The sequence below is a fragment of the Antechinus flavipes genome, chromosome 1, assembly GCF_016432865.1.
Source record: "Antechinus flavipes isolate AdamAnt ecotype Samford, QLD, Australia chromosome 1, AdamAnt_v2, whole genome shotgun sequence".
In the NCBI taxonomy this organism is placed as follows: domain Eukaryota; kingdom Metazoa; phylum Chordata; class Mammalia; order Dasyuromorphia; family Dasyuridae; genus Antechinus; species Antechinus flavipes.
Genome location: NC_067398.1, coordinates 334,495,028 through 334,618,629, shown reverse-complemented (window position 1 = coordinate 334,618,629; position 123,602 = coordinate 334,495,028). Strand labels below are relative to the sequence as shown.

Here is a 123,602-nt window from a genome sequence, read left to right as displayed (position 1 = left end):
ACCACATTAACTTGGTCTAGGAGCAAACAGATGGAAGCTGCCAGGAGGAAAAACAACAACAATAATAAATATTAATCTAATATTTTAAGTTTGCAAAGTACTTTATATATATTGTCTTATTTGATCCTGTAAAATAGGGACTATTATTGTTACTCCTATTATAAGGGATGAAAAGGGACAGATAGAGGGGCATAATGGATAGAACGCCTACCCTGGAATCAGGTAGTCCTGAATTCAAGTCTGACCTCAGACATTTCCTAGCTATGTGACCCCAGGCAAGTCACTTAAAGCTGATTGCCTCCCAAAAATAAAAATAAAAATAGATAAATGAATGAATGTATGCATGTCTGCATGAATGAATAAATAATACATACATTACATAAATAAGAAAAAGGAAACAGATTGAGGGAGGTTAAGCAAGCCCTCCAGGCTCACAGAGTTAGTATATGATATTGTGAATACAGGTCTTTTTGACTCCAGATCCAGTACTCTATTTGCTGGGCCACCAAAATTCCCCAAACAATTAGAGTTATCTAGAAGATAAATTGATTGTCTTGGAAAACTGTACCTTTCCTGTCTCTGGAGGTTCATGTTGAAGCTCAGTTACCACTATCTGGGGAGAAGGGAGAATCATTCAATGAAACACCAAGTATTTTTGAAGCCTCTACTACTACAAAATAGACAGACTCAAAAGTGAGACAAATCCTGCTCTGACATCAATAAGTTTTCATTCTACTAAACGAATATAACATGTCCATTGATAGCATAGAGAAGAAAGAGAAAATGAAATAGACAGAAACAGTAAGACAGACAGAGAGGGATGAAATTACACAATGATGAGAATAGGATATGAAAACTGGAGGAATCAGAAAAGGACTCACTCAAGTCTAGTATTTATAATAATAGCTAGTATTTATATATTATTATAAAGCTCTGTATATGTATTAAGTTATTAGACCTTCCTAACAACCTTTAAGGTAAATTCTATTATTATTCATATTTTATTCTCATTTAATATATTTATTATCTTCATTTAGATAAGGAAACTGAGTCATAGAGCAGTTAATGACTTCTCCAGCAGCACATAGCGATAGTGATAAGGCAGATATGAATTTAGGTCTCCTAATTCCAAATAGGGATTGGCCTAAATGTCCTTTGAGATCCCTTCCAATTCTAAGCTGTAATCTGTCTGCCTCTCTTCCTCTCTTTACCTCTCTCTCTGTACATTTCTTTGTGTGTGTCTCTCTCTGTTCTCTCTCTCTCTCTCTGTATATCTATCTGCTTCTCTCCCTCTCTTTATCTCTATATCTCTCTGTTTCTGTCTCTGTCTTTGTGTCTCTCAGTCTGTTTGTCTGTCTCTCTCTTCCTCCCTCTCTCCCCTTCTTTCCCAGAACACTAGGAGGAAGGACTCTTAGTCACCACCGGGAGTTATCCTTAATAAAAATTTCTCCTTGGAATAAAAAATTCTTTTGGTAGTTTATTCCTTAGGATAGAGATCATGAAGATGTTTTCTCTTCCTTCCTCATGTACCTAACATGAGATGAAAAAAGAGCTTGAAAATATCCCATAGAATAGAGTTAAAAATCACATCTGAGAAGTTAGGCCCTGATATCTCTGGTCCCTGGAGTTTTTGCCCCTTATAATGGGTGGGTCTGACTCAGGCACTCATTAAGACTACCTAAGTGAGAGACTTACAGGTCATTCTCCAGTTAACCAAAAGGTTTACTTAGCCCTTGCATAAAAAGGCTATTTGATAAGAATATAGCAGCATTTACCATGAATAAACACATAATCCCCCTCAGTTCCACAGAAACAAGTCTAGGGGAAGAAAGGGGTGACCCATCAGCTTTGGAATATCCACCAAGTTGAAAGGAAACTACATTAGTAGGGCAAAAGACCTGTGAAAAGCTATCATTAAGGGAGACACAGCTTTTGCCTCAGTTCTCTGGATCAAACACACCCCAAGGACAGTTTTGTCATCTTTCAGGAAAAAAACTAGCTTAACCTATATGGGAAATCTGATCCAAGAGACTCATAGGTAATTTGAATAAACAGTCATTTCACATTGTGTTTTAGGAAATTAGATCTATTAAAACCACAAATTTATTAATTTATACCATAATTACATAGTAAATGATTGACCAGAAGGGATTCTTCTTTATCAAGGCAAGAATCTCAACTCAGAATGGAAATCTAATTGTTCACATGCCTTTCCAACGGTCTTTTAGGGAATTCCAAGCAGTTATCTATAACTACTTACAATCTTACATTATAGTTGTAACTCATGAACAGACTGTTCATTTGACAGTAAGGGAAGAACAAATCAGGATACATTAGTCATTTGAAACAATATCAGCCTCAAGGACTCCAGGATGAGATCAGGGTGTTGTAGCTTATAAAGATCCAAATAATTGCAAAATTATTAGAACAGGAGGACTTTGTATCTTTAATATTATAAACCATGGCATGGGGTTGGCTGCAGAAGAGAAAGGCAGGATTAGTATCAAGAGACCTTTCATCATTTGAATCTCCTTTCACCCCCAATTTAATTGATGAGATTCCAAAACTAAAGTGACAGGTAACAGACACAACAAAGCTTTAAATTGTCATTCTAAGGCTTGGAGTTATAGCATTTGCACCTCCTAAAGGATGTGAGACCTTGAAAGGTCCATTTTCTGAGTACTCTTGCTGAATATTATAAAAAATACAAAACTGGAAGTGACCACAAGGAAAATATAAAGAATTATTTATATCTATTGTTTTTCCTTTAAGAGAAAGATATGAAGTTCAGAACTCTCCTCATCTAGGCAAAAGTTCCTCTCATTGTAGCAGGAAGGGAAGAGTCTGGGAAAGTGGGAAATATTGGCATATTGGCAACCATGATGGCCATGTAGCAATAATAACTAACTTCTATTTTATGCTGTGACTTTATCCCACTCCTGTTACTCTATATACCCCTCTGAATCTTATCTTATCCTGTGCTACCCTTGCCCATTCATCTATATACTATTGAGACAGAGTTAAGATCACACTTAATTCTGCCCCAATTTTTCTTTTGAGCTACCTAATTATTGAGCTACCTCTGTCAATCTTAAACATATGGCACACGTTTCCATTGGGGGGAAAAAACATAAATGATGACAAAGTTCTGAAAATCTGCAAATTTACTGAATGTCCATTTTTTTTCATTCAATATTATAGATAATTTTGCTGGATATAATATTATTGACCATAGCCTAGGTCTTTTTTTTTCTTTTTTTTTCTTTTGAAAACAATTTCTTTACAACATTATTCTTTGCACTCACTTCTGTTCCGACTTTTTTCCTCCCTCCCTCCACCCCCTCCCCCAGATGGCAAGCAGTCCTTTACATGTTAAATATGTCACAGGATATCCTAGATACAATATATGTTTGCAGAACCAAACAGTTCTCTTGTCGCACAGGGAGAATTGGATTCAGAAGGTAAAAATAACCCGGGAAGAAAAACAAAAATGCAAATAGTTTACATTCATTTCCCAGTGTTCTTTCTTTGGGTGTAGCTGCATAGCCTAGGTCTTTTGATTGCTAGTATAAATTATTGCAGGAGCCGCAGTCTTTTATTGTGGCTGCTGATAAGTTCTATATAATTCTAATTGTAGTCCCAGAAAATTTCAATTGGTTTTGTTATTGTTGTTTTTGTTTCTTGGAAATTTTTCTTTTTGATCTGGGGTTTTGAAATTTGGCTATAATATTTCTATGTGTTTTCTTCAAAAGATTTCTTTGAGGTAGTGATTGGTAAATTTTTTTTCTATTTCTATTTTCCTCTCTTGTCCTATCATTCCAAGACAATTTTCTTCAATTATTTCTTGCATTATTGTGTCAAGGGTTTTTCTTTTTGGTCATATCTTTCAAGTAGGCTAGTTATTCTTTTATATATTCTCTTGATATTTTCCAGACCTATTATTTTTCTTATAAGATGTTTCATAGTCAGGGGGCAGTTAGGTGGCGCAGTGGATAGAGCATCAGCCCTGAAGTCAGGAGGAGCTGAGTTCAAATGTGACCTGAGACACTTAACACTTACTAGCTGGGCAAGTCACTTAATTGCCTCAGGAGGAAAAAAAAAAAAAAGATGCTCCACAGTCTAGTCTATTTTTTCATTCTTTATGTTTTGTTTTGTTATTTCTTGGTCTCTTATAGTTTCATTGACTTTCTTTTGCCCAATTCTAATTTTCAAAGTCTTCTTTAAGACTATTATCTCCCACTACACACCCATCAGATTGGCTAGAATGACAGGGAAAGATAATGCGGAATGTTGGAGGGGATGTGGAAAAACAGGGACACTGATACATTGTTGGTGGAATTGTGAACACATCCAGCCATTCTGGAGAGCAATTTGGAACTATGCTCAAAAAATTATCAAACTGTGCATACCCTTTGATCCAGCAGTGTTTCTACTGGGCTCATACCCCAAAGAGATACTAAAGAAGGGGAAAGGATCTGTATGTGCCAAAATGTTTGTGGCAGCCCTGTTTGTAGTGGCTAGAAGCTGGAAAATGAATGGATGCCCATCAATTGGAGAATGGTTGAGTAAATTGTAGTATATGAACGTTATGGAATAATATTGTTCTGTAAGAAATGACCAGCAGGATGAATACAGAGAGGCTTGGAGAGACTTACACGAACTGATGCTAAGTGAAATGAGCAGAACCAGGAGATCATTATATACCTCAACTGTATGAGGATGTATTCTGATGGAAATGGATCTCTTCGATAAAGAGAGCTAATTCAGTTTCGGTTGATCAAGGATGGATAGAAGCAGCTACATCCAAAGAAAGAACACTGGGAAATGAATATAAACTACTTGCATTTTTGTTTTTCTTCCCAGGTTATTTATACCTTCTGAATCCAATTCTCCCTGTGCAACAAGAACTGTTCGGTTCTGCACATATATATTGTATCTAGGATATACTTAACCTATTTAACATGTAAAGTACTGCTTGCCATCTGGGGGAGGGGGTGGAGGGAGGGAGGGGAAAAATTGGAACAGAAGTGAGTGCAAGGGATAATGTTGTAAAAAATTACCCTGGCATGGGTTCTGTCAATAAAAAGTTATTAAAAAAAAAAAGACTATTATCTCCTTTTCCAGTTTAATTTTTTTCACAATCTTCTTGTTTTTCTTAGATGATTTTTGTTTGTTTTTACTTTTTCCTCAATCTCTCTCACTTGATTTTTAAAAATTTTTTTTTGAATTCTTCTATAAATTCTTCTGGGACAAGTAGCCATTTAAATGTTACTCTTTGGAGTAGAAAAGGCTTTTTAAAAAATTCACTTTCTCCCTCTGAACAGGAACCCTGGTCTTTCCTATTCCAATAGTAAGTTGTTATGATTGAGTTGTTCTTTGCCAGTTCATTTTTTTAAAATAAGAATTTTATTATAGACACCTCTAATCCTGAAAAGAAGAGGGAAAGGAAGGACATATAGTGCCTGTAGCTTCACGTCTGTTCTCCCCATTGATCTGGAACCCCAAACCAAAAGCTCCACAAGTACTGGCAACCAGTAGTGTCCCTGCCTCATTGCTTCTGCACTCACTGAATGTGCTGACTTCTCTGTCACCTCTCTATCTCTATATCTCTCTCTGTGTGTATGTGTGTCTGTCTGTCTGTCTCTGTCTATTTAGATACATACACACACACACACACACACACACACCACTTTTACAAAGGAATATTTTCTATCAAGACATATCAAGAACAAAAGTTGAAATCATTTCTTCCCCCAATTCCTCAAGGCATCTTTTCCCCTATAACTTCTCTCTCTCTTTGTTCCCATTGTCTGTTTCTTTATTTGTCTCTGTCACTATCTCACTTTCCCAGGTATGTTTGCTGCCAAACAATAACAAAAATAAAAGTTACTGTCATTTACATTTACAATTGCCCTCAAAACTCGAACACACATTCTCTTCCCTATCACTTCAGTTCTGGGGAAAGTGGTCTCAAAATTAATATATTGTTTGCATAGAATTCATCCCACCAAGTTCACTCCCAAATAAGGGATAGCTGATAGATTAATGGATGGATGGATGGATGCATAGAAGAGTCTACATCTCTTCTACTGATCTCGCTCAGCACAGTTACTGATGACTTTATTTTTCATCATCTGACTTCAAGAAATTCCCAGAATAGACTTTAAGTTCCCAGAGCTCTAGTGGCTCAATATTATGACTTTTTGATTCTTATGGAGTCATAGTCTCCTTTACTTAAAAGCAGGAAAAAAGAAACTCAAGACAACAGAATGAACAAAAGCAGGGTCATACTATCTTGGCTACATTCTGGCTCTGATTAAGTCCCAAGGCCCTTCTCCAGTCTGAGACCCAAAGCTGATTGTCTTCCTTCTATAACACAAGCCAAGCTGAGAAAAGTCAAAACCAAGGGCGATCACTTCCCAAAGACCTTCATCCTGCAAGTTTTCTTGCTACTAATTATCAAAGGACAAGGGGAACAGAAAAGATTGGTCTAATATAGCAATGTTTATAACCTTTGATGATTTCATGATCTGGTTACCTAACAGAAATAGATTACCTTTATGCCTTTCATAAGGGACACCTTTGACTAATAGCACAGGTCATCTGCACCCACATTGGTTTTACATTTGATCAGTGCCCCACCCATCACAGACTGGCAGCATCTAACAGTGCTAATGAAATATTCAGTGGGCCTAAATAAGAGATTCATAAATCATTCTGCCTACATTTGAAGTCCATATATTGTTGTTCAGTCCCTTCAGTCATATCCTGCCCTTTGTGGCAAGTAGGTTACCATTTCCCTCTCCAGTAAATTCATTTTGTTAGACAATCAAAAGTTAAGAGACAATGCCCAAAGTCATATAGCTAGGAAGAATCTAAGGCTGTATTTGAACACAATACTTCAACATGAACCATCAACTGCTGCTATACTCTATATACAGTTCCAATTTGTGGATGGGATACTTTTTTTAATAATAGCTTTTTATTTTCAAAATACATGAAAAGAGTTTTCAACATTCATCCTTGCAAAACCTTGTGTTTCAAATTTTTCTCTCTCCCTTCCCTCCACCCCTTCTCTGGATAGCAAGTAATCCAATATGTGTTAAACATGTGCAATTCTTCTATACCTATTTCCACATTAATCTTTCTGCACAAAAAAAAATCAGATCAAAAAAGGAAAAAAAAATAAGAATGAAAACAAAAAGCAAGCAAACAACAACAAAAAAGGTGAAAATTCTATGTTGTGATCCACATTCAATCACCACAATCCTTTCTCTGGGTGCAAATGGCGCTCTCCATCACAAGACCATTGAAACTGGCCTGAATTACCTCATTGTTGAAAAGAGCCACATCCATCACAGTTGATCATTATATAATCTTGAAGTTATTGTGTACAACATTCTCTTAGTTCTACTCACTTCATTTAGCATCAGTTCATGTAAGTCTCTCCAGGCCTTTTTGAAATCATCCTGCTGATCATTCCTTATAATAATATTCCATTATATTCATATACCATAACTTATTCAGCGATTCCCCAACTGATGGGCATCCACTCAGTTTCCAGTTTCTTTATACCACAAAAAGGACTGCTACAAACATTTTTGCACATGTGGATCCTTTTCCCTTTTTTTTTTCTCTTCTTTTTTCTTTTCCCTTTTTTATGATCTCTTTCGGAAACAGACTTAAATAGAGATATTGATGAATCAAAGGGTATGCATAATTTAATAGTCCTTTGGGCATAGTTCCAAATTGCTCTCCAGAATGATTAGATCAGTTCACAACTCCACCAATAATGTATTAGTGTCCCGATTTTCCCACATGGGATACTCTTATGATCAATGATTCCTTTATCATCAAATACTTCTGTAGCCATCACTTTCTAAAAATTGTTACTAATCATTCCAGGCAGGCATCAATGTAGTAGGAAGGGCTTGCTTAGATCTGCAAACACTAGAACATTTATAAAGAATGAGACAAAGTCCTATTTTCATTTCTTAATCCAACAATCTACAAATGGCATTAGAAAGGTTTAGAGAAAATTGTTTATTTTTGCCTTTGTGCTTTTAGTGCTTCTCAGTCCTATGCCCACGAAGCTTTAAAAGTCTTTGTAGTAAAGGCTTGCCTCTCTACCAATCTTCAGTAGGAGTCATCAAGTCTTACAAAAGTCTTTAATTTTTGAAAATTCTTTAGATGTGGCCAGGTAATAAGGCCTACTATTTTCTTTCAAATCCACTATAAGTATTGGCCTACTGCTTGGCCTTAACTGACAGAAGTGATTCCATGTTTGACCACTGATTGAACCACCTATACAGTCAAAATCCTACATACCCTGTAACAGGCTTAGTTAGCTTCATTTAAGCAACAAATGCATTGCTACCCTGATTATAAGATGTTGGAATCCTAATGAAACAAGGTGATAACTCAAGGGAGATGTTAGAATCCTAGTGTTAACTCAATGGAATTGATACAACGCTTGTGTTCACACCTTTACTCATTGGAATTCACAAGTATGGGAGATTCACAAAGTTAACTGTGTAATTTTGGGTATTCACACCTCCCTGAAGCTCTTAGGGCCAGAGAGCACTCTGGGAGAAAACCCATAATCCCTCTCTCTCTTATCCCACAATTCCTCTCTCTCATATATAAGAAACAGACAGAGGCTCTCAGACAGAATTCAGCTGAATTTAGATTGGAGAGGAGCATGCTGGGTCAGACACAGAGCACTCTGGGAAATTGAGAGCCAGAAGCCCTCTCTTGGAGGCAAGAAAGATTCATTACAACTTTTACCTTGGTGCTGGCTGGCGGCAGAGGCAAAAGCAAAGGACAAAGCTGCACGAGCTCTTGGAACCAAGCAGAGAGATAGGCCTCTAAGCTGACCGGGCTATATCAGAAACAATAAAAGATCTGAACTTTTATCACCTGGCTGCATTTTGGGTGATTATTACTTTCAACTGAAACTAAGGCTGCCTCCAGAAAACCATCATATTATATATTTTAAAGAAGAAAAGAACACGAACAATAATCAGTTGATCAGACTTCACCCAATTTTTAAGTATGTCATGTTAACAAACTTTCCTAATTGCAATGCCTGACATCAATGAAAAGGCAGCTAGATGGCACAATGAATAAAATAGAGAGCTTAGAGTAAGGAAGACTTATCTTTCTGAATTTAAATCTGGCCTCACTTACTATAAACATATGTATACATTGTGTTCCCCATTAAATATGTAAGCTTCTTAAGGGGAGACTCTGTTAAACCTTTTTTCTTTTCTAGGATTTAATATAGGTTCTGACACTTAGTAAACCTTTAATAAATGCATGTTGATTAAAAGAAATACAAGGTAGTAAGAGATGATAGAATTTCCATGCTGCAAATATTATAAATGATAATCATCAAAGCTGTTCAGTAATTGGTTAAAAAAAGTTTTAATACACTATTGGAACAAAAGTGGATACCTTTCACAACTAGATCTAGAGAGAGAATTACTGACTAAACAAGGGATAGTAGAGAGTTATAAAATACAGAATGGACAATTTAAGGTATGTAAAATTTTTAATGTTTTTGTACAAAGAAAATCAATGCAGAGAGAATAAGAGAAACTATGGAGTGAAAAAAAATCTGCATCAAACAACTCTGATAAGTCAGGTATTGAAAATATTTCAGTAATTAACACAAATACATAAGCCCACAATACAACCCTCAGTTGATATGTGATCAAAAGAAATGAATAATTTTTGAAATAAGAATTGTAAATTGTCAGTAACTATATGAAATATGCTCCAAAACATCAATAAGATAAATGCAAATTAAAATTACTCAGGTTTCATCTGATAACTCAAAAAATTGACAAAGATGACAAAAATTAAAAACAGGAAGCACTGGGGAAGGTATGATACAATAGGCATATTAATACATCATTGTCAGAGCTTTGAATTGATTGAACCATTCTGAAAAACAATTTGGAATCATCTGAGAAAAGTATCTCCCCTGTTCTTACCCTTTAATCCAGCAATCCCACTACAGAGTATGTATCTCAAAAAAGTCAAAGACAGAGCAAAAAGACCCATTCATAGCAAAATATTCATAGCAACACTTGGTTGAAGCAGACTACTGGAAACAAATTGGAGACCCATCAGATGAGAAATAACCAAATATGTAGCTTATGCATATAACAGAATATTATTATGCACTAAAATTATTTATGTGAAAAATCCAGAGAAATATGGGAAGAGTGATATAAACTAATGCAGAGTAAAAATAAGCAGAATCAGTCAATAAATGCTGGGGACATGAATAAGAAAAAAATAAAATAAAAACAGCCCCTGACCTTAAGGAGCTTGCAATCTAATGAGGGAAGATAATACAGCAAAAAAAGACTGAGAAGGAGCAGATTGGACAGAGAAGTCCCAAAGTAGTGAAGTCAGGTGAAAATAAAGAGACAATCAGAAAGAAACCAGAAAAACATATATAGTGACTACAATAATAGAAACAAAAAGGCACACTTAAGGAAACCTGAGTTCTAAGCAATTGTCACTAGATCAGTTATTGCTACTAGGTTTGTGGAAAGATGGGGCTAGGGAGGACAAGTACAAAAGAGACATCAACAAAACTTTTTGAAAAATAAAATCACCAGTACACACTTGTAATCCCAGCTACTAAGAGAACCTTAGAATGGTGGATCTCTAGAGGTTGGGACTTCTGCATTAAGTCTGTGGTCAGTATGGTGGGCCCTTGGGGACAAAGGCAACTAGGTGACCAAAGGAGGGACAAATCTGCCCAGGTCAGAAGTAGAACAGAAAAGGAAAAAAAAAAAAAAAAAAAAAGTAGAACAGGTCAAAGGTCCCATGCTGATCAGTGTGGGAGGCCTATTTGTAAAACTGGGGAGACTAAGTTAATATGTAATATAATGCAAAGTAATACAATATAATATGCTGTTTTATAATATAACATATGATAAACTAGGGTAGAATATACAAAATATAAAATAACATTTTAAAAAATAAAATAATTTATCCTAGCAATCAAGAATTCTCCCTTCTGGCTCCGGTCTATCTTCCAGTTCTGCTTGATATTATGCCTCTTAATGGATACCGTGGTCCAGCCATTTTGGACTCCTTGCCCTTGCCAGCCTTACGCCCCTCCTACTGCCATGGATGTGCATAAGCTTACCCAGGAGCCCCTAAAGCCTCTGCAGAATTCCCTCCGGTCTCAGCAAGCTGAAAGGCCCAGCCGGAGCAGCAAAGACCCAGGAGCACGCTGGAAACGGCTCAGATCCTGGGCGAGCTGACGGTCGTAGCCTAGAAATCAGGGCTGAATTGTTTGGTTGTCTCCACTTGAGAAAACACTGGAAAGTAAAGCATGCCATTGTGCCATTTACCAGCACACCGGGGCAAAAAGGAAGCATTGCCAAGGGCCCAAGCCGCCCCTCAGGAGTCAGGGATGCAGCAAAAGGCCGAGCCCACCACCTGGTGGGGCAGGGAGTTCGGGAGCCTTTGCTGAAGAGCTTTGGGGGCTTTGAGTGGCCCAGTGACGGGGCCAGCAAGACAGGGAGGCTGGGACAGCCCTGAGCCCTGAGCCTGGGGGGGGGGGGGGGGGCGTACAATTACTGCCGAGCAGGCCCAGAGTCAGGAGGGATTCCTGACTGGCACTCCTGGGCTCCCCACCCCCACGGTCCAGGCTTCAGCAGCCTCCAAGCCTGCAGGAGGCGCTAGAGGAACGCCCAGAGCTGAGGGAAGGAGAGGGGAGCAGAGGCCTCAGGGCCAGGCCGACGACCATGGGCTGGGCCCGCCTGGCCTTCCTGCTGTCCCTGCTGTCCCTGCTGCTGCAGACTGACTACACCTGTGAGCTGGGACGCCCCCCCCAGGCCCCAAGGCCCCCAGAGCTAAGGGCAGCAGTGACCACCCCAAGTGGAGGGGGGCAGCACGACCACCCTCGAGTGTGGGGGCAGCAGGAACCCCCCACGTATAGGGGGGCAGAGCCGAGGGCAGCAGGACCCCCCAAGTGGAGGGGGCAGAGCTAAGCCTAGCAGTGACCACCCCCCCAAAGTCTGAGGAGGGAAGAACCCAATTCCCAGTGTAAATCTCACACACACACACACACACTTTGCAGCCCATAACGCCTTTCTCTTCTCTCCCTTGCCCCCTTCTGCCAGTTGATCGAGATAGAGATTTATATGAAGGTAAGACCTGGGCCCCAGAAGTCCAAGATTTGGGGAAATAGAGAAAGTGGACGGAGGGAGGAGAGCAGGAAGTGGAAATCAAGAGGAGGCTGGGGCCTCAGAAGAGGCCTAATCCTGGGACTGGCCGGGGCAGGCCCCGAGGCCTGTTCTCAGGAGGCCTTTCCTTGCCCCACAGAATGCGGCCGCTCCAAGCTGAGGCCCCGGGATTTTGGCATGGAACCCAGGCGTGGGCGCTGGCCGTGGCAAGCTAGCCTGCGCTATAAGGGCAAGCATCGGTGCGGTGCCACGCTCATCCACTCGGAATGGATAATAACAGCTGCCAGCTGCTTCCAGTTGTGAGTGCTTCCTTAGGGGTAGGGCCCGGGGCGGCAACGTAGACCCTCCGCTAACTTGAAGGCTGTCCGATATCTGCTCTCTCTCCTCCAGGTCCAATAACACTTGGGATTACAGCGTGATGATTGGCTCCATCTATGCCTACCCAACCACTCGGTTCCTGGCCACGTTTCTACAGCACCAAGAATATTTCCCCAGGGTGACTAAAATCGTTATTAGGTCTGAGTACATTCCTTACCAGTTTGGGGACATTGCCTTAGTAAAGCTGAGCCAAAAAATCCCATACCGGAGAAATATTTCGCCCATCTGCATCCCACTAGGACCCTGGGAATTGAAAATAATCAGACAGTGCTGGATAACAGGATGGGGAAAATTTGGAGGATCCCAAGGTAAGTCTTATCTAAAGGTGGGACTACTTTACTGAGAAAGTCAGCCAAATTTCCCTCACTAGCAGGCCAATCAACCTCGGCCATCCATCTGGGAAGGCCTTGGATTTCTGCTCGGGCATCCCCTTCTTTAGATGCTCCCAACGTTGCATGGGTGAGAGATCCCACTTATTTATTACTCTTTAGTTTAATTCCCTATGATGCGTTAGTGGCCGTGCAGAGAGATGATGTGAGAATCGACGTAAGAATCCCCTCTTTGGTTGGAGGCTCAGGTCCCGTGTGAAAAGAATTCATGAACCCGAAAAGTTTGATGGAAAAAGGGAAGTTTATTGGCACTGAGAAGTCAGCTTTGCTAAGAAGACAGACTTCTGAGCGACAAGGTCCCATTAGGGAAACAGAGGTTAGCACTGAGAAGAGAATGTCTTCACAGCGGGCAAGAGTCCTGGGAGGCAGCTGTGCCAAGAGGAGAGAGAGATCCCTTGGCAGAAGCAGAATTCCTACCTCTGACTTCTGCAAAGATTTGGAGTTTAGAATTATCTTTTATAGAAGGCCAAGGCTTCCAGTTGAAAAGAGAGCCAGTGCTCCCAGGCCTAGATATTTATCTTGGAGTTGCAAGCCACCAATATCAGGCCCAGATCTCTAATTGAATGAAATTCCTGAATATCTGTCCACCCCAAAGATCAATGGGGGGGGGGGTGATTTGGTGAGATCTCGGATTGAATGAAACTGCTTATCTTAGAACAAGTCTGTCTGGAAAGTATGCTTCTTTCCAGACTTTTTAGAGTCAGAGATCCCGAATCTCCCTTCTTTTACAGATCAAAAGTAACACAGTTTCAGAGTGATTATTTTACAGATTAAAGGGAACACAGTTTCATCCCCATCAACTAGACCATCACAGAAGTTGCAAGAACAGAGTTTTTTGGTTTTTTATTGAGGCAATTGTAGTTAAGTGACTTGCCCAGGGTCACACAGCTAGAAAGTGTTAAGTGTCTGAGGCCAGATTTGAACTCAGGTCCTCCTGACTTCAGGACTGGTGGTCTATCTACTGTGCCACCTAACTGCCCCAAGAACAAGAGTTTTTAAGTATAATTTCAAAGCATCATTACCATCCCAGAAAACCTATCAGGGATTCCTGAAAGGAAATCAGTTCAGTTCAAACTGGTGTTTTGCAAGGCTGGTGGGAAGAGAGGAAGTACATCAAAAAGAGTGTTATAGTGCCTCATGGAAGGAAAACTTGAGTTTGATTGCCAGCTCTAGTACTTAAGTCACCATGAACAAGTCATAACCTCTCTAAGGCTCTGTCTACTCTTCTGTAAAATGGGGATAATTATTCCTGGAGTACCTATTTCATAGGGATATAATATTACTAATAGTAACTGTATGATGTTCTGATGTTCACATGAGATAATAAGAGTTTATGTTCATATAGTGTTTTAAGGTCTATAAAGAATGCAATATAAATTATTTCATTTGATCTCACAACAATTCTGTGAGATAGGTACTATTAGAATCCCCATTTTTCAAATGAGGTAACTGAGGCTCAGAGTTTAAGTGGCTTGCCAGAATCACATAGCAATAAATGGCAACATGATATAGTGGGTAAAGTACTAAACTTGAAGTCAGGAAGACTGGATTTGAATCCTTTCTCAACCACTTACTAGCCATGTATTCCTAAGCAAATCACTTAAATTCTCAGGGCCTCAGTTTCCTCAATTTTGAAATATGATGGTTTTTACTCAGTTACCTCTAAGTTCCCTCTCAGCTCTAAATCTAGAATCAGAAATGTCAAAGGCAGGTTCTGAAATCTTTTCTTCTGGATTCAGTCAAGTTCTGAGTCATTACACCATTACACCATTTCTCTATAATGTATAGAAAGTCCTCTGCAAATTTGAAAACGATATCCATAATTCTTACCCAGAAGGGATGCTACCTTCCCAGCACTGTGCAGGGTACTTAGTACACAGAGACATAGGAAACAAGCCTTGCCACCATTAAGTTTACATTTTACTGGGAGCTAGATATGAAATATTCAGCAGCAATATTAGGTAGAATTCCTATACAAAAAGTGGCTTAGAATGTAAGTGATATCAGAAGTAAATTCCAATGAGAGGGGTCACTCTATGCAGAGTTATGGAAGGAGTTGGACTGAAGCTGTAATTCCCAAAACAGAGAGATGAGAGATGGAGAGGTGGCAAAGTGGGAGCAGCACGAGCAAAGATGAGCCAAGAAGCTAGGAGCAGTGAGCAGATGGATGGGGAAAGGAAATGTCCATATTGGAACACAAGAATGGAAGTGGGAGCTGATCAAGAAGGGCCTTGAATGCCAGGTTGTGGTATTTAGACTTTTATTCTGTGATTTCACTGTTTCATTTGTGGTATTCTGATCCCCAGAACCTCAGATAAGCTCACACAAATGATAGAAGCACTGCAGAGCTACAAAGGAACACATCTGTGTTTTGTTTTGTTTTCCTGGATTTGGGGAAATTTGAGAAAGACAACATGGGAAGAAAATGAGAATTCCAAGCATTAAAAGATGGCAAGGTCGAGTGCCACAGAAACAGATGTAGGGAGGTCAGAAGACAAGGCAATCTCAACTACTCTTTACTCCTTAATTATGAGTATCAATCAAGATGGAACCATTAAGCTACACAAAAATTAACAATATCCTGTTTTTTACTTCTCAGTGTCCTTCATTTTAATGCTGATGTCTTTTTGTCATGCTTCTTTAGCCCTAGAAGGTTCCCTGGAACTTCGGGAGGGAAGAGCAAAAATCACTGACTTAGACAAATGTGAAAACATCTATGGAGACATGGATCACTCTACTGACTCTGAAAGCTACCGGAATGATGTACTTTGTATACTTATGCCTTTGTATCCAGCTGAAAGATGCGTGGTAAGATTTAGCTTGATAAAACGTAGCCATCCCTATTTGCCTAAGGACCCCAAAGAAGTCCAGACATCTTCAGTATCCTATGCTGGACCCCGGTCTTTTCATCCCTAAGAATTCACATCAGTCCTAAGCTTCCCTGTTTCACAGATCTAGGCTCAACCTAGAAGTCTCACCACAACTAATTTCTTCCTTACTGGCCTTTCTTCTTTTCCCCAGGGTGATCAAGGTGGCCCCCTAATATGTCGGATTCAGGATATCTATTACCAGTTTGGGATCATGAACTGGGACTATGACTGTAAGCCAGGAATCAAGGCCAAGACTTTCACCAGTGTTGCCCTCTACAGTGCCTGGATTGAGAAAACAATCAACAGCCCCACCACCACCTTGAGTCCATTCAGATTCCTTCTCCTTGCCTTGCTTCTACTCCAGGCTCTTCTAGGACCCTTCTGAACAGGGTTTTGTTTTTTTTTCCTCCTTAAAGCTTGGCTAAATATGGTCATATTCAGGGCTCTTACCTCCTTTACTCATCTGAAAAGATATATGAGTCTCTAGTTCCTGGGATAGGGACACACATACCAGGTTCAGAGAAATAAGTGGTGAAAGTGGGAGTGGGGATGGGGAGATTCTCAGGACCATTTGTCTATTTGCCAGGAGGTCCTTTTGGAGAACTTACAATGGCAATAAAATGTTATTGATTTCAGCATTGATTATACTGTTGATAATTTCCTAAGAGGGGCAGAAGTTAGCAGAATTCCCAAATCTGAGGAGAAAGCAAGGTGTCAGTGCTGAGAGTTTTGGGAGGGGAGTCTAAGACAAAGCTGTATGATGGCCAAGCAAGAGTATTGAAATTGGGGCTTTTACAAGATGACCCAGGATTCATTTAGGAAAAGAGTTTCATTCCAAAATACTTTCAAATAGACCTTGTGTTAGAAGTTAGAAAAATTACCTGACTGCAAAGCTAGAACCCCATCTGAGCTTTTGGCACTGGATTTTGAAGATACACATGGGCAAAAATATCACCATTGTAGCTAGAGGGTGGGAAGCAAACAGGGAGAAAGTGAGAGAGTAGAAGAGAGAATAGAGAGAGTAAAGGAAATTTGGTCCCACTTCTTCTCTTTCCACTATGACAAGACCAAACAAAGTAACGATGAAGCTTCTTTTTCCTCCTCTACCTACTTCATTCTCACACTGTTCCATAGCATGCCAGCCATGATCTGATTCTCCGTTTTGAAAGAAAAGGTGGGGAGCTGCAAGTAGCAAGGAAGATGACTATGGACAGGACTATAGGCACATGGAAGAAACTGGACATAAGCAGGGACTCCCAGGAAAAAAGAGCTGAAAAGGGGACAAAGTTGGCAGAAATGAAAAGTTGGGGAGGCCAGGATGCATGGCAGGTGTTAAAGATAGTGAGAAGATAGACTTCTAAGGGGGAAAGTATGGGGAGTACTGGAAAGAATTCTCCTGGGCCAATCCTACGAATAATCTCAGCAGATCAATGGAAAATCAACTTCAAAGCAGATCAACTACAGGAAAGCCCTGCCTGTTGAACAGGAGCCAAGAGCCTCCAGAGAACTGGTTCAGTTCAGTCTGCGCCAACCTAAACAAATGTTCTTTCCAGGATGGCTTCCTACTTTACTATAATCTGATCATGAGATTTCTAGCCAGCTAGGTGTCTTGGATTCAGAGATCTGCTGTACTCCAGTCCCTAATTACTTGCTGTACCACTCTTGTCTGTGGGGACCCTGGTTCCAAATAAATTTCATTCCCCAATAAATTATGCATCTATTATGTACAAAACTCCTAGATTTTAATCAGGTCCTTTGATTTCAAAGTCAGAGAGAGCTCTGTCCACTGTGCCTTGCAGAATGGGAATGTGAGAAGAAAATTTGAGCCTAAAGGCTTCTCTTACTCCCCTCAAAATGGTTCTCTGGTAAAAGATATTCTATATTGTTGGTGACAATTCTATCTCCCTCTCCCAAAGGCTGAGCAACAGTAGCAGCAAGGACTACTATAGAATGAATGGAAGCAGTTGGGGACATTTGAAGTAGCAGTTGCCATCCAGGTCTAGGATTAACTGGACTGAGTTTAGCAAAATAAAGAAATTAAGATTTACTGACATTTAATATATGGACTGACATTAATTCCTTCACTAGTTCTGTATGTCAGATGCTTGATCACATGTGACTCATGGTTTGCAAAATAAGTATCCTAAAGAAGTGCTGGAATTCCACCACTCAGATGCATTTACAGAAGTGTTCTCATTCATTCCTTCACTTTAAGCATTGTAAGATTAGACAAGGATTTTCAATTGTAATGAAGCAATCACATTGCTCTTGCTAAAAATAGGATCAAGTAGGGACAGCTAGATGGCACAGTGGATGGAGCATCACCCCTGAAGACAGGAGGACCTGAGTTCAAATCTGGTCTCAGACACTTCCTAGCTGTGTGACCTGAGCAAGTCACTTAATCCCAATTGCTTCAGCAAAATAAAAAATAATTAAAATAGGCTCAGGTAGCTGAAGAGGAAGGGCATCCTCATTTGCCCAGATATTACACTGACCTTAGATGCTCCTTAATAAATTTGCCTCATATCTAAGAATCAACTCAGGAATCCTTGCTGTGAGCTCTGACCCCTTAGATCTTCCATCCTCCTTTGGTCAACTTGACCAACTTAGTCAAGTTGACCTTCTTTTCCTTCCGAGAAGGGAGAGATCTCAGTGTATAACAAATATAACTGGCTCCATGATAAGATTATGAGTTTGAATTATGAAATGATTCCCAGTTATTGGATTAATTGATCTGTTAGAAGTGTATAAAAATACATTAAAGACAATATTCAAGCTCCCTGCCATGGGCTCCTTTGGGATCTTCTTCCCCTCTTTCCTGCTATCCCATTCTCTCCTTGAGAGTGATCTCAATGGGTATGTGATAAGTATAGCCACAGTCTGGCTAAAGGGCCAAGGCTTCCTCTATAGCTGTCAGCTTTAACAAAGTTAATATAATCTACCTTTGAAAGAGACCTGTATGTGTCAAAATGTTTGTGGCAGCCCTGTTTGTAGCAGCTAGAAATTGGAAAATGAATGGATGCCCATCAATTGGAGAATCGTTGGGTAAATTGTGGTATATGAATGTTATGGAATATTATTGTTCTGTAAGAAATGGCCAGCAGGATGAATACAGAGAGGCTTGGAGAGACTTACATGAACTGATGCTGAGGGAAATGAACAGAACCAGGAGATCATTATATACCTCAACAATGATACTGTATGAGAATGTATTCTGATGGAAGTGGATTTCTTTGACAAAGAGAAGATCTAACTCAGTTTCAATTGATCAATGATGGACAGAAGCAGCCAAACCCAAAGAAAGAACACTGGGAAATGAATGTAAACTATTTGCATTTTTGTTTTTCTTCCCGGGTTATTTTTACCTTCTGAATCCAATTCTTCCTTTGCAACAAGAAAACTGTTCAGTTCTGCACACATATATCTAAGATATACTATAACATATTTAACATGTATAAGACTGCTTGCCATCTGGGGGAGGGGGTGAAGGAAGGGAGGGGAAAAGTCAGAACAGAAGTGAATGCAAGGGATAATGTTGTAAAAAATTACCCTGGCATGGATTCTGTCAATAAAAAGTTACAATTATTAATATATATATATATATATATATATATATATATATATATATATATATATATATATATATATATATACATACATATATATATATACATACATATATATATATAATCTACCTTCATGGGCTAGTACTGAAAAGTCAAATGTTCCTCTGCTTAGATCTCTCAGTGACTTCTTGGCTTAAACCCAGGAAGACTGGAAGCCATAAAGTTTTGCCTCTGCCCTCCTTAAAGGACCCCAAATCACTAACTATCATCAGGGGCCCATCTCCCTTTACCATAAACTTGATGCTAGGGCCACGATCCAGAACTTCTGGATCTTCTTGGGCTCCTAAAGATTCAGCAATCCAAATGGGAATAAGCACCTGCTACTGAGTGAATGGTGCACTGCTACATTAAGTACAACATTTATTAGGTAATCCATTAAAATTCTTATTGGATTGCTTTGTTAAACTTTATATGAGAACAGATTGGATGAGACTGGGGATGGGGCAAAGAACTAGGAGACTGGATACTGTCAAGGGAGGGTAGTTGAAAGATAAAAGTCAAAAATATTCTGGAGAGCAATATGGAACTCTGCCCAAAGGGCTGCTTGATCTAGCAGTGGCTCTAATGGGCCTGTATCCCAAAGAGATCATAAAAAAGGGGGAAAGTCCCACATATGCAAAAATGTTTGTGGCAGCCCTTATTGTGGTGGCAAGAAACTGGAAACGGAATGGATGCCCACTCAGTTGGGGAATGGCTGAATAAGTTATGGTATATGAATGTTATGGAATATTATTGTTCTGTAAGAAATGACCAACAGGATGAATACAGAGAGGCCTGGAGAGACTTACATGAACTAATGCTAAAAGAGGTGAGTAGAACCTGTGCAACAAGAGAACTGTTCGGTTCTGCACACATATATTGTATCTAGGATATACTGTAACCTATTTAACATGTAAAGGACTGCTTGCCATCTGGGGGAGGCGGTGGAGGGAGGGAGGGGAAAAATCGGAACAGAAGTGGGTGCAAGGGATAATGCTGTAAAAAATTACCCTGGCATGGGTTTTGTCAATAAAAAGTTATTTTAAAAATAAATAAATAAAATCACCAGTCTAGTCCCCCACAAAAAACAAAAAATAAAAAATAAAAATAAATAAAATAAATAAAAGAGGTGAGTAGAACCAAACACAATCACAGCAAGATTATGTAATAATTCCGATGGACATGGCTCTTTTCAACAGAGAGGTGATTCAAGTCAGTTCCAATGATCTTGTGATAGAGAAAGCCATAGCATCCACAGAGAGAACTATAGGAGCTGAGGGTGGATCACAACATATTATTTTTACGTTTTTATTGTGGTTTTCTTGCTTTTTGTTTTCTCATTTTTTTCCTTGTCTGTTTTTCTTGTATAGCATGATAATTGTAGAAATATGTACAGAAGAATTATCACATATGTTTAACATATATTGAATTACTTGCTGTCTAGAGGGAAAAGGGAGAGAAGAGAGGGAAAAAATTTTGGAACACAAGGTTTTGCAAAGGTGAATGTTGAAAATTATATATGCATATGTTTTGAAAATAAAAAGTTTTGATAAAAAAATTTTAAATGAGATTTTCATCAGGGAATATAATCATTGAAAGTTTTTAAAAAGCCAAGTTAGGAGACTTGAGTATCTTCACAGAGAAGCGATAGGGGGCCAGGAGGAACAGAAACATAGAAAGTATTGTTTGTAATAGAGTCTAACTAGAAGACTTTCTAATAAAGTCATAGGGTGAAGCAAGGATACCCTTATCACAAATACAGTTTGGGATGCTGCTAAAAATGTTAACATGAATAATCATGTAACATTAACATGGAAAAGAAATCAAGGAAAGAATAGACAAAAAAAGGAACAAAATTATCACCTTTTCTTTCAGATGTGTGAAACATTGCATATATTGTCTAATTTTATGATTTATTGCTCTATTTTAATGATTTTTATCCTTTTTCTTTATTCTTTTTTTTTAAAAATATATTATTTGTCATAAGGGTTGACTATCTGTGAATGAGAAAGAGATAAATGGGGAAAAGATATGGACAAATTGTTTAAAGAAACTTTAGCCAGGAAAAACCATTATTCTTGTTATGAAAGATTATATTCTCTGGGAGAAGAAGAATGAAAAAAACAAAAGTCACCAAAAAGAATTTAAATTAAAAAAAATAATTTATCTTGAGAGTTCGTCACTCTGATTCAATCCCTCAATTCTTTCCTTTCTCCTAAACCCAGAATCATGTAGTCAATTAATTACCTCTTCCACCGCGTTTGAATCTTCACTTTGCTACTTACTCTCAGTGTGACATTAGGCAAATCATTTAAATTCTTTGGGTCTCAGTTTCCTTATCTACAAAATGAAAGGATTGCATTAATGACCTCTGAAGTCTCTTCCAGTTCTGTGCCTACTGCCCATTTTATAGGGAGTTAGATTCAGGTTGACTCCGGGGGGCGTGCCTAGCGGTAGGAGGCACCTTTTGGGGACACCTGTGGCTCAGCACAGAAGGGATTGGCAGCTCAGAACGAGGTTCCAAACCCGGAGTGGTCCCTTGTTCCTTTCTCCTAGCCTGATGTCCTTGCCCCATCAGAGCCGTGATGGGGTGGGATTCGGTTCTTTAATATAAAGGGGAGGTAGCTTCAAACCTCCTGCTCCTTCTTCTCTTTTGATTCTTCTGGACCACACCAGTAGTTGGGAATGGACACATAGCAGCTGAAGTTGTGGTTGTTTGTGTGGTTTCCCTGGGATACTTCCCTGTCCCCTTATTATTTTTTAATTAATTTTTTTAAAATACACACAGCTTTATGTTGTGAGAGAAAAATAAAAGCAAAAGAAAAAACCATAGGAGAGACAAGAAAATTTAAAAAACAAACAGAAAAAAAGAAGTGACCATCACATGGGTTGATTTACATTCAGTCTCCTGAAAGGCCCTGCTTTCCCACAATCTCCCTCCCCAGCACCAGAGGGGCGCCAGTTCACTCTGCCCCCTGGCCCCACCCTAAGGAAAAGAAAAGAGCAGGTGGGGAAAAGAAGCCCAGGCCCAGCCATCCCACCAACAGCTTCTCAGCTGGGGCAGAGAGCCCCAAAGCTACAGGAGCATGGGCGGGGTCAGCCTCCTCCTGCTGCTGCTCTTCCTTCTGAGGACCCAGACCCATCGTGAGGCACAGCCAGGGTTCTGGAGCCCGGGTGCGGGTGGGGAGTTAGAGCATGGAGGAAGACAGGGGTCTGTATGTCACATAGGTGGGGGAGGGGTGGGAAGGGACGGGGCCCAGGCCATGGGGGCTGCATGTCACAAAGGTGGGGGAGGGGTGGGAAGGGACAAGGCCCAGGCCATGGGGGCTGCATGTCACATAGGTGGGGGAGGGGTGGGAAGGGACGGGGCCCAGGCCATGGGGGCTGCATGTCACATAGGTGGGGGAGGGGTGGGAAGGGACGGGGCCCAGGCCATGGGGGCTGCATGTCACATAGGTGGGGGAGGGGTGGGAAGGGACAAGGCCCAGGCCATGGGGGCTGCATGTCACATAGGTGGGGGAGGGGTGGGAAGGGACAAGGCCCAGGCCATGGGGGCTGCATGTCACATAGGTGGGGGAGGGGTGGGAAGGGACAGGGCCCAGACCATGGGGGCTGCATGTCACATAGGTGGGGGAGGGGTGGGGAAGGGCAGAGACAGACGGGGAAGGGGAGAAGCAATCCATAGAAGTGCTAAAATGCAGAGTCTTCCTACCCAAGAGCTCGATCCTCCCTATACTCTCCTTGCAGGTACTAAAGAGTCTGAACTGAATAAAGGTAAGAAATCCAGACTAGGAACCAGAAGTCCAAGTTCCCAAGGGCAAAAGAAAAGGTGATCCTAAGGGAGGAATGGAAGCATAAAAGACTAGGGCAGCTTGGTACTCAAAATGGAGGGGGAGGGGGAGTCAGGAACCTGAAAAAATTAAGAGATGGGGTTCCTCTGCACAATCTCTTTTCCCTTTTATCCAAGTCTGTGGACAAACTGTGAAAGGAATCTTTGCTGGCCAGGAGACCAACCTCAAACAGTGGCCGTGGCAGGCGAGCCTGCAGTATAAGTCTTATCACTGGTGCGGGGCCACCCTCATCCATTCCAGCTGGGTGATGACAGCTGCTCATTGCTTCCAGAAGTGAGTGCCTATTCTAAGCAAGGTCTAGAGAGTGTGAAAGCACCCAAAGTGGGGGTGCCAGGGAATCCTGGACCCCTGTTTCTTAAGGGTACGGTTGAATGAGGAGGCAGGGTCAGCATAAGGGCCGTTTACCTCCCCCTCTCTGGACTTAACTTCTACCCCTGGCCTAGCCCACCCCTGTTCCCCAGTTTTTTTCTCAGTCCTTAGAAAGAATCTAAAGGATTTTTTAGACATCTGCAAACACTTTCCAACCTAGTAATAAAAGACTCTGTCACAGAAACAAGACTGTCTTCACAAATGGGGAAGGAGCTACCCCAGGAATCTGAGCCCCTCTAATTTCCTTTCTGTACCCCTCTCACTTTCATGGACCCAGTCCATTACAGGACTAAGTCAAATTTCTGAAGAAGCTTACTCTCAGAGGCTGTTTCCAACCTCTAGGAAAATTGTCATTCGCCTAAGACACACACGGTTGCATTACCACTTAGAACTACTGAATTGTAAAAAAAAAAGAAAAGAAAAGAAAAGAAAAAACCTTTTAGATACAAGGGAATGAACCCTTAATGGTGGAATTTTTAGGCATCTTGGCATACAAATAAGGGAACATTTTGATATAAGAGCCTTCTAAGTACCTCAAATGACAGTGGGTCATTTCCTAAATATAAGATCCCACATTCTCACCCACATTAAGAAAATCCCCAGGAGGTATAGGATGATACTGTCTCTGGTTGTCCACAACCCTGCTGACGAGAAGTAACTCTAAGACAGCAGAAATATTCATCCCCACTACCCCAAAACTCAGCTGCCTCTGAGACAATTACAATATCTGTTCCTCTTCTTCTCTCCAGCCAGGCACACGATCCCAGTGTTTGGAGGATTCAACTGGGCTCACACATAATTAGGCCACCCAAATTAAGTGTTGGCCAGCTATATTTCCGACGGGTGTCAAAAATCATTGTGCACCCCTTGTACTTTGGGTGGCCCCCCAAGGACATTGCCCTGGCCAAGCTGGAGATACCAATCCGCTTCCAGAGGAACATCCTTCCTATCTGTCTCCCAACTTCCATGAAAAATTTTGAAAATGTGTCCATGTGCTGGGTGACAGGTTGGGGAAGAATAAAAGAATATGAATGTAAGGATGGGTAAGGGGACAATGGACATTTGATAAAACAACTCACCAGCCCCAGCCATGGGGGGAAGGGAGAGGGAAGGGTTAGGGGAGACCTGCATCTGTGTCCCCAAGCAGATCAACCACTCTGAACCAAAACTGGAAATCTCAATTGTATTTGCTTATTTGTTACCTTCTACCCTTTGCTCATGTGCTCAATTTATCCTTTCTTTTTGTCCCTAATAATGATGTCGCCTTATGTTTCTACAGCATTTTTACAAAGTTTACAAAATGCCCACATAGCCTTCAACTCATTTGAGCCTGCAATAAGAGAAACAGGGATAACCATTCCTAATTTACAGATAAGCAAACTAAGGCTCGAGTCCCAAAGCTTATAAACACAAGAATCATGAGACTTCTGATTCCTTGCTTAGTCCAGTGCTCTTATTACTACTACAAAATGTGCCCTACCTATCATTACAGTGCAGCAGGAACTGGAGAGAGATTGCAATAATCAAAACACATAACTATCAGAGTCAGCATAAGGAAGGTTATGAGACAGTGGAAAAAGGAAGACAAAGAAGTTCTGCCCTACTGCTGTTATCAGTTTTGAGAGAAGATACCATACCTCCCCAGCATTCAGGATGAAGTCTGAGTAAACAGGACTATATAAGTCTAGAAGGGGAACAGGGACCTTGAATCACAAATAATCTACATTCTTTTGTTATTCAATTAATATTTGCTAAAGTGTCCAACAGTTTGTAAGTAATTGTAAAGTTACTTGTTTGTAAAACAAACTTTTCCTCAAGAATCCCACAATCTCTTTAGGGAAACAAGATATAATTATGTGAAAATTTAAATACCAATGCCAGAAAGTATATGGTAAGTATCAAAGGAAGGGATTTAGTCAGGAATGGCTATGGGAAGAAATTACTGTAGATTGGAGAAGTCAAGAAAATCTCTTGGAAGAAATGAGATCTGAGCTAGCCCCTGAGGAGAGGTAGAATTTCAGGCAGAGATTGAGGTAAGGGAATGTGCTTAGCGTGGAAGAAATAAAGAAACAAGTTTGCCTGAAATACTGACTTTCTATGATGAATAGGAGTAGGCTGAGATAAGGGATGGAAAAGTGATATGAAACCACGCTGGGAAGAGCCTTAAATGGTACACTAAAAGTTTGGCCTTTATTCTATAACCTCAATGAGTAGCTTCACTTTTTAGTTCAAAATGTCATGAATTCTCAGATTTTCTGAAAACCCACGTTGTAATGGGAAGATTGGGACACATTCTAGATCGACTTCTAAAGGAAGGTTGTGTTTTGGGTCATTTGGTCCTCTAAAATGTTTGTTATTCCCAATCAAGGTTTTATTATCCAGATGCTGGGTACCCCACCGGAGAGTCTGCTGCCTCGATATTGCCTAACTATGACCTCTCTTTTCCCACATCTCCAGACCTAAGGAAACCCTGGCACCTCCAAGAGGCAGAACTGCCTCTCATCGATCAGAAGACCTGTGACCGGTACTATCACATAGGAACAAATCTTCCCCTTTTTATAACCAGGATATATGATGATATGCTGTGTGCTGGCTTTGTCCAGGGACAGAAGGACGGCTGCCAGGTGAGATCGGACACTGGTTTCCTATCACTTTGCACTTCTTCTGGGGTCCCTCAATTGATCCAGGAATCCCCAACTCCCAACCCTTCTGTTCTGCCTTCCCTGACCTCTCGGCTCCACTCTCAGAAATCTCTTTTAGTGACTCACGTTCTCTTCCCCAGGGAGACTCCGGAGGTCCCTTGGCATGTATGGTCAATGGTATTTGGCATCAAGCAGGTATTGTGAGCTGGGGAGACGGCTGCGGACAACCCTACCGGCCTAGTGTCTTCACCAATGTCAGTGTGCACACTGGCTGGATCTTAGAAATAATTAACTCGAGCACCGTTAGCATAATACCCTCTAAGTTTTTCCTCCTCATCTCTCTACAACTGTCCCAGGCCTCCCTGAGCCCATTTCCCTTGTGACCTGCTTAAGACGGGGAGTATGGGTTCTCCCAGGACCAGGCACTTTGGTAATGACTAATTCAGATTTCTCGTTTATTCTGTTGAAAGGACATTTGAAGCCCTCTTCAGATTGGGGTTGAGAGTGATTTCATGCAAGCGACAAAGTACTGACTAGCAAGAAGTGGGGTTGCAGCTAGGTGACTCATATGCTTGCCTTTCTATCTATCTGATGTTGATCGACTATTTTAATAAAAAAAATTCATGATAATACCAATTCTTACTGTGGTGTCCTTTTTGTTCTATCCCTGGGTCTATCCTCTCTGGTCATGACCAAGATGTCATCCTTGGCAGAAGAGAAGGAAATTAAATGTGGAATGTAAAGGTTAAAATTGGATTATCTTGTAGCTTAAGCTGCCACATAACTTCTGTTCTCTCCTGCCGGGGAACTTCTGACTCACTGTGTGTCTCCATTCCCTAGTCTTTCCTGGCATTCACTTTTAGCTTCCACTTGCCTTCTGGAGCTAGGAACCAGCTCAAGCACAGCAAGATCATGTAGAGCTCTGAATCTAAACTCCCTGTGGCATGAAGTTTGAAGCCCCTCAAGAGCCTTGTGTTGTAACCTGACTAGAGAAGGGAATGTGGAGTCCACAAATAAGGAAAAATGTCAATCACTACATTAAAAAAAAAAAAAAAAGATTCAATTGCATGATAAATGGAGGCTGCATGATTGTACTGAAAAGATCACTAACTCTGAAACCATCTATCATAGCTCCAAGGGACTTGGGTTCAAATCTTGCCTTTGATATTACCTATATTAATAGGCAACTCATTTAACTTTCTGGGCCTCAATTTTCTTACATGTAAAATGAGGAAATTGAACTAAAAGGTCTGTGGGATTCCTTCCAGCTTTATTTCTATGATTCACAAATGCTAAAGAATACAAACAGATCATTTTCAAAAAAAGCAACACATACTGCTAATAATCACTTAGAAAAAATTACTACTGTCACTAATAAATAAAAATTAAAATAATTTTGAGGGACCACTTCAATTAAATTGCCAAGAAATTATTTAAAACAATGGAATTCAATGATGGTAGTGTTGTGAAGAAATAAGTACACTTATTCATTATTCATGTATTTGCTATTTTTTGTCTTTTTTTTTTTTTTTCCTGAGGCAATTGGGATTAAGCGACTTGCCCAGGGTCACACAAGTAGGAAGTGTTAAGCATCTGAAGTCACATTTGAACTCAGGTCCTCCCGACTTCAGGGCTGGTGATCTATCTACTGCGCCACCTAGCTGCCCCTATTTGCTATTTTTTGGAAAGAAAACATTTTACAGTAAAAGTAACACAGATAATCATAACCTTCAACCTAATTCCATTTTGGAGATGAAACCCTGGAAGTGTTACCAAAAACAAACAACAACAAAAATTAACTGTTTAAAGATTAGCCAAATAATTTTTAGCTAATTAGGTATGGATTCTAAGATCTGGAAGTAATTTTAATGTCCGAAAATAGATTGCAGCATATCAATGAAATGGAATATTTTAATTCACATAATTTGATCAAGAGGATAATAGGATTATAGATTTAAAGGGAAGAGACCTTAGATGCTATCTAATTTAATATCACTTTATAAATAAGGAAACTGAGTCCCAAAGATATTAAATAGTTGACTTGATATCACACAGATAACAATCCGAGGCAGTTTGCCATTTCCCAACAAGTATGTGGCAAAGGGTAAAAGCTGAAGAGAGGTAAATTTTGATATGAGGGAAGGGAAGAGGAAAAGAAATTTCTTACATCAGAGATATTCAAACTTGAAGTGGGCTCTTGCCCAGGTAGGTGAAGGGTGGTGATTTCCCCTTATTGTTGATTTGTAAGAAAGAATGAGGCAGCTGGTACAAAACACAGAGCATTGGTTCTGGAGTCAAGTACAGCTGGATTCCAATCTTCCCTCAGGCACTAACCAGGGTGTAATCCTGGGCAAACTTACCTACTTCCTTATTTTGGTGACAATAATAGTATCTATGTCAAAGGGTTATTATGATGCTAACAGGAGATAATACATATAAAGAGCTTCACACATATTAACAGGCTCTATACCTGCTTACTAGCCATATTTACAATACATTTAGAGTATATGAATGATCATCTAATGTTGGAATCCTAACAAATGTTGTCATTAAAATTGATAAAGACAATAATTATCTAATTTAGCATGGTTCAGTATGATTGATCTGTTCCTACGAGGAGATGTTATGGGCCAGAACTTGAAACAAAGTACTAAGTGGAATCGAGGAGACAATGTTTAAATCTAGTTTAGAATTGATTTAATCCTACAACAAATAATGGTTTCCCAGTAATATAATGATTGGTGTGTACTTGGTGTACAGCATATAAGCAAGAAGCTCTCAGGGCCAGAGAGCACTCTGGGAGATTGAGAGCCAGGAGTGAGTGGAGGCATCAGTTGAGAAGATTCAGAGAGAGCTGGAGGCAGAAGCTGGCAGACAAGCTGCAAGAGCTCTTGGGTCCAAAGAAAGAGATAAGACTTGGAAGGAGAAAATAAAACGTTTGGATTTTATTAGCTGGCTGCATTAAAAGGGAGTATTACTCTGAACTGAAACTAAGGCTGCCTCCAGAGAACCTCCCCTGAGAAACCTGCTCCCAGAGAGGACTATCATATATTATAAAAAAGAAGAACACCACAATCTAAGAAGGGAAGCCCCTAGCAACTGGGGAGACTGAGAAAGGCCTTCTGCAAGAGACTTAAGCTTAGTTGTAAAGGAAGCCAGAAAACTGAGATGGAGGAGAAAAAGCAGACCATCACAGGCACTGGGAATATCCAGAATGAAGGCAAGGAGATAGAATGTCATATTCAAGAAACAAGAGTAGGCCAGTATGACCAAATCATAGTGTTCACAGGTCGTCAATATAATGAAGATTGGAAATGTGGGAAGAGGCCAGGTAGAGTTTTAAAGGCCAAGCAGATACTTTATTAAAAGTTATTAAAGTTATTAAAAACTGTATCTCCTTTGACCCACTACTACCTACTACCTCCCTCCCTAGTGACTACCATTATCTACACCTCTAAAGAGACCAAAGGAAAAGGATTCATGTACAAAAATATTCATAACAGTTCTTTTTGTGGTGGCAAAAAATTGGAAACTGAGAAGATGCACATCAATTGGAGAATAATGAAACAAGTTGGTATGTGAGGGAATATTATGCTGAGAAATAAAGAGGACAGTTTTAGAGAAAACTTATATGAACTGACACAATGAAGTGAGCAGAACAAAAGAAAAATTACCCTAACAACAGCAATATTGTAAAGATAATCAATTATGAAAATACTTAATAATTGATTGATACAATGATACACCACAATTCCAAAGGACTCGTGATGAAAAATGCTCTCTATCTGAAGATAAATAACTAATGCATCATCTGGAAGAACAAAAGGGTCAAGAATTTCAAGAGAATTAATGAAAAAATGCAAAAGAAGGTGGCATAGCTGTACCAGACCTAAAACTATATTACAAAATAGCAGCCATCAAAACTATTTGGTACTGGCTAAGAAATAGAATAGTGTATCAATGGAATAGGATAGGATCACAAAATATAATAGTGACTATAGTAATCTAGTATTTGATAAACCTAAAAGCTCCAGCTTCCGAGATAAGAACTATTTGACAAAAATTGCTGGTAATACTGGAAAATAGTATGGCAGAAACTAGACACCTACCACAACACTTTATACTAAAATCAGGTCAAAATGGTTCAAGATTTAGACATAAGGAGTGATACTATAAGCAAATTAAGGACCAAGGAATAATCTACTTCTCAGATTTGTGGTGAAAGAAGAAATTGATATCCAAAGAAGAACTAGGGAACATTATGAAATGCAAAGTGGATTATTTTGATTATATTAAATTAAAAAGATTTTGTACAAACAAAATCAATGCAGCCAAGATTAGAAGGGAAGCAGATAAGATGACAGGAAAAAATAATGATGAATGTTGGAGGGGATGCGGGAAAACTGGGACACTGATGCATTGTTGGTGGAATTGTGAACGAATCCAACCATTCTGGAGAGCAATCTGGAATTATGCCCAAAAAGTTATCAAAATGTGCATACCCTTTGATCTAGCAGTGCTACTACTGGGCTTATACCCCAAAGAGATACTAAAGAAGGGAAAGGGACAGGTATGTGCCAAAATGTTTGTGGCAGCCCTGTTTGTAGTGGCTAGAAACTGGGAAATGAATGGATGCCCATCAATTGGAGAATGGCTGGGTAAATTGTGGTATATGAATATTGTGGAATATTATTGTTCTGTAAGGGATGACCAGCAGGATGAATACAGAGAGGCTTGGAGAGACCCACATGAACTGATGCTAAGTGAAATGAGCAGAACCAGGAGATCATTATATACCTCAATAACGATACTGTTTGAGGATGTATTCTGATGGAAATGGATCTCTTCGATAAAGAGAGCTAATTCAGTTTCAGTTGATCAAAGATGGACAGAAGCAGCTACACCCAAAGAAAGAACACTAGGAAATGAATATGAACTATTTGCATTTTTGATTTTCTTCCCGAGTTATTTTTACCTTCTGAATCCAATTCTCCCTGTGCAACAAGAGAACTGTTCGGTTCTGCAAACATATATTGTATCTAGGATATACTGCAACATATCTAACATATATAGGACTGCTTGCCATCTAGGGGAGGGGGTGAAGGGAGGGAGGGGAAAAATCAAAACAGAAGCGAGTGCAAGGGATAATGTTGTAAAAAATTACCCTGGCATGGATTTTGTCAATATAAAGTTATTATTAAATAAAATAAAATTTAAAAAAAAAAGGGAAGCAGAAAACTGGGGAAATTTTTACATTCAATATTTCTGATAAAAGCCTCATTTCTAAAATATATTGAGAATTGATTCAAATTGGCAAGACTATAAACCATTCTCCAATTGATAAATGATTAATTTTTTGAACAGTTTTCAAATAAATAAAAGTCATTTCTAGTCATATGAAAAAATACTCTAAATCTCTGATTACAGAATGCAAATTAAGACAGCTGTGAGGTATCACTGCACACTTCTCAGATTGGTTAAGATGATAGGAGATAATGATGAATGTTGGAGGGGATGTGAAAAAACTAGGACACTAATGCATGGTTGGTGGAATTATGAACTGATCCAACCATTCTGGAGAGCAATTTGAAATTTGCTATCAAACTGTGCATACCCTTTGATCCAGCAGTCTCTGCTAGGACTGTATTCCAAAGAGATCATAAAAAGGGAAAAGAACCTCCATGTGCAAAAATGTCTGTAGCAGTCCATTTTGTTGTGGCAAAGAAATGGAAACTAAGTGGACGCCCATCAGTCGGAGAATGGCTGAATAAGCTATAATATATCAATGTAATGGAATATTATTGTTCTATAAGAAATGATGAGCAGGCTGATTTCAGAAAAACCTGGAAACACTTACATGAATTGATGCTAAGTGAAGTGAGTAGAACCAAGAGAATATTGTACACAGTTTCAGCAAGATTATATAATAATCAATTGTGATTATCTTTTCAACAATGAGGTGATATAGTCCAATTCCAACAGACTTGTGATAAAAAGAGTCATCCGCATCCAGAGAGAAGACTATGGAGACGAAATGTGGATCATAGCATAGTACTTTTATCGTTGTTGTTGTTGTTGTTTGCTTGGTTTTTTTTTTTTTTTCTTTCTCATTTTTCCCCTTTTGATGATTTTTTTGGGGCACAACATGATAAACATGGAAATATATTTAGAAGAATTACACATGTTTAACCTATAATGGATTACTTGCTCCCTAGGGAAGGCAGGGAGAAAAATTTGGAACACAAGGTTTTGCAAGGGTAAATGTTGAACACTATGTTTATATGTATTTTGAAAAATAAAAAACTATTATTATGAAAAAACAAAAAAATAAAGTAAAAAGATATGCTTTTAAAAAAAAGAACTAATGGATTCAAAATACAGATTGAAACTTTTTCTCTCTTTTTCTTTTTTTTTCTGGGAACATGATTAAAGAAGAAATGTTTTATACAACTTCATATGTATAATGGGTATTTTATTTCTTGCCTTCTCAATGAGTAAGAAAGGGATGAAGGGAGGGAGATAATCTGGTACTGAGAATAAAATAAAATTGAATTTTTAAAAAATTTCAAATACAAATATTTATCCTACAGATATAGGAAATCAATGGAGCTCATTGAACAAGGAAATAATATTGTCAGAACTATGCTTTAAAAAGACCATGTTAGCTTCGTAGTAAAGATTGGATTAGAGTGGGGGGTAGACTTTAAAGTAGGAAAATAGTTAAAAAGCTTTTGAAAAAGTGCAGGTACATGGCTCTTTTCAACAACGAGGTGATTCAGGCCAATTCTAATGGTCTTCTGAGGAAGAGAGGACTGTGGGGACTGAGTGTGGATCATAATATATTATTTTCATTTTTGTTGTTGTTTTTTACTTTTTTTTTCTTTTCTTTGTTTTCTTTCTCATTTTTTTCCTTTTTGATCTGATTTCTCTTTGTGCAGCATGATAATTATGGAAATATGTATAGAAGAATTTCATATGTTTAACATATATTGGATAACTTGTCATCTAGGAGAAGGGATAGGGAAAAGGGAGGGAAAAAAATTTGGAACACAAGGTTTGGCAGGGTGAATGTTGAAAATTATCTATGTACATGTTTTGGGGAAAAAAAAAAAAGCTTTAATTTAAAAAAAGAAAAAGTCCAGATAAAATGCAACTAAGTCTTGAACAAGGGTGGCAGTTATGTGAATAGAGAGAAGGGACATCAACAAAAGATTGGGGAAGTAGAAGCAACAAGAATTGGCAATAGACTAGATATGCAGAATTACTCATGATGAGGCAAAGATGAATAGAAATTTCAATCTGAAAAACATCCAGCAGGACAATGGGAATTCTACCAATGGGAGATACCAAACTTCCCAGTTCCTCACAGGTTGATGCTCCAGGACTAGAAGACTAAGTCATTGATTCAGGTCCTAGTCTTCCAGACCAAAAAAATTCTGAGGAAAACATCTCAATTTTAAGGAAAAGCATTCTAATTTAGGAAAAATTCACCTGTAATGTGATTTGGTCATGAACTCAAATCATTATCTTTGGGCTTCCAACATTCAGGATTTGAAGTCTGAGGATCTGGGTTCAGATTTTAACTCTGATATTGGCTACCTGTATAAATACAAGTATATTAAATATTAAATGATTTGGGCAAATCACTTAACCAATCCGAGTCTCTGTTCCTCATCATTGAAATAAAGGTGTTGAACTCATGACCTCTGAGTTCCTTTCGAGTGCTAAATCTATGATCCTTTGATTACTGATTCTTTCTTTTCTATTCACTTTTCTATTTAAAATGCTCAGTTTATGATTTTTTCCCCTCATACAACTACCTAACTCTTTACTATATAATTTATGTCCCTTTTGACCTTTTTGATCATAAAAAACAGGATAGCTCAAAAAAAAAAAAAAAAAAAAAAACCAGAATGGCCATCACTTCCAGAACAGATGACTCTCAGAAGTACAAAAAGACTAATTTGCTTGGTCCTGTCTTATAAAAAGCTAAGAGTTTGGAGCAAGAATTCGCCTCTTGTTTTAATACATTATCTGATTGATTATTTTGTTGACTGCTAATAAGTTTATAGTTTTTTTAAATTAAAACCAGCCTTTTTCTATACCCTATTCCAGACCTTCCAGGATGATATGCCCTTCTCTACCAGTATCAAGTTTTATCATTCCCAGTTCCAGAGCTCTCCCAGGCTTCCTAGGACAGAGCTGAACAACTGACTTTGCCCAGAATCTGAAAGACCCGATTCAAATTCAGCCTCAGACTTTATTAGCTGTATGTACTAGACCCTGTTTACTTCCGTTTTCTCAATTGTAAAACTATTAAATACACACACACCCCAGAACCAAGCTCCCAGCATTGCTGTGAAGACCAAACAAGATGCTGTTTGTAAAAGTCCTTCCTCCAGTAGCTGGCACTGTGTAATGTCCCTTTCTTTCCCCGTCCCCCTCCTCTTGTTCTTAGGTTCCCGCTTCAGGATAAGGTCCCTTATACGGGCCCATTTTCCGGGCGGGAAGCCTTGCTGACAGCCCTGGGACTGAGAAAAGGGTCAGGACGCCTCCATTTTACAATGTCCTACAACAGCAAAGATCTCAGAAACAGACATCAGGTCCGCTTTTCACTGTGACCTCCGGGGGGGCTGGCGTCTCCCACTGGGCGCTACGTACAGGGACGGAGAGAAGCCGAGAGCCCCGGGGTGTGGGGGAGGGGCAGCCGTCGGCTTCCTCTCCCGAGTTTTCCTCGCCCACTAGGGTCCATCCGGGGCCCGGGGCCCGGGAGCCCGAAGGCCTGTTTGGGGCTGTCGAAGCTCTCTCTGGGTGTTGGAGAACCTTCTAGGTCCCCTCTCCGAGAGGGAATCCAAAGGCTGCTTGTAGGGGCGCCACCCGCAGGAAGGAGGGAGAGGCCGCAGCCGCCCTCGGCTGGAGACTTGGAGCCCTCCGCGTGGAGCGCCACACGGGCTCAGCCTCAGGCGAGGAGGCCATGGGCTGGGTCAGCCCCACGCTCCTGCTGCCCCTGCTGCTGGGGGCGCAGGAGTACCCAGGTGAGGAAGGGGCCCAGGCCGGGAGAGCGGGGCACTAGGAAGAGGGACGCTCCTCCCCCGCCCCTGTGCCTACCGCCTTCCCCCAGGGCTCCCGGAATTGAAATTAAAGAAGGATAAGATGGAAGTCCCGGACCTAAACCCTCAAATGAGATGGCGGAGGCGGGGGGAGTGCGGTGTACCTCTAGGGTGACAGAGGGTCAAGGGCAAAAGTGGGGGGAGGAGGGCACACGGGTACGAGAACGGGCGGGGGGGGGCCGGTTGGGGTGTCTGAATCCCCCCAATCTCCCTTACCACTCTTCCAAGCCTTGCAAGCCTGTGGGCAGCCCAGGGAGTCAGCACGAATCACCGGAGGCCTGGCAAGCAGGATAACCCGATGGCCGTGGCAGGTCAGCCTACAGTATAAATACTTCCACCTGTGTGGGGGCAGCCTCATCCATTCAAAATGGGTGATAACAGCTGCTCATTGCTTCGAAAAGTGAGTCTCCCTTCCCAAGTGGATGGGCAGGGCTGAGCAGGTTACAGGGAGGGCCAGGACCCCCGTTCCCTGGGATGCGGGGTGGGGTCCCCATAGACCATTCGCTCTGATGCCTTTCCCTGTCCCCTGATCCCTCATGCCCCCAGTCTGCACTTCATATTTAACAGGGATTTGAAGATTTGAAAACATAGTCAACAGGAATAAGGAATACTTTTAAAAATGTTAAATGCTGTGGTACCATAAAAATTGCCCTAAAAAAGAGAAAAAGAAGAGTCTTTGGAGTCCTCAGTTTCTGCACCTTCCCACAAATATCCCATTCCAAATTCCTATAATCCCCTGCTCTCAGTTAGCTGTCAGCTAATCCCTACAAAATGGATAGCCCAGAAAGTTATGGTCCTTGAACCTCCCTCCGTTTTTCCATACTCCCCCTAAACTTCATAAAGGAAACAGTGCTTTGCATCTAGTAAGCATTTAATTAAGACTTCTTGAATGGATCCAAATGGATGACAAATTCTTTCAGGCACCCACAAAAAATGGATCATAAGATCACAAATCACAGATGTTGAGCTGAAAGGGACCTTACAGATTACCTTAATCCAAGCGCTTCGTTTCACTAATGAGGAAACTGAGGGCCTGAAAAATAAAATAACTTGCCCAAGTTACACAGCTAGTAAATGTCAGAGCTGGATCTGTATTCAACATCTAACCCCATATTCAGCATGTATTCCAGTGTACTGGGTACAGTTTTAGGCACTATGACAGGTATGTGGATAAGAAATGTGGACTGAGGACCTACTCAAATAATTCCAGCTCTCCCAAAGCATGAGAGCAGCCCATCTTACATTAACAAAGTCTCTGAACCCAGAATTTACCATAACTCATAGCTATGGCAATCCCTATTGCCTCAGTAATTACAGGTATCTCCAAGACCCCATGATCCTTATGATACCTCAAAGAAATTTCTCTGATCTTCACTTCCCTCCTTTGTAAAATCAGAGACAGACTAAATTATCTCTAAATTCCTTTCTAGTTGCTAATTCTAGGAGTTTATCTACCCAGGATCCAGTGGCCCTGGGGCCATCATGATATCTATTCTCCCTCCTTTTCCCCTTTAGGAAAAGAAAAATTAGACATTGGACGGTTTTTGCAGGCTCAACTACTCTCCTACCACCACTATTTCCCTTAAATCGTCCCAGACGTTATTCTGTGGAAAAAGTAATCCTTCACCCCAAATTCTCTGGTAGGCCACCCAAGGACATCGCCTTGGCAAAGCTGAATTCGCCAGTTCGTTTCAAGGAAACCATCCAGCCCATCTGCATCCCACCTTCCATGATGTTCTTTGAGAATGTGACCATGTGCTGGGCAACAGGCTGGGGAGAAATAAGCGAAGATATACGTGAGGATGGTTGCAAAGATGATTTTACTGGGTGACAATTGCATCTAGCCCCCATCTACAATAGAGGCAACATCTCTTTCCCAAGGCAGACCATCCACTTTGTACCCTCTATGAAGGAAATCCTGATTTTAATTTCTTATTCACCCAACTTTTTGATTTGCTTTCTTTGACCCTTTGGTGATATGCTTGATTTATTCCATTTCCTCTCATTCCTGATAGTAATAATGCCTCATACTTGTACAGCATGTTACAGTTTTTGCAACCTCATCTCTTTAGAAGCTGCAGTAAGTAGGTGAGACAGGTAAGATCATCCTAATTTTACAGATGAGCAAACTGAGTTAAGAAGACCTAAATTGAAAACCAATCTCAAATATTTATTAGCTGTGTGACTGTGGTCAAGTCACTTAACCCTGTTTGCCTTGGTTTTCTCAGCTGTAGAATGAGCTGGAGAAGGAAATAGTAAATCACTGCAGTGTCTCTGCCAAGAAAATCCCCAAAAGGGATCATGAACAAGCAGATATGACTGAAAACAACTAAATAACATCCAGGCTTCCAAAGCTAGCAAATGTCAATACTGAAGTTAGAATCGAGGACTTCTTAACCCTGATCCCAGTTTTCTTCCCAGTGTCCCACACTCCATCAGTAAATGGAAGAACAGATTTTCATAGTCATACTACTTCATTAATTAACCTAGTCCAGAGAATTTTTGAGTTACCAGCAAACTCTAGAGAAAGCTCAGTTCTTTCTCTTTAGGTTGTTGTTTGTTCTTCTTTCTCAGAGAGGACCATGACGTCAGGGAGGTGACATGTAAGTAATGATTTCAGAGAGAGAGGCGGTGTAAAGTCACCTGCCTCAGTTTCTCCTTCAGAGCCACCTGGGTCCAGTGGCCAGGACGACTGGACATGGCCCTGGATGCAGTGGGAGACCTTGGCCTTTTTAAGGTTTTCAACAAGTCTCAGTTTGACTGAAGCAACACCCCTTTAGTGATTAAAGCTAGGTAGCAGTTAAAGCTAAGCTTACACACAAATAAAGAATCTGCAAGGTAATGCCTTCCTTTCCTAGAACCCAAGAGAATTTGGGGACTTTTGATGAATGGATAAAAAGGGGAATGGGATACATTTCCAGTGCCCTTTAAGTACAAATGGAACATATTATTTTGTTATTCCACTAATTGTATTACATCTCCAATTGTTTGCAAGGTTCTAGGGTGAGACGGCAGGGGTTTAAAGGGGAACCCTAAAAATATGGAAGAGATAGTTTCTGACCTCAGGAAGCTCACAGTCTGACTGGGGGAGCCAGGACTCAAGCAAGTGAAAATTTAAAATAGCAATAGCAAGCAATATTTGGTAATTGCCCAGGGTGTTGTCCTGAGGGAGGACTATAAGAAGAGATCTTGTGAGCAAAGGCAGCCAGGACAGACTCCTGGGGAGGAGTGGGTGGATGGATCTGGCCGAAGGATAGACAGAATTTCAGTGGGTGGGGAAGAAGGAGAAGGATATTTCTCCTTGGGGAAAAAAAACTGCATTGAACAGCATTTCAGAAGAGAACTTGAATGGGAATGTAAGAAAATGGATTTTGTTGGAAGAATGATTTCATGCCTCAGAAGTAGCCTAAAAGGCCAAGTGAAAGGCCTAAGAGTTTTAACCTCTATCTTCACTCTTTGATTGAAAGTGCTGTGAATTCCCAGCAGTTCTGATGAAGCAACAGTTCAAAAGAGGGACAAATATATATATATATATATATATATTTTTTTTTTTTTTCCTAGCCCTACATCTAAATGAAGGTTAGTTTGTTTAGTGTTTTGAATTAGATAGTCACAATTGCCTCCAGTGAACATCCAAATCTAAGGTTTTTCCTTAGTTTTTCCCAGTTTATAGCTTTACCAATCCAGAACAGGCCATCTTTACACTTACTATATTCAGCTATTGTTCTTTTTTGTTGACTCCAGATATAACCTTTTTTCTTTCCTAAATCCCCAGCATTGCAGAAACCATGGATCTTACAGGAGATACAAATACCCCTCATTGATCAAAAGACCTGTGACAAATACTACCACATGGGAATGCCTTTTTTGGAAGCACCTTTGATATATGATGACATGCTATGTGCTGGATCTTTATTCGGAACGAAGGATTCTTGTCGGGTAAAGTAGCCAGCTGGGACCCATAATGGAGATTGATATTCTTTGCTTCCTCTTCAAGTCTCTCATTTGGATTCAAGAGTCCCCTATCACCCTTTACCTCTGAGCCCTAACCCATAAGGTTCTAGCTACCTTCTTCCCAAACTGACTCCATGTGTATTTTTCCAGGGTGACTCCGGGGGACCTTTGGTATGTAAAGTCAATGAGATCTGGTACCAAGCAGGAATTGTGAGCTGGGGGGTAGGTTGTGGTGATCCCAGATTTCCTGGTATCTATACCAATGTCAGTTTCCACACTGACTGGATCAAAAGTATAATTATGTCCAAAAGCTCCACTCAGTTTCCAACTGATGTCCTCCCTCTCCTCCTCCTTCTCCTCCATCTTCTGCTGCACTAATCCGACCTTCCTGAGACCACTCCTCATGAATACTGTTTAAGAATACTCCATGATTCAATTTAAGAGCTGGAATGGGCATGTTCCCCAAAGCTGGGCACTTGAGCAAAGACCTTGCTTGCTCCTCTGAAAAGATCTTTAAAAGGTATTTGAAGATTTTCAGTCCTGTGCCCAAGGAGAAAGAATTCTAAATATTGGAAGGGAGTCGAGATGTTATCAGGAAGATTGTCCGTTTTTCTGTAGTTCATTTGCTTGCCAATCTGTTTAATGAGGATTGACTGTTTCAATAAAGGTTGTTGGATTTTTTCATGCTAATAATAATGTTTCCAATAATTTATCTTTGGATTAAGCCTCGGAAATCATAAAGAGTTCATCCTTTAAAGAGTACAGTTGACAAATGAAAACTTCATTTCCAGAAACCAAACTAGTTTGCTGGGCCTTGCCCCAATTTAAGAACTGAGTGCCGCATCCTATCCCTCACTCTACCCTCTGGAATAAGAAACCCATTCACGTCTGAAGCAGGAAGGAATGGTCCAGATAGGCCACTTCATCCATCCCCAGCTAATCCAAGACTTGCACTCCTGCACTTGTGATCTTATTTCTCATCCCTCTCCTCTCATTTCCAAATAGTTGTCCCCAGGGTTGTTCCCTCTCCCCACCCTCTTCTAAGAACAACTGGTTTCCCAACCGTGCTTAGGTAAGGAAAAGATCCCACAAGACAGATCAAAAAGAGGGCCTTTTGAGTGAAAATGCTGAAAAGCTCCTGGAAGATGAAGGCAGGGTTATGTATAAAAGGCAAGCACAAGGAGATGATGGAAGTTGAAGAATATATGGGTATTTGTAGGTAAAGGAAATACCTGGTTTGTGAGAAGGAAAGTGTATGGGGGAAAGAAAATAGATGGGGTAGATAAAGCAGAAAAAAAAAAAAACCTATGAAATTTGAGCATCATTATGTGGTTATCTGGAGTCAGGATTAGGAATTAATCTGTAGCTCATTCAGGTGTCAGCCTGTTTCAGGGATGAATAGTGAGTGTATAAATAAGGTTGGATGTTGAGTCTATAATAAAAAGTAGATATTGCTCTCTATTTAGAATTAAGAGTCAATTTGAAAGAGGTCAAACTAGGTTTAGGACCAGTTAGTCACTGTGGGGTTGTAGTCAAAGCTCAATATGTGGTCACCTCATTTTAACTCTGTAGCGTAATGGATTAATATGGGTCTATAGTGGGGATTAAGGATTCAATCCAGGAACCAGGTGAGGTAGACCTAACTTGGACCTAAGAAGATTCATCTGTGGCCAAGACAAATGGGTCAGTGTTGACCTGGGGTTAGGAGATTCATCTGTGGCCAATTTAGGGAGTCAATTGAAGGCCAGGAGTAGAGTTTAGAAAAAGATTATTAGTTTAATATATTAGGATTAAATATGCTTGTGATCAAAACTAAGTAATTATTTTGAGTTAAAGATCACACTTTGGCCAAAATTAAGAATCAGTCTGGGGTTAAGATTTGTCCTTATTCTTAGGGGGAAGAAATTCAAGATGCTCAAAATTCAAAATTAAATCTTCCCTCAGAATTAGGTATTATACCAAGGATGGGGGTTTAGTCTGAAATTAAGTTTTGGAATCAGTCTGAAATTGAAATTAAGACTCATTTTAGAGGACAAGCCTTAGGAGTTCTGCAAGAAGAGTCAGTCTGTGGTTAGAGTAAGGACAGTAGTCCAATATGAGAGGCCTTAAGAAATTCAAAACATGACATGAAACTCTGACATGAAAGAGAAACCCTGAAATTTTCTCAGATAGCAATCAAATTTGGCAGCATGTTGATTCAGTAAAAAGCTATAAAATCTGGGTCTGATTCACAAGGAGACATTCTCCCAACCAAAGAAAAGATAGATATATTCCCCCTGCTCTCCCTTTTTTCTGCTTTATTCATACCTAATTTAACTCTCAAGTCTCAGATCTCAATAATTCCATCTCACTACATCATCCCATGTGGAAAAAATTTCAAAATATTATTTAATAGGAAATGCTTAGTAGAGCCATTAATGCACAATTACCCTAAAGCATGAGCTAGCAAATATTTTCTCTCAAGTCATTTGCCTAGATTCTTCATGAAATCCCTGACACCCCAGCAGGGAATCTGTCTCCTGAAAGATGTAGAACCCTTCATAAGGTTATCACATATCTCTGATTCATACTTCTCTCATACCTAGGCAAAACTTGGTCACCCAAGAGACTTTTCTGAATGCCCACTCTCTCCGAGTTTTCATGACGTTTCTTTCTTCTTAGATTACTCCTCATCATTTATGTCCTGTCCCTTAAGCTATACTTTGGACAGACTGTCTCTGTCTCTCTGTCTTTCTCTCTCTCTTTCTCTTTCCTTTCTCCTTCTCCCTCCCTCTCTTTCTCCTTCCCTCCTCTTCCTCCCCCCTACTCCCCCCCATCCCCTTCCCTCTCTCTCCTTCCCTTTCTCTCTTCCTGTCCCCCTTCTCTCTCCCTTTTTTCCTTCCCTCTCTCTTTCCTTCCCTCCCTTCCTCCCTTCCCTTTCTCCTTTCCCTCTCTCTCTCTCCCCTATTCCCTCTTTCTCTCCCTTTTTATCTCTCTCCCTCTTTCTCTTATTCACCCTTTCCCTCTCTCCCTCCCTCCTTCCCCTTCTCTTTCTTTCTGTCTCTCCCTTTTTTAAATTCTCCCTCTTTTTTCCTGTCTCTTCCTCCCTCTTTCTCCATGTTTCTCTTCCTCTCTATTTTTATCTATGTGTTTCTCTTTCGGCTCTCTCTTCCTCTTCCTCTCCCCATCTCTCCCTTTTCCTCCCCCACCTTCTGACTTTTTTCTTTTTCCCCTTTTCCTCCTCTTTGAAAGGGAATGTCCAAGCAACTAAGAGATCCATCAAAATTTTCACTGACTATTGCAATCAGTCACAGATTCCCCTGTAATACCTAACAAGAGAGTAAGTCCTTGCAGCAGTTTCAAAGATTGTGACATGGCACAAAAAGAAAATCAAAAATGTTTGTCTAAAAAGGCACTGATCCTGAGAGCCTCCCAAATAAGTACAGCTAAAGACAATCTTAGCTGAGAATTTCATCAAGGAAGTAAAGCAATTCTGGGGTCAGAAAATGGGAGTGTATATTTTACACATTGGTGCCCTTTCAATTCTTTACGGTGTTTGGGTACCCTTTGGATTATTTACCAAGGCAGCAGGTTGAACTAGGTAATAAAAAACCAACAATTGAATTGTAACCGGAATTTTTTAAGTAGATACAATCTAAAATGACCTATTCCACATATCCAAGTAAGACTTATTTTCTTTGTGGAAAGTAGGATGATGATAGCTAAACAATACCTCTTTCACTCTCCTCTCTTCAAGAGGGGCATTGGGCTAAAATTATATCTTTCTTTTACACATCAGTTATCAGCATTCAGGGTTATCAGGTTTTTAGAAGCTTCAGAACAAAAGCCTCTTCTCCCAGTTGCTCCAGATTGGAACTAGTAACAACTTAATCTTAGCCAGTTTAGTTCTACTCCCACCAAATGTTTGGTACATAAAGATAATCACAGATTACAAGCAAACATATATAAAACAAGAAGTAAAAAAAAAAAAAAAAAAGTGTAACCTGGGTTTCCCTGGGCATCCAATTTCAACATCCCCAGTTTGCCTAAGGTGAAGCTCTTTTTGTCCCCTACCACATGGGTAGGGGTAACCCCCTTCAATTAGTTGTCTGCATCTTTATTTTGGTGAATGAGCCTTTCATCCTCTTTCCCCCCATTTTTTAGGTAGTATTCTTTTATCTGCTATATTCAGTGTAGATGCAATGAACCAAAATAGGGAAAGAACAAAAGTATCCTTTCCTTGTTCCTCCTCTTTTGCCTAAGTCAAGGTAAGATATCTGGTGATGTTTATTTCTGTCCTAAGTAATTTGTCCTTAGTTTTAGGTGTTGAAGATGATCCCCAAAGGCCCAATCGTCTGAGCCTTGGTGATCTTGGAACCAAGATTTGCAGGTGAGGTGGTGCAGCCAGCTGTCTGATATGTTAACCCTGAGAAATCAGGGTACCTGAGACTCAAGTCTGAAGGGGAATTGGGGATGAATCCACTGGACTTGGATCTGGGATTGTGCTCCAAAGGAACTAAACTATGAACCTAATTCTCTTCCCCTCCTCAGAGACTTGAGGTGATGAAAGAGAGGAGGAGAATTACACCTCCCCAAAATTGGGGGAATTTGTATATTTATGACTATATATGTATTTTTTTTTATTTTAATAGCTTTTTATTTACAGGTTATATATATGGGTAACTTTACAGCATTGACAATTGCCAAACCTCTCGTTCCAATTTTTCCCCTCCTTCCCCCCACACCCTCCCCCAGATGGCAAGATGACCAGTAGATGTTAAATATATTAAAGTATAAATTAGATACACAATAAGTATTCATGACCAAACTGTTATTTTGCTGTACAAAAAGAATCAGACTCTGAAATACTGTACAATTAACTTGTGAAGGAAATCCAAAATGTGGGCAAGCAAAAATTTAGGGATTGGGAATTCTATGTAATAGTTCTTAGTCATCTCTCAGAGTTCTTTTGCTGGGTGTAGCTGGTTCAGTTCATTACTGCTCCATTAGAACTGATTTGGTTCATCGCATTGCTGAGGATGGCCAGGTCCAGTTGTTGAAGTATATAATGATCTCCTGGCCCTGCTCGTTTCACTCAGCATCAGTTCATGTAGGTCTCTCCAGGCCTTTCTGAAATCATCCTATTGGTCATTTCTTACCGAACAATAATATTCCATAACATTCATACACCACAAATTATTCAGCCATTTTCCAATTGATGGGCATCCACTCAGTTTCCAGTTTCTGGCCACTACAAACAAGGCTGCCACAAACATTTTGGCACATACAGGTCCCTTTCCCTTCTTTAGTATCTCTTTGGGATATAAGCCCAGTAGAAACACTGCTGGATCAAAGGGTATGCACAGTTTGATAGCTTTTTGAGTATAGCTCCAAATTGCTCTCCAGAATGGCTGGATATGTTCACAATTCCACCAACAATGTATCAGCGTCCCTGTTTTCCCACATCCCCTCCAACATTTCACATTATCTTTCCCTGTCATTCTAGCCAGTCTGACAGGTGTATAGTGGTATCTCAGAGTTGTCTTAATTTGCATTTCTCTGATTAATAATGACTTGGAGCATATTTTCATATAGCTAGAAATAGTTTCAATTTCTTTGAGAATTGTCTGTTCATATCCTTTGATCATTTATCAATTGGAGAATGGTTTGATTTCTTATAAATTACAGTCAATTCTCTATATATTTTGGAAATGAGGCCTTTATTAGAACCTTTGACTGTAAAAATGTTTTCCCAGTTTATTGCTTCCCTTCTAATCTTGTCTGCATTAGTTTTGTTTGTACAAAAACTTTTCAGTTTGGTATAATCAAAATTTTCTATTTTGTGATCAGTAATGATTTCTAGTTCTTCTTTGGTCATAAATTCTTTCCACTTCCACAGGTCTGAGAAGTAAACTATCCTATGTTCCTCTAATTTATTTATAATCTCATTCTTTATGCCTAGGCATGAACCCATTTTGACCTTATCTTGGTGTACGGTGTTAAGTGTGGGTTGATGCCTAGTTTCTGCCATACCAATTTCCAGTTTTCCCAGTAATTTTTGTCAAACAGTAAGTTCTTATCCCAAAAGCTGGGGTCTTTGGGTTTGTCAAACACTAGGTTGCTATAGTTATTGACTGTTTTGTGTGACTATATATTTTGAAAGTAAATATTCCTCTGTTAAAAAAAAAAAAAAAAAAAGTTAGGGGCAGCTAGGTGGAGCAGTGGATAGAGCACTACCCCTGAAGTCAGAAGTACCTGAGTTCAAGTCTGGCCTCAGACACTTAACATTTCCCAGCTGTGTGACCCTGGGCAAGTCACTTAACCCCAATTGCCTCAGCAAAAAAAAAAAAAAAAAAAAAAGTTCCTGTTACACAGTAATTGGAGAAGTCACACTGATGAGTTTAAATCATAAAATAACATACATAAGTAAAGGGTCTCTACAAGTATGCAGTTAAAATAAGGAGAAAATAATCCCAGCCTGAGAAGTCCTATCTTAGCAGGTCCTTGAAATGAAGGGACATTTTGGGGTACCAGCTTTGTCCCCATGCCTCTGGCTCTGGGAAGAGCTTCTGCTCATGCTTTTCTCCCTCTACATTTTTCTCTTTTTCTCAATCTTAAATACATATCACAGCATTATCTTTCAAGGAACTTCCCCAATTTCACCTAGAGAGCCCAGCTGCCACTGACCCTAGCAGGCCCTGCCAGAAAAGGGAATAGAGAAGGCAGTGAGGGTTAGATTTAGAGATTGCCAGGGGAACCACCCATGCATGCACTTAGGGCCAGTCTTGTCAGGTAGGTGATCCATTTCACAGATAAGAAAACTGAGCCTCAGCCTTGATTAACCCAGATAACAGATTTTTAGAGCTAGAGTTCAAACTGACTTCTGTGTCTTTTTCCTTTAATCCGAGCTGTTAGATCACAAAACTGTAACTTGTCAAAGATATTTCTCGTCTACTCCAGTTCACATCCTTTCCAAGTATAGCCCTGAAAGCCTAAGTCCTTCAGGACATAGTACCCGGCCTCCTGGGGTGTGAGAGTATCAGGAAGGACTGGCCCTTCTGCTGTGAAGGCTTGCTGAGCCCTTTTCAGGGCTGCTCATCCACCTTTGGTGTTTACCTGGCACTCCACGCTTACCTGTGACTCCAAGTGGTGTAGCATGAGCAGCGGCCACACCCCATAAACAGTCTAAGCAGGTTGGCGAAAATCTATAGGCCTCAAACTTAAATTTAAGATGCAAAGTTATTCCCCAGCAGAATGGGCAAATAGGAGCACTTGTTTTAATAACCATTCATGTGATCTACAGTGTGGGGTTTGTGGCCAAATGATGGCAGGCCCCAAAGCTGGGGTTCAGTCATGGGAAAAGTTCACATTCTCCTTGACAAAAGGCAGGTTTATTTGGGAAACAGGTTACAGACAAAATGCAGGGATATGACAGACATCAAGGAGGGTAAATATGAAACAGAATGGGAGAGCACAGGAAAGGCCAGTTGGAAAGGGACCACCCCCTTGGGACTGAAGCAGGCCCTCAGCTGGCAGGCTAACTCCTGAAAGGGATTAACACCCCAAAAGAGTAAGGAGGAGAAGAGGAGTTGGGGAGCTTGTGGGCTCCTTCCCCTAATCATGTTCTTAAATCCATAGAGTAAGATGCGAAGGACTACAAAGGAGAAGGAAGAGGAACAAGTCTTCCCAGAACAATGTTATAATAGTGTAACTATAACAAAGAAGGAGTTATTATTTATTAAGTGCCTACTATATGCCTGGCGTGGTGCTAAGCATTTTACAAATATTGTCTCATCTGATTCTCGCAGCAACCCTGGGAAATAGGTGCTATTATTATTCTCATTTTGCAGATGAGGAAACTGAGGCAAGCAGAAGTGAAATGACAAGTCTAGCATCCCACAGCTAGTAAATGATCTCAGTCTTCCTGATTTGGGGCTGTCACTCTCTCCATGTCAACACCTAAAAACTCCTGATCTAATCCAATTGTTGTTGTTCAGTTGTTTCTTTCACACCCAACTTTCCTGACCTCATTGGGGGTTTTCTTGGCAAAGATCCTGGAATGGTTTGCCATTTCCTTCTCCAGATCATTTTGCAGATAAGGAAACTAACAGCAATAATAAAAACAACATTTATATAGCATTCATGTTCAAGCTTTGTCCTAAGCATTAGTATCTCACAACCCAGGAGGGTAGGAGCTATTATTATCCCTATCCTACAGGTAAAGAAACTTGAGGCAAGCAGAGAAGGGACTTGCTCCAAAAAGAAGGGACATCAGTTCTCTGAGCAGAAGCCCAAATCATGGTCCCTCTCAGAGGTTTTCCTTCCTCTCTAATAGGCCCACATGCAAAAGTGTTTCCCCACACATAGATTAGATAAGGACAGCCTTTGCTTATCCCTTCTCCATCAGCGATTACAATATTCTTATATAGAACGGCCCAGACTAAAGCCTTCCCCTTTCCCCTGGGGACAGTCCCAAAGTCCAGGTACATTTTTCATCCCTCCCACTCCAGTTAGCCAGCTCCACTCACTTTCCCCAGGTTCAAGATCATCTTGTTTTATTGTACCCTGGGAAAGGGATCCCTTTTCCTATGCATGTGACCTCATGAGGATTTTACACTTATAGTTAATGTAACACATCAGTTCCATAAAATGTATAAGTAGGTGGAAGAGGAAGAAAAGGAGACCAATCAAACATTTTTTTTTAAAACAAGCACTTTTTTTTATTTTTTTGTATTGTTTTGCTGAAGCAAAGGGTCACCCAGCTTAGAAGTATTAAAGTGTTCAAGGTCAGATTTGAACTCAGGTCCCATGCTCTATCCACTGTGCCATGTAACTGCCCCCAATCAAACATTTTTAAAAACATACAGAAGAAAATAAAAAGATGTCCAAAAGAGGAAACAGAAAGGACATTTTTTAACAACCATGTTAAATTTGTATATAACTGTTTATAATGACATGCTATAATAGATATGTTTATAATTATAGGTATAATAATTATATCTAATTATATTGTTTTCCAATACATAGATAATATTTTATCATGTATATATGAAATACTGGATATATTGTATTAATAAGACATATGTTTATTTTTAAATATATATTTTATATAGGCATACTGGCTAAAACATAAGTTTTTTAGTTCACATGCAGTTTTCCCTTTTGTTCATTCTTGAACATTGAAATGTTTGTGCTTGTTGATAATTAAGTTCCCAATAAAACTAAAATCTGGAGGGACGGGTTGGTTCGCCACATCCAACAGCAGCTGAAGTTTAGACACAGGGAAAGAAGGGAGGGAAGCCAGACAGGCGCCCACCGCCTCCTCCTTGGCACGGGAGGGCGGGGGCACTGGCCCCCTGGGAGTCTATCGGTAGCAGGAAACAGTTGTGGAGCTCCCAGGAAGCTGCCCCCAGCAGGTTGAGCAGGGACTGTGGCTACAGGAGCAGGAGTCCTGATCGCCACCCTCACCTCCCCCCCAGCTGGAAGACCATGTGCTGGGCCAGCCTAGGCCTCCTGCTCCCCCTGCTAATGGGGGCCCAGGGCTACAGTGAGGCGGGGTGGGGAGGTCCGCAGGGGGAGGGGAAGTTTGGGGGGAGGGCAGGAAAGGGAGGAAGTATGTTGGATACCGGTCTGTAGAAAGGCTCTGTGTGTGGGTGTGGGTGTGTGAGATTCCCAGGTCAGTCTCCCCAGAGATCCATTCTCTTCCGTTTTCTCCCTCAGATATTAAAGGGTTAGATATGAAGAAAGGTAAGTCACTCTTTTATTTGGGGGAGGTACAAGGGCTGGTGGTATACAGCCTAAAGAGAGAGATGGGCCTATAGGAAGAAACAATACAGAAACCGAATTCTGTAGACATGAAACTTGGAGTGGAGATTAAACAATACGGACAAAAAGCCTAAACCCCACCAATCGCCTTTGCCTCCCCTCAAAGTCTGCGGACGACCCCAGACCCCGGAGTACACCATTAAGGGCCCGGACACATCCCTCATCAGGTGGCCGTGGCAAGCCAAGCTGGTCTATAGGGCCAAGTACTGGTGTGGGGCCACCCTCATCTCACCAAGCTGGGTGCTAACAGCTGCCCACTGCTTCCACAAGTGAGTGCTCCCGGTGGGCAAGGGGGGGGGCGGGGAACAAGAGCCCTTGGGGGAGAAGGAGAGTCCCCATCAACTTCCCGGGCTCCGGATCTGATGGTTCCAAGCATCCCCTATTCCCCAGACCCTGTCTCCAGTACTTAGGAATTCTGCACGTCTCAAATGAACAAATTGTCACCCACTCAGCATAACCCTGGAGATCCCTGAGCATAAAAACAAAACCTCACATGGTCTAAAAAGTCAAGCAGGCCCCAAGGAGCCACTTCTTTGGACTTTGTTACCCTAAGAATATTTTCTAACCTCATGGATGCCTCCCCGCTCTGACCACAAAGCCCCCCAGACTCAGCAGCATCTGAGGCTTTCTTGCCATTCTTCTCTACAGTCAAACAAAAAAGCCCCAGCTCTGGAAGGTTCATCTGGGATCCAAGAAAATCAGGCCCCGTGGGCTGGATGCTAACCAGTTTTATGAGCGACCGATTTCAAAAATCATCCTATACCCTTACTACAGAAGAAACCCATCCAAGGATATTGCTCTGGCAAAGATGAGCTCCCCAATATCCTTCAAGAAGACTGTGCAGCCCATTTGCCTACCAACCTCCTTGAAAGATTTTCAGAATGTGACCTCATGTTGGCTGGTCGGCTGGGGAAAAACTCTGGACAAACAATGTGAGAATGAGTAAGAGAAACTGTTATTATTAAGAATAAAACCTTGCATTTCTACTTAGTTCATTTGAACGTGCAGTAAATAAGCTAAGAAAGTGAAACCGAGAGGGGTTCTACAGCTTTTATGCAGAATCCTAAAGCTAATAAGGGAGAGAACAGGGAGGATCAGAGGTAACAAAAGTTGTCATGAGAACATTCTTACTTTAAGAGGAAGAACAGGCGGGATAAAATAGAAAGTTAGGAGATTGTGATTAGAGAGAAATGTGAGAATTCAAAATCATGAAGGTGATATATGGATGATGGATGGATGATGTGTATGGATGTAAGGATATGGATGATGATAAAGTCTAAGATGTGGACATATTAGAAGATGAAATATATAAATATATTGGGAGGGGGTGATAGTGATGAGAGGAACCTTAGTTTGCTGGATTGGGGCATCTCCCATAGAACTGAACATAATACCCCCAAATATGAGGATGTTAGAGCTGACTTGTATGACTCTGATGGAAGTTTGCTTCTTATGTATTAATAATGCTGTGAAAGAATGTTGGTATTTTCTTTTATGCATTTAAAAATCTTATTTTAGGCGTTACCAGATTGTGCTTTTGACACACTCAAAAAAACTTGGACTTTTTTACTCTAAGAATATTTTCCTAACTTCAGGGATAGTCACTGCTCCCCAGCTCCTCCCTGGAGGAGCCTTCTCCTCCAACCACAAAGCCCCCCAGATTCAGCCCCTTCTGAGGCTACTATAAGCTCTCTTGCCATTCTTCTCTACAATCAAACAAAAAAGCCCAGCTCTGGAAGGTTCATCTGGGATCCAGGAAAATTAGGGTTCTGAAAAGGAAAGATTCTGAAAGATTTCAGAATCTGAAAAAGAAAAGGGCTTCTTCTCCAGACAAACTATAAAACTTGATTTGTACAATGTTTTATGTTTAGACGACTCTTATTTAGAGCTAGAGATTGTCATTTAATTTTTTGATTACTCTCCATAGAGTCAGGGACATCTGCCTCTTATTCTCTGAATTTGTTCCTCTCTGCCTCTTAATTCTAACAATGACTTTCCCTTCTTTTCCCACATCATTAGGGTGGAACAGACAAAGAGGCCTGAAAGAAACAAAAGTGTCCCTCATTGATCAAAAGACTTGTGACATCTATCACAAGAAATTAAGCACTCCTAGTTGGGTGGGCTTGGTGTTTGATGATATCTTCTGTGCTAACTTTTCAAATGGCAAGAAACATAGCTTCCAGGTGAGGTGTCTGCTTATTTTGTTAAAATAGAAACTTTTCAGTTTTATGTAACCAAAATCACTCATTTTGTCTTCCATAGTCCTTTCTAGTTTGGTCAAGAGTTCTTTCCTTATCCATAGTTGTTAAAGTTTTTTTTTTTTTTTCCCTTCCTTGTTTCTCATATTTGCTTATGGTATTTTATATATTTTTGTATGTGTGTGTGTGTGTGTGTGTGTGTGTGTGTATATGTATATATATATATATATATACATATATATATACATACATATATATATAAAATACCTAGATCTTATATCCATTTGGAGCTTATTGTGGTATATGATGTGCAATGAGGTCTAAACCTAATTTCTACCAGACTATATACTAATTTTCCCAGATTTTTTTTTAGTCAAACAATAAGTCCTTAGCCCAATTTTTAGAGTTCTTGAATTTATCAAAACTTATATTTCAATATTTGTTTTCTTCTTGTTCTTATAAACTTAGTCTATTCTATTTTTTTAAATTAAAGCTCTGGGTAAGGTGTCACAATTAAATTTAACAACTTGATTCTGCTTAACTTTTCCAAATTCCCACTGGGATTCCTAAAGTGAACCCAGAGGGCTCCTCTGTGGCCTTCCCTACCACCACCAGATATTCTGGGTCTCTTTCCCTTTCAGTGCACCCTACGAATGCTTTAAAAAAAAAATACTATACCCATATCCCTTATGTCTCACTTCCTCTTTCTTCTTCCAGGGTGACTCTGGAGGGCCCTTGTCCTGTCAGGTTAATGGTACCTGGCATCTAGCTGGGATTGTGATCTGGGAACTGGGAACTGATTACACTAACCTGCCTGTTGTCTACATCAATGTCAGCATATACACTCCTTGGATCCTAAAAACCATCAATTCAAGCACCCCTGACTGCGGATACTCAGGGATCTTTTGCACCTTCTCAGTACTGCTAACTTGGATTTTCTTAGGTCCCTTTACTTCATCTCTCATGAATCTTAGTCAAGGCTTGGCAAATATGGCGAAGCAAAGAAAGACTGAACATTGTGGCAAAGATTAAGTCCTTACTTTTCCAATTAAAATGATATTTGAAGATACTTCCTAACTCCATAATACCACCTTCCCCATCCCATATCTGAGGAGGTTAGTACCTTAGAAACAAGCAATTAAATTGTAGGAAAAGTTGGGCATAAGAGTCAGAAAAACTTTTGAGTTTTTGATGTACTCAACAAGCTTCTTTCTTTGTCTATTTATGATAGATTGACTGTTACAATAAAGATTTCTTTTTCAAGGCAATATGGATTCTTTTAAAATGGCTTCTCTATTGGACTATCCCTAATTATGACTTGTCAAAGAAGAGTGGTAAAAATAAAAGTTTTACTTTTCCTGGGAACTCTGGCCCCCAGTCACCCCACAGCTTCCCTCTTTTGTTCTCACTATTGGGACAGCTAGAGGGGCTCATTCTCCCCATGTCCTCTGTGTTCCTCATATACATTGCAGTCCTTCTCACTTTGGAACCAGAATCTAAATACAGTCTCAAGCATAGAAAAATATAGAAGATCAGAAGACTCCAATTCATGGAATCCATATTGGATTTCCATATTAGAAAGACATTCTCCATTCCACGTTATGGCTCTGTTAACTTGCCCATGTAATTTCTTTTATTTCATTATCCCTTTCCTGTCCTCATTCTGAATCACTATCAAAAAGGTCATTTTTAAATAATGCTCTTCCCCACTCTTTCCAAAGTGCATTTGGCTACTAGTTTATGTCTAGGAGTAGGTTGGGACAGGCTAAAAAATGGGCTTGTTGGCTAGAAAAAAGCCCAAAAGCATAAAAGAGAAGTAAGATTTAAGGTGGGATGCCTGGAATTCAAAGGGTATGGGGCTAGAGGGATTTAAGTAAGTACTTAGCTAGAAGTTCCAGTTGAGTTAGTCAAAGTCCTCATCCCTGGGACTTTGATCATTACAATGTAGCATAGAATATATACAGTCATATGGTAGAGCTGTTGGTAATATGGAACTGGATTAGCCTGGGTCAAGGTCCCAGAGATGGTAATAAAAGCAAAGATTTAGTTAAAGTATGAGTAAATGTGAAAGACAGAAAACTAGATTTTTTTCAGAGGATGGAATTTCAGTTTCATATCTTACAATTCAACCTCCTTAGAGGATTTCAAAGACAGTTGAGATACCAGACATCATCTAGTTCAATCCCCTTATTTTTCAGATAAGGAAACTAAATCCCAGGATGATAATTAGGTGGGGGCTTGAATCTGATTCTGGTTGGATAAATCCACAGTAACCATATCTTCCCAACCTCACCACCCTGGCCATGCAAGGGATTCTTTTATTTAACAGTGCAATAAGCCTTTATTGCCTTTATGTAAAACAGGTTATGGTACCAAAAACATAGAAAATGTGAAGATTAATAACAAAAAGATAGCTATTTCCTTTCAGAAGCTTACAGTTTAGTTATTTTAAAAAAAAAAAAAAAACTTTTTTATAAAAAACCTGACTTTGTAACTACGTTACAAAGTTTGGAAAACTCCCTCTACTGATGAAGGTCAGCAACTGCACTGTAACAGTCTTTTTTTGTTGTTGTTAAATTAACAGTTTTATTTAAAGTTTTGAGTTCCAAATTCTATTCCTCCTTTCCTTCCTTCCCTTCATTCTCCTGAGATGGTAAGAAATCAGATCTGGTTAAACATGTGCAGTTATGTAAAACATTCCATATTAGTCATTTTGTGCAAGAAGGCTCAAATAAAAGAAAAAAAAATAAAAGTGAAAAATGGCAAACTTAAGTCTGTATTCAAACAATTTCGGTTCTATAGAGGCAGATGATGTGCTTTACCATTAGTACTTTGGGATGTTTTGGATCATTGTATTATTGCCAGTAGCTAAGTCATTCAGAGTTCTTCATGGAATATTGCCATTACTGTGTACAACATTCTTCTGGTTCTGTTCACTTTACCTAGCATTAGTTTATGTATTCTTTCTCGATTTTTCTGAAATCATCCTGCTTGTCATTTCTTATAGCACAATAATATTTCATTACAATCCTATACCACAGCTTGTTTAGCCAATCCCCACATGAGGAGCTGCTATAAATATATTTATACAGCTAGATACTTTTCCTTTTATTTTTTTGGGATATAGACCTAGCAGTGGTATTGCTGTTGTTTTTACTATTTTGATAGCTATATTTTGATATAATTGGTTTCCCTTGTAATAGTATGTGTTTTATGCATTTAAATGTGTTATTTTTTTCTCAACAGTATTTTATTTTTCCAAATAGATATAAACATGGTTTTCAATATTCATTTCTGTAAGATTTTGTGCTCCAAATTTTTTCTCCCTCCCCAAGACAGCAACCAATCCAATATAGCTTACACATATGTAATTCTTCTGAAGATATTTCCATATTTGTCAGACCAAAAGGGAAAAAAATGTGAAAGATAAAGCAAACAAAAAAAAGATGAAAATACCATGCTTCGATTCATTTTCAGTCTCCATAATTCTCTCTCTAGATAAAAATGGCATCCCAAGCCTATTAGAATTGTCCTGGATCATGGCTTTACTATGAAGAGTTGAGTCTATCATAGTCGGTCATCACATAATCTTGCTGTTACTGTATAAAAAAAAAAAAAAGTTATTGTGAGAAGAGATCTGTTCATTTCATTGGACTGACAAAGATGTCCATGAGAACAAAAGTTAAGAATTTAAGATCTAGTTTAAATCAACAAAGTTACCCAGAGAGATGCAGAGCTAGGGAATGTGTTACAGAAGTTTATAAATCACGGAGAACATGGCACTTACCTAGCATGCCCCTCAGAAGGGTAAGGCACCATAGCAAACACAATGAACATGAGAGTGTCCTTTCTATTAAAAGAGTTCTAGGTGAAAAGCCAGCCATGCTACCTGTGGTTAAAGTGGTACAAAGTAAAAAGTTGTTTAGATTTTTTAAATAGTCAGAAAATTTAAAATGAAAATAACTTTTAGATAACAATTCATAAACCTGTCAAATGGATGAAAATAGCTCAAAGTGGTCAAATTCAATGATGGTTGAATTATGGGGAATTGGGTACTCATGTATTGTTGGCATAGAATCTAAGAATCATAAAGTGTACCTTTTGGCCTTCTGTTTCTACTTCTGGGATTATATCCTAAATTAATTCAAAGGAGAAAAAAGACTTTTCTATGCAAAATCATTCATAGCTACATCATTCATTTTGCAGAAAAAAATTGAAACAATGTATATGTTCAACTTTTAAAAATTGATCAAAAAATGATAATATAATGAAGGGGAAGGGGAAAGACATTTAAATAATGCCTATTACATGCTAGGTATCATATTAAATGCTTTACAAATATTATCTCAAAAAATGAACATGCCAGGAAACTTCCAGTGGTATACCTTAGGGCTCTATGCTTAGCCCGTTTAACATTTTTATCAGTAAGTTGGATACACATAGAAATGGTATACCCATCAAATTTCCAGATGATACAAGGCTGGGAGGGAGATAGAATGCTGGATGATGAGTCATGATCCAAAAAGACCTGGGTGGGCTTTCAGAATACTGAAAAAAAAAAAAAAAAATATATATATATATATATATAGATACATACACACAAGGGAAACCAATTACATTGAAATATAGCTATCAAAATAGTAAAAAACAACAATACCACTGCTAGATCTATACCCCAAAAACATCAAAAAAAAAAAAGGGAAAGTATCTAACTGTATAGATATATTTATCTATATATAATATATATATTTACCTATATATAAATATATCTATATCCAAAATATAATTGGATAATGTAGTTTTAAACTTGAGTATAAAAAACACCCAGCTTTTCAAGTATAAATTAGGGAAAGGGATGGCATCTTTCTTACCAGATGCCAGTTATTCTGGTCTTTATTACCAGAGTGATTTAGTGGCCTACAAGTTAAAAATGAATTCAATTTTAGGCTGCATTAAAAGAGGCTAAGCTTTAAGGAATAGGGAAATGAGAATCATACTGTACTCTACCTTCACCAGATTTCATTTGGATTATGGTGTTCAAGCTTCTAAGCACCACAGTTTAAGAAAGATATTGAAAAGTACAAAGAAAAGAACAAACAGTGTGGTGAAAGATCTTGTGTCCGTGACATATAAAGGACAGATTATAAGAACTGGGCAGGTTTATCCTGGAGAAGTAAGACTCAATGGAGATGTGAACTGCCTTCAAACATCCGAAGGAATGTAGGAATTGGATTAGATTTGTTCTATTTGTCCCCAGAGGAAGAGCCAGAACAAAAAATAGAAGGTGTAAAGAAGCCACTTTAGGCTTGCTGTAACAGTTCAGAAGTGAATTGACTAGTTTATTCAAGCAATGGACCCCACCTCTGAGGTCTTCAAGCAGAGTATGGTCAACCACTTGTTAAATATGGTAAAGATTGCTTTCAAGGATTTGCTGGACTTGTAAATCACTTCCAACTCTCATATTATGAATGTTATAATACTATAAAAATTGGGAAATTTGACGAATACCAAGAACTATGGAAAGACAAAGTGATACAATGCAAAATCAATTGGTTAAGAAGACAATTCACACACATTGATTACAACTCTGTGTGTGTGTGTGTGTGTGTGTGTGTGTGTGTGTGTGTGTGAAAAGGCAGCATACTTCAATTTTAAGTACCTACACTTATTTTGAGGGGGTAAATGTATTGTTACTGTTCTTGTTCTGTATTCTATTTTTTGTCATCAAAATGTGAATAGTTTGAATTAATTGAAGACTGGCTCCAGATTGACTGTATTTATTTATTTGTACTTGCTTAGTTCTTAAGAATATATAATAATGAAATCTGAGGAAGGAGAACTATTTTCATCTCTTAGTGTTTCAGATTCTCCCACAACTCTGATTCTTCAGAGATTGTGCCATTCCATGACTTAAAGACATACAGCATAACTGAAAAAAAAATGCACTTTTCTTTTAGAGAGATGCTGCCAGTCAATAAAAGCTCTACATATGTGTCTCCCAAGAGAAAGGCCCCATTCATACCAATATATTATAATACCATTTTCATTGCAGCAAAGAACTGGGAACAAAGTTGATGCCCATTGACTAGGAAATGACTATACAAATTCTGGTGCTTAAATGTCAATGGTACAGGATACAAAATAAACCCACAGAAGTCATCAGCATTCTTATATATCACTAACAAAACCCAACAGTTAGAGTTACAAAGAGAAATTCCATTTAAAGTAACTTCTGATTGTATAAAATATTTAGGAATCTATCTGCCAAGGGAAAATCAGAAACTTTATGAGCAAAACTACAAAACACTTTCCACACAAATTAAGTCTGATCTAACCAACTGGAAAAATATTAAATGCTCTTGGACTGGGCGAGCAAATATAATAAAGATGACCATACTACCTAAACTAATCTATTTATTTAGCGCTATACCAATCAGACTCCCAAAAAACTACTTTGATGAACTAGAAAAAATAACAACAAAGTTCATATGGAAAAACAAAAGGTCAAGAATTTCAAGGGAATTAATGAAAAAAAAAATCAAATGAAGGTGGCCTAGCTGTACCAGATCTAAAATTATATTATAAAGCAGCAGTTACTAAAACCATCTGGTATTGGCTAAGAAATAGACTAGTTGATCAATGGAATAGGTTAGGTTCAAAGGACAAAACAACCAATAACTTTAATAATATAGTGTTTGACAAACCCAAAGACCCCAGTTTCTGGGATAAGAATCCACTATTTGACAAAAATTGCTGGGAAAATTGGAAATTAGTCTGGCAGAAACTAGGCATTGACCCACACTTAACAATGTACACCAAGATAAGGTCAAAATGGGTTCATGACGTAGGCATAAAGAATGAGATTATAAATAAATTGGAAGAGCGTAGGATAGTTTACCTCTCAGACCTGTGGAAGAGGGAGGAATTTATGAACAAAGAAGAACTAGAGATCACTATTGACCACAAAATAGAAAATTTTGATTATATCAAATTGAAAAGTTTTTGTACAAACAAAACAAATGCAGACAAAATTAGAAGGGAAACAATAAACTGGGAAAACATTTTTACAATCAAAGGTTCTGATAAAGGCCTCCTTTCCAAAATATATAGAGAATTGACTCTAATTTATAAGAAATCAAGCCATTCTCCAATTGATAAATGGTCAAAGGATATGAACAGACAATTCTCAGATGAAGAAATTGAAACTATTTATAGACATATGAAAATATGCTCCAAATCATTATTAATCAGAGACATGCAAATTAAGGCAACTCTGAGATACCACTACACACTTGTCAGATTGGCTAGAGTGACAGGGAAAGAGAACGTGGAATGTTGGAGGGGATATGGGAAAACAGGGACACTGATACATTGTTAATGGAATTGTGAACACATCCAGCCATTCTGGAGAGCAATTTGGAACTGTGCTCAAAAAGCTATCAAACTGTGCATACCCTTTGATCCATCAGTATTACTACTGGGCTTATACCCCAAAGACATACTAAAGAAGGGAAAGGGACCTGTATGTGCCAAAATGTTTGTGGCAGCCCTGTTTGTAGTGGCTAGAAGCTGGAAAATGAATGGATGCCCATCAATTGGAGAATGGTTGAGTAAATTGTGGTATATGAATGTTATGGAATATTATTGTTCTGTAAGGAATGACAGCAGGATGAATACAGAGAGGCTTGGAGAGACTTACATGAACTGATGCTAAGTGAAATGAGCAGAACCAGGAGATCATTATATACCTCAACAATGATACTGTTTGGGGATGTATTCTGATGGAAGTGGATCTCTTCGATAAAGAGAGCTAATTCAGTTTCAATTGATCAAAGATGGACAGAAGCAGCTACACCCAAAGAAAGAACACTGGGAAATGAATATAAACTGCTTGCATTTTTGTTTTTCTTCCCGGGTTATTTATACCTTCTGAATTCAATTCTCCCTGCGCAACAAGAAAACTGTTCGGTTCTACACACATATATTGTATCTAGGATATACTGTAACCTATTCAGCATGTAAAGGACTGCTTGCCATCTGGGGGAGGGGGTGGAGGGAGGAAGGGGAAAAATCAGAACAGAAGTGAATGCAAGGGATAATGCTGTAAAAAATTACCCCGGCATGCATTCTATCAATAAAAAGTTATTAAAATAAAAATTAAAAAATAATGTCAATGGTATATTACTATGCTATAAGAAACAACAAATGTAATGAGTACAAAAAAAAAAAAAATGGAAAGACTTAAATGAAGTGATACAGAGTGAAGTTACCAAAGCCAAGAAAACACTATGCACAACAACAACATAATTAGAAAGAATAACCACAAAAATAATAAGAAAATGCACTCTTCAAAATTACAAAGACCAAGCATGACCCCAAAGAAGAGATTTGAGAAAATTACCTTCTCCTCAATTCCTTTGCAGAAATGAGAAATGCATAGATATGTGGTGAATTTCTCCAAGCAGACACTTTTCAAAGTCTTTACCAAGTGATAAATATCACAATATTTACAAAATATTATAAAATATCATAAATGTTGACAGTAGCAATATCCTAACTGTTCTCATACAAATTAGGCTAGTTTTTCCTTTAAAATTACTGGCAAACTAATGAGTCTATATCCTTAAGAGATCATAAAAGAGGGGGAAATGTAGCAGCTCTTTTTTGTGGCAGCAAGGAATTGGAAATTTGAACATCAGCTCTTCATGGGCTACAACATCTTTTTCAACTTTTTGGGGGGGGTGGGAAGGTTGTATTATTTTTTATTTTTGATTATAGTTTTTATTTTTAAAATACATGCGAAGATTATTTTCAACATTCACCTTTACAAAAACTTGTGTTCCAAATTTTTCTCCCTTCCCTCTCTTCAACCCCTTCCCTTAGACAGCAAGTAGTCCGATATAGGTTAAACATATGTAATTCTTCTAAACATATTTCCACATTTATCATGCTGCACAAGAAAAATCAGATCAAAAGGGGAAAAAATGAGAAAAAAAAACAAGCAAACAACAAGAAAGATGAAAATACTATGTTTAGTATCCACAGTCCTCTTTCTGGATACAGATGGCACTTTCCATCCCAAGTCTATTGGAATTGACTTGAATCATCTCATTGCTGAAAAGAGCCATGTCAGTCACAGTTGATCATCACATAATCTTGTTGCTGTGCACAATGTTCTCTTCATTCTACTCACTTCACTTAGCATAAGTTCATCTAAGTCTCTCCAGACTTCTGATCTCAACATTTCTTTTTACTTTATTAGGCTATAAGAAGTTAATTTTCAAAAACTGGAGAGAAAACCAATTTCTCTTAACTATATCCTACCATTTAGTAGCAAAAATTATCTAATGGATGATTATGTGGTAGATCTATCTCCTAGCACAGCAGAGAAATGAAAGATAGTAGATACAAAAAACTTAAGTATCCCAGTAAAAGTTATTTAAGAGTATTATATAGCTAACCAAGGCTTTTGAAAAAGGGACAGGGCCAAAGTTTATCCAGGAATTTCTACGAAGTATGTATCTTGTTTCTGTTTATAGATTGTCTCACACCAATCATTTGTTCCATGAAGCACTAGCATCTCCAGATCAGTTTTTGAGAAACAGTAGCACAAAAATGGCTCTCTACTTTGCCCTTTAAATAACATTCTGAGATTTATAAAGTGACATATATAATATATACAAAAATCTCATTAGAGATTTGTACTAATTATATCATCTATATAGACATGTAGGTTTATATGTATATGTGTGTGTATATAGATTTGTTGTAGTGGTTCAGTCATTTCAGTAACGCCCAACACTTCATGACCCCATGTGAGATTTTCTTGGCAAAGATACTGGAATGGTTTGCCATTTCCTTCCTAAATTCATTTTACATATGAGGAAACTGAAGCAAATAGGATTGTGACTTACCCAGGTCACAAAACTAGTAAATATCTGAGGCCATATTTGAACTCTAGTCCTTCTGACTCCAGGCCCAATACTTTATCCGGTGCACCATCTAGCTGCTTATATAGATATAGATATATACATATATATATGCTCTGTATGTATGTGGTGTGTATAGTCCCATGTCTGACATGTTTTGGTGACACTTCATTTTCCAAGAGAATTTAATTATAGGGGCTCTTAAACTTGTTAATGCTATAGACCAAAAAACTTTTGTCAGTTCAGTGAAGCCTTTAGACTCCTCAGAATAAGATTTTTAAAAACATAAAAAATACATAGTATGACAAAGGAAACCAATTATATTGAATAGTTATCAAAATAATTTTTAATACAAATTCATAGACATCAGACTAAGGAATCCTGTTCTAAAGCAAATGGTTGGTCAGGAAGCACAAGTATCATCTGTTATTTTGGTTCCCAATTTCTTAAGAACTTTGAGCATTATAATTGGTTGAGGGGTGAAAAAGGGAGAAATGACTGGCTCATCCTGTAACTGACTTTGTACTTTTAGTATTCATTACATGGAAAAAGGGATCTGTTCTCATGGCCTTGAGTTAGGGAAAACATTCTTATCTGTGTTTTCTCAGATCTAAGAGCAGCAAATAGCAACAAAGAAAAGAATAAGGATACCACTATGTTTGTACAAGACTTGAATTTCCAACTTAACTCTTAATGTTCCCAAGCCAATATCCAGACTCCAAAGCATGCTATCTCTATTGGTGTAGTAAAACAGTTAACATTCACTCAAAAATACTGTTAGGTATTGAAACTAAATCAGATGGCTTGCTGTCGTGAGGAGGGGGGAGAGAGAGAGGAAGGGAGAAAAAATTTGGGACACACAAAATCTTACAAAAATGAATGTTGAAAATTATTTTTACATGTATTTGGAAAACTAAAACACTAAGAAAAAATATAGTCCAATAGCCATATACTGAGATCTTGCACTTAGAGATAGATCTACAGGCAAGTACAGAGGGCTACAAAAGACTACCAGGACTCTATTTTCCTTATATCCATTATAGAGTTGTCAAATTTCTCTGCAATAGAAGTTGGAACATAGGTTACAAGTATTTTCATGGCAGTCTTTATGCAAATATTGAGCTCTATAAGATGAGCTCATGAAGTTTTCCAGGAAGTCATGTTTCTTCTTCTCTTCTGATACACAATAAAACCAATTTTTTTATTTGCCTTTGCAAGGAGAACTCATGGCTCATCCTTCCATTTAACTACAACTTCCTTTTGTTTTCTGGTTTTATTTCTTGTAAGAATATCAAGACCAAAATGATTAATGACTTATTCATTATGAGATAAGAAACTCATACCTTATAATATCAATAGTCATTTTAATGTTTGTATTCTAAAAACTGTTTGAGTCTTAGTACCCTATTCCCCACCTCACTTTCTGCTCCATTTTCTGCCACCAAAACCGAAGAAACAAAAGGAAGATGCACTGGACTCGGGATATTTTATATTTATCTTTGTGTCATAGGTTGACAATTCCAAATGCCAAATGTCAGCCTACTGGTTTTAAGCCTTTTCCATACTTAGGTCTTGTGAAACAGACAAGATCTATGGCTAGAACCACATGCAAGTACAAAATTTCCCATGAAAAAATTGCATAAACTATATGGCAGTATTGAAAGGATTCCAAGGCCTCATTGAAATTACTCAAGTCCATCCAATATATTATCTTTCCAATGAGTGCCCTCTTCTTTGCTCCTATGTGCACCATCCCAGTTTGCATCCTTCTCCTTGACCACCCAGGCTATTGGAATAGTCTCCTGGATGGTTCCCCTGCCTCCAGTCTCTCTGACTTTGAACCTTCCTTTACAAAGCTGCCATGATGATCCTCCTAATGCACAGGACTGACCCAGGAACCTCCTGCCAGAAATCTTCATTAACCTCCCAGAGAATAAAATGCATCTCAGTCTTAAAGGTTGCACCAATCGGGTTCCAAGGTTCCAAGACTCATTCCATACAACTTCCTTTGAAAGATTCTATGCACAATCAAACTGTATTATTTACTCTTGCTCTCATCTTTCTTTCTCAGGCTTTAAAGACTTAGAGCAGGTGCCACCTCTTCAATGAAGACTTCTCTCATTCCCTCTCACTAAGAATGACTGATTGCCTTCAGTTACATGGAAGTTCTGAGACCAAGGACTTGAGTTTTTTTCTTTTTTCCTCAATATCTAACCTACTAAGGTAGCACATAATAACTGAGGTTTTTTTTTAAGTTGTCAACTCTCTCTCTACTTAAAATTTTCTAGAATACTTTGTCTAACTGTTCTTTTCCCCCCAGTTACACTCCTCTCTGTGTCAAAGGATTTGATGTACAACTGGGACAGGCTTTGCTCTTTTAAACAAAGTGATTCTGGCTAGACTCATGATGTCTAGAGCCATTTGTATCCAGAGAGAGGACTGTGGGGACTGAGTGTAGATCATAACATAGCATTTTCACATTTGTTGTTGTTGCTTGTTTGTTTTGAGCTGTCCACAGAATAGGTCCCCAACCTCTGCTAGTTCACCATTTCAGCCTTTCCCCTATTGGGGAAATAAAAGGCTAAAGCTCCTCTGCCTAGGAAAGAGCTTAGCACAGTCCTTGTATCCTCACTTGAACACAGCCAAAGAGGAAAGAGGCAGAACCTTGATTTGATTGGTTAATACCTTTGATTATCCCCCCAATTCTAACTCAGTAGCTAATCAATAATCTTTCTCTTTACTATATAATTAGCATAATTAGCAGACCAGAACCAGTCATTGAACAGAATATCTGTATATGCTTCAACTGGAGAAACAGTACTTTTTTATATTACAGGTCTCACACCTCTCCAGGTCAGGTTCCTCACCCTTTTTCACTGGGAGATTGCATCTGCATGCTAAATATGTGTACTGACAATCCTCTCACCTCCTTTACAAAAGGAATGTCCTTATCAAAACCACCAATTTTGGTTTGCAATTTTGCTATGAGGAATTTCCAGAATTATTTTTCAGAAATGGAGACTTGGAGCCAAGAGAGTGAAAAAAGTTAAAAGAAATTGTTTGGTTTTACTCCAATCAATCAACAATAATTTATTAAATACTTAATCTATGCCAAGGATTGGGCAAGGCACGAGAGATGCAAATTAAAAACAAAAACAGTCCCTGTCCTGAGGAAACTTACATTCTAATGAAGGAAACAATATATATATATATATATATATATATATATATATATGTATATATATATAAATATATGTAAACTTAGAATAAAAGACACTAGCAGCTAAGTGGACTGGGAAAGGTCTCTAACAGAGGATACTATATAGAGGAGGACTGATGAGATCCATTATCACAAAGAGTCAAAATGAGCCCTTTGGATTATTATTTTAAAGAGAAAATAGACTGGCTTCTACTCCCATGGGAAAAAAAAAGATGCATAATAACTTGAGAAGCAGAGGATAAACTGATCAGAAGTATCAATAGAGGCTCCCAGTTCAAATAAAATCATGATAAAGTCCCTAAACACACACACACACACACACACACACACACACACACACACACACACACACACACACTATTCTAGTCTTGGACAGGCATCTCTTGTTTGTCTAGAAAGTGCTCTGTTACTCTGACCTTGCCATCTTTGTGACTACATGGTTGTTCTTCTCCTGGGGCTACATGGTTCCCTGAAAAGGCCTCAAGTCCTTATCCCAAGTAGAAATGTTCCCATATGGTTGCAATTTGAAGTACATGATCTCTAACTATTCTGCCCCTCCAGAAAGTTTTCAGATTCTTTATAGTAAAATGGAGAGTATCTTTCTGGGCTCCTAAAGATTATGTGAATGAAACAGAGAGAGACTCTGACAGGTTCTGCCAAGTTGGAAACGTTTCAAGGACAAGCTAACAATAGACTTTATGTCAGAGAGCCAATCAACCTCAGTGTGGAAAGATTCATGGACAGATTGGCTCAAAGGGTAACTTTTTAAAAACCATAGCAAACCATGTAATCACCTACTAAAAGTGCCAAGACAGTTGTTGTCGGCATCAGTGAAAGGAGCACAGATGTTGGTACATAATCAGTAATTACCTTCTTGAGTTCCTTAAGAGACTTAAACAAGTGTTCTATTAAATAATGATCCTAATTGTTTCCAGGCACATGAATAAAACTAACTTTTCCAATTCTCTTTTTTGCTTCTCTAAAGAGAACCTGTAAAAGGAGAGATTCTTGACCTAGAGTCCATGAACTTGTTTTTAATTTGAGGTGAGTTTTTTATTTATTTTAATAACTATTATTCAACATAATGGAAGAATACTATTGGTAGTGGTGGTAATATTAATAATTATAAGAATTCACATTTGCATACAGTGAATGAAAAAGAACTAAGGATCAGGCTTCTAAAACTATGGCTAACAGTAAGAATTGCGTACTAATCCCAGTAGGAAACACAATGTATATCTTTCTGATATAATCAAGTATATATTATCTTCGCTCCAAGTGAAGGTTAGTCTCCTCCTCAACGATGTAATCCTCGTTCTCTAATTGCAGGTCTAAGTATAAACCATGAGATTCAGTGTTGGAAACTTCTCAATAAAGAATCTCATGGCTTATACGCCCTCCCCACAAAGTTCCCCTGGAAACACCTGAATTTGGATCCCGTTTGCCCCCACCTAGAGTGGTCCCCAGGAACATCAGAAGTTCAACTAGATTCAATTAGTTTCTCAAATGGAAAAAAAGGATCTTCAACTTTGGTATAAACATTCAAGTTAACAGAATATTTAATATAGGTCATATTTAATTGGTCCCAACAGAAAACACAAATGATTCACATCTGAGACTATAAACAGCCAAAATAAGTCATCTTCAAAGGCACAGGAGTCAAACTCATAGTCCAAAAGTGCCTGTTAGAATTTTGAAAAATGTGATAGAAGAGAAAGGAAAGAGGAAGGACCTAAGGAACAATTGGAACTAAGGAATTGAGATAGAAGATCCTTTAGGGAGAGGAGAAATTGACTGCTTCTGTTCAAAGGAATACTTATATGGATCCACAGATGTTATCAAGTGAAAGCTCATCCAGCAAACACCAATAATGATTGCTGGCTCCCTGATAAAGATCACTGAAGTAGCTATTTGCCAACTTGGCATTAACAATAGGGAGATTTGCAGGTAATACAAAGCAAAGAGGACTAGCTAGCTCAAACACAAGGTGACAGAGTCAGGATCCAGTAATATCTTGGCTAGAACATCACCAAATCTAAGAAAATAAATTTTAATAGGGATAAGTGGAAAGTATTATATTTAGGTTTAAAAACTGGCTTTACAAATACAATGGTGGGGAGGGGGGTAGGCAAGAGGATGATGATTAGACATTAGTTATCCTAAAAAGATCTGTGATATTTGGTGGATTACAAACTCTATATTACATCAACATTGAAAAGTGCCAACAACAACAACAACAAAAAATTAACATGATCTTTTAGGCTGCAGAGAGGGCAGAGTTTCCAGGAATAAGGAATAAATGCTGCCACAATCTGCCTTGATCAGAGCATCTGAAGTTCTGTTTAATTCAGTTCTATAAGCCACATTTTCAAAAGGACACTGATAAAGCGGACAGCATCCAGAAGGGAGAGCAACCAGGAAAATGCAGAGCACCAAGTCCAAGCTATATGAGAAACAGCCAAAAGATAGGGAACTATTTAGTCTAGAGAAGAGTTGAAGTAGCACCTGGGCAGGTGGGGGGGGCGGTAATAATGGATAGAGTGTTGGATGTAAAGACAAAATTCCCTTCTTTGCTCAGACACTTACCCAGACAGAAAAAGAAACAGTATATGGAGGTTACAAAGATGAAGGTTTTATAGGAGGAACAATTACTAACACTTAGAACTAGTGGAGAATGGATTGAGCTGTCTCAAGCAGTAGTGGATTCTCTTCAAAGAGCCCTCAGCAAGTTGTATGGTCACTTGGGTTACAAAGAGCTTTCTCATGCATGACAGCACCATTCTTATATAAATAATGAGTTATTATTCCATTTTTAATGTTGGGGAAATTCAGACTCATAGTCACACAGCCCACAGACAGCAGAACTGAGCCTCCAACATAAGCTACCAGGATTAAGAGAATTACACTTGTTTTGGAGGGGAACAGAACTAGGATATAAGAGCTGAAAGAAATTATCCAGTACTGCCAATCCATGTTACAGATGAGGAAACTGAGACCAGAAAGGGAAAACATTTTGCCTTAGGCCATATACTTCAATATTTTTGGAAATGGCATTTCTTCTGAAATAAAGCAGCCCTAAAAAAATTAATAAGATGCGCCCCACCATCCAACTATTCTCCCTTTACCCTTTCCCTTCCCACTCCTGCCCAGCAATTAACCTCTTCTCCTTCTGCAGCTAACCTTCTTGAGCTTCACTTCCTTTTACTTTCTTTGCTGCCATCTAGATTTTGATTTCATCCATACATTTCTCTCCAAAGATACCTGAGATCTTTTAATTGCCAAATATAACAGGCCCTTTCTCAATCCTAATCCTTCTTGACTTCTCTGTAGCCTTTGACATAGTTAATCCCCTTGTTCTTCTGAATGTTCTCTCCCATCCAGGTTTTCCTAATTCTCATTCTTAAGTATTGTCCCACCTGCCCAATTGTTCCTTCCTGATCTCCTTTGCTGAATTGACCTTCTAGTAGCTCAGTAATTGTTGGTGACCTTTAAGGGTCTATTTTGGGCTCTTTTCGTTTCTCTCTCTACACTATTTCCCTTAATAGTTTCATCAATTTCTATGGGTTTGATTATCATCTCTAAGCCAATGATTCCCTCTGAACTCTTTATCCAGCTCTTATTTCTCTTTTAAATTCCAGTCTTCAAATGCCTCTTGACCTGGATCTCCTATAGATGTCTGAAATTCAGCATATCCAAAACAACTCATTTTCTTTTCCCCCAAACTCTTCTCTTTCAAATTTCTATATTATTGTCAAAGGCATCACTATCCTCCCAGTTACCTAGATTCACAACTTTCATGTTATGTTTCTTCATATTCACTCTACACATCAAATCTCTGGCAAAGATTTGTCATTTCTGCCTTTACAACTCTCATATAAGCTCCCTTCTCATGTATTTTTACAACCAACATTCTGGTGCAAGTCTCATACATGACCTATTTAAATAACTTGCTGGTGGATCTTCTTGCCTTAAATTTATCCCCACTTCACTCTCTCCTCCAGTCAACTACCTAAAGTGCAATTTTAACCATGCCATCACCCTCTTCAATAAACTATGTTCCCTATAACCCGGCACCGGTTACCTTTCCAATCTCTGACTTGCACTCACATATTCTATGATCTTGCTACACTGGTCAGCTTGCATATTGCACATGAGCCTCACACACAATATTCCAGCTCTTGATTACATGCATTTTTATTGGCTGTCCCTCACATCTAGAATGCATCCTCCCCCCACCTGTCATTTATATTGTCTATATTAATTTATACCTCATATTTTGTACCATTGTCTCCCTTGTTAAAAATATGAGCTCCTTGAGAACAAGGACTGGTTAAGAATAAGGATCTTTCTTTGAATCTCCAGTGAGTAATAAAATGCTTGGTACATACAGTAACAAATAAATGTTTGGTAGCCACTGACTGATAGCATGCAAAAGCAGAACACATTCTAGAATGGTGGCTAATGGATTTGTAGGGAAGACAAACACTTCCAGGTGAAAATTTTCCACAATGGCCATCAGAATCAGAAATAAAATGAAGAATGTGGAAGTTATATAATTTGTATGATCATTTTTTTTTTGTTCAGGAGGGGGAAGTAGCAAGAAGGAGAGATAATAAATACTTCTAAAAATTAGTTTTAAACTGGAATAGTTTTAAATTGCAAGGAAGAGTGGGAATAAGCTGTATGAGGCCAGTTTGTGAAGTTTTAAATGCCAGAGTATTTTATATTTCATTCTAGTGACAATCGGGAGCTATTGAAGTTTGTTAGGGGGAGGTAAATTGGAGAGGGAGAATAATATGATCAAAGTTTCACTTTAGAAAGATCATCTTGGTAGCTGAATGGAATTCAGCTTGGTAGCTGAGATTTGGATTTGAAAGAGATTTGAAGCAAGACCAACCAGCTGGCAGATTGAGGATATGAAGGTGCAAAGTAGAAGAGCTGGGTTTAACTCTCAGATCAGCAATTTGTGTAACTTAAGAAGTTAAGTCTCTTTATCTGTCTGAAGCTCACTTTTCTCTTCTGAAAAATGAAGGGATAAATGATTTCTAAAATCCTCTCCACATTCTGTAATCAATCTTAGGTCAGTCTGGAGTTGAGAGTTAGGCATCCCACTGGAGCTAGAGGTAGTGGGCAGTCCAGAGGGGCCTCAAGTTGAGGGATGCACATTGGTCTGGGAAGAGGGAGAACGGGAAGGTCTGTCTGGAGGGATCAGAGTGGAGTAGTTAGAGATCAGTGTGAAGTGATGGAACAGAGTTTTTTTATGTGTGGTGCTAACCGTCCAGAACAAAACAATGATGTCTTAGAAAGTGAAATCTGAAGCTAAATGGAGACAGGATTCAGAATGGAGACAGGCTCCTGGGGATGAGCTGCTAATTATCCTCCTAGAGGCTTCCGGGAGTCTAGCAAAGATTGCAGCCTACTTGGCACCTTTTTGCCAGATTCTCACATATTTTCCCAGGACTGCTGCCCTCTCAGAGCACAGGACATCTGACTCTCCAGCCCTCACCCCATACCTTTCTAGACCAACTTCCCTCCCCCTCTCCCCTTGAAACACAGGTGTCCTGAGCTGGAGAAGCTGCTCCTTTCCGGAAACACAGGTGTCCTATTCCCTAGCTCACCGCACACAAATAAGCTTCTGAAAGCATCTTTGTTTCTTTAGTCTCAGAGGGTACCACCCCAGGCCTGCCCCCTGCCTCTTTTAATTATTCCCCTCTCCCCCAGCCTCCTCCCCTCTGGAGCACTTTAAACTCTTCCCCAACCAGCACCACCCCCTTCAGTGTTTTCCATAAAGTCACTGAGAAGAGTCCAGACCAATGAGTGAGAAGGGAGAGATACTGCATTCCTGGGTCCCAGAAAAGCTGTAAGGATTGAAGAATCCAGACCCCTGGGTTCTAGGAGATAAAAGCAGATAGGGTGCAGAGCTGGGACCCTCAAAGACATAAGGTGAAAAGGAATGGGGGTTACTTCCCAAGGTGTGGGGACTGAGGCTTCTGAGTTCACTCAACTTTTTCTTCCAAACCTATTGAGTTGTCCTTCCTATCTCCTAAGCTCTGTCCCTTTCCCTCAGGATTCTGTGAGAAAGGATGAGGGAGTTTTCATGTCGACAGGGCTCTCTACTGCTACTGCTTTTGCTGGGTAAGTGAGGAGAGGGGCAAGACACGATTGGCAGTGACAGGTGGGGAAAGTAAACAGATATTGAACACTGATTCTTAGCACATAGCTATTTCTCTCTCCTCCCAGAATTTTTGCTCTGTCTTTCCACCTTCAGCTTTCTTTCTCTCTGGCTCATTCAACTTCATTGTTCTAAAATCTCTAAAAGTTAGAGGAATTTTCCCTTCTGAGACCCTCTACTCTGGAGGTTCTCCTGCAACACAGACATATTCCTGGCTCCCCAATCTAGATTCCAGGCATTTTCCTTCCTACCTTTCCATTTCAATCTGATTATTGAAGCCCAGGCCCCAAGCACCTGCAGATACACATTATATCCCATGTTTTCTTACTCATTTTTTCTATTATTCATATTGTCACTCCCTCCCTATTCAAGATTTATATTCCTCTTTTCAGTTCCAACTCTACAAAATACAAGAGAATTAACATAATTATAAACCTTAACCCTTTCAAGTTGGGTTAGATTCCTATTGTCTCAAGCCCTCTTCAGTATTATTTCCCCTCCTCAAGCAGATTATCTAGTCCTATCTCTTTTTTCTGTGGGGCATCTGTGAAGTGATAGAAACCTTGATATGAACCCTAGCTCTGACACTTAAAAGCTGTGTAAACTTAAATCCCTTTTAATCGTTTATAGGATTTAGGGCTAGAAAGAACCTTCTAGATCATGATCCAATATTTTTTATTTATAAAGGTGGAAACTGAGGTGCAGAGAAGTGAAAACAATTTGCCCAAGGTTAGACAAAGTAAATAGCTAAGCTAGGATCCCTAACTGGATCTGCTGATTCCATATCTGGTGGTCATTCCATTACACAGTATTGTCTCCATGGCCACTTTCTCATCTATAAAAAGGAGAGGATAATGCCTCCTTCACAAAGTTTTATGAGGATTAACTACAGAGCTATATATAAAGGTCAGCTTTATTATTCTTTTTCCAGGAGCTGCAGAAACACAGATGTTTCCAGGTACAAAGCCCCCAGAACTGGCTTCTCTACCCACTGAGCCCTGTCCCGACTTATCTCCTGCTCTGACTGCTCCACCCTTCACAGAATTCAGGCCTCGGCCTGTCATCACCCCATGCCCAGAACCAGAAAGGCCCCCCCTCCCAAGTTCCCCCTACCCTTTCCCAAGATTCGGTGCCCTTTCTCACCAGGCCCGTCCCTATGTCTCCCCAGGCTGTGGGCAGCCCCGGATGTCTGGCCGCATCGTGGGCGGGAGGGATGCCCGGGAGGGGGAGTGGCCATGGCAAGCCAGCCTGCAGTACCGCTGGGCCCACGTGTGCGGGGCCTCGCTCATCTCTCGCCAGTGGGTGCTAACCGCAGCTCACTGCTTCTCAAGGTTCGAAGCCGGTGTCATCCTCAGGGCCCCTGGGTTCTGGGAGGGAACCAAAGGATCTAGGTGGGACAGAGACCCGAAGCGGCTGCCTGGGTCTTGGGGGGGAAGAGGGAATGGGCAGAAGTGAATGTCTGAGTGGTCAGAAAGAAATGGGAGTTCTAGGTAGGCATCCTAAAGCCTGGACCCGAAGAGAGGAAAGGGTGCAAGGGAACAGGACGCCTATGTTCCTGCTCCCCTGCCATTCTGGACTAGGGGATGGGAAGAACAGGGCCCCTGGGTTTGGAAAGGCAAGCGCTAGGAGGACTGAAAAAAAGGAAGCCAGAAGGGAAGCAGAGGACACCTGAGTTTGGGGAGGGGGAAAGAGATGGGAAGGGGAGGACACTTGGGTCCCAGTAAGAAAGAAGTTCCAGAGTCAGACCAATTGGTCTGGGTGCAGGATGTTTAGAACACCGATTATGGAGCAAGATTAAAACCCAGCTTTTCTGTTTAGTGCCTGGATGACCATCGGTAACTCGATTGAATTGATTATTCTGAACCCCATCTTGTAACAGGGGAGGGGTGAGCCACATGACCTCAGATCCTTCCAGGAGTAAATCCTAGGAAGATTAAAAAGACCCTTTGGCTCGGATCTCTCCAGCAGTGGGATGCCTGGCTCCTCTGCAAGGCTGAGGCATGAAGACCACCAGGCAGAGAGCCGCCAGCAGAAAGAGGCCAGGGGCTCATGCCTGGCACCACATGGAACTTGGGGAGAGGGGGAGCAGGAGAGGGTGGGTATGGGGACAGGTTTGGGGAATACTCCAGCTAGGTCAATCTCGGGATCCGGGAAGAACCAGAGCCAAGGGGTAGTTGGAGGAAGAGGCACTGGGCATCCTCGAGGACTGTGTGCCCTCCTTTCCAGGGCCCTGGGGTGCAGTTCTAATTCACCTCTACCCGGCTCTCTCTCCCCCAGACCGGTGAGGCTGTCAGAGTACACAATTCGCCTCGGGGAGTTGCGCCTGGCTCGGCCCTCACCTCAAGCCCTCTCTCTGCATCTGTTACGAATTGTGCTCAATGCCAACTTCACGGAAGACGGGGCCCAGGGAGACATCGCACTTATTCAGCTCCTCCGACCAGTATCATTCAGTGCCCATGTCCTGCCGGTCTGCCTCCCTGGACCCAGAAGCCCGCCACCTCCAGGCACCCCGTGCTGGGTCACTGGCTGGGGCAGCCTCCGGCCGGGAGGTGAGCCCAGAAAAGACTCGGAAGTCTTCTCCTTGCTGAAGGAGATACTGGTGTATCCTTCCCCAAGTGTGTGTTTGGGGGGGGGGGGGAAGAGGAGGGGAAGGAGGGAGGAAAGGTCTGAGAGGGGAGGGATAGCATGCCTATCTCCTCACTACCGAACCTCATTCTCCATGGAATCCATTCATGCTATTCCCACCAATGGAGTATCCCCGTGTGCCCCTATCCCCTCTGGCAAATTTGTTGCTCTCCTTCCCTCACCCCTACTAAAGAGTATTTCTGAGAGCCTGCTGTTCCTCTCCAAGCCCCAGGGCTGCCCCATCCCTGTCCTGTCTTGTCCCTGCAGTGTCACTGCCTGCCTCCAGGCCCCTGCAGGGAGTCCAGGTCCCGCTGATAGACAGACGGACCTGTGACCGGCTTTACCACGTGGATTCCGACACCTCCCTCACCGAGCCTATCGTCTTGCCTGGCACCCTATGTGCAGGCTATGCCAGAGGCAGCAAGGATGCCTGCCAGGTGAGGCCCCACCCCCTCAGACCTAGGATTACGCCTGGCAGCTGTACCAGCCCACAGAAGTGGGCCTCCTCCCTTTTCCCCCCACTTTGAGGTGGGGGTGTGAACTGGTGCATCAGAAATTCTGAGGGTCCCTGCCAATGTATCTTCACTGACTAGAGCACTGCTAAAGAGATGATCCTGTCGCCATAGCCAGAGACTAAGTGATGGTAGATTAGGAGATCCACCAGACCTGGGTCAAAAAATTGGGGGAACCATCTGAAGATCTCATATCTTAGCCTTCATCAGGACTGTCTGGTTCCAATGGTCTCATGTTACAGGGCAGGAACAATGGCTCTAGTAGTCAAACTCTATATTCACCATATATCAATGAACAAGATGCAGTGGGGACCTCAGGTGTAGCAACCCTAAGACATGACACTTGGGTTCCAAGAGGATAGAAGGGGCTGACAAACTAGGAAGGGAAGAGGGATACTGAGATTTGGGAGGTGGGAGCTGGGACAGCAACAGTCTAGGTTCTGAGAAGGGCATCGGGGTGGAGAACACCAGAAAGCTGAGCTATTGTCTTCCCTCAGGGAGATTCTGGGGGACCCCTGGTGTGTATCCAGTCTGGTCGATGGGTCCTTGAAGGTGTGGTGAGTTGGGGCAAGGGATGTGCTTTACCCAACCGCCCAGGTGTCTACACCAGTGTGGCCTACTACTGGCCCTGGATCCAGGCCCACTTGGGCACTTCAGCCCTGCAGGCCCACCACCATGTGACCAGTCATCCCCAACCCCACCAATTTTTGCACTTTTTCCTTCCTAATTTCTAAAAATGGTCAACTCAGCTCAGTGTGTCGGGAAAGTGAAATAGGGAGGGAAGAGACACTATCTGCCACAGAAAATGGGATGATGGCTCTTTCAGGGAGTAATAGTGACGAATGTCTGGATCCCTCCCCCACTTTCCTGACCACCTCAAGGGACCAACTGATCTCAGGATCTTCTTCCCACTTCTAGAATTGCTCCTTTTTTTTTTTTTTTTAAACCTAGTTCTGTCCCTGGGAAATTCAGAGCTAATAATTTTAACCTAAGGTGCCTAATAAAGTTGAATAGACTCCTAAACTGTGATTTTGAGTGTCATGACCTCTTCTGCTATTCATTTTCCCTTTCTTCACATTAACCTCCTCTCTCTCCCTTTCCCTTCCCTCTCAAAAAAAAAAAAGAAAGAAAAAAAAAAAAGGCAGCTAAAAGTCAAAGTAGCCAAGAGCAAAAATTAGTATGTCTCCATCAGAGCCAGGAAAAGGATGTGATGATATAACTATGGCAAGGAATAAAATACAAAAATGCTGAACTTAGCCAGAGCCTATACATAAAGGATCAAATTGGAGTAAAATTTAGACAGGGACTTAGCAGATCTGTGTTCTGGTCCTAAGTTTACCACTGTATATCCTTAGGCAAGTCCCTGTTCTCTGGACCTCATTTTCTCCAACTGCTTAAAGTTTCCTTCAAGAGATACCCATCAGAAGTGGATCTCTTCGATAAAGAAAGCTAATTCAGTTTCAATTGATCAAGGATGGACAGAAGCAGCTACACCCAAAGAAAGAACATTGGGAAATGAATATAAACTGCTTGCACTTTTTTTCTTCCCGGGTTATTTATGCCTTCTGAATCCAATTCTCCTGTGCAACAAGAGAACTGTTCGGTTCTGCACACATATATTGTATCTAGGATATACTGTAACCTATTTAACATGTAAAGGACTGCTTGCCATCTGGAGGAGGGAGTGGAGGGAGGGAGGGGAAAAATCGGAACATTAGTGAGTGCAAGGGATAATGCTGTAAAAAATCACCCTGGCATGGGTTCTGGCAATAAAAAGTTATTAAAAAAAAAAAAAAGAATAGTTAAGTAGCCAATAAAAAATGCCCACAGTATCTTTATTCTGCCTTCCCTTTAAAAAAAAAAAAAAAGAAATACCCATCAGTTGGGGAATGGCTAAACAAAATATGGTATACAGGTTTTTTCATTTTCTTTTTTAATAGTATATTTTTCTCAATTATATGAAAAGATGGTTTTCCACTTCCATTTTGGTAAGATTTCAAATTCCAAAATTTTTTTTCTCCCTCTTACCTCTCTCCTCCCCATGCTATTAAGCAATCTGATATAGGTTGTACATGTACATTCATTTTTAACACATTTCCATAAGCCATGTTCCACATGAGTCATGTTGGGAAAGAAAAATCTGAACAAAAGAGGAAAATAATGAGGGAAAAAAAAAAAGGTAAAATAATATGCTTCAATCTATATTCCGTCTTCATATTTCTCTGGATGCAGATGGCATTTTTAATGCAAAATTTATTGGAATTGCCTTGAATCATTAAATTGCTGTGAAGAGCTAAGTCTTTCCTAGTTGATCATCATAAAATTTTGATGTTACTGTGCACACTGTGCACAATGTTCCAATGTTGTCTCTCCTGTTAGACTGTGAAATCCTTGAAAGCAAGGAATGTTTTTGCCTTTTTTTGTATTCCCTCCATCCCTCTTGCTTAGTTTGGCACATAAATAGGTGCTTTAATAAGTATACTACATGACAAAGAAATGGAATGCCCATCAGTTGAAGAATGGCCGAATGTGTTACAGTATATGAATGTAATGGAGTACTATTGTTCTTTAAGAAATGATGAATAGGATGATTTCAGAAAAGCCTGGAGAAATTTACATGAACTGATGCTGAGTGAAGTGAGCAGAACCAGGAGAACATTGTACACAATAACTGCAAAATTGTCACTTTCTTGCTGTTCAGTGTTTTGTAGATGTTTTATGTTTCTACTTTGCATTTTCACTGGCTGTCCCTCATGCTTGAAATTCTTGTTCCTCCCCTTCTATTTTCTGACCTCTCTGGCTTCCTTCAAGCCCCAGCTAAAATTCCACCTTGTATAAAAAGTCTGACCTCTTTTTAATGTTAGTATTTTCCCTCAGATTTTTTTCCAAATTATCCTGTCCATATCTTGTATAGCAAAAAAAAAAAAAAAAAAAATCAGTGACTGAATCAAAGAATGGAAGGGAATATGATATAAGAAATCTGGAAAGGTAGGAGGGAAACAAGGTATGAAAGGTTTTAAAAGTCAAACAGGATTTTATATTTGATCCATCCTGTAGGCAATAAGAACCAATGGAATTTATTGAATAGGTGTATGACACAATTAGGAAATTTCTCTTGGTTTCATTCAACCATGTAGGAACTTTGTGGCTTGCTTCTGGTTATGTGTTGACCAGAAAGGACTTGAAAGGACTTGGCTTTTTGTTATAATCTGGTAAACCCCAAGTAGTCAATTCCACCAATCACATTGACTCGGCAGGTAAGTTTCCAACCAAGCCCTTAACTGCCTTTTCTGCTTTGTGCTCAATTTCCTGGTGTGGACATGCAATCTCAGTAGTCTGAGAAGTCCACACATCTTGGGTCCAAGAATTGGAGTTGGCTGACAGATGAAATATTTCCACAAGAGTACTGGCCAAGGCTGGATATTCTATTACCAGATATCTTACTTGAAGTGGTTTAGATAGTACAGTCTCCTGAGAAAACATAATTAAGTTTGTATGTAGCAAATAAGTGCTATGTATATCGGAAATAAGTACCTGTCCCATATCTAATTTGGATTATACACTGAATACCTTGCTACATCCATTTGAAGAAATCTTAGATATAATCCATAAACTAAGATTCTAATAAAATTTCTCCAGAGTTCCAAAGTGGAGGTTTTAGGAACCAAAAGAGGTTGAGAACAGGGAACTTAGCCCTATTTATTCCTTAGAGGACAGGTATCCCCAGGAGCAAACAGTCCAAATCAGATGCTTGAGTTCCTTAATAGAAAAGGGAAATAAACAACACAAAACCCGTGTGCCTAAAAGCAATTTTTCAATGTTAAAGCACAATCAAAAATGTTAAGCTTGAAAGGACCTTAGAAATCATCTAGAGATTCCATTTCTTTCATTTTGGAAATGAGGAAACAGAAGGGAAATTTGTACAAGATCAATGGTCAGTCTGTGGCAGTCAGAATGAAAACTGGTTTTCTGACTCCCAGGTCAGCAGCATTTTTGTGGCCTCAACCTTCACTATAACTCATTCTCAAGCTAAGCATTTCCAAGGCCACAAAAGCAAAGTGAGCCCTGGTCAGAGAATAAATTTACTCTAATAACACAACCCAGGTTAGGGTTTGAATATATCCTAATAAGTCCCTGCTTGGTTCCTGAGTCCTCTTCTTAATCCCCATCCTCATCTAGTTTCATTTTCTGGTCCTTCCCTGTCCTTTCTTCCTGCTCTCTGATCACACTTGGATTCTGACGCAGACTCCTTCATTCTCTCTCTCCCCCACCCTTCCTTCCTACTCCTCATCCATTTCTCCCTTCCTCTCTCCCATTCCCTCTCCTTTCCTTCCCCCCTCAGGCTTTTTAATGGTTGTTTCTTGGAATCCAGGGTCTCTGGCTCTTTTTTAAAAAGTCAGAGGTTTGTTTATTCTATTTGTTCACTAGAAATTAACATTCCATATCATCTGCTCAGTCCTCAGGCTATGAGGCCATCCTTAGGTGCTGGGGTAGGGCAGAATTGGCCAGAGTCCATCCTAACCCGGATCTTGTACTGATTCTTTTCTCTTTCTTCTTGTACTGATTCTTTTCTAGAATTACAGATTCTGTGGAGTCAAAAGGACAGATCACTTGAATGGTACATATTTGTAAGTGTTATGTCACTAATTAGAATGTAAATTACTTAGTAGTCAGGGACTGCTTAATTTTTTTTTCTGTTTCTTTTTCTGTCTTCTTATCCCCAGTGCCTGGCACCTATCAGATACATAATAAATGCTTATTTATTGACTGTTGTCCCTAATCACATAATTTGTCCCTCCCTTTCTCCTTAGATCTTTGTTACAACTTCCTTGTGTATCTGCATTTTCCTTCCTTTTCCAAGTCATAGACTTCTGTGGGTATTTCTGAGTACATGTATCTGAACATGCATTTACATATCTTCAATGTGTGTCCATATATGTCATGATAAGTTTTCCTTAATTTTGCTGAAATTTTTTTGGTTTTTATTTACTAACAACAAATAGACCACTTGTAAGAACAATATATCCAGAAATGAATATGTAAAAATAAATCATTTTTAAAATTTTTTCAATAAAATATCTGTTCTTATACAAGTCTATATGTATAATATCCATGTACCAGATACAGACTTAGATCCACCACAATCTTAGTTTTGAGAAAACAAAAGCAAAAATAATAGTCCCTATTGTCAAGGATCTTATTTCGACTGGGGAAAAACAGCATGGACACAGATAGGAGATGTACAAAATAGAAGCAAAATAATTTCCTATGAGAAAAGACCTAGTAACCTCAGGGAATAGGAAGGGCTTCTTGTAAGAAGAATGATACTTGGAGAGCTGGGCATTCTAAAAGACAAAAGGAAGAAGGAAGAGCATTCCAAGAATAGTCGATGCAAAGGAAAAGTGGCAAGAAATGAAATATCCTAAATGAGGAACAAGAAGCTAGCCAGTTTATATGAAATACAAAGTTCATGAGGGGGAGTAATGTGAAATAAGTCCATCTGGAAGACAGACTGGAATCAGATTGTGAGGGGTTTTGATCCCCAAACAGAGGAATTTATAGTTTATATCTTTAAGCAACAAGGAGCCAATGATGCTTCTTGAATAAGGGAATAGCATGGTTAGACCTGAGCTTTTGAAACATCATTTTGGCAGCAGTACAGCAAATTAATGGAGGAAAGACAGGAAAGATATTGCCTTCAATATATTGAGGTTAAAAAAGGAAGTATAGGTTTAGGGGGAAAAATAAGGAGGCTGCAACCCCATACCCCCCCTCAGGACCTAGGATTCTGGCTTCCCTACCATGTTTTGGATGTACATAGTGTAACTGAATTGAATCCAGAATATCCAGGTGGAGATGCCCAGCAAGCAGTTAGTGATCGAATGTAATGCTCTCCTTGAGGGAAGTCTTTTTTTTTTTTTTTCTATTTTTATCTTGGTCTCTGGCAGACACCTGGCACTTAATAAATGCTTGTTGATTAGGGACTGAGATTACAATTTGGGAGAGAGATGAGAGCTGGATTTGGGAATCATTAATAAGAACCACAGTTGAAGCTACAGGAGTTGATGAGCTCATCAACAGAATACAGCAAGAAAACAGGGCATAGGACACTCATTACAGGGATCAGCACACAGACACTGACCCCGCAAAGGATTCTGAGAAGGAGCAGCCAGAGAGAGAAGATGATCAACAGTTTCAAGTGTTCCAAATCATTATTGATCAGAGAAATGCAAATTAAGACAACTCTGAGATACCACTACACACCTGTCAGATTGGCTAAGATGACAGGAAAAAATAATGATGAATGTTGGAGGGGATGCGGGAAAACTGGGACACTAATGCATTGTTGGTGGAGTTGTGAACAAATCCAACCATTCTGGAGAGCAATCTGGAATTATGCCCAAAAAATTATCAAATTGTGCATACCCTTTGATCCAGCAGTGTTTCTACTGGGCTTATATCCCAAAGAAATACTAAAGAAGGGAAAGGGACCTGTATGTGCCAAAATGTTTGTAGCAGCCCTGTTTGTAGTGGCTAGAAGCTGGAAAATGAATGGATGCCCATCAATTGGAGAATGGCTGATAAATTGTGGTATATGAATGTTATGGAATATTATTGTTCTGTAAGAAATGACCAGCAGGATGAATACAGAGAGGACTGGCGAGACTTACATGAACTGATGCTAAGTGAAATGAGCAGAACCAGGAGATCATTATACACTTCGACAATGATATTGTATGAGGACATATTTTGATGGAAGTGGATTTCTTTGACAAAGAGACCTGAGTTTCAATTGATAAATGACGGACAAAAGCAGCTACACTCAAAGAAAGAACACTGGGAAACGAATGTGAACTATCTGCATTTTTGTTTTTCTTCCCGGGTTATTTATACCTTCTGAATCCAATTCTCCCTATGCAACAAGAGAACTGTCCGGTTCTGCAAACATATATTGTATCTAGGATATACTGCAATATATCCAACATATAAAGGACTGCTTGCCATCTAGGGGAGGGGGTGGAGGGAGGGAGGGAAAAAAAAAATCGGAACAGAAACGAGTGTCAATATAAAGTAATTATTAAATAAAAATTAAAAAAAAAAACAGTTTCAAAGAAGAAAGTCTGGCAATTAAGACATTATTGGTGGCCTTCTAGAAAGAGCAATTGCAGTCCATCAATGGAATCAGAAGCCATATTGCAAAGAGCTGAAAAGTAAGAAATGAATAAGCAATGGCAAGAGATGTGGAAAGCTCATTCTGCTTGGTTGTGAAAGGGAAAAATAAGAATGAACAAATATAGGAATCTCCTACTCCAATACCCTTGATATATGTTACAATTTGAATATGCTTGTTGTCCCTGTGTCTCCCTATCCTCAAAATGTTAAGTCACAGGTCAAAAGTTCCTAGCATTAGACAATCTACTTCCCTATAGCTATAAACCTCTATCTCTTGAGACTTTAACCCTGGCAATCCCTCTAGATAAAGTCTAAAATGGACTATGGATAGCCATGCCTGGGTCAAAATGTGCTGGCTAGGCTGAGTAGCAGGCAAACAGGCCAGAAGTGGGATGGCTGGCTTCCTCCACTTAAGTCCTATCAAAAATTGAAACCACAACCTGTTGACTTGGCTAGTGCTTTTCTGGCCTGCAGAGCCAGGAAGTTCTTGGTACCCCCTGGGCAAGGAGGGGAACAGGCCATCAGAGGAAAACAGGCCCGCCCACATGCGAGCACACACACACACACACACACACACACACACACCCCAGATGGGAGTTCAAGGAAGCACCCAGGCTGGGGTGCTACTGCAGGCGAGCCCCGAGGAGGTGGAGTCAATAATTTTCAGACCTGCCTACCTCTGCCTTCCCAGGCCCTGAGGACAAAAGGGCAGGAGCTGGGGAACCCTGGCGTTCTGCCCACTGCCCCAAGGTCCAGTAAGGGAAATGGAACTGGGGACTGCCTGGCTCTTGCAGTTGCTGCTTCTGCTGCCGTCCACGACAAAAGGTGAGTCCTTAAAATTGACATCCCGGCCCCAAAGTACCCAAGTCCGTAGAATCCAACCATTCCTCCCTCTCACTCTTTTTCTCACTCTTTATTACCCTTTGTTCTAGCCTATCCCAGGGCACTTCCTGTTGCCCTGGCCTCACTGCTCCCCCTCCTCTGGTACCCTTTCCCCAGCCAAGACCCAAGTCTCTGCTCTCATCAGGACCTAAGTATCCCATCCTTTAGTCTTGGTTCTTCCTAAGACCCAGATATCTATCCTCAGTACTCATTTGCTGAGGGCTCAGATGTAATGTACCCCAGTCCCAGTTGTCCACAGGACAACTCTAAGACCACCCCAGTATCCAGATGTCCTGTCCCTTTTCCTATATAGAGTTTTCAACCCAACCTGCTCCAGAAAACTCCCTTCCATCCTGGGTCCTGGAGTCCTTTATTTCTTTCTATCTATTCAGAGATCAATTCCCAAAGCATAAGATCTCTGAGAAGTCAGTAACTAAAAATTAAACCTCCTATGTGACTGAAAAATCAGTCCAAGAAAAAGCATGGGGTAATCTATCAGGCTGAGAACGAAAGAGAAAAGAAAGAGAAAACTGAGGCCCAGAGAGTAACAAGAGAAGAGCTAAAGAGAATCCTGAAGTGTCTAAATGGGGGCAGAGGGTACAGGAATAAAAGGGGAGTAGAAACTGAGGACAAAAAAAAGAACCAGGATAAAAGGAATAGTTGAAGGAGAAGTCCCCAACAGCCCAGCTAGAGCCCCTAATAGGAAGTCAAGTTAATTAAAAGAGCCTTTTCCATACCACTAGCCCATCCTATTCTTTTCTTTCCCAGGTGAAAAAGATCTTTGGATAAGTTCAGGTAGGTCACTGGAGGGAAAAAGGGAGAACATGAGTTACTGGAGAGGAATTAAGGGGAAGGTATAGAGGCTGGGGGGCGGGCAGGAATTGGAGGGTACTGGGCAAACGGGCAAGGCAGAGCCCCAAGTCTTTAGTCCTAAATCTGCCTTCTCTGTTCAGGCTGTGGTCAGCCAATCCTGAAGAATCAGGTGAATGATCGCATCGTTGGAGGCAGAAATGCCCGTGAAGGGGCTTGGCCATGGCAGGCCAGTCTAAGGCATAACAAGGCCCACATCTGCGGAGCCACTCTGATTTCCCATAGCTGGGTTCTGACAGCTGCCCATTGCTTTTCCTTGTGAGTGACCAGGCCCCTTCCCATTCAACCAATCACCTCTTCCCCCATAGGCCTGTAACCCTATCTAAGAGTCAGCTGCAGCACCTGCTTGATCTCCCAAAGTCCTCTGATCCAGTCCACAGACACAACAGTGCCCTAAACTAGGGCCCAGAAATGGGAGAAGGGTCCTGCCTATAGTCTCAATGGTGATTTCTGAAATAGCTAGAACTAGAACTCAGGTTTCCTGACTTCCAGTTCACTGCTCTTTTCACTATCATACTCCCTCCTCTAAGATGTCTACATCTCCCCAGTAGTAGCTACATAACCAAGTTGGTCAAACCTGGGGCTAGGAGTAAGATCTTAGATTAGGTTCTCTGACCTGGTCCCAGTTCCACAACTCACTGATTGTGATGGTGAAAAACATTATAACATCTTCAGGCCATCTAGAGAGGATAATCCTAATTGCTTTAAATGTTTCTACAGAAATAGAAAATACTGTCTTTATGGCTATTTAGTTATATTTTGGTGTTTTCCCACTTGAAAATCTGTCATCCTTCCAGTCATTTGGGGATTGGAAGAGAAAGAGAGGCAAAACCAGTCATTTTGGCACCTAGGACAAGCACAAAACTGTTCCTGGAACAAGCAACATTAAATGCACCTTCAAATCAACCATGGTTGTAAATTTGGATGAGGCTGCTGCTGAAAAATCTATCACCCAGGAAGGATTAGGGTTGGGCTAGAAGGTTAAATCCAGTTTAAATTTCTGTTATCTGTAGTCATGTTGGCTGGGGCAAAAGCCTGGTCATTCTGCTCTAGTTATGGCTCTGGATACAATAGTAGCTAGAGCAACTGCCCAAAACATTAGTCTCCAGTAGCTGGCATAACTTCCCCGTCACCAGGTTGGTCTCAGCTGTACTCCACCTGCATTTTCAGAGCAGTGACCTAGTCCCCTCATGCTGAAACCTTATTTCATTGTCACCATTTCCTCCTACCAGATCAGGTTATAAAGTTAGTCATCAAGTCCAGCCTGGAGTGACAGACAGTGTACCCCTGCCCCTAGGGAGCTCACATACACTCTGGATAACTTTCAGAGACAATATTAGGCAAAAAGATTATGTTATAGGATTTCCTGCAAAGCTTACTCACCATGGTGCTGGGCCTGGGGTTCCCCTCCTCCCAATACAGTTCCAGCCCTCTCCCAACAATTTTCCCCCTGCCCCCATCCCCACCCCTTTACAGGCCTGTCAAGGTGTCCCAGTTCCAGGTAGTCCTCGGGGAACTCCAGCTCTTTTCCACCCCAGGCCAGTCCATCTCAAGCCCACTGAGCGAGGTGATCCTGCACCCAGACTACTCGGGTATAGATGGCTCGTTGGGGGATATCGCCCTCTTGAAGCTGGCCCGGCCTCTCTACTTCTCCCCCTGGATTCTGCCTGCCTGTCTCCCTGAGGCCGACAACCCTTTTCACACTAATCTGACCTGCTTTGTGACAGGATGGGGGAACGTGAAGGAGGGAGGTGAGCCGTGGGGAGTGAGGGGGAAGAGTGGGAGGTTCTCATGGGGAAAGAGGGAGTTTGATGAAGCCTCTCCCCAGACTAAGATGAAATTCTCCAGTCCAGCTTCTGATGGGAAGTATAGAATTGCAGCCAATAGCTCTCCATGGAATAAATAGAGGTAGTCTTGGATAATCCCACAAAGAAGATAATCCCTAAGTGATTCCCCAGCTCTAGACTGTGTATAGTTAATAGTGTTACTTCAAATTTCCAAAATATTTTATGCTTTTCTTTTTTAACAACCTTATTAGTGAAGCAATGCAAGTGATATTATCTCAATTAAAGTGAGGAAACTGAGGCTCAAAGATGGTAAATGACTTGCCCTTATCTACTAAGGTTAGGAGCCGAGATTTGCACTATGGCCATGGTTGATGTCCTCAAACCTTAACCAACAGAAAAAAATCCAATCCTCCTGTTTCCCCCTCTTCCATTCTCCCAGCTGGAGAGCAACCTACAGCATTATCTCTCAGATTGGCACAAACAGGAAGTTAAGGAAAAATATCCCCACTGTTATCCCTTTTTGTTGAAGCATTATCTTCCCAGTAGGAAAACTAAAGAGATTTGAATTAACGCTAAAGTGAATGATTCTGAATCTTAAATACTATCTATAGATGTTCAAAGAAAGGAGAGCTTGCTCTAATGGAAAAGCCAGGATTGGAAGGGCAAAGTCCATTTGTCCCCCCCAAAAAATGAAAGTCCAGATTAAGGAATGGAATGGGGGAAAAAAAACCAACATACTCACATACACAGTGTAGTAGAACTGGGAAACAATAACAGCTGGGCAGCTAGATGCCCCAGTGCACAGAGCATTGGCCCTGGAGTCAGGAGGACCAGAGTTCAAATGTGACCTCAGACACTTAACACTTACTAGCTATATGATCCTGGACAGATCATTTAGCCCCAGTTGCCTTGCCCAAAACAAATAAACACAATAATAATAGTAGACATTCACAAACTGCCAAAGTTTGCAAAATGCTTTACAAATGTTACCTTATTTGATCCTCACAACAATCCTCTGAAATACCTCAAGTATTGTTTTTCTCAATTTAGAGATAAGAAAAAAATTTGGTGACTTGTCTAAAGTTGAGCAGCTAGGTAGAATTTGAACCCAGATCCTTCTGACTTCAGATCTCGCACTTTATTATACTACAAATAAAGCGGGAGAGTTAGATTGGGAATAAATTGAAAAGGGACATGAATTTGAAGATAAAGAATCTGGAATCAGGGAAGCTAAGTGGTGCAGTGGATAGAGTACCAACCCTGAAGTCAGGAGGACCTGAGTTCAAATCTAGTCTCAGACATTTAACATGTCCTGGCTGTGTGACCCTGGGCAAGTAACTTAACCCCAATTGCCTCAGCAAAAAAAAAAAAGAAGAAGAAGAATCTGGAATCACTGTTACCTAGAATTAGTAACTTATAATTTGTAGTCTAATTTAGAATAGAACTCTAATCACTAGATGTGACTGTAAAGATTCAATCCTGTCACTTTGCAAACAGAGAAATTAAGGTTGAAAGAGAGTAACTTGTCTTGTCCAAAAAAAAAAAAAAAAAAAAAATGTAAGTAGCAGAACTAGAACTAGAATCCAGGTCTCTTGCTTCACAGAGACATGCAGTGCTATAACCAGTACAGAGTTTGTAACAATTTCAACTTTGCTTACTCATCCTAGAGCTCACTGAACATCAGAAAAGCAGTTTGCACAGGAATATGTGCACCTGTCTGTGCACCCCCTCACCAGAATTAGCCAAGTTCAGAATCTTCTTCCGCCCTCTCAGAAAGTGAAGGACTAGGGTTCAGCTCTTCCTATGAGTAAATTTCTCTGCTCTCTCTCCCATCCCCCAGTCCAGCTGTCCTCACCATACACTCTGCAGGAAGCAAAGCTGCCACTGATTGATGCCAAGGAGTGTGACAAGATCCTGAATTGGCACGAGGTCACCGATAAAATGATCTGTGCTGGCTACATCAAAGGGGGTGTAGATGCCTGTCAGGTGAGGGCATAGATGGCTGCTGAGTTAAATACTTATGGAATTCTATAACTATTGCCTCTTTGGGGGAGAGAGGGACTGAGGAAGAGATCTTGGGAGGAGATAATTTTAAAATCATACTGTGTCAGAGTTGGAAGGGACATTGGAAATCATCTCTAGTGCAGGGATCATCAGCCTTTTTTGTGTCATGGAGCTCTTTAGAAATCTATAGTTTTATTTTTAAATGCAAAAACACAATATTATCCCCAAACCAATCCTACCCAACTATTTTAAAGTTTATAGATCCGAGGTTAAAAAGCCCTAATCTAGTCCACCTTCTAAATTTTACAAAGGGAACCTGAGGCACAAAATCAGATTTGCCTAATTAAGATGATAAGTGGGTTAATGGCAAAACCAGACTTAAACCAGGTCTTCAGATTTCAAGTTCAGGGCTTCTTCTGCTATTTTGAGCTAAATCTTATTCATATAATTTTAAATTAGAAAAAACCCTAAACTGAGTCAGGAAACCCAAATGTTAGGCCTGGCTTTTCCACTTACTGTGAGATCTTCAGCAAATCATTTGAAGTACAGTTTCATCTTTTCAGGTGAAAGGACTCAGTGGGTTCTAAGGGCCCTTCCAGTTTCTATAATCTCTATTTTGGGTGGGTGGTCTGGGGAACTGGGAAGACTTGAAAGACTAATTCCTACTTTCTTCATCTGCCATGGAAGAGGAAGGATGTCCTGGAGAAAGTGGGCTTGGAATCTAGGGAGGAAAATAGCTTCTTATTCAAGCCTAAACTAATAAACCTTTCTTCCTAACTTCAGGGTGATTCTGGGGGTCCCTTGGTATGTCCCTATCTGGGTTCCTGGTTCCTGGTGGGAATTGTAAGCTGGGGCATTGGCTGTGCCCAACCCCAAAAACCAGGTGTCTACACTCTAGTCTCTGCCTATGGGAACTGGATCCAAAGTCACGTATCAGAAGTGCAGCTGGGCTCCTATAACATCACAGTCCGAAATACTGCTGACAGACAGACTCATGGTCCTCATCTCATCAGCCTCCTCCTAGTCGTGTGGAGCTTTGTCAATCACTACTGAATTCCTTCTCTACAGTGGCAATGGCTGGGCATCCCTTCTATTTAACTCTGTTGGACCTCCACACCATCCCCAAGCCCCACCACTCACTTGTATGTAAATCTTTTCTTTTCCAAATCCATCTCTAATACCTTCCATTTCTAAAGGGCCTTTCCTCTATCAGCCAGCTGATGCTCCCAACCCAGGGACAGTGTAACCCCTCACATAGAGACAGCACTTCAGTATCTAACTCCTCCACCTCGCTCTCATAAAGATGCCAGGAAAAAGTTTAACAGTAAGCCTACTGGGCCCCAGCCAGGAACAAGTCCCAGCAGTTGCCTCTCCCCCAAAAGGGTGTTGCAGAAGAGGAGGCGAGCAGCTGTCAAAAGAGTGCAAAGCAAGGAGAGGGGAAGCAGCTAAGTAAGAGGAGGCAGGAATGCAGCAAGCAAGCCCCTGACCGTCAGCCCCAAAGCCCCAGTGTGAACCCTCCCTTTCCTGGGCTTTATTTTTTCCTCTGTAAAATGGGGGCTCAATAAATTCAAAGGCACGCCTAAATCCGAAATCTTGAGTCTACAAGGGGTTAAACTAGGGCCTCCTTCAGAACACTGAATAAGAGTAAACAGTGAATGCCTCCAGTATCAGTGTCGGTTTTCATGAGCAAGGGGAGAGGACTGCTGCCTACTTCCTGGCTAGATGAGCAAGGCTTCCCGGAATAGGCAGCCTGGGCTGGCTGGGGAGGGGGGATGGGGGGGAGTGGAAGGGGAGGAGGAGGGAAAGTTCAGAGAAAGGAGCCACTGGAAGAATGACAGCCCCAGAACCGATTCGGAAGAATTGCGTGCCTCTTGAGGGATACTGAGAAAAAGAAGTCCGATCCAACGCCCAAGGCGGGGGGAGGGGCCCAGAGACAGGGACAAAACCAAGAGGCAGAAACGAGAAAGCGATGGGAGGAAAGGAGAAGAGACACTGAAAGAGACGGAGGGAAGAGGGGAGGTCACATTCTCGAGGTCGTGTTATTCATTCCCCAGTCTCAGATTTCTAGTTATATCATATCCCACGCCTACAAATAGGAAGCACTTCTGTCTGACTTCAATCCCTTCGGTTTAAAATAAATAATTTCTCTTTCCGTCAAGCAGTACTGGACTTGATGGTTTCTTCCTCCTCCTCTTCTCTCTCCCGCTCTCCTACCTTCTCTGATTCAGGAAGGCGAGAGTTAACCAAGCGGGCTCTAACCCAAGATGGAAGCCCAACAAGGTCCCAGATTGACCTTCCTATCATGGTGGCCGGAAGCATCCTTTGACTATAACCGAGAAAGCAAGTGCCCTCGAATGACAGACCTTCTCAATATGGTCACCTTTGAGAGGCTTCTTTCTGTTTTGTACTGGCTGGTGCTCATCAGGGCCCTATGCAGCCATGTAGTTCAAGTCATGCCCCACCGAAAGTATCCCTTTCTCTAAAATCAGCTAATAATTGTCAGTTGGTCTCAATTCGAATATCTCTAATAGCCCAAAATTTCAGGTCAGCCCATTCTATTGGCTTTTTTTTAACCCTTTACGTCAAACCCTACTTTGTCTCTCAAATCTGTCAACATAAGGAGTCCACATTCCCTCACTCCCATAAAGGCAGTTTCCTCAGAGTATCAAGAATGCTTATTTCATCTCACTGGGGTTTTTAACACTGGCCCTGGTATATTTGGGTCACCTCCTCCGCAACCGCTACGACCTCAACATGATGGCGTCGTCGCCGCCGCCGCATTGTTTCCTCCTCAGACCTTACCAAGATGGCGGCCTCACATCTACCTCTCTCAAGATGGTACTCGTCTCGTGTTCTCGAAATAATATTCCCTTTGCGATTATCCTCCCAGATTCCTAGTTCTTCAGTAAAATAAATCAATCTACCGATATCGTCACCACGGGCCAGCGCAAGGTTGCGTTTTACCATACAAACCTTTACTAAGATGGCGGCAGAGACGCACGGAAAAGGGAAAACGTGCGAGCACGCGCACGTATATTCCCGGCAAGTAATTTCCGCCGAGGCGTACTCAAAGCATCCCGGGACTGGGGCGGACTGAGACTGCGCCGGGCAGTTGATTGGGGGGGAGGGAAGCTAGACGCCGAGATGGTAAGTGAGGAGGAAGAGAAGCAAGGGGCGCCCCGAGGGGAGGGGTCGGGCTCGGGCTCGGGGCTGGGGCATGGAGACTAGGGGGCCCGGGCTGAGCTGGGGTCGAAGGGGCTGGGGATGAGGCGGGGGCCCGGACCGTGCTCGGGGCATAGGAATAAGGGCCTAGGAATGTATGGAGAAGGCCCGCTCTGACCAGGGCTGGAGGGAGAGGGGCTCAGAGCGTTCGAGGCTAGCCGGGGTGGAGAAGACTCACTCCTGCCCCCGGTCCCCAGGACGTGTTCCTCATGATCCGGCGCCACAAGACAACGATCTTCACAGATGCGAAGGAGTCGAGCACAGTGTTCGAGCTGAAGCGCATTGTGGAAGGCATCCTCAAGAGGCCTCCGGATGAGCAGCGGCTCTATAAGGTTTGTAGTCCGTCCTCACCCCTACCGTATTCCCACTTCCACTCATCTGCCTGCACTTGTCGCATCACGCTATACTCCGTTTGGAATCGGAGGAACTAGGTTCAGATCACACCTCTGACAAATATTACTTATGTGACCTTGGACACATCACTTAACTTCTTGGGGACTCAGTTTCTTCATCTGTAAAATGGGTGTGGATTTGATCAACCTCATTTCTGAATCTGAACTTCCCTTTTGGGGCTGGATCTTGTCATCCCCATTTAGCAAGGGATCCACACACCTTTTCTCTCTGAAGGCAGAGAGATTATTTCAATTCAACAATTTTTTTTACATCCCATACCCCTGTTCAAGTCTTGACACTTCAGAAGCAGGTGTAGAGGCTTGATTGCCAAAGGTTCTTCTGAATAAACCTCCAGAGCCAGCTGTCTTAATATAGAATGCCTTCACTTCTCTGCCTTGGGGAAAAAATGATCTCCATCCTTCCTTTCTCAATTCGGAGCCAGCTGTGGCTACTCATTGTTTGTAGAACCTGCTGGTCCTCTACTCATTGAACATCACTGCTGACTGCCATCACCTGATTAAGCTACTCGGTAATTTAGAAAGAGCCTTTAAAATAGGCATACTTAAATAGTGCTATATCTGATGATATTAAGCAGGTAAAGTGCTTTGCAAATCAAAATGCTATACAAGTGTCAGCCACCTACTTCTCTAAGCAGGGAGTTTTCTGAAAGTCATCCCAGCCTTCTTCCTCCAGGAAGGAATGCCATAGAACCACACATATCACTAGGCTGAATGAGCTTTGCCAGCAGCTTATCCCTGTCCCTGACCTTTTAGGAGCTCCCCATCACCATCCTTCTCTCCCCAGGATGACCAGCTGCTGGATGACAGCAAGACCCTGGGTGAGTGTGGCTTCACAAGTCAGACAGCCAGGCCTCAAGCACCAGCCACTGTGGGGCTGGCCTTTCGAGCCGGTAAGAGGACAAGAGAAAAAAAAATTGGGAGGGTGTGAATTGACACTTTTGTAACATTGAAGACAGTGTATCTGTGAAATTTACATGAAACTTATATACACTGCATTAAAGCCTTTTTTCTTGAACCTGTTGATAAAATTGCATTAAGGGGTCTGAAGAATGCCTCTTCTGTGGTTTAACTTAATACTAATTTGTTGTAAGACTGTGCTCATGATTTCTTGCCAGTGACGTTTTAAGAATTTTTACTATGTAATTCAAGCATCAAATTTTTTCAGGGAATTGCAGAAAAACAAGTTTTAGGTTATCTTTCCTGCAGAGAGAGGCAATATAGCAACTTTTCCTGGCCTCAAATGCAGTGATGTGATGTAATTGAGAGTAAGATGTAACAGGTATCAGTCCACAAGAACCAAGTAAGGGGTGGATATGACAGTTTGGTGAGGCAGATGAAATTTTGCATTTTAAGTAAAATGGTAACTAGTGTTAGGAAAAAATTTTCCACTAAAATCCTGCTGCGATGTCTAATTGTGCTGTGGAGATAACTTTGAATTCCTATAAACTGTATCACCAGAGCTCTGACAAGTCAAACTGCAAGGTCTGTGGGCTAGAAACTATTGTGAGGATTATCCTAGCAAATTTAGAGATCTATCACTGAATTTGACAGTCATGAATTAATTACAGCAAGTATAGAAAGGAATAATCAAGGAAGATTTAATGGTGACTTGTTATTTAATTGTGGGTGCCTACTGGCTGGCAAAGAATCAAAAGAAAAGCAAGAGTTAATCCCAAGACTCTAAAAACCTCAAGGGAGTAAAGTGAAGCAAGTTACAATCCTACAACCAAGATGGTTAATAGCTCTAACCACCTGTCACCACTGGACCAAAAAAAGGGACACTTAGGCAAAAGGGAGCAGTTGTGATGGTTCTCTCTCCTTCTTCACAGATGATGTATTTGAAACATTGCGCATTGAGTCTTTCTCCAGCCCTCCAGAACTGCCAGATGTCATGAAGCCTCAAGACTCTGGAAGTGGCACCAATGAGCAAGCTGTGCAGTAAGGGCCTGAAGCCCCACCCCCTATAGTGATCTAATACAATAAAAAAAATTTTGGTGTCAAGCTGTTGCATGTCTTCTTGTGGCCTTTTCTTTGAACCTCTCTTCCCTAGTATTCCTATAGCTTTACCGAATACTGAATTCCTTCTCATTCTGTCCCCAAATCATTCTTGTTTTATGTCTCGAGGTAATTTCTAGATTTTATTTGCCAGCACAAGCTTTTTCCCCTTAAACATACCCCCTTCTCCAATATTTCAAATGCATCTAAAGTTATGCTTTCAGTCCTTTGTTCTCTGCTCATTCATTGCAATTGCAGCATTCTCTAAGCTACCACAATTATCGTGAAGTAGACTTGAACACTTGGCAGGGGATAGATACAGGATTCTACAATATTCTTCAATTCCAGAAGTGATGGTTCAAGTTAGAGAAACTGGGGATTGTCAATAGCCTGGGAAGCCCTGGCCATCTAGCTATTTTCTAAACCTGCATCAAAAATAAAGCCATTCCTATGGGCTGCAAGTTGATTCAAAGCCTGGTTCTTTTACGTTCAACATCTCTAACTTTAAAAATTCAATGTAATCTAAACTACAGGACATGTGTGCTGGTTCTAGGTAAATTAGAACAGAGTCCAAAGTGATGCACAATCTTGTAGGGTGAAGAATGTAGAGAAAAACCAAAGACTTCCAAAACATTGTGTAGGGATGGATGTAATACAACTTAATTTGAGCTAATCTAAACTCAACAAATAACTCTCAAAGCAATGATCCCAAAGGGAAGAACACTTGGAAATATGAGTGGGAAAATAGGTTGCTTCCTATTCTCATTAGGTTTATCTCCAATACAATCACCTATATCAATGCTTCCCTTCTCTGCTCCCCTCCCCCCAAGAAAAAAAAGCCCTATGGAAGGCAGGTTATGTAATCTGTCAGTACAAGACTGCCATGTCTTTATTTTTGGGGAGGGGGGAATGGCAAGAGTACGAGTGATCATAGATGGATTACAATCTACATTATAGATCTTGTACCTTTCCACAAAAACTCACCCCTTTTCTGTAGATTTCCATTTATGCAAGGGTAGAACCATCTTTCTAATCACATTAATTTCCAACTTTGGTGGTGTCTTGAGAGGTTTCACTTTCTCAATTTACATACATCCCAATTACAAAACCCCATTTCTTTGTCCACAATATTGCTAGCATCCCTTTCTCTACATTAACAGGATCATCACCTCTTACCTAGACCATTATAATGGTCTAATCAGTCTTACCTACTTTTCCCATTCCAATACTCCACGTGCCAATTTTTCTAAAGCTTAAGCATAATGTCACCCCACTCATACAAAAAACCCACTAAAATGATTTAAGAAATTTAACTGCTTTTACTAGTTTTTACATTGTATATAACAGTATCTATAGAGAAGTATAACTTTCTAATACACCTGTTATACAGAATTTTGGGAACTTTTTAAATGTTCACCTTTCAGTTTTATTAAAGTATCCAAAAAAGTATCTAGAGATAGTTACCTACTCCCAGATTTTTTCAAGAATGATGCATATTATATCATTTTTTACCAAAAACAGCAATATTTTAGTTTTTCTATAATTCAATTTCAATTTAGGTAATCTTTAATTAACATCTTTTAAAAATTTTTCAACTTTAGCGTACTAATATATTAGTACAGCATTATGTATAAATTAGACATATTAGGGGGGTGGATATGCAAAATTGTTCACTGATGAAATATGATCAAAAGGGACTTACTACTCTAGAACAGCTCTGATAATGGAAAAGCATGAGAACAAAGAAATCACAACTACAACACAAGCTAGGGAACCTTTATATTATCTCTCACCTGTAACTTCTTTAAATGGGATATAGTTAACAATGTTCCACATTCACCTCACAGGATTTTTGTGCTATTTTTTCCTCAGATTTTTAGTGATAAATTAACAAAGCAGCTTAAACTGTTTAACTGCCCATTATGAAGTCCTTATATTCAAAGCACAACCAAACTCCCTCTAATTTTTTATACCATGGTCCAGAGTTTCAATTCTACTTTCCTAATAACAGCAGTCAATTCTTCCATGACAATCCTTCACAGCCATTGTCAAATTTTATCCTGTCATCCAAATTGACTGGACTATTGATAGCATCTTGATTGTGGTTTACAAGAGCCTCCAGGAAGAAGGAAAAAGGCAAAGGAAGAGAAATCACCAGAAGCTATGACCAAAAGGCTTGTAATTTCTTTCTCTTCCAGTAGGGGTGGGGACAGTAAGGATGGGAAGGGGAACTACCCAAAGTACTTCAAGAAAAATGCATCCCCTCTAGATGGGGAAATGTTAATCAGTCTGCAAGGGCTAGATATTCTGGCTTCCCTCCCCCATATTCCTACCTTGCTGAATAACCCAGGTCTCCAGCCCTTTCACCTTCAACAGCAAATAAATAGACCCCCACACCCAGCTCCTGCATTTCTCATTTTTATTCGACAGAAAAAGTCGCTCTCGCTGTACAGATTAAAAAAAAACCAAAATGCCTTTAAGAAACGTGAAGAAAAGTTGGGGGGAGGGGCCCATGGCCAATCTGGGGGGGGGGAGGGGGGCGGCACATGGAGCTAACCAACACATTCCAATTTAACCCTGCCCCCCGGGGGAGCTTGCCAATAATCCCCTCCACCCAAGTTGCAAACCATCAACCCCTGGTAAACTCAGGAGCTTGAGAGGGGTAAGAGGGCAGCTCCCTCCTGTCATCATGAACTCAAGGTTGGGGAACCCCAAAACTGTACCTTTCCCTACTCATACCCTCCCACCCCCAAACCCCCCAAAACACGTGAACCAGGAAAAAACTCACAGAGATCAACATTTCACAGGAACAAAGAAAAAAACAAATTAAAGGGGGGAGGGGAAGAAAGGGGACCTCCCCCCAAGACGCTGCCAAAGTTCAAAGGAGAGGGAGGCAGATGGGGGTCCCCATCCCCTGCGGCTCTGTTAGGGAGATAAGAGGGGTAGCTCCCTGTGGCTCCAGGACTTGGGGTGCGATGTGATTCCCCCAAAAAGGAACTATGGAGACCTAAAAAAGAGAAATTAAAGATACTGAGTTCAAATCCCACCTTCATTTATATTCACTATGAAAATATCAAGGGAAAAGATAAAGAAGTGTTACAGATATATCCTGGAGAAAAAAGACATTCATTGAATCTAAGAATAGAGGTAGCTAGAAACATTAAAAATTTCCTAGGCTGAATTAGAGTCCAGAGTCAAGACTTGTGCACTACTCCCAAATCCACCACTAAACTCCATAACCCTTGATTAAGCAAATTCTTTTCCCATTCTGAATCTCTCATCTATAAAGTGAGGTTAGACTAAGGTTTCTTCCAATCTGAAAATCTTCAAGATGGTTATACTTCAAAAAGATTGATGGTTCAAGAGAATCATCCTATAGTCCCCTTTTGTGCATACCTGGAGGAGCGATGACGGACAGGTCGAGGGCTAGGTGTTTCTCTCCTACGCTTGTGGCCTGGGGAGCGGCTATCCCCACGTGGGCCCCGTCGGGATCCCCGCTCACTGCTACTGTAACACAAAACAGAGTATATAAAATATGCCTGCCACCAGTTATCTCTAATTATTCTTCCCATCCTGGAGATCTGGGGTTAGGGAACAAAGGAGTCCAATGGCACACTGTTGGAGATGATTTTAAAAACAACAACAACCAAAAAAAACACAAATTCCTACCTATGCTGGTCCCGCGGAGAGGGCTGTGGTGAAGGGCGGCGGCGCTCAGCAGGTGAGTAGCTAAGGGAACGGGAATCCCTAAGGGAATCTATGGGCTTCCTGGGGCTTCGGGATCTAAGGGGGAATAGAGGAGTCATCCAAGGCCCCCTCCCTAAGCCTTCTCTATTTTCTCTCTAGTCACTGCTATCATCTTAACCAGATGTTCGCCTGAATCTAGTTTCCCGGGTCAAATGGTATATTCATTAGGACATTAAAAAAAAAAAAATTGGAACCACAAGCAGCCTGACTCTAATGTTCCCACTCATCTATACCCCCAAGACAGATTAGGCAGGGAACTGGAGTCCCAAGGTAGACTAAGCCTGAAAACCTAAGCAGTACTTACCTCCTCTCCCCAGGGGACGGCTTCTTAGGACTTGCAGGTTTGGGCAAAGCCTGGGGACCAGGCTTGGCAGGGGAGGGAGAAGAGGAGGAAGAAGAGGAAGATGAAGTAGAGGAGGAAGAAGAGGAAGAGGAAGAGGAGGAGGAAGAAGAGGAAGAGGAGGAAGAGGAAGATGAAGAAGATGAAGAGCTGGAGCTGGAGCTACTAGAGCGCCGTTTCCGCTTGGCTGGGGTAGGCTCCAGGGGGCGCCCCTCTCGGACAACCTCCTTGGGGGCTGGGGAGGGGCTAGGGACCCTGTGAGAAAAAGATTTTTTTGTCAGATCGAGAACTGCCCCAACCCCAACCCTACCTTATTTGGCCTAGAAGAATGGCAGTGGAGGGGTAACTGAATGGATTTCAGTCTCCCCAAGCATTTATCCTCTGAAGAACAGTAAACTAGTATCCTCCAACCTCTCCTAACAGAAACACAAAGTTGGAGCACCACAGCACAACAGAGAAAAGGTTAAACCTCAAGATTTCCCTGACAGAGGAATCCAAGAACCTGGCTCAGATGTGGAAGGCTGGGTTATCTCCTTCCTTGGAAAGAGGGAAGCCCCTGTGTGTATGGGCTTGGGGGAGGGGCTGGCCTGCCTAGAGGCAGGGAGAGGGATAGGATGACCTCTGAAGATCCTTCCAGCCCAGGGAGTTCCTCTTGAGGTCTAACTGCCATCCCTCTTGCTGCAAATTTAAGTCCATTTCCTCTAGTTCTGTCCTCTGTAGAGATGGAAAACTATCATTACCCTCGAGAGAGTAAACCTTTGGAGACTTGTGTACCCCACCACCCCAGCTTGAAAGATCAAGTTTCCCCTATCTCCACAGAGCCAAGACCCTCCTCCCTTGCATAGCTTACCCTCCCCTCTTAGGAAAATAAGAAATTCAGAGTTGGAAGGGACCATAAAATGTCATCTAGTCCAACTTCAAATGAGGAAACAGGCCTAGATAAATTGCTTTGGCCAAGGTAGTTAAGAACCCCAAAGTTTGAACCCAAGCTAACTAAATCCAGCACTCTCCAAGACTTTTTTTGCCCTTCCCAACATTATTTCCAGACTTTCAATTCAACCATTCATTAAGTATATGATATATGAAAAATACAAAACTTTTAATAAGCTTCCTCCCCCATTTCTTCCTAAAGCCCAACTTTTTCTCACCTTTTCAGTGCCACCTCAGGTTGACATGGGAGGCTAGAAGCCTCTGAGTCGCTGGAGCTAGATCCAGAGGACGACGAGGACGAGGAGGAGGAGGAGGAGGAAGAGGAGCTGGATGATGATGAGGATGAAGAAGAGCTCCTCCGCTCCTTGGCAGGCTGCAAGCTGGCCAGTGGGGAGGAAGGCAGCTGGGAGCCAGCTGCAGAAATTGGTTCTGCACCATCAGAGCAGGGTCCCCCAGGAGTAGGACCAGAGAGGGTGCCATTATGATCACCTGCAGGTGGCATGGTCTTTGCCACTGCAGTATGGGGTGGGGGCTGAGACCCTCCTAAAGGATGGGTCTGGGTAGATAAGGAATGGAGTTGGTCTGAAACAGGTGGTAGGGGGGACCTAGCCCGATCCTGAGGTGGAGGGAGAACAGACTGAGAAGGAGCTAGGGTCATTCGAGAGGCAAGGGGAGGAGGAGGAGAGCCAGCACGCTCAGAAGCCATTCTAGATTGGCTCGGAGCAGAGGGTGGGGTTCTAGAACCTGGGATTCCAGGTGGGGTTCTAGAACGGGCTCGCTCAAGATGGGGTGGTGAGGTTCTGCCACCAACTCTGTCATAGGCAGAGAGCGCCATCCTTGATGGGGTAAGGTTTGCCCCCGACAATGCCGGTGGCATTCTAGAGCCAGCAAGGCTCGCAGGTGCCAGACCTGGCGGTGTTCTGGAGCTCGCAAGGTTCACAGGTGCTGGAGCATGAGCAGTCCGAGGACCCACGAGGCCTGCAGATGCTGGGGCTTGTGGTGTTCTGGAACCTGCATAGTTTGCAGCAGTTGGTGGAGTGCCTGAGCCTGCAAGACTCAAGGCTGCTAGAGCAGCAGGGGTTCTAGCTCCAGCCAGGTTCACAGCTGCTGTAGCGGCAGGTGTTCTGGGATCAGCAAGGTTCACAGCAGAGGGTGCCACTGGTGTTCTGGGGCTGGCTAGATTCATGGCTGCTGCAGCTGCAGGTGTTCTAGATTCAGCTAAGTTCACAGCTGGTGGCATAGCTGATGTTCTAGCTCCGGCAAGGGTCATGGCTGCTGCTGAAGCAGCAGGTATTCTACTAGCAAGGTTTGCAGCTGGAGCCGTTCTAAGGCTCATCAGGGGGACTGGGGCTGGAACTTGAGCCATTCTAGCAGCCAGGCTTGCAGCTGTCATAGAGGGAGGTGGTCGAGCTGTGCCAAGGCTAATGGCTGTCAAGGCAAGGGCAATTCTAGATTGAGCATGGTTTTCTGCCACAGAGGGGGTTCTAGGGTGATCAGGAATTCTAGGACCAGGTCCATCTAGCATAGAGGCACCAGCTTGTTGCAGAACAGATAATGGTGTTCTAGAGCTACCTAAGGCCCCAGAAATGCCAGAGCATTCAAGCATTCCAGGGGGAGTCCTACAGCGGTCTAGAGGAGTTGGTGAGATGCTAGGACGACTGAAGCAACTCATTCTTGAGCTGTTAAGCGCCACCGGTGGAGTCCTGGAGCCAGAATGATTCCGGGTTGCTGGAGGAGTGGCAGATCGAGAACGATCAGAGGAACTTCCGGATGCAGAGCGCCGCCGGATGGCCGGAGGAGACCGGGTTAGGGAACGCTTGCCACGAGCTCCTCGTGGAGTACGGGATCTAGAACGCCGACGGATAGCAGGTGGTGAACGAGTTCGAGAACGTTTGCGGGTTAACAAAGGGGTCCGGGACCTGGAGCGACGCCGAATAACTGGAGGTGTTCGAGATCGAGATCGACGCCGAGTCACTGGAGAGGTCCGTGAACGGGACCTCCTTCGAGTCACTGGAGAAGTACGTGAACGAGACCTTCTACGAGTCACTGGAGATGTTCTGGACCTTGACCTTCTGCGAGTGATTGGTGAAGTTCTGCTTCGAGACCGCCTTCTAGTCACAGGAGGGGTTCTAGATCGGGACCGCCTTCTAGTCACAGGAGGAGTTCTAGATCGGGACCGCCTGCGATTTGCTGGTGTTCTGGATCTTGATCGGCGACGAGTTACTGGTGGTGTTCTGGAACGGGACCTTCTACGATTAACTGGTGATGCCCTAGACCTAGACCTTCGTCGAGTAACTGGGGACGTCCTTGACCTTGATCTCCTACGACTAACTGGGGAGGTTCGAGATCTTGACCTCCTCCGTGTCACTGGAGGTGTCCTTGACCTAGACCGCCGATGAGTAGCCGGAGAAGCTCGAGACCGAGAGCGATTCCAAGGAGCTGGTGACGTTCGAGAACGAGAGCGTTTGCGGCTAGTAGGGGGTGTTCGAGAACGCCCCCGGCGACGCCGAGATGATGTCCGAGAACTCTCTTGTCGTGTGGGTGACCGAGAGTGATAACCAGACCCTCCTCGCCGTCGACGAGTAAGACGAGACCTTGAACGACTCCGCTGCCTCCTCCTTGAAGTTGATTGAGATGAACCAGATCTGTCTCGACGGCGGGTTGTTCTAGTCTTCTCCCTTCTAGAGCGGGAACGGGAACGCTGGAGTCCTCGAGGTTTTGGTGATGGAGAACGGCCTCTTCTTGAAGCTGTCTTAGCCCTTGGGGAGGAACCTGACCTTCGGCGACGTGAGGACCTTGACTTTTCAGCTGGTTCTGGGGATGAAACAGATGGGCTTCGATGACGTCTTGGAGGGGTCCTAGAGCGGGCTGCTGGAGAAGAGGAAGCAGAGCGACTTCGACGTGAAAGTCTGGCCTTCCTAGTCAGCTCAGGTGATGACCTGGAACTACGTCGCCGAGGTGGTGTACGAGATTTTGCCTTAGGTTCTGGAGAGGATCTAGAACTTCTGCGAGGTGTTCTGGATTTTGGTTGGTGCTCTGGCGAAGACTCAGAACTGCTGCTCCCTGCAGGTGACTGTCCCCTCCCTTTACTGGCTGGAGATGAACCTGACCGGCTTCGCCTAAGTAGAGTCCGAGGTACAGCAGCTTTGGGTTCAGGAGAGGACTCTGAGCCACTCTGGCCCCTGGGTGAAGCTCTTGGCTTATCATTGACTTCTGGAGAAGAAACAGACCTACTGCGTCTAGGAACTAGTCGAGGTTTGCTGTCAACTTCTGGAGATGATCCAGAACGACTCCTTTGCCTAACTGGAGTTTGAGTTGTACCTTTTGGTTCCGGAGAAGAATCAGATTCACTTCTTCCCTGGGGAGGCGTTCTAGGTTTCACATCAAGTTCCGGAGAAGAACCAGAACTTTGTCTAAGTGGAGTTCTAGGAACTCCCTTGTGTTCTATGGAAGATTCTGACCCACTTCTTTCTCTTTGTGGTGTCAGACATTTGTTGTTCAGTTCTGGGGATGATCCAGAATGACTCCCTTTTCTGGTTGGCGTATCAAGCATTTTTGATTCTGGGGAGGAATCTGAACCACTCCTTCCCCTTGAAGGTGTTCTTGGTATATCTTTAATTCCTGGTGAAGAACCACAATGGCTCTGTCTTGAGGGACTACCAGACCCATCTTTCAGTCCTGGAGAAGACCCAGACCTGCTCCTCCTTGATGGGGTTCTTGGTATATCCTTGAGTTCTGGAGAAGACCCGGAACCACTTCTTCCTCTTAAGGGTGTATCTGGTGCACCATCAAATCCACAAGGTGACTGAGTAATACTCTGAATTGAAAACAGTCTGGATTTCTCAACTTCAGGAGATGACTCAGAACTGCTGTGCCTAGGTGTTCTAGACTGTTCATTTATAGCAAGACATGGACCTGACCCAAGTTGACTCAAGGAAGCAACTGCTAAATCCTCGTTGATTTCAGGAGATAAGGCAGGTTTTAGTTCTGTAATGTTTGTTCTGAGTTCTGAAGGAGATCCAGAACTGTGCTGTTTCAATGCAGTATTATGTAGCTCTTTGTGTTCTGGAGACTGTGAAACCACAGTCCAGGTTTGGGTCATGGCTGGAATATCTGCCACATCTAAAGATATCTGTGGCAAAATCTGTCCAAGAGGCATAGTAAGGGTTTCTTTTACTTCCGGAGATGACTCAGAAATGGTTCCAGCCATACCTTTAAGTTCTGGAGATAAATGAGGCAAGCTTTCATTAACTTGCATTTCATATTTCTCTACCGCTTCTGCAGACATCTCAATCTGATGTGGCCTGGGTAGCATAGTCTCTCTGACTTCTGGAGATGATTCTGAGCCATTTCTTTCCCTTGGAGGGCTCCTAGTTATGTCTATGTGCATTGGTGAGGACTCAGGGCTACCTTGAACTGAAGGAGGTCTAGATTTATCCCTTGGTCCTGGAGATGTGTCAAAGAGACTCTGCTTAAGGGGTGAACTAGCTTTTTCTTTTGGCTCTGGAGAAGATCCAGAACTACTGAGTCTTGGAGGAGATTTAGAGTCTATTCTGGCACATGGTGAAAATTCAGACCTGGAACTGCTCTGCTGTGGAGGTGGTGTTACAGATTTCGTCTTAGGACTTGAAGATTCCGTTCTCTGTCTCGATAGAGTTATGGATGCCACTTCAGGGCTGGGAGATATGGACCTAGACCGGCTGCCCCTAGGAGATGTCTGGGATGTTCTTTTCAAAGATGGAGAAGATTCAGAGCAGGTGGGTTTTAACAATGTTCTAGATATCTCTTCAGGATTTGGTGAAAACGAATCTGACTCATGACCCGGTGGAGTTGGAGATTTTGCTTTTGGTTGTGGAGAGTTAGAGCCTGATCTACTCCTCCTTGATGGTGTTCTAGACTTCACTTTGGGACAAGGGGAGTGAGATCCAGAGTGACTTAGACTTGGTGAGGTTTTTGATTTACTCTGTGGACATGGTGAACTTGATCGAGAATGGCTTTGCCTTGGAGGAGTTTTAGATTTTGCTTTGGGACACGGTGAAGTGGACCCTGAGTGACTTTCTCTTGGTGGCGTTTTAGATTTTACTTTGGTATCAGGTGAAGATGACCGAGAATGGCTCTGGCTTGGAGATGTTCTAGACTTCACCTTGGGACATGGAGATCTTGATTTACTTTGCCTTGGTGGTGTTCTAGAAGTCACTCTACTAGGGCTTGGAGAAGAAGAAGCAGAATGGCTATGCCTTGGTGAAGTTCTAGATTTCAAACTAGGACGTGGGGAAGATCCAGACCTGCTACGTCTTGGAGATGTCCTAGATTTCACCTTTAGGTGGGGAGAAGAACCGGAACGACTGCGTCTTGATGGAGTCCTAGATTTCATCTCAGGTTCAGGAAAAGAACCAGAGCGGCTGCGTCTTGGAGTTCTTGATTCCCCTTTGGCATGAGTAGAAGATCCAGATCTGCTTCGCCTTGGGGGTGTCCTAGATCTTGCATTTGTCATAGGACTTGATCCAGAATTCTGTTTGGATGGAGTTCCTGATTTTCCTTTGGGGAGTGGAGAAGAACCTGATCGGCTTCGTCTAGTTGGTGTTCTAGATTTCCGTTTTGGGCATGGAGAAGACCCAGAACGACTTCGCCGTGGTGGAGTTCTAGATTTCTGCTTTGGGGGTGATGATCCAGACCGACTTCGCCGGGGTGTGGTCCTAGATTTAACTTGAGGACGTGGAGAAGAACCAGACCTACTTCGCCTAGGAGGAGTTCTGGATTTTGCTTTAGGGCGAGGAGATGATCCTGACCGGCTTCGTCTGGGTGGTGTTCTAGATTTAAGTTTAGGCCGTGGAGAAGAACCAGAACGGCTTCGCCTCAAGGATAGATGAGATTTTGCTTTGGGCCTTGGTGAAGAAAGAGAACGGCTGCGCCTCAAGGAAACACGAGACTTTTTCATTTCCGGACTGGAGTTAGATCTGCTCCTTCTCTGGGATGTTCTTGACTTGTTTTTCCTCTCTGATGATGAGCCAGACCGGCCCCTTCTTTGTGGTGTCCTAGAATGAGATCTTCCACGTCGGACTGGGGTTCTAGTACGAGATCTCCCTCGTCTGGCTGGGGTTCTAGAACGAGATCGTCCACGTCTTGCTGGAGTCCTAGAACGGGATCTACCTCGCCTGGCAGGGGTCCTGGAACGGGATCTGCCACCCCGTCTAGCTGGAGTCCTAGAACGAGACCTTCCACCTCGTCTAGCTGGTGTTCTGGAACGGGACCTGCCACCTCGCCTGGCTGGTGACCTGGTGCGAGATCTCCTTCGAACTGGTGACCTGGTGCGAGATCTTCGTCTAGCAGGTGTTCTGGAACGCGACCTACCACGACGAGCTGGAGTTCTAGAACGAGACCTCCGTCTGGCAGGTGTCCTGGAGCGAGACCTCCGTCTGGCAGGTGTTCTAGAGCGAGATCTACCTCTCCGAGCTGGTGTTCTAGATCGAGACCTTCCCCTAGTAGCCGGGGATCTAGAGCGTGACCTGCCTCGCCTTGCTGCTGACCTAGACCTTCCTCGTCTCTGAGCATTTCTGCTCCTAGACCAGCCAGGCCGTTGAGGAGACCTGGAGCGGCCACGCCTCTGGGGACTTCTAGATCGCCCCCATCGCTGTGGAGACCGTGACCTACGCCACTGTGGGGTCCTGGATCGAGAACGGCCCCTCTTGTTAGGGGTACGGGACCGTGATCGTCCCCTTCGGGTAGTGGCAGGGCTGCGAGACCTCCCCACCCTACGGGTGGGGGTGTGAGATCTTGATTTGTCCCGTTTTGCACGTCCCCGTGACCTGCTGCTCTTGGTTGTGGGGGAAGGAGAAAGCTCCCGGCGAGGGGCAGGAGCTGATGCAGGTTTGGGGGGACTTTCAGGTGAGGAACTGCCATGTCGGGGAGCTTTGGCTGGTTGAGGAGATGCTGGGCAGCTTTCTGAGGAAGAGGATCGGGTAGGTTTCTCAGGAGACTTAGGGGGCGAGTGGCCCCGGGATGGGGAGGGTTCAGCTGAGGGCTTCACTGGTTCCTGACTCTGGGGAGTTGTTGCAGGGGGTTCCGGGGAACTGCGATTTCGCTCAGCAAGGAGCGGGGTAGGGGCAGGTCGATCTAGGCCTGTGTTGCTCCTCTCCGGGGAGGGGCTAGTTCGGGTTGCAGATTTCTGGGATTAGAAGAAAAAGTAGGGATGGGAATGCATAAACACCAAAACTTCAAAACATGCTTTATGAAGAAACCTTTTTTTCCCTACTGTCCTAAATACCCCTAACTAGTGATTTCTCTCCTATAAGTTTAACTATGTATAAAAATATGAAAAAATAAAGCATATAAAAATTACATTTTAAAATATTACTTTTATTCAATACTAGCTCATTAGCTCTTGCTTAATTTTCATCCTAGTCTTGATCCCTAATAATTTTCCATTTACATGCCCAACAAACTTAAGAACTCAAAATTTCTCATTTCTTGCAATTGTCTCTGTACACATTTCCTGAGTACTAAAACTTCAATCACAATTTCATTTAAGGACTTACCTCCCTCTTGTCTTTGTCTTTTTCTTTATCTTTGTCCTCATGAGGACTGCTGGATCGTTGGATAGGAGGTGGCAGCTCAGGGCTGTGGGTCCGCTCTGTGCTGATAGCTGCAGATTCCCTAGGTGGAGCATCTCCCTCTCCATGACGACGAGAAGCAGGAGAGGAACTGCGATGAGTCAAGGTGGTTGTACGGGGTTTAATTGCAGCACTTCTAGACCTATGTATGGAATTTGGGGAAGGGGAGAAAATGGAGAATCAGCTAGTGGGAGAAGAGAAGGCCCCCTCCCCATCTCCCTCTTTGTCTACCCATAATTCTTTGACCATATTACCTATTTTCAAGTTTTCTAATCTTTTCATTGTTCTAACCAAAAGATTTAAACTACATTCAAACTGGGAAAAAAATTCTTCCCTGCCTTATACTAACTCCCTTGTGCCCCAATACAATCCCTCCCTTGGACCCTGGCCATACCACCCAGGCCATACCCACCACCTGGGAATGGCTTCCCCATGCCCTCCACCCATTCCACTCCCTACCCCCCAACTCATTTCATAACTCACCTCAGAGCCCACCTCCTCCAGGAAGCCTTCCCTGTTTAAGCAGGCCAGGGTAAGGATTCCTTCCTCCCCCAGGGAATTGCTGACAAACCACCACCCCCCCTAGCCTGGCAGTCCATATACATCAGAACAAAAAATAAAAAATAACAAAATAAAATAACAAAATAAAAACAACAAAAAGAGAAGGGGATATGTATATGTCTGTCCATCCTGTCGCTTTAGCCTGTCAGCTCCTAGAGGGCAGGGACCGTGTCTTCGGAATGCTCTGTGCAGCGCCTAGCACACCGTGGGCGCTCAATAAATATTAAATTAATTAACCCATTAGACCCATTCCCTCCCTTCCTCTTGGACCACCCCTTACCGACTGCGGGAGGTGTCAGAAGATGAAGCAGAGTCAGCTGAGGTTGAACGATGACCCCGGCGGCTCTTTGGAGCAGGTGATGCACTTCGGGACCTGAAAGAGAAAGGAATATGAGTAGGACCATGTTTTCTATAGTGGTACTTTGGCTCTGGACCTCTCAAATGAGGTTTCTTCCTTCCACCAACACCACCACTAGCCACAAGTCAAGTGTTCTTACTTTTTCCCTCAAGTATGAGGAACCAAAAACTCCTCTCAGATCATCAACTTACCGTTTCCGTTTCTTGTCCTTGGATTTGCGTTTGCTCTTTGGAGTAGGTGATCTGAGAATGCAAACAGAGAAATTAAAAGGAAAGCAAAAAATTAACATGCCCATGCCACCAGTTACCCCAACAAGAAAAGGGGAGCTCTCACCTATGCTTCCGTTTCTTGGACTCAGACTCTGACCTTTAAGTAGAAACATAAAAATTAACATCTGTTTCCCAAAGTTTTTTCAAGGCCCCCAATCAAATCAAATACGCAGGTTTCATACCTGTGTTTCTTCTTCTTGGAACTCTTTTTCCTCTCCCTTCGAGGAGAGCTACTCTCTGACCTGCTAAAGATGTATTCAGAAGGACAGTCATTGGATGGATCACACCAATATTCTGTGATGATGTCCATTCACATTATCCCAACAGATACCCTTTCAATGATTCCTAAACTACTTGTACCTTCTAATTCTCAATGAGACAAAGACAAAGAAAAACCCCTGAAATATTTTCTTCAGGAGATAAATACAAACAGGTCCCTGATATCCTGCCAATTAGCTCTAGCTGGAAAAAGCTCCAAACTTTAATCTCCTCCATTCATAAAAATACCCACCTCTTACAGGAGAAATTCAAATATATTGTTTTCTAATTCAGCCTATAAATAACAGCTCTCTGATACTCTCAGCACCAACAAATACCTTTTCCATCAGAATTGAAGGTCACTAATAACCACACAATTCCAAAGCAACAAACAATCCTTGACTATCCCTAAAAAGCCATCTTTCCCAACATAACTCACCGGCCTCGGTCTTTCTTCTTTTTCTTCTTCTTTTGTTTTGGGGTAGGAGATCGTGAACTACTAGACTCCCGAACAAGACTAGAAAATAAAGTAAAATTGTTAACAAGGTCAGCTACCCAGGAAACTTGTTCCCAAGAGAAAAACAGTCTTTTACATCAAAAGGCAAGCATTTCAGAAAAAAATATTCAAGGGACACTAATATAGGAAACCTGGACTTAAAAGAGAAAAAACAATGTAATCTGACATATCCATATCTGTAGTCCTTGAGTACCTGTAAGGTTTAGGAGGTTCTTGGGCTGGTTGCTTGGCCTCTCGAGCTCTACGCTGAGGGTCAAAGGAGCTACCATCAACATAGGAGTCACTGATACCAAAGGCAGCACGAAGCCGCTCATTCTTCTTCTCATTTAACTCTGCCAGCTGGTGAGTCTCAGTTACCCTGCAGAGAAAGAGAATCAGGGTCAAAGGTTGGACTGAAGCAAAGCTGGGACTGGGAGCTTAGGGAGGTTGGGAACAAAGGGCAAAGGAAAAAAAAAAAAGCACCACAATGTATGCAAAAGTGAGCTAGAATAAGACAGATATAGCAATAGAATGACTAAAGAAAGAACATGGTACTCTTCAATATGCAAAGGATATCATAGGTAGAAGCTTATTGGGTACAGAAAGTAGGACCAGTAGGAGACTCTGGAAAGATTACAGTGGAGTACAAAAGAAGCCAAGATGGAAATGAAAACAAGCATAGTAGTGTAATGGCTGGAGAGATCAAAGAGGCAAAATACTTACACAGGCCTCTGTGTGGAGGTCTCCTCCTTGCCCCCAGGGTTCACATCCTTTTCCAGCAACATGAGTCGGAAGGTTGCTACTTTCTCTTGAATCTGTTGTTCCTCGTACCTGCAAGCACAAACTCCCCTGATTAGAGGTCAACATGATATCCGCCCCCCCCTTAGTCCTATACCATATTCCCCTTTGTCTTCCAACAGGGTCTGAATTCCCCTCATATATACACCTTTTCTTCTCCACTCACACAAACCTTTCATTCTCTGCCACCCAAAGGACCCTGGCTCTCCAATTTTCCATCTAACTATACCATCCCTCTAACTTTCTCATCTGTGTGCTTATCCTTTGAACCAAACATTTTCTTTTCACCACCCAGCTTCAAATTCTATCTATTCTGTCCATCTTTTCCCTTTACAATTCTGTCAATTCATTCAACCCCAGTTCCTTTCACTTTATTTTTAAATCACTCCTGCTTCTTCTGTAGTACCTTAGCTACTCTAAGATTTGTTCCAATTCCTATGCCTTATCCCTATCCACCTTCTTACACTGCCTTATCTAAACCAACACTTGCCTGTCCTTTTTTCCTGTTATATTTTGTCCCCCACAAACTCTTCCTAATAATAAAGTAAGAAATTTCTCAGTTCCCCACCCTATTTGTCTTCCCTATTTCAATAATACCACAACTATTCCATCATCTTCCCAAGTTTTCACTTAACTCTTCCCATTTCTTGCTCTTTTTTTCTATTTCCCCAACTTCTCTTCACATCCTTTTTCAACCAATCTTAAACTTCCTGTGTTTTAACTTCAATCTCATTCCCAGCTCCCTCCTGTTCTTCAATCACTCAGTCCTCAGCTCTCCCCCAGCCCTCCCCTCACCCCTGCTCTTCCATCATCTCTTCCAGCTCGAGGCATCGCAGCTCCACGCGCCGCTTGCGCTCGTGGTCCAGGATGTCAGGGTTAGGCCGCTTCACCAGGGCAGCCTCCAGGCGCCGCAGTTCTTCCTCGCCCTTGTAGTCAGGCCGCTCGCCCCTCCGACCCCGCACCAGGGACAGATTGCGCTGGACGTAGCCGTTGGTGCCGCTGCCCCGGGGCGTCGGCAGCCCGATCCCGTTGTACATGGCCCCGTGCCCAGGGGGCACCACCGCTCCTGAAGGCGAGGGGGGAGACATGGGTCAGGCCCCTTATCCCACACTAACCACCACCCACGTAAATCCCTGTTTCTTTCATCTGTTTCTTTCTTTATAATAGACATAAAAAACCATCACCAAAACTTTTATACTGCCGCTACTCTTTTGCCTTTCCCCCCCCCAAATCAGCTTTTCCTTGGCCTTTCTTACACCATCTCTTTTCCCCAAACTTTCATCATACTAAAACAGCATCCTCCAACCCCCCTTTCTCCTATATTTTCAATGGACCTGATCCCTTCTAGACTACCCACTTCTGTACTATTCCTTCACAAGTCAATAGAAACTCATTCTTCTTATCTTATCAGTCTTTGTTGCTTCTCTGGTCTCAGTACCCACAACTATCACTAACTTCAAACCTTTTGTTAGCTGACTGTGGCCTCCAGAAGAGGGCACCACATACACAAAGCATAAATTTCAGAGGCACAAAAACTTCCCACCTCAAGTCATCAAGGGCCCTTCAAAAATGTAAGCTAAGGCCTAAACAGAGATTCACAACAGCATAAGCTTATCTTTTAATAAGCTCATGATTCTAGAAAATCACAGACTAAACCATTATTGAGTAAACTGTAATGCTCTCTGTAGTTACAGACAAGAACTAGAGGCCAACACCCGTATGAAATATAGTACTAGAATACTGTTCTTCCAGAAAATATCACTCGTAATCTTACCACCCATCATTTTCATCCTTAGCCTTCTATTGCCTCCAATATAAAATCATATTTATGAAACCAAATACTTGCAATTTCTTACTCTTAATTTTCTTCACATGGAATTCTATCTATGACTAAGAAAAACATACTTCTCAAAAAAAAAAAAACCCAAAAACATTTTTCCCAAAGGACCAATGACCTTAATTTTTCTACATTCTTACCCTTCTTACTACATTTCTACCCTTCTTAATCAGCAGGTCATTTTTTCTCTATTCATTCCCTCAAAATGTCCCTAGTCTTGCCAGTTCCTCTCTTCAAAGAGTATTTTAATCCTATAATCACTTACTCATAATCATCTACTGTCCCCTACCTCTTACTTCCCCCTCAAAGTCCTGACCTATCATATTGTTCCTTTCTCTGGCAAAATGTTCTACCACATTTCCCTACCTAAAACTGTGACATTCCCCCTCCCTCACAATGTTTACCTATAAACACCCTGTTCCTTTCTCCCACTTTTCCAAAATGTTCTAAAGAGAGAAAAGATCAAAAAAGAGAAATTCCTAAGTGGAAAATGAAAGTATAGCCTCAACTAGAGAAAAAAAAAAAGCAAGAAGAAAGGAAGACTAGTAAAAAAGCAAGGGAACTAAGTAAAACCATACATAATGTATGCAAGAATAGCAATTTAGGAAAAGTTGGAAGAAAAAAGGTAAAGGATAATATGTATGAAAGACTATCCCAAGAGGAAAAACCTTTTCCAAAATTCCACTTGCTCTGAAAAAGGGGTCTATAAGAGCCTGGGTTTTTCTTACCCCACAGGTCTTAAAGAAAAGGACAAAAAGTAAAACCTGAGCAAAGAAAAAAGAAGGGGCAAGCAATGGGAGAAGCAAAGTAAGTGAAAATAGAAGAAAAGAAAGAGGAAAACCTTAAGTGAAAGGTTTCCTTAGTCCAGAATCCCACCTTGTTATCTTCTCATGTCTCTTTTCTCACTCCTCAAAATCCCAAATTTTTTTCCCTTTGTACTAGAATTTCTACTTTCTTCCCAAGGTCCTGTTTTTTTCCCACTCAAATTATTCAACCTATTCACTCACCCACACTTCCATACCACTTCACCCAAACTCCCTTCCAATCCCCTACTGAGAGAAAATCAGGTGACTTCATTTCAGGCAACAGTGGAGACTAGGAAAGGGAAAACTGTTAGGAAGCCTTTGGGGTTGGGGGCATCTAAAGCAGTGTGTTCAGCAAAGGCTGGGAGGGTATAAGAAAAGATTAAAGGGTTAGAGGCAGTAGGAGTGTGGGGAGAGAAGAGACATGCAGGGAAAAATATGAATCTAAAGAGGAATTATGTGGGCATGTATAGGAAAAAGTAGGGAATCTCTCAAGAAGCCACAGGGAAAAAAAATTCAGATGGCATAATTCAAAGTAACAAAACAAAAGACTAAGTGAAAGGGATCCACAAATAAAAGACTAACTTAAAGTAATTATCAGAATACATGAAGGGGGCCTGGATAAAAGACATAAATTGGCTTTACAACTAGAGGAAAAATCTGTTAAAGTTGGGAAAAGTTATTTATTTCTGACTGATCAGAACAGCAATATGAACTTATAAAATGACATTAGATGATTATAGTGGAAAGTAGTAACTTGTGAATATAATGAAAGGAAATGCACAAAGAATCACACTAGATCAGGTAACAGTTCATCTAATCCAACCCCACACTCCACACTGAAAATGGAAAGAGAAAAGTGACTTGCTCAAGGTCAAAAAACTGATCACTGGAAGCAAGGTTTCCCAACTCCCTATTAAGTAGGCTCCCTTGTCATTCCTATTGTCAGGGATATAATGATTCACATTAGATTATAAGCTCCTTGAGGGCAGAGACTTTTGCCTCCTTTAGTATCTCTCCAGGTTTAGCACATTGCCTGGCACACAGTAGCCGATTATCAAAAAAAAAAAAAAAAAAAATAGGATAAAGGGGTAATGGACAGATCACAGGATCCCCTGAAATCTGGGGGACCTGAATCAAACCCTCTTTAAACACTTAACCCCAATTGCCTAGCAAAAAAAAAAAAAGCTGCAGGCCAGATTTGGTCTTGCCAACCAAGAAAAAGAGGGAATAGATTTAATCTTCACACGTGGCTATACAGAGTACATATTTCTTCTCTGTTTTAACATTTCTATCAGTTCATAGCAGAGACTTTCCAGTTCAAATTTTTAAGAAACCTTTTGGGAGTTCCCAGTACAAAAGGCACATTCACCAAAAGCTAACCATACACATTTTTAACAATTTTGAGCAACAAGGAAAGAAATCCTCTAATATGACAGATGAAAAGATAAAATAAGATTTGGGGAAAATCGAGTAGTACCACTGAATAAGATCGGGGATCTTATAACAAACATAAGAGATAGAAAAAGGAGCAACAAGAAACTGATGGAGTAACTAGATAGAAAACACAATTGAGGAACCCTGGGAAAGAGACGACATAGAGAAGGTAGTATGGGAGGGGATCAAGGACCTAAGGGGAGGTTATAACTCATGGAGGAGGAAATAGCTGAGTAGTAAAAATTAGGAGGGAGGGGAGCGTCAGAGTTGGCCTACTAGAGAGTACCCAGCTCCCCCACCGGAAGGTGCAGGGGAGCAGTAATTTTTTTCATTTTGGAAGTAAAGGGTTTGGCCACAGGTCGAGTCACAGGCATATACAGTTCTCCAATTCTCCACAACTGGCACGTGGAACGGGGGGGGGGGGGGGGGGGGAAGGGGAGGCGGGGAAAGAGGTTAGTTACAGAAGCGCGCACCCTTCTCTCGAGTCTCGGTCACCCCCCACACACACACATCCCCTCCCCCGCGCGCGCGAGACCGCGTTCGGTTGGCGACGCGCGCCGCAGCCGAAGAGGGGGAGGGAAAAGGAGTACGCGCGCCAGGGTCAGCTACGAGGAAAGGGGGAAGTGGGAAATAGAAGGATATTGAACAAGAGTGAGAAAGGAATAAGCGCGAGCGCGAGGCAGCGAGCGCGCGTGCGCGTATGCGGCCTGGTCGGTTCTCCTCGCGCCGGGGCCACCGCGCGGCCGCCCCTCCCCCCACCGCCCGGCTCTCTCTCACCCGCTCACCCGCCGCCGCCGACTCCTCCTCCGCCTCCGCCCGCCGGGCCGGGGGGGGAGGGGGGGGAAATTCTTCCGCGACTGCTTTGCGGGGTCCTGAGTCCTCCGGGGCCTGGAGTTGCTGCCTTGCCTTGCCTCCTCTTCTACCTTGCCACAGCCGCCGCCGCCTCCTCGCTTCCTCGGGGGCCGCAGCGGGCTCCGACTGCGCCACTCGCACCCCGCCTGGGCCGCGCTGCACGTCAGCACGACTAACAGAGGACGTCAGCACGCACGTACGTCGCAGGGATCGCCGGGAAGCGTAGTGTGAGACGCACTCTTCCCACGCTCTTTACACTGTTTCTTCGCGCAGTCGCAAGCCTCCAGTCTTTCTTTTTTTTATTTAACCCCACACACACCCACACCCCCTCAAGCTTTCGCATCGCGATGCCTTGAGGGAAGTGTAGTCCCGTGAGCATGTACGTCTGCTTAATGCCGCTAGGAACTCACTGCGATTCCCGTCATGCACCACGAGTTGGGGGGTGAGGGAAGAGTTCGGGGAGTAAGGAAAGCAGCGGAAATGTATTCTGGAGACTGGCCACTGGGGGGAAAGTGTTGTATTAATGCCACATCAATAGGATGCCCATAAGGCATTGAGAAGACCTAAACCACAGTTCCTCGATCCCCGAGGGAATTCTGGGAGTCGTAGTTTAACAGGGGAAAGGAAACTTGTGTTTTAGTATCATTCCAAGAGCAGGGGGTTGGGGGGGATGGGCTTTACCATTTTGTCTGTCGCCATCTTGAAAGGCGATGGCCTGACTCTCATTGACCCTTACCCATAATTCACTTGTGTGAAATGTTTATGGCAATAGTCTAGAAACATATCCAGGGTGCACTTGATGAAAATAATGGAAAACAAGCAGGTTTAAAACATGATTTTCTACAGCAGTCCATATAGTTAGGGAAATTTCCCCACTGGCCCATAGAATTTAGATAAACAGCCCCCAGCTGCTAAATCCAATAGTTATCTATTAACATCTTTTAGACAGCCTAGTGCAGTACATAAATCCTCATTTTCAACACTTATTTGTTGTGTGACCTTGAGTGAGTCACTTCTAGTGTTAGCCTCATATTCTAAAGTATATAATGTGAGTGATAATACCTCCAAGCTTCAATTTAAAGTCCTATTTTATGGCACATCAAACATCACTCTAGTTTCTCAAAGGCACAAAGCGCGGTCTGACATGTCCCAATAAGATATAAAAGCTCTGAGTAAAGTATAGGTGAGTGTCCTTTAGCTGTCTTCACAAATACCTGTCACATACAAATTGATTAATTTTTTGGCCACAGGAACTCTGGAAATCCATGTCTCTAGAATTTATTAGAAGTTATGATCTGCTTCAATAAAAACACTATCCAAACAAAATTAAGGCTCCTTGATCCTACTACATGCATCAAAAAGCCAGTGTGAGTAATCTTAAAGTGATATAGAAATGTGAGTTATTTCACAGTATAAAAACATAATGGAAGAGCTACAGTTATGTAGGAATTAATTTTTAAATATGTTTCAAAGGGAGAAATAATAGAATAGAACAGGGATGTTATAATTCCCAGAAAAGATGATCAGGAAACATTAGCAACTATTCAATTCAATGGACATTGATTAGGTGCCTATTATGTGCAAGGTACTGTACTAGGTGCTAAGGATACAAGGACAAAAATCTTTGAGATCCATAGACATTTAGAGAGGGTCCTTAACTTAAAAAACAGAAACAATGAAACTTTCTTGAGCAATTTTATACAATAGATTTCGTCTTCACAATCATGCAATTAATTGAAAGGGACAGAGAATTCAAGATCCCAAAAAAAGCATTAGATTCAGTCTTCTAAAAAAAAAAAAGTGCTCCCAGTACCTGTTAAGATCATATGAATCCTTGAAAAATACCATCTCTAAATATCACTATCAAATAAGTAATAAAACAGAGTAGTATTTGTTCACTACCCTTAGTTAGGAGATTCTGTACAGAGTCTAGAAGAGGTATTCCCTATAGACGGCAAACTCCTCCAGATGCCATTGCATGGAGATAAAACTGTGTTGGAATAGATAGTATTTGGGATGATCTGTATAACATAGGTTAGAAGTCAAAGGTGAAGAAGAGGACTGAAAGTATTCCAAGTAGGGGTGCAAAAGTGATATAGAGAGGGTAAAAAAGGATATCCAGTTTGAAGAGAAGTAAGATTATAGAGAACTGAAGGAATCTGAGTTGAAAGGAAACTTAGAAAGATTTTAAAATATCCTTTCCCATTTTACAGATGAGTAAAATAAGACTAAAAGATATTTAAGTGACTCATTCAAAGTCACAAAGTTATTAAATGGCAAGGCCAGGTTTCAAACTCAGATTTCCTAACTTTAAATCCAACAGCAAATTCATCTACCATGTTATTATACTACATAAGACTGAAAAGGTAGTAGTAAAAGCTTGATATGAACCCAAGATTTCTGACTCTATGACTCTTTCAACAAAATAACACTTTTCTGGATTCTGAAGGCCTTGAGACCAGGAATTGTGTCATAAATTTATCTTTGTAGAAAAGCCTGCACTTATTACAATGCCCTCTACATGACAGGGCTTAATAAATGTTTGTTGAATTGAAAGTTCAACTGGGAATGAGAAAATCTTCAGGGATATATTCTAATCATAAATTAAAAAATACCTTGTCATTAATTAGACCCCCGGAAATGCTTTTCACACAAAGGTTTTGTCACAAAAGACATACTCAATAGACACCATCATATTGTATTATTGTACCTTAGTAATCACATACTTAGGTTATAACTCCCTCAAACACTTCAAGAACTGTGATTTCATCAGTGTAGGGAGTCTCTTGACCAATCCTCTACTCCTTGAGTGAATATTAGAAAGATGAGATGGATTTTGTTAGATGGAGATAGGCATTCTAATCAATCAACAAGCATTTACTAAGATTCCATCAGACATCAACATCTCATGAGCACCCTCAGCACCATCTGCTCTTCTAACCAGAGAGCGGGAAAGAGAAGTAAATAGCTATTCCCAAAGCCTCCATTTAAAGAGAGCTCACAAGCTAGCCATAGCTTTATCTCCTATCAGCTGTAACTCCTTTGGATTGAACTCCATTTCTGGGTATTTTTCCCTCTACATAGTTTCCCATTCCTCTTTTCAGTTTCCTTTTGTGTGTTGTCTTCTTCCACTAGACAAAGTTCCTTAAGGATAAAACCTCCTTCTGTTTTTGCTTTTATATCCTCAGAATTTAGCACAATGCCAAGTACATAGTAAGCACGTAATAAATATTTATTTACCAACTGAATTTCTACATTGCCCATTTCCAGACACTAGGTGACTGGTGCTAAGGATACAAAAGAAAAGAGAAATAGTCTCTATTCTCAAGATGTCTATATTATGGGAAGAGAAAACTACAAAGAGATATAGAAAATGCAAGATGTGTTCAGATAACTGTGAGAAAGGCTGATAAAATCTTAGGGAGTAGTGAGCAATCAAGACTATTAAGGTTAGATGGAGATAAAGGTTACTTTATAGAAGTTTGAATTTTGGGTAATTGATACTTTTGATTTCATCCTTCACACTGGTTTACCATCTTTCTCTGGGCTACCCTTCAAATCCCATATTTTCAGGTTGGATATCTAGAGAGCTAACTACCCTAAAGGTTCAATGAGGTCTTTACTCTTAAAACTAAAGCTCACCATCCTCCACCAGCACACTTACTTTTAATGGCTGGCCAACAGGTAACTTTAGCTCAAAGCAAAGGCCTATCTTGAAACAGCATCAAAAGAACAATTGTAACAAACATTCCCTGGTAAACCTAAGGCTCAGACTTCCACAGCTACACTTAGCTTCTTCTTCAATGGAAAGAGTGTGTACTCACATAGAGTACCTTAATAAAGAGTACTGTTAATAAAGAGACAAACACTTAAGGAACAAGGGTGGCCCAGACAACTCATTGCTCCAGCACTGCAAGATTCTCCTGACCTATCCCTGGGAGTCAGCAGCTTTCCTGGGCTCCCTGAGTTCTGCAGTTGAATCTTCCACAGCTAGGTCTAATTCCTTCATCAGTGCACAGCTTATACCCCTCAAAGCTCTCTATTTTCATGTCTGTCTAGGCCTACTCTTGCTGAGTTCAGTGTTTCCTACAAGAATGTAGTTCTGATATAAAACACCATAGCCAGTAGGGAGGAGAACAATGAGAAAAATCCCCTCTACATAATGAGACACAATTGCGTCTCAAGAGCTGTTTTCCTTCTATAGCTGTCTCCCTTCTCTAATGTCAGAGATTACCCTCCTGATAGTTTCTATGCCTCAACTCAATCTCTAGAGATTATAGCTTGCTTTTTAACGGGCCACCAGGGGGCAATGCTTTGGCCAGTCTACGGCTAGCTACCTTCCAATATTATAATTGACTTGAAGAACTTCACACCTCAAAAAAGATAGGGTAGTACAAACATTTCTTTGCCCTTCATTTAAGACATTAACACGTTGTTGTCTTTGCTCTCCATCTGTATATTCAATAATTTCATTTTCCAGTCTGGGGGAAAAGCAATTATTCATTCAGAGGTCTTCCTTTATTCCCCCCACACACTAGTAACACAAACCAAGGACATTAGAATACCGTATGGAACATCAGCAAGTTCTGCTGACCCCAGAGTTCGTTGGAAATTCTCTAAAAAGTTAGGATATAACACTATAACATAATGTAATACCAATAATACATTAGCATTATATCATCAGAGAGAAGGCCAAGAATGGTACTCTTTTGTTATCATTAGTGAGCTTATTAACAGGAAGTAAAGACTTCCTGTTAATGAATTAAAGGAAAAACATTAAGTATTATTATGTGCCAAACACTGGAATGCAAAAAGAATAACATTCCCTCTCCTCTCAAGGAACTCACTTCTAGTTCAGCTGCAGGGAGGATGCAAAGGCTTGAAGATCTTAAGGATTCAGTGGCAAGAAGGATGTCAAGGCCCACAAGTCCTTAGGTTCCATCAAGGCACGTTATCAAACATTTGTATCAGCCTTTGGGCATCCTACAAGTAGCCAGAATAACCATTTATCAGTCCATTTCATAGAAGCCCGACTTCTGTGGTTTCATCATACCCATTCTATATCACACATCCTATTATACCACATAGGTGAGTGTGATGTAAGCTTAAGATGTGTTCCTCTGCTCTGTATGAGTGTGTATGTGTTTTGAGTAAGAAGGAGAGTTGTTTGTTATATGTGTTCAAACAAGCAGAGATAATTGTCAGTTTAGATATTTATGTCTTTACTACTAGATTCTGCTAAGTGGTTAATTAACCTTCTAACTCTGTTAGGTTAAAAACTGTAAGATTGTCAACAAATATTTATACTTTCACAGGTAAGATGAGGAAGTTGACCTTGATTGTCTCTAAAGTCTTTTCTAGCTCTAAATCTATGATTTTATAATAATAATAATAATAATGATAATTGCTAGCATTTACATAGCCCTCTAAGATAACATGCAATTTGCATATCTTATGAGATTTAATCTTCACAACAGTCTTGTGAGGTAAGTGCTATTAGTGACTCTATTTTACAGGTGGGGAAACTGAGTCTGAGAGATTAAGAAACTTGCCCAAAGTCACAAAAATAGTGACTGAGGCCAGAATTTGAATTCAGGTCTTCCTGCCTCCCAAGTCTAATGTTGTAGCCATTTAGCTGCATATGATTCTACTAAAACTTGTACTATCCCTCCACATTAGGGAAGAGGTACAAAGATGGACAGGGAACGCTCCTAGTTCCCAGTTTCATGTTTCATTGGTTTCAAATATTCCAAAAACACAAGTGACAATCCAATATTATTATAATGATGGCTGTTAAATTACCTGGGGGGGCCTAGTTTATTATTACTGAAGGCATGAGGAGTGGGTGGTGATTTTTGAGCTAGTCAGGATGTTACAACCAACCATCACAGCAAGGAAGCCCCAAGGTGCCTAGGATACCAGCTCAAACAGGACTTTGAAGTTGCAAGCTTTATAGGAACCGAGCTAAACTATAAATCCTTCTTCTCCTCATAGGCTAAGGCAGTATGGGCAGAAAATTATGTCTCCCTCCTATTGTGGAACATGTTTGTATATTTGTTTTCACAGCTTTGAAGTAAATGTTTCTTTGTGAATGTTAATATACTATTAGTAGTTAAAAGAAATTAGCAGACTACTGGATCTGTATCCTAAGGAAATCATAAAGGAGGGAAAAGAACTCATATGTGCAAAAATGTTTGTAGCAGCTCTTTTTGTGGAGGCAGAGAACTGGAAAATGAGTAGATGCCCATCAGTTGAGGAATGGCTGAACAAGTTGTAGTATAGGTGATGGAATATTATTGTTCTATAAAAAATTATGAAAGCCTAGAAAGGCCTGGAAAAATTTATATGAACTGATACTCAGTGAAACAAGTAGAACCAGGAATACATTATACACAGTAACAGCAAGACTGTGCAATGATCAACTGTGAAATATTTGGTTCTTCTCAGTGGTTCAGTGATCTAAGACAATCCCAATAAACTTTGGATAGAAAATGCCCTCTGCATCCAGAAAAAGAACTATGGAGACTGAATGTAAATCAACACATGCTATGTTCACTTCTTTTTTCTGTTTTATTTTTTTCTCCCATGATTTTTCTCTTTTGTTCTGATTTTTCTCTCCCAACATGATTCATAAAGAAATGTGTATTAAAAAGTTAACACGTGTATAACTGAAGTGGGAGGGAAACTGTTCCCTTTACTGAAGCTGTGTTCCCTTTAAGATTATCACTCTGAAACTGTATTTCCTTTTGATCTGTGATTCCTTTTGGAGTCTCAGCGCTCCCTTCCATATGGAAGGCATATCCCCCCAAATAAGTTATTTTTCCAGGATGCCAGAGTCTGTGATTCAATTAGAAATTCTGGTCAAAAAGTACCTCTTTGAAGTGTTGTTAATTTCAGTAGATCTGGGCTAGAAACTGATAAGCATCTAAACTTGGGAACCTGAGTCCTGAAATCTCAAGACTCCTTTTAAAAGGCAGTTTCTGGACTCACTCCTTGCACAGGCCCAAGCAATTTGCTAGAACCCTCTGTCCACTGAGAAGGCATTCTCTTCTCAATTCCAGAATCCATTTCCCTAATAAGACCTTGCCACTACAGAAGTCAATCTCTTAGCAAACTGGTATCTATCCAACAATAAACTTTCATTTCTGTCATTAATAATTCGGGATAAGTAAATTCTTTCACTTTCAACCTGCGGCTGACAGAAAGGGGATTTTAATTCTCTTAGTGCCACTAATCTCATACCACTGGGAACTGAGCGGATACAAACCTCATCATAACCAGAAAAAAAAAATAATAAAAGAAATTGGCAGGACTGAAGACCCTCTATACTTAAGTGAACACCATCAATAGAGGGTAGAGCCAATGAAAGAGAGTCTGAATACCCCTTTAAAGGTCTAAAGAACCCTGGAAGAGCAGTGAGATATAACCTCATTGTAATAATAAATGCATGCCCCTCTAATAATGAGGGGCTAAAAGTAAATGTTAGACTAGTGTTAAGCACCTGCGACCTCATATAGCATTTTGTTCTACAATTCTATAATGTACTTAGTATATGTAATATGGTGGAGATAGCAGTTCTCTATTATATTCCCCCCACTCTTTTTTTTTTTTTATTAGATTTGAAGAAAATGCCATCTAGAGAATTCAGAATGTTCCTTCCTCAATATAAGATGTTCAAAAGACTGGATCCATAAATTCTTCACTCAGGCTCCATTCCATGTTCTTCTGCCATTGCCAGTGGTGGGTGGTTAGGAAGAAGTCCCCCTTGCCACAGTTCTTCAATGGAATAAGGTGAATAGATAGTCCTCAAAAATTATAGCTTCCTGAAGAACTCAATTCTTCCTCTAGAACTAACTTCTAAAAGCTGACTTGAATATGCTTTTGATGCTGACTGACTCCTTGGGGTCAAGCTGCTCTTTAAAAGTCCAAAAGCATGGTTGGACAATTGTCCTCATCCAATGACCAATGCCCTATTATGTTATCATATTGTTAAGAAAGCACCTTTATGGGGGACAGGTAAGTTGGGCAGTGGGTAGAGTACCAGCCCTGATTCAGGAGGACCTGAGTTCAAATCTGATCTCAGAAACTGAATACTTCCTAGCTGTGTGACCCTGGGCAAGTCACTTAACCCCAATTGTGGAAAGGAAGGAAAGAAAGAAAGCACCTTTATGTTCCAATTTTTGCTTCTATACATCAAATACATAAAACAAAATGAAAGGGTCAAACTAGGTGATCACTAAAGTACCTTCCAATCCTTAGCTTTATTATTTTACTCCAGGCAGGAGAATTTCTAAAGACATGAACTCTATAGCCAGAAAAATAAAGTCTTCTTAGAGATTCCTAGGTAATAATCTTTCCTGCTCACTAGTTTAGCTCACTTCCAATTCAGAATCCCAGAGAAAGTCTGTATATTGTCTTTTTACATCCTCACAGTTTCTATTCCAAGTTCCAGATTGAGTTTTCAGTCTTAATCTTTCAACAGCATGCTCATTCATCTCTTTGCAAGGGATTTTTTTTTTTTTTTTTTTTTGCTGAGGCAATTGGAGTTAAGTGAGTTGCCCAGGGTTACACAGACAGGAAGTATTCAGTGTCTGAGGCCACATTTGAACTCAGGTCCTCCTGATTTCAAAGCTGGTACTCTATCAACTACACCAACTAGCTGCCCCTAAAGAATATTTATTGTAAACCTCATATTTTTCTCTATAAAGAAAAAAAAAGTTGATTTTTCCTAAAGCACATCGATTGGGAACTATTGTTTATTGCCCATGGGGGAGTGGGAAGGGACATAATAGTAAAAAAGCTCCCCATTCCTTTTTGGGAGGATGCTTATAAGATTTTCAGGCTTGAAGAATTACAGCTAAAAAGTTAAGATAGAAAAGACAGCAGAATTAGTTTTTCCTTGATCAGGGTTGCTCTTATTCTGCATATTTTAAGCTAGAGTCTGAGATAACCTTAGTCATTGACTTAAGATAATTCTAAATGATCTGCTGATTTGCAGAAAGAAATGAGTAAATTCAAGCATATAGGCCATAAGCTATACAATGTGGAATGAGTTTTCTCAATCAGTAAAAATTAAGTGCAGAATTACAGAACAGTGTCACAACCAAGTATCTCTCAATGAAAACTATGCAAAGCTCTATATACTTATGTCCTACTTTAAGAAACCCGCATGTAAAAACCACTGAAGTATTAAATTCCTACTATATTCTAGTCTCTGTAATAAATGAACAAAAATAAAGCAGTTCCTGCCCTCAAAAGAGTTTATATTCTCCTGAGAAAATAACATATACCCACATAACTGAATACAAATTATAGGATAGAAAATGAACCTGATTAGCATAGAAAATTCCTTCTGCTAATACAAATTGGATCTTCTCTACAATTTACAATAGCAAAGAGTTGTGTAGAGCACTAAGAAGTTTCATGATTAGACAAGGCCACATAGTAAATATCAAAATCGAGGACTTGAACTCAGGCCTTTTTGGCTCCATAATACAAGGCAAAGTGTGTGTGTGTGTGTGTGTGTGTGTGTGTGTGTGTGTGTGTGTTAATATAATGAATCCAATGTAATTTGAGGTGCCTGCTTCTAGCTTTGGAGATTAGGAAAGTGCTTGCAGATTGCCACATATACTAAGCTTAAAAGAGATTCTAAAATGTAAAGGTGAGGAGAGAGCTTATTCTGGACAAGGAGTGGGAAGCTTATGCAAAGGCACAAAGACAAGAGAATGTTGCTTATACAAAAAACAAGATGCAAGTTTGACTGGAATGTAGTTTGCAACAAAAAACTTGACTGACAGGTCACAAGACAGGAAAGGGAGGCTGTAGTTAAGGTGTGAAGAGTTTTAAATATCAAACCAAGAATTTAGCATTTTATCTGGGGGTAACAGGGAGTCATTAGCGCTCCTGAGCAGGGGAGTCATGATCACATAGCACCATGACAGCTGTTTGGAGGGTCTTTGAAATCAACAAGACTATTGCAGTAGCCCAGGCAAATTTCTACTTGGTATTCATCCCACCAAGTTACAAATGGAATTCCTAACTCATCTTTTTCTGATGATTGGATAAATGTTCAAAGCATACTTGGCATTGGTTAAAATGAGCCCGTCAAAAACTGGATGAGATCTTCCCATCTAAAACTGAATCTGTACTGGTCCCAAAGGGGTAGAATATTGCACCAGTCCTTGCTTTATTAAGGAACTCATTTGCTTGGGACTCAGGAATACAATATGCACCAGGTTCATACCTTTAGGAGCCCAGACTTTAAAGAGAAGTGGAATAGGCCCATTTTTTTCATTCTTTTTGGCTTAATAAACCTCTTATCCTAGCACTCTGGGGAAAAAATTATTTAAAGCTGAGATTTAAGAAATGCAAATTAAAATAACAGGTTTCTCTTAGTAGATGGGCAAAGTTGGCACACACTAATAAAGGGAAAATGACAAATACTAGAGAAGCTGTGGAAAAACAGATACTGTCAGAGTTTTAAACTGGTCCAACTCTTCTAGAAAGCAATTTAGAACCATGCCCAAAGTTATTAAACTATATATACCATCTGACTACATACCACTACTAGGTCTATATTTCAAAGAGAAAAAGGATCTAGATAAATAAAAATACTGAAGTTTTTATTAGTGGTGGTTTGCGTTTGGTTTTTGTAAAAAAAAATTGCACAAAGAATTGGAAACTAGGGGGTATCCATTAAATAGGGAATGGCCCAACTATCTAGGTAGATTATTTCAGAAAAATCTGAGAATACTCATAGAAACTAAAGTATAATGAAATGAGACGAATCAGAAGAATATATACAATAATAGCAACAGGCACATTTCTGAAACACTTAAGAACTCTTATGGAGGCAATGAGCAATCATCATTCTAGGGGAGTCATGATGAAACAAGCTACCTACTTCCTATAAAAGAGGTAAGGTTCCCCTAAAAGTATCATAGTGAAAAATATTAAATGTACAATATGAATCATATATGACATTATTTCCTTTACACAAAAAAGTGCCAAAACACTAAAAATTCTCTCACACAGGAACGTACTAATAAAAGTTCTTACAAAACACAATTAAATTTCATCTGCATTAGCAACACTTTCTTAAATCTAAACAACTAAAA

The 123,602-nt window shown here is 41.2% G+C and overlaps 6 protein-coding genes across 14 annotated transcripts; 5 read left to right on the top strand and 1 right to left on the bottom strand.

The window, feature by feature from the left end:
- The first annotated feature begins 11,718 nt into the window (after nt 1-11,718).
- LOC127542681 (testisin-like) lies at nt 11,719-17,561 on the top strand. The gene is made up of 6 exons (XM_051968438.1): nt 11,719-11,841; nt 12,153-12,179; nt 12,355-12,514; nt 12,606-12,901; nt 15,627-15,790; nt 16,004-17,561. The coding sequence occupies exons 1-6, from the start codon at nt 11,775-11,777 to the stop codon at nt 16,235-16,237; spliced, it is 948 nt and encodes a 315-aa protein (XP_051824398.1). The 5' UTR covers nt 11,719-11,774; the 3' UTR covers nt 16,238-17,561.
- A 5,591-nt stretch (nt 17,562-23,152) lies between these two features.
- Nucleotides 23,153-26,711, top strand: LOC127545678 (tryptase-2-like). Its single transcript, XM_051973116.1, is given in 5 exon segments — nt 23,153-23,231; nt 23,425-23,581; nt 24,427-24,710; nt 26,135-26,301; nt 26,460-26,711. Coding segments are annotated over 5 exon segments (939 nt in total).
- Nucleotides 26,712-34,629: 7,918 nt separating this feature from the next.
- LOC127542692 (testisin-like) lies at nt 34,630-40,059 on the top strand. The gene is made up of 5 exons (XM_051968449.1): nt 34,630-35,354; nt 35,658-35,829; nt 36,945-37,225; nt 39,205-39,368; nt 39,534-40,059. The coding sequence occupies exons 1-5, from the start codon at nt 35,294-35,296 to the stop codon at nt 39,759-39,761; spliced, it is 906 nt and encodes a 301-aa protein (XP_051824409.1). The 5' UTR covers nt 34,630-35,293; the 3' UTR covers nt 39,762-40,059.
- A 31,584-nt stretch (nt 40,060-71,643) lies between these two features.
- LOC127542697 (serine protease 33-like) lies at nt 71,644-74,868 on the top strand. Its single transcript, XM_051968463.1, has 4 exons — nt 71,644-72,037; nt 72,984-73,255; nt 73,599-73,768; nt 74,341-74,868. The coding sequence occupies exons 1-4, from the start codon at nt 71,655-71,657 to the stop codon at nt 74,575-74,577; spliced, it is 1,062 nt and encodes a 353-aa protein (XP_051824423.1). The 5' UTR covers nt 71,644-71,654; the 3' UTR covers nt 74,578-74,868.
- A 6,809-nt stretch (nt 74,869-81,677) lies between these two features.
- LOC127542644 (elongin-B) lies at nt 81,678-92,195 on the top strand. Of its 5 annotated transcripts, XM_051968389.1 has the most exons (8): nt 81,766-81,841; nt 82,667-82,693; nt 82,852-83,026; nt 84,245-84,519; nt 86,396-86,541; nt 89,979-90,113; nt 90,979-91,084; nt 92,024-92,195. In XM_051968389.1, exons 1-8 carry the CDS (start codon nt 81,781-81,783, stop codon nt 92,134-92,136), a joined length of 1,038 nt encoding a protein of 345 aa, XP_051824349.1. In that variant the 5' UTR covers nt 81,766-81,780; the 3' UTR covers nt 92,137-92,195. The 5 variants fall into 5 exon arrangements, with proteins under 5 accessions (XP_051824359.1, XP_051824349.1, XP_051824366.1 ...); XM_051968399.1 differs by lacking the exons at nt 89,979-90,113; nt 90,979-91,084; nt 92,024-92,195 and adding an exon at nt 87,343-88,717 and having other exon boundaries at nt 81,678-81,841; XM_051968406.1 differs by lacking the exons at nt 82,852-83,026; nt 84,245-84,519.
- Nucleotides 92,196-94,591: 2,396 nt separating this feature from the next.
- Nucleotides 94,592-112,664, bottom strand: SRRM2 (serine/arginine repetitive matrix 2). 5 transcript variants are annotated; one of them, XM_051968372.1, is made up of 15 exons: nt 112,419-112,657; nt 108,352-108,622; nt 107,482-107,589; nt 106,973-107,137; nt 106,702-106,779; nt 106,187-106,249; nt 106,069-106,101; nt 105,927-105,977; nt 105,658-105,750; nt 104,742-104,958; nt 97,425-104,371; nt 96,241-96,531; nt 95,859-95,972; nt 95,586-95,693; nt 94,592-95,196 (listed from the first exon to the last, which is right to left on the bottom strand). In XM_051968372.1, the coding sequence occupies exons 2-15, from the start codon at nt 108,591-108,593 to the stop codon at nt 95,187-95,189; spliced, it is 8,520 nt and encodes a 2,839-aa protein (XP_051824332.1). In that variant the 5' UTR covers nt 108,594-108,622; nt 112,419-112,657; the 3' UTR covers nt 94,592-95,186. The 5 variants fall into 5 exon arrangements, 4 of the variants coding, with proteins under 4 accessions (XP_051824332.1, XP_051824323.1, XP_051824317.1 ...); XM_051968363.1 differs by having other exon boundaries at nt 95,586-95,696; nt 112,411-112,655; XM_051968357.1 differs by having other exon boundaries at nt 95,586-95,696; nt 112,419-112,655.
- Nucleotides 112,665-123,602: the final 10,938 nt, after the last annotated feature.

Coding starts and splice junctions, on each gene's coding strand:
- LOC127542681 (XM_051968438.1), top strand. CDS start 11,775: ATGGGCTGGGCCCGCCTGGCCTTCCTGCTGTCCCTGCTGTCCCTGCTG. Junction 12,515..12,605: donor GCTGCCAGCTGCTTCCAGTT/GTGAGTGCTTCC, acceptor TCTCTCCTCCAG/GTCCAATAACACTTGGGATT. Junction 15,791..16,003: donor ATCCAGCTGAAAGATGCGTG/GTAAGATTTAGC, acceptor TCTTTTCCCCAG/GGTGATCAAGGTGGCCCCCT.
- LOC127542692 (XM_051968449.1), top strand. CDS start 35,294: ATGGGCTGGGTCAGCCCCACGCTCCTGCTGCCCCTGCTGCTGGGGGCG. Junction 35,355..35,657: donor GGGGGCGCAGGAGTACCCAG/GTGAGGAAGGGG, acceptor CACTCTTCCAAG/CCTTGCAAGCCTGTGGGCAG. Junction 37,226..39,204: donor AGAAATAAGCGAAGATATAC/GTGAGGATGGTT, acceptor CTAAATCCCCAG/CATTGCAGAAACCATGGATC.
- LOC127542697 (XM_051968463.1), top strand. CDS start 71,655: ATGTTTCCAGGTACAAAGCCCCCAGAACTGGCTTCTCTACCCACTGAG. Junction 72,038..72,983: donor GCAGCTCACTGCTTCTCAAG/GTTCGAAGCCGG, acceptor TCTCTCCCCCAG/ACCGGTGAGGCTGTCAGAGT. Junction 73,256..73,598: donor GGGCAGCCTCCGGCCGGGAG/GTGAGCCCAGAA, acceptor TTGTCCCTGCAG/TGTCACTGCCTGCCTCCAGG.
- LOC127542644 (XM_051968389.1), top strand. CDS start 81,781: ATGGAACTGGGGACTGCCTGGCTCTTGCAGTTGCTGCTTCTGCTGCCG. Junction 81,842..82,666: donor GCTGCCGTCCACGACAAAAG/GTGAGTCCTTAA, acceptor TTTCTTTCCCAG/GTGAAAAAGATCTTTGGATA. Junction 86,542..89,978: donor GGGGTGTAGATGCCTGTCAG/GTGAGGGCATAG, acceptor CCCGGTCCCCAG/GACGTGTTCCTCATGATCCG.
- SRRM2 (XM_051968363.1), bottom strand. CDS start 108,593: ATGTACAACGGGATCGGGCTGCCGACGCCCCGGGGCAGCGGCACCAAC. Junction 106,250..106,701: donor AAGAAGAAAGACCGAGGCCG/GTGAGTTATGTT, acceptor ATACATCTTTAG/CAGGTCAGAGAGTAGCTCTC. Junction 96,532..97,424: donor CCTGAGGTGGCACTGAAAAG/GTGAGAAAAAGT, acceptor TTTTTCTCACAG/GGTCCCTAGCCCCTCCCCAG.